This window comes from Ananas comosus, linkage group 3 (assembly GCF_001540865.1).
Source record: "Ananas comosus cultivar F153 linkage group 3, ASM154086v1, whole genome shotgun sequence".
In the NCBI taxonomy this organism is placed as follows: Eukaryota; Viridiplantae; Streptophyta; class Magnoliopsida; order Poales; family Bromeliaceae; genus Ananas; species Ananas comosus.
The window spans coordinates 2034382-2160973 of record NC_033623.1 but is presented as its reverse complement, the minus strand read 5'-3'; the positions used below and the strand labels follow the sequence as shown (position 1 = coordinate 2160973).

General features: G+C 34.5%; 8 protein-coding genes across 15 annotated transcripts in view; 4 read left to right on the top strand and 4 right to left on the bottom strand.

The window, feature by feature from the left end:
- Positions 19377 to 25230, top strand: LOC109707654 (OTU domain-containing protein 5-A-like). 2 transcript variants are annotated; one of them, XM_020229096.1, is made up of 12 exons: positions 19377 to 19679; positions 20060 to 20219; positions 20305 to 20735; positions 20827 to 20990; positions 21136 to 21209; positions 21667 to 21721; positions 22410 to 22484; positions 22600 to 22673; positions 22785 to 22833; positions 22965 to 23049; positions 23847 to 23903; positions 24975 to 25230. In XM_020229096.1, exons 3-12 carry the CDS (start codon positions 20435 to 20437, stop codon positions 25022 to 25024), a joined length of 984 nt encoding a protein of 327 aa, XP_020084685.1. In that variant the 5' UTR covers positions 19377 to 19679; positions 20060 to 20219; positions 20305 to 20434; the 3' UTR covers positions 25025 to 25230. The 2 variants fall into 2 exon arrangements, with proteins under 2 accessions (XP_020084685.1, XP_020084684.1); XM_020229095.1 differs by lacking the exon at positions 20060 to 20219.
- LOC109707651 (ruBisCO large subunit-binding protein subunit alpha) lies at positions 38459 to 43231 on the top strand. The gene is made up of 8 exons (XM_020229091.1): positions 38459 to 38601; positions 38898 to 39066; positions 40013 to 40134; positions 40273 to 40480; positions 40653 to 40798; positions 40918 to 41224; positions 41800 to 42251; positions 42672 to 43231. Exons 1-8 carry the CDS (start codon positions 38545 to 38547, stop codon positions 42963 to 42965), a joined length of 1755 nt encoding a protein of 584 aa, XP_020084680.1. The 5' UTR covers positions 38459 to 38544; the 3' UTR covers positions 42966 to 43231.
- LOC109707652 ((R)-specific enoyl-CoA hydratase) lies at positions 43534 to 49549 on the bottom strand. Of its 3 annotated transcripts, XM_020229094.1 has the most exons (4): positions 47688 to 48064; positions 44902 to 45017; positions 44719 to 44818; positions 43534 to 43734 (listed from the first exon to the last, which is right to left on the bottom strand). In XM_020229094.1, exons 1-3 carry the CDS (start codon positions 48009 to 48011, stop codon positions 44722 to 44724), a joined length of 537 nt encoding a protein of 178 aa, XP_020084683.1. In that variant the 5' UTR covers positions 48012 to 48064; the 3' UTR covers positions 43534 to 43734; positions 44719 to 44721. The 3 variants fall into 3 exon arrangements, with proteins under 3 accessions (XP_020084683.1, XP_020084682.1, XP_020084681.1); XM_020229093.1 differs by lacking the exons at positions 43534 to 43734; positions 47688 to 48064 and adding an exon at positions 49145 to 49549 and having other exon boundaries at positions 44476 to 44818; XM_020229092.1 differs by lacking the exon at positions 43534 to 43734 and having other exon boundaries at positions 44476 to 44818.
- LOC109707423 (adenylate kinase isoenzyme 6 homolog) lies at positions 50575 to 56241 on the bottom strand. The gene is made up of 4 exons (XM_020228665.1): positions 56155 to 56241; positions 54548 to 54718; positions 51289 to 51434; positions 50575 to 50968 (listed from the first exon to the last, which is right to left on the bottom strand). The coding sequence occupies exons 1-4, from the start codon at positions 56239 to 56241 to the stop codon at positions 50776 to 50778; spliced, it is 597 nt and encodes a 198-aa protein (XP_020084254.1). The 3' UTR covers positions 50575 to 50775.
- LOC109707926 (pumilio homolog 1-like) lies at positions 57969 to 64508 on the bottom strand. Of its 2 annotated transcripts, none has more exons than XM_020229465.1 (10): positions 63794 to 64508; positions 63024 to 63408; positions 62450 to 62945; positions 62216 to 62357; positions 62032 to 62139; positions 61120 to 61332; positions 60905 to 61015; positions 59800 to 59994; positions 58460 to 58634; positions 57969 to 58349 (listed from the first exon to the last, which is right to left on the bottom strand). In XM_020229465.1, the coding sequence occupies exons 1-10, from the start codon at positions 64298 to 64300 to the stop codon at positions 58315 to 58317; spliced, it is 2367 nt and encodes a 788-aa protein (XP_020085054.1). In that variant the 5' UTR covers positions 64301 to 64508; the 3' UTR covers positions 57969 to 58314. The 2 variants fall into 2 exon arrangements, with proteins under 2 accessions (XP_020085054.1, XP_020085055.1); XM_020229466.1 differs by having other exon boundaries at positions 62450 to 62942.
- LOC109708030 (RNA polymerase sigma factor sigF, chloroplastic) lies at positions 67759 to 76220 on the top strand. Of its 2 annotated transcripts, none has more exons than XM_020229595.1 (9): positions 67759 to 67953; positions 71677 to 71822; positions 72798 to 72919; positions 73035 to 73277; positions 73374 to 73650; positions 73727 to 73957; positions 74645 to 74785; positions 75341 to 75538; positions 75797 to 76220. In XM_020229595.1, exons 1-9 carry the CDS (start codon positions 67878 to 67880, stop codon positions 76082 to 76084), a joined length of 1722 nt encoding a protein of 573 aa, XP_020085184.1. In that variant the 5' UTR covers positions 67759 to 67877; the 3' UTR covers positions 76085 to 76220. The 2 variants fall into 2 exon arrangements, with proteins under 2 accessions (XP_020085184.1, XP_020085185.1); XM_020229596.1 differs by lacking the exon at positions 67759 to 67953 and adding an exon at positions 69092 to 69261.
- On the bottom strand, positions 77233 to 91748 carry LOC109707888 (vacuolar amino acid transporter 1-like). Its single transcript, XM_020229414.1, has 13 exons — positions 91730 to 91748; positions 91373 to 91634; positions 86409 to 86764; positions 82197 to 82411; positions 82063 to 82086; positions 81568 to 81748; positions 80173 to 80392; positions 79941 to 80076; positions 79226 to 79245; positions 78860 to 79005; positions 78625 to 78668; positions 78485 to 78547; positions 77233 to 77517 (listed from the first exon to the last, which is right to left on the bottom strand). The coding sequence occupies exons 2-13, from the start codon at positions 91615 to 91617 to the stop codon at positions 77422 to 77424; spliced, it is 1746 nt and encodes a 581-aa protein (XP_020085003.1). The 5' UTR covers positions 91618 to 91634; positions 91730 to 91748; the 3' UTR covers positions 77233 to 77421.
- LOC109708146 (SNF1-related protein kinase regulatory subunit beta-3) overlaps positions 123795 to 126592 on the top strand; it is a 6119-nt gene continuing 3321 nt past the window's right edge. The window contains exons 1-2 of one of the 3 annotated variants that reach the window (XM_020229767.1): positions 123795 to 123999; positions 124498 to 124518. The gene's annotated coding sequence lies outside the window, so the exon portion shown is untranslated. The other 2 variants (XM_020229768.1, XR_002215661.1) reach the window with 2 other exon arrangements.

Below are 126592 nucleotides of genomic sequence, written 5' to 3'. Positions count from 1 at the left end.
TACATTTAAAATTAAAATTTTAATTTAAAGTGATATTAATAGCTATAATAATTTATTATTATATTATCTCCCCGGCGCATCAAGCTTATTAATCAGGAACCCTTACAGGTTCAAAGCATTAATATTTAAAAATATTAATGCATAATAGAAAAAAAAAAAAGTGATATTAATAGTCATAATAATTTACTGTTGTATTGTCTTCCCGTCGCATCGCGCGGGTTCCTTAACTAGTATGCAATATTACCGGCCTTCAGTAATTCACAATATACACACCCCTTCTCAGTAATATTTTCGGTATAATCTTACACCATTTGTAATACTACAAATCTTACACTTTTTGTAATACTACAATACTGAACAGATTACATACCGGATGAAATAAACACAATAACCTTAACAAAATTATTATTTGTAATCTTGTCATGATAATTCGAACCAAACGCACCCTTTGAGTTAACCTAATATGATAAACTCAGACTAGATACAAGCAAATTCAAAACGATTAAAGATTCAAATTCGAACCCGATAGTAAATGAAACATAAAGTGGCGAACTAATAGTAATAATATTTATTATTATTATTATTATTATAAGATATTTAATGTATCTTTAAATAATATATATACTCATACTTGTATATTACTTTAATCACTCTTAATTAGCAAAACATAGTATGAAAATAATCCTATTCCTCTAAAATAGTCCGAATTATTGTAGGATTATCTAAAATAATCCGTTTTGACCGAAATTACTTTTCTTATTATTTTTTTAGTGTACGGCAGAAAAATAGAGATAATTTTTATTGTTCCGATTTATTCCAAAATCAAATATAGCCTAGAGTCAAAGTTGAGCAAACAAAAAAAAATGCTTGTTAAATATTCCTTAGATTTGAGGTGTCCAAACTCAAGTCTCATTATTACTCTTTTATTACTCTTTGATTTTCATATCATATATGTCCAAACAATTTAGCAAACTAATAATGGTTAGGGGTTCGTGAGGAGGGAAGGAAAAGGACTACGGCTAAAATCGGGCCGGGTTTGGGTTGGGTCATACTATGCTCAAACCTGACCTAAAAAAAAATATTGGGCTTTAGGTCGATCTTCTACATAGTTTTTTTAAAAAATTAAGATCGGACCCAGATCCAAATCTAATGCCCAATATCGATCGGGCTCTGTTTAGACCCACTTTACTAGTCGCACTACATATGGATAATATATGCTCACATAAATAAATAATAATATAATATATTATATATAATAATATGAGTCTGGCTATGGTGCTTGTAAAAGTACAAAGCACTTGGTGCTTATAAGTTTTCCATCGTTATATTTACCTTTTTGATCATTTCTATTCACTCACTCAATTCTAGGAGACCACTATCATCCTAATCACACATTCCTTAATCTAAGGGCCGAAAATCTATAAGCAACGACGACTTGAACTTTTAAAAGTATAGCAGCTCAATTCTGTATAATATTTAGTTATATATAAAATTTATTCTCATATATAATAAAGCTAGGTTGGTATACTATCGGTAACACGGAGGCCTCTGCTACCAAGTTGTTTTTAATGATATAGCTTTCAAATCGATGTTCGGCTCCGTTAAACTTGATCTACACTATTGAAAGCATTTGGAAGCTAAATTTTATAATTTTTCGATATTATTTACCTATCAAACAAGTAGTCTAAAAATGAACAGCTGAAAATAAAAAATCTCATAAAAAATAATGATAAAAGACTTGAATTTAAGGTCAGAGGTATTGATCTTACTCTAAATAGTGAAAACAATTTTCTATAAAAATTTCATCAGATTTGAATTATTTTACATCGTTAAATTTACAAACGCATCACATCGACCTTTAAAATTGTCAATTTTGAGACATTTTGATCACTAGCCAAATGATGTCGGAAAATTATGAAATTTAGTTTTCAAATACTTTTAATAGTGTATATCAAGTCTAACGGAGCCGATCATGTATTTGGAAGCCGCATCATTGAAAACAATTTGCTAGCACAGATACCTCCGTGCTACTGATAATATACTAGCCTAGCTCTATATAATATATTCTTAACAATACTATACTATTTATAATATATTATAGCATCCATTGTTATATATCTATACTAATCCATGAATCTCCAATATCTTGCTGACATAGCATTACCTCCTTCTTTCAAAACTCCTCCCTTTCATCTCTCAATCTCCAAAACTCTTCATCTTCCAAAACCGTTCTCTCCTCATCTCCCAATAAAACCACAATTGAATGCATATAATTGCACCAAAACTATTCCCTCTCATCTCCCAACCTCCAAAACTCCTCATCTTTCAAAACCGTTCCATCCTCATCTTCCAATAAAACCACAATTGAATGTATATAATTGCACCAAAACTATTCCCTCTCATCTCCCAACCTCCAAAACCCCTCATCTTCCAAAACCGTTTCCTCCTCATCTCCCAATAAAACCACAATTGAATGCATGCACTTCAACAAAATTTTGTAGGATTATTGACCTTCCACCTGTTGAATTGAGAGCGCAATAGAATAGAATGTTCGATTTCTTATAGCTCTACTTCTAGCAGTAGTTTCTTTTTTCGTTTTTTACATTTAATTTGTTGTTCGCTTGGAGCTTAGGAAAGCATTTTTGGGTGGTTTTTTTTTTTTATTTTTGGCACATTTTTTGTTTTTTTTAATTCGTTCTAACTTCTTGAAAAGTTTCCTTTTGTTTCAGAGAGATGATTCTTTTTTTGTCTTGAATGTTTAGAATATTTTTCCCAATATTATTATGGGGATTTTTTCTCCCTTTTTTGAGAAGCTTATTCAAGGGGCTTTTTATTGTTGGTTTTATTGTTGGTTTCTATATTTTTCCTCTTAAATACAAACCGACACTAATATGACACTTATAATATTGGATTATTATCATAGTGTATTATACAATAATTAAAATATCGCGTCGATGTCGCGCATGTGTATATATATATAATGCTCGGGTTACTTCATTATTGATTTTTTAAAAAATTTGATTTGCGTCAAAAAAAGAATCGGACGGATGAATCTGTTTATTTGATTTGTTAAATGTCAATTAAAATCTGTTCAATGTGCTCTTTAATATTTATTATATTTCACTTGCAATATTTCAAACATTTTTTTTATAATATCTATGTAATAATTTTTCTTCTCATATAATTCTTATCTTTTTTTTTCTGTTTCTTTTATTATTTTTTGTTGAGTTGTGATTCCATTTTAAATATTTTTTAATGTATTTTTTATATTATTAAGTCTAATCAAATATAGTTATATTTTTTTTCTTCTTTACATTCATATTTATTTATTTATTTTGTAAATTTTTATTAAAATATTTTTTTTCGCTGCATCGCGCGGGTCACTACACTAGTATATATATATGACTAAATATCTTCTAAATAAGTCTAAATAGGTCTAAAATTTTTTCGAGCCTAAATTTTTAAATCCATTTCAGATCCAAAGTTATAATTTCAATACCCAAAGTCCGGCCCATACATAATCCATCAGGCCGAGTCCACATGATTCAGAATTAAACTATTTTTGTGTATTCGTGGGATGAGTATTACATGTGAAATTAGCAGAGTTTAGAATAATTTTGTATTTAGATGAGAATTGGGTTACTCAGAGGGAACAGAAATATTGCGTTACAATGGCTAGATTGGAATTATAAGAATAAGATTAATTATAATTTTTAAATAATAATATTTTATTTTAATAATAAGCATAAAATCATTACTAGAGTAATATTTAACAAGTTAATTAATTAATTAACAAGGAATATTCTATAAGATGATGGAGAAGCATGTAATTATTAATTAGTTAATTAGTTATAAAAAATAAATTAAATATGTTAACTAATTAATTAGTTATTTGAAAGTCAAAACTTAGTTAATAAATTATTTAGATAAGTTAAAATATTAATTACTTAATTAATATAAATATTAGTTATTATTTGAAAAAACATATTAAATTAGTTTATAATTTAATTAGCTAATTGATTATAGATAATAATAAATTAATTGTTCGATTATTTAATTAATTATATATTAATTTAATAAGTCACATGGTGTTATTAATTAATTTAATTAGTTATTAGTTACCAACGTCTTATAATTATTTAGAAACTAATTAATAGAAAATGTTACTCGCATTATTCCCTTTTTTTTTTTTTAGAGAGAAAGGTAGCTCTCTACCCGCTTTATTCATAGAGATGGTGAATTAGGCTACATGGGTGAGACAGTAAGGCCTCATAGAGAGAGAGAGAGAGAGAAACTAGGAGAGGTAGGTCTAATTTACAGGCCGGAGAAGTTTCCAGAGTTCCGTCACGGATTTCAACTTACGGGCAGCAAGCAGGAGTTACTCGCATTATTCCTGGTTAAAGTTTTTCAATGTTTATCCAGATTTGAGTTATTGTTTTGCTTCTAAGTAAGGCGTTTTTAGAAGTTGCGCATACAAAGTGCTCATAAAAATTTACTCAATATTAGATTTAATTACAAATATCGTTCATTTAATGATAGAAAATTTTTCAAGTTCAAATCACCCAATTTAGAGGTGACATACCAACTTTAAAATACCAATAAATGCAACAATCAGGGGATGGAAAAAAAAATAAAACAAAATAAAACAAAAACTTGTTGAAGTTGAAAGTTGATATTTGTTCTAAATACAGCAATCCTTTGTGATATACTTACATCAATTTAGACCAGCAAAAATATTTAAAAGAAAGTAAGCTACTTACGAAAAAAAAAAGGCTACAAGTTACTAAAAATGAATTGGAAAAGCTCTTTTAAGCAAACATGATAATAATATGAAAAATTTGTATTCTGTGATCTATAGAATTTGGATATGTATGAATCCATTATTAAAAGTTAAGACATCATCTTATCTAAAGAATTTGTAAAAGATTTAATTTTTTTATATATAATAAGCAACATGTAAAAAAGCTGATAATTAGGCTAAAACACAATCTCCTTAATTTTTCAAATTTTTTAATAAAATATGGCAAATTGATTCATTTGAAAGTAGCACTATGCTATAACTGTAGATCTACTTTGTAAACAATCAGATAGTCGACTAAGTTAAGAATTCTTTTAATATTGTGATGCCAAAAGATTCATTAAAAAAAATAAATAATATATATTTATGTAAAATCATTCATAATTTAATAATAGAAAAAACTATTATTTTAGAATTCCACTTTCAACGCAAAAGATGTTTCATGTCCGTTATTTATGAGCATACTCTTATGGCTGTCGTCTAATATATTAATTCAATTTATATTCTGATTGTGTGTTAGAGAACTTTTGCCTATATAAGGTCTTTACTAGAATTTCAATAGAAAGCTACCTTACTATAAAAGGGCCTTTTATGTACAATATTATATTTTTTAAATTATTTTAATATTTTGATTCTTATTGGATCAGGACTAAGAATTGAAATAGATTTATCTAAATTATTAATTAGAATTTAGGTTAATTCATACAAATCTATTAATTGACGGTTCTAAAGATATACATGGCACTTTCTCCATTCCTCCCATATGCTCTCTTTTCTTCTTTTCTCTCATTTTTGTCTTTTCAAGATTTGTAGAAATATTAGTTTGGTTTGAGAACTAAATTTTGAAGAATATCTTTTGTTGTTTTTGAGAACAAGAGATATTCGAGTATAAACTAGAACAAGTTGTAAATTACGTTTGATTGTTGTTGGTTTATTTATAGAGAATATTCTTGATAGTGATTGAATGTTTATTTTGGAATAAGATGTTGAAAATATAAAAAGTAAATAGAATGATAAATTTGTCCTTGAATATAATAATTAAATATGATTTAATAAATTAAGTATTAGAATAAATTAATTACAAATTAAGTATATTTGTACATTATTTTGAAAATATTAATTTAGTAGTATTCAATTTAAACATTTTGTCACGCCCCGAATTACACGTTTTCCGGGCACGTCGAAAAATCCGCCGTACACAAAGGAATTTCCCTTGTATACGAAGCGTAGCTGTACCTGTAACATATACAGTACTACAACCAGTAGTATAGAGCTGCTGGAATAAAATAGGTATAAACAGGAACAAGTTCCATATACAAAACTACATACATCCAGGTATTCAAAAAACTCGCCCAGCGAGATACAACTAGTATGTATAAGAAACTCAAAAGAACTAGCACTACCTGCAGCTGGTAATCCTCTAGCTCGGTGACTCGTCGGGTAGGGCTCTAGCTCGCAACGTCCTTACCATGATCTGCCTCAGAAGATGCAGCAGCCGGAACCGATGGCTCTGCAAAAAAAAAGTAACAACTGGGCGTGAGAACTACTGTAAACACAAGTAGTCCTCAGTGGGTATCGCCCTCAACATCGTCGGTCCACCCACCAAGCCTACATAAGGGAGTAAAGATAGTAGAAAAATGCTGGAAGAAAATCTACAGCTACAAGACACTACACTATCATGCTCTACACTAACCAACTGTAAGAAATGGCAATCCTGACCCAATCCAACTGGAACTATAAGCCTACTCGTCCTTGGGACTGTGAACACACCCGTCTCGCCCGTTTGCGACTATACAGCTACCTTCACACTAAGCGGTCCGTGGAGAGCAAGTCCAACCTGTACGAACGACACTAACGCGAAAGCACAACGCCCGTCTCCGAAGTGGCATTCGTGGGAGCTACCCAACCGAGTATGCAGCGTATCTTTGTCGAGCTCAATCTGGCTCTCACAAGTCCAAATCAAGTAACCAAATCTAACTGGTCTAACAACCAACAGGTCACGTGCCCTCAGCACAATCCGATGCCAAAACGGCGATATGGGTTCACCGTCAACCCCGACGGCCCCCAACAGTCCGGAACAGTCTGAAAGTTACTGTAAAAATATACTCGGCATCCCAGCACGAACGTAACTGAAATCTAAACTACCTGGGGTATCCACCACGCCAATACTGCGGCGATACAAAAATAACAACGGCTTCTAGAGCTAAATCAGATAGTTTAAGCATATAATAGGTTATAATCGCAGTTTTCTCCTAAGTCAAATCTAAGTCCAACATGTGCAAGTAGATAGTCACAGTATTAAGCTCCAATTCAGATTCTATATGTAATATGCCAAATTCATGAACCGAGCAATCTCTATTAATGAATCAACACAACAACACATGTCGACAATTTATATACTTAGAAGCTAAACCGACGATTAACCCACCTCAATAGCTAATCCCAAACCGGCGCGACGTCGAGAACGGCGGAATCGCACCCTCGCCCGACCTCCTCGCGATGCTACGATGACGAACGCACGCTCGAACGGCACTGTGGCGCGGCGTCGGCAACACTCGAACTCCAACCGAGCTCATCCACCACGTACGGTCGAGCACAAGAAGAAGAGAGAGAAAGAGCACAATAAACATCTCCTCTCTGTTCTCTCTATCCTATATAGGGGGGAGAAGGGATGGTGATACGATCAAGGCAAGAAAATTACCAAAAAGTCCCTTACCTACCCGGGTGTACCGGTACACGGGCAGTTGTACCGGTACAAATGGCAACCCGAGAACAATCTGTGCGGAGACATGCGCAATGTACCGGTACACCTCTGATGTTGTACCGGTACAGCAAGATGTACCGGTACGCCTTGATGGTTGTACCGGTACAGCAAGCAGAAAATCTGCATTTTGTAGATTCTAATGCTAATTCTTACTCCCGCATCCCCACTGAGTCCGTTTGGCGACCATTTTGCCCCAACGCGACTTGGACTTGTCCCGACACTCTTCAGAGCTGTCGACAAGCCTCTACTGCTGAACTCCAAGAATACCACACATTTATTTAAATTTATTCAAAATTAATTTAAAAATATAAATATTTAAAATGGAGTAACAGTTATTAAATTAATCATTCAATTTATTTCTTTTATTTTATTAAATTAAATATTAATTTACAAATTTTTTTTGGTTCGTTTGAGGCAAAGGGTTTAAAGGGCAAAATGGAAAGCTTCAGAGGGGACCCAAGTTGTTCCACCCAATTCTCCCAACTGAAGAGAAATAGGCTTAACGAGTTGTTCATGGAGTAACCCATTAAGTCTAGAATAAAGAATCCCCCTTCCCCTTTTTTCGTTTGGGTATTAATTGAGGGATATCCCGCCGTGTTATGGGATATCCCTCCAACCAAACATAGTCTTAGGCTGCGTTTGGTTGGAGAACAACTTTTGTTGCTCCCGAGAACAATGGATATTCTAGTACAAGATAGAACAATTGTAAATTTATATTTGGATGCATTCGGGAATATTCTAGAGAATATTCTTAATAGTGTTTGGATAAAAAGTGTAGAACAATATCTAAATATATTTTTAAAAATAAAATAATTAATTTATATTAGTATATTTTATATAAAATTATTTCTTATAGTAATTTATAATATAATATTTTATGTAACAATTTAATTTAAAATAGTATATTTATTTTACTATATATAATAATAATTTATTTTATATAATTTATTCATAATATATGTAACGATATCCTTATAATTTTAATTAATAATAGTATAAATTTCAATACAAATTAAAATATATATATAATACATGAAAAAATAAATTTATATATATAATACTTAATATAAAATAAAATAATTAAATATTAATATATAAATAATAAAACTTAATAAAATAAATAATATATTAAATTTAATTAATTTATATTATATAATAAAATTTAATGTCTAAATATATTATCATAAAAATAATATTTATATTAGTATATTTATTTATATATCAATTTATCTAATAAAATAAAGAGAAGAACAAAGTTATTCTCAGTTGCTCTAGAAATAATTTTTAACAGATTATTCAAGAACAATCTAGAACAACCTGTTTTGACCAGAACAATTCGTTCCCTCCTATTCCTTGAACAACCTGTTTTGACCAGAACAATCCGTTCCCTCCTATTCTTCTACCGTTTGGTTACAATTCGGGGATATCCGAGATATCCCCAGTACCAAAAGCAGCCTAAACCCAAAATCCAATTATTATCTATCACACTCTCTTCTAAAAATTTAATTATTACTTACCTTCTTTTAAAAACTCAACTATTATCTATTCTCCTAAAAACTCATCCTACTCCTAACCCATCAATATTCCTAAGCCATCAATATTTCTGAGGGTGCTGGAAGAGCATCAATATTTCTGAGGGTGCTGGAGAAAAGTAGACGCCGAAGGAGCCACGAGGACCGCCGCCGCCGACCACGACTTCGCTAGCACCGTCGCGGGCGAACTTGACCCACCGCGGCCCGTCCTAGCCCGTCCCTAGCCGCCACCGTCGCTGCCGTTACCTTGGTTTTCACTACTCCCAAGCTAAAAGAGTCAAATTAAAAGAGAGAGTTATGTGCCTCAAAAAAGAAAACAAGGAGAGAGAAAGAGTATTTAGAAGTAATGTAGTACGAATTGTTACAATAATACAACAAATACGTTCTATATATTTATTATGGTGAAGAGATCAGGAAGAAGAGAAGCAACCTAAAATCAACTTTATTTAAAGAAACAAATTAATACACTACAATTCTCATGCATGCGTGATCCGTACAACGACTCCCGGCTTCATTAACAAAATAATTCCGACCTATCTATTTATCTATTTATAACTAATTATACTTCATCTTAATTATAATTTAAATAATCAAATCTAATAATAGATAAGATTAAATAATTTAATCTTAATCTCATTAGCATTATCTCTAAATCAATAACCATGTAAAAAAAAACTGAAGAAGAAGGCCGGAAGAGTGCTAATTCCAAAGTTTTTGAAGTGAAATAGAAAAATTGGACGAAGTTCTTTAATTTTTAAAAATTCAAATATTATATGCAAAAAACTTTTATTTAAAATTTTAGATTATTTTAAAAGAACTATCTAATTTTTTAAATTTTAATTTTATTATCCAATTTTAGAAGAGTGTCTACTTTGCCGCCCCCGACGTCGTCGCATTTGGTCCCGACGTCGTCGAAGCTTTCGTCGATGTACTCAACAAATTATATATATATATTTTGAGTTTATATCTTTGATATTGTAGTTTTATGTTTGGATACAAAGTATTATGTTTTTTTTAATTTGTGCATTTATAAATTCTATAGTTTCTATCAGCTGTGAAACGCGGGTCCCTAAACTAGTATTAATACAAAAATGTGGTTATCTAAAAATCTAGGGAAATTTGAGAAAAAGTTATATCAATTAGTTTCTGATGTTATACTATACAATTCACTATAAAATTTATGTTATGTTTAAATGAATTAAATTTTTCAGAATCCTCTAACATCTCAATTTTTAAGATAAAATAGTAAAGAAAAATAGATAAAACATGCCTTCCATTTTTTAAGATAACATAGCAGAGAAAATTAGATAAAAAATGCCTTCCTAGCTAGTTTCCATAAAAAGAAAAAACATCTTGGATGCATATATATATACATATATAGTTGGTTTACTGCTAAATTAGGCTTCTATTTCTCATCATTAGGCCTTTTATAGATTCATTCTTCTCCAGAAGTGTGTATCATTAATTATGGTGGTTGTTTTTCAAAAATAATAATAATAAAATATAATTAATATAATGGAGAAAAAAAAATATGTAGAAACACAATGGATATGAAACCTCTAGAATGGCAAGCGAGTATTAAGTAGAGGAAGAAATGCAAAGGAAATGAAAAGGTGGGAAAAATAATGTGATTTTTGTGCATGGAATTCAGATAATACAAATGTTGTGATGAGTAGTTTTCAAATAATCCTTAGACATTATTTTTTTCAATTGCAATTCATTTTCACTATTACTAAGGCCTTGTTTTGGTATTGTTATTTTTTTTATATCTTTTAAATAAATAGTTTGTAGTGGAACATTGAGGCCTCTTTTATATCATGTATTCATGTAGTAGAGGTGGCAAAAGCCAACATGAACTTAAAATTGGGGCAAGTTAGACCACAGTTGGATCAAGTTAAATGGAAAGGAAACCTAACATGAAGTAATCTGAATCCCAGGAAAAAAAAAAAAAAGCTTTTTCATGGCCCAAAACTTGAGTAACTTAAAAATGAAAATATATAGGGTCCTAAAATAAAGGGACTGTTTAGTTTAGGAACAAAGAGAATGGGAGAGAAGATTTTAAATTGGCAGAAGGATAGTTTAGGTATAAGATATGATAGATACTTTTATTATCAATCGTTGGATTAGACTCAATGATTTAGATTAGTGCGCTGTATTAATTAATCTTCAGGGTATATATCTATTTGAAGGGTTGGTTTATATACATCGTGCACTATCCTACACTATATAATTTGAGAGAACAATCAGTACACGTGGCGTCACGAGAGTGCCCTATTACACATGGCGTTTAGGGGTGTTCCCACTCTCTATCCCCAAACCCTTCTCCCTGAACCGTCCGCCCCTCTCTCTCCCTCGCTTTCTCTCTCTCTCTCTCTCTCTCTCTCTCTCTCTCCTCCTCTTTACTATTCTTTCTACCCTCCTAAACCGAACGCTCCACCCTCTCTGCCCAAACCCTTTTTCCTGGACCGAACCTTCTCTTCTCTCTCTCTCCCTCTCTTTCTCTCGCACCGTCTCTCTACCTCCCTCTCTCTCCTGAATTGATCGCCTCCCTCTCTCTCCCCCTCTTTCTCTATCGCGGTGTCCCTGCCGCTTTCTCTCTCTACCATCTTTGGGTTTTTCTCTCTTCGATCTTGGGGAGAACAGTGTGAATCCTCTCTGAGCAGAAACCCTTGCTGGCATGGGATCTACAGCTATGCCTATTGTGGAGTCTACAAGTGACCCCTACCCCTATACCTCTGAGCTTTACAGGTAATGTTCTCTCTCGCCTTTGTATTTACTACTGTGTGCTTGCCTTTGCCGATTATGTGCCGTCCATTAAGCCCGCTACGGCTGCGATGGTGTGTTGCACTGTGCATTACCCCTAACCCTAGATCTATTTCGCTCAACCCCTAGGCTATTGTTTGACCTCTATTAGCAGAAGCTCTGTTCAAAAAATAAAAACATGTTGAGATATTGTGGGACCTTTTAAAAAATGTAAAGATATCCTGAGATCTTGATATCACAGTAGATCTTATCATCATTCTGTTCACTATAGCTTGTTGGACAAAGGGCTTATACTTTAAAAACTGATCACTAAAACCTACTGGACAATAAGGGCTTATTTTGTGTGCTTCTAAGCCTATATAAATAGCATGTATACCCAAAAAAAAAGTAGTAACCTCTCTCTCTCTCTGTAGTGTAAGTTGAGCTATTCTTATTGGCTACAGAAACCTGTCTGTTTCTATATTGACTTAGAACCTCTGTTTGTTTCTATACTGACTTATTATATTTGTTGCCTTCTTCGCAGGCAGTGTATTGCTTACCCCACCCCTCCCCCTCTCCACTATTTATAGTTTGTTGTTTGCTTTACTTTGTACTGCTCTTTACTATACTAAACTGATGTTTTACATTATTTGGTCATTTTTTGGGGCCAGGCTATTTTCTACCCTTGATTCGTGGCTCCCTTTTTTTAAATCACTTTGGTTTTTGTTTACGAAATTTTGTTTTTTATAAGTTTGTCCCTTTTCTATCTTTTGCCTCTGAGCATGACCCCTCTTTAAGGGAGATTCAGTGTCAAGAAGGTTGGTCCACCTCTACACTAACTGTTGTTTCCTATAAAAAAGAATATTATATTGGAAAGGTGTTGGAAAATTTTTTCTGATCTTTTATTACAATATTCTTTAAAAACCAATTCGAAAATTTAAATTACAAGTTTCGAAAATATTCCACGAAAGAAATTAAATAACAAATACTATAAACAAAAGCTTTAGATAAGGCATGTGGATCAAGGCGTGCAGAGTACTGTCCTAGAAGCGAAATTGCCCCTCTACGTGCGAGGCTTCCCGGCAATTACTCCTAGCGATACAACGATCACGTTCTACCCCGTCGGCACGCTTTCAAGGTGGCGCAAGATGAACCCAACCAGCTTTAGATCCAGCAAAAGAAAACTCGGCGAAAATCCAGAAAGCAGAAAAAGACAAGAGGCTTTAAGTATGCTCGGGTTATTAATTAACTCGTGCAACCTTGCCCCATATTTATAACCTAGGCGAGAATCTTGTTTCAACGCGTCAAATCCGTGTAGAACAAGATAAGCCTAAGATTATACGGATAAAGATTAGGATAAGGATAAAAATAAAGATAAGGATTAAAATAAAAATAAAATCGAAAAAATAAAATAAAATAAACCGGGTGTATGAACCACGTGCCGCCCGGCTCGTGCTCGTGCCGTGCGTGTGTGTATTTAAACGAGAGCATTACTCTCATTTTCTTCCAAACAACTAGCTTGAGAACAAAGGAATATATAAAAATCACAAACACCCTTTTGGTTTCTAATGTGGAACTAAACATCTCACATAAAATTTTAGTTGGGCTCCCAAACGGCCCATTAACAATTATTGGGCTCTCAAGAGGTTTTAATAAGTTTTAAATCACAAAATCCAATAAAATCCAATAGAAGGTTGCTTGGGTGTTCTATTCAAAGGCAACCATCTTCCATAGATTGGACGGCCTTTTCATACAAACCCATCTAACACTGCTGTATTGGGGGTTTTGTTCTATCTAAGTGTTCCTCTTTTTTTTTTTTTTTGGTTACATTCTGGATTTCTTTACTTCTTCATCTAATTTTTTTATTTTTTTGTTGAGGCGATGATGACAAGTGTATAAAAAAATAAAAAAAAAGTGAACTTTCTTTGGCTCGCAGCAGCAGGCTGCTGCTGGTGGAGTAACAGCAGCAGCAGCAGCAGCTCAGCAGTAGTTGGGAGAGGGGGAGAGGGGGAGAGAGGGAGAGAGAGATAAGAAGGGAAAAGGAAAGTAAAAGGAAGGAAGAGGAAAAAAAAAGAAACTAGAAATCAAACCTCCTCCTCTTCTTCTTCTTTTTCTTCTTCTCTTTCTCTTCTTTTCTTTTCTTTCTTTTCCCTTTTGCTTTTCTTTTCTTACAAAAATCTAAGAAAGAGAAAGAGAAGAAAGGGATAACAACAAGCCATTTTGCAACTTGGCCCACTATGTTTGCTATTTGTAATTTGGTCCCTCATAATGAAACACTGGCCCAATTCATTCGTTTTCGCGTCAATTTCACGCCAAAACGGTTTCACCTCATTTCATCTTCATGCCTACACGTTAACCGGCAACGTACACTGCATCCAAATGACAACAAATCAGTATTCCACAAAAAGAAAACTAGGTAAAATGTGCCTAATCCTCTGAATCAAGCTACCTATTTTGTTCAATTTTTTAGAAATAAAATCAAAGACTTAGCCAACTAAGTTAAGTATGATCAGTAAGTTAAAAAAAATAGTTACTGTAACAAATAGGACATTATCTCTCTTGGTAATTCTTATAGCACCCCAGTACATACATACATACATACATACATATACACACTACATTAAACAAGAGCTAGGTCATATCAAGGGATTGAAGGTTGACACATGTTTTCCTAACTCTCCTATCTCCATTTTAAAAATTTTGCATGAACCCGATCTATTAAAATTTACATGCACCAAACATATTTTTTAATTCTTACTATCTTAAAATAAAAATATAATTTAATAGGTATAATTTACACCATAACATAAATCCTATATAAAAAATATTAAAAGTTGATTTTCAAAGATAGAAATTTATCAATACAGTGTATAAGATATAAGTATACACCTGGTGTATGAAATAATTTCTCCTCCAAACCTATACTCATCAACAATAAAATATTGCCTGCACCCAGTGTATAAATATTACATACATGACCCCTATTTTTAAATAAATAATATTAATAAATTAAAATCTAATTGATAAATACGATCTATACTATATATAAAAAGCGGTATAAAAAATTATCAAAAGTTTTAAATTTTTATATTGGAGGTTTCAAAATTAAAGTACACAAGATTTACTTATACACCTAGTATAGAAAATAATATATCTTCCTTAATGTCAATATATATAATATATAATTATATATATATAATCTATATATATATTATATATATATATAATACTGAGTACGGGCTAGATAAACTTTTAACAATATCACCTAAGTGATACTTTGTCGTGTTTTTAGCCATTGATCTCCCTTTTTTATTACTAATATCCCTTAAGGATCAAACCACTATTCCACTACACCACCTACCACACATCTCAACCTCACAATCTCCATCCAAGCTAAAAACACATAATATACTTGTGAAACTTTTACAAGTATCTAGCTCAACTATATATATATATATATATAATATTCTCAACTATCTACTTTGAATTGAGGCCCACTGAAATTTTTATCTTTATATTAATTTTTATATGAATTCCAATTAAAATTACTAGAAAATGATAAGCTTATTTCATATGGTGAAACTACAAATGAATTTGATAAAATTCATGAAGTTTTTGATATAATTACTTAAAGTCCAAAAACTAAAAGTTTAGAAAGTCTTTTTACATTCTCACCAGAAAAAAAAAAATTTCTTAAAAATGTGTGAAGACTCCCAAAGCTTTAAAATCCCCTCAGATTTATTTGTAACTTTTTTTTATAATTTTTTATTTTTTTATGATTAATGTTAATTGCTAAAATCGAAATATTTATTAAATTTTATAGACAATTGTACCAAACTTTTAAATATTTTTGGTAAATAAAATTAAATAACTAAGAACTAAAAAATTTAATATATCTATTAAATTTACAAGAATTTTAATTTATTTAAAATTTTTTAAATTATTTTTATATTTTTTCTCTAATTTTTTTTACATATGTTTGTATAAAATAATTTGATTACTAATTAATATGTTCTTACAAAAATTTATGTCCCACATATACCAATTTAAATTATTTTATTTATATTAAATTAATTATTAAACTATTTTTTAAAACAAAATAATTATTAATTAAAACTTATTATGAAACTATTTCATGTCATTGCGCGCCACTACAGCAAAATTGAATTTTAATGGCAATTTAATAACGACGATTATCAAACGACCATTATTATTTATTATCTTATTGTACTTTAGTGGCAATTATTTTAAACTATACTATTTTTACAAACCAATAATTTTATACTAAATACATTTATTTTGAATCCAATACATCTTTAATCCAAACCCGAATCCGAACCCACACCCAACCTGTCCATCTCACAAGAACACCCTCTCCTTCTCCCCCTTCCCCCTACCTCTCCCCCATCCCACGGGAGCTCGAGCTCTCCCCCTCTCCTTCACCTCTCCTCTCTCCTCCCTCTCTAATCTCGGATCCCTATCGGCAGCGGCGGCGGCGGCGGCGTCGTTGTCATCGTCTCTGGCGGAGGAGCTCTCAGCGGCGGAGTAGCTGAGGAAGCTCTCGACGGTGGCAATTTCTGAATTTTTTTGGTGATGTTTTTGAGTTAGATATCGCCTTCGAACTCTAACTGGTAGACTAATATTATGTTGTTGCCTCGTAGGATTTGCACGAGATATTGACCAATTTGAGAGATGAACATAACTACTGCTGTCAGGTAAATAGAGTGCTTCAAAATGTCTTTAGCTTCAATAGAATAATTTTTTCTTATGATTCTGTTCATCCTTTTGGTAAATAAGTTTAATATGCGGTCATTTCAATTTCCCAATCTTTCTACTAGCTGTCAATTCTATTTTTGACTTCAAATTGCTAATTCTTATCAATAGTGTTATCATCTTTTATAAATATAATTTGATTTACTACAACTTTTCCCACACCTATTTAATCTTGAAAATAAACATATGCTTATTCGTACCACTAATTGCAAAAATATTACTTTTGAAACAGATTTTTTGGGCTTTGTCATCAACTTGAATAAGCCTTCGAAGTTGAGCAATGAGTTTTGAGGATTTATAATTTGGGAATTAGAATTTTAATATGAATTGTAATTGTCGCTATAAGTTTTGTTTATCAAACATTTAGTATATTTTTTGTGGCAATTATCTATTAAACTATATTAATCCCCGTTTATTCTTGCCGCGTGTCATATTTTTCCTAATCCATTCGACCCATCTACCAATTACTCCTAATCCAGACTTCTCCACCCCAACGCCAAACCCACGCCGCTTCAGATGCATCTCTTTCTCCCCCGTCTCTACCCCTACCGCTTCGATCCCTCCCCCGCTTCTTCGATCCCGTCTACGCCCCGTAGATCGCCGCCGCTTCGATTCCTCCCCCAATTCTTCGATCCCGTCTATGCCCCGCCGATTCAATCCCATCTACGCCCTGTCGCTTCGATCCTGCTCCCGTCTCTTCGATCTCATCTAAAATCCTATCTGTTGCCTCTCATCCCGCGAACGATTCCGTCTCCGTCCCTTCGAACCCGCCCCTGCCGCTTTGATCCCTTCTATTGCCAATCTGATTTGCTTTCATCGCCCGCCTCGATTTTGTGACCGTATTGCTTGCTTTCATTGCCTGCCTCGATTTTGTGATCGTATTGCTTACGAAAGGTTTCTTCATGTCCTTGAGTCTATATAATGAGGCGCGGATGGTTTCACCCTATGCTGTCGAAATCATTTTCTCCTGTAAGCGAAAATTTAGTGGCACTTAATCTGACAATTACACTAGTACGTAGTTAATTATAGTGCCATTTATAATAGTTGTTATTATACAGTATTTATTTAGACTTTTACCAACAACCAGGACAAATGTCACTATAACTTTTACCGATCCTACCAATAGCGGCAATTATCATAATTGCCACGGAATCATTTAGCGGAATTATTTAGCGGCAATTATAATTCCGAAAATTTAAAAAATAATCGCCACTAAAACTCAATTTTGTTGTAGTGGCAGGGCTTTACTAGTATTACTACTTATAATATAACATCCATTATAAAATTAATATTATAATATCTTTAAATGAATTTAATATTTCAGAATCCTCTAACATCTCAATTTTCAAGGTAAAAAACAGAAAAATAGATGAAGAATGCCTTCCTAATTTCCCAAAAAGAAACAAAAAAAATATCTTGGAAGCGGACAATAAGTTGGTTTGCTGGCCTTTTATAGATTCATTTTCTCCTAAAGTGTGTATCATTAGTTATTGTGGTTATTTTTCAAAAAATAAAATAAAATAAAATAAAATAAATATAATATAATGGAGAATAAAAAATTGTAGAAAGGCATTGGATATGAAACGTCTGGAATGGCAAACAAATATTAACTAGAGGAAGAAATGCAAAAGAAATGAAAAGGTGGGCAAAATATTGTGATTTGTGTGTATGCAGTTCAAACAATACAAATGTTGTGATGAGTAGTTTCCAGATAATCCTTGATCTTATTTTTTTCAATTGCAATTCAATCACTATTATTAAATCCTTGTTTTGGTATTGTTATTATTTTTAATCTTTTAAATAAATTTTTTGTAGCGGCTTATTGAGGCCTCTTTTATATCATGCAGTAGAGGCGGCAAAAGCCAACATGAACTCAAAATTGGGTCAAGACTCAAGTTAGACCACAATTGGATCAAGTTGTATGGAAAGGAATCCTAGCATGAAGCAATCTGAATAGCAGTAAAAAAAAACTAAAGGCTTTTTCATGGCCCAAAACTCAAGTAATTTAAAACTGGAAATATGTAGGTCCTAAAGTAAAGGCCATGTTTGGTTCGAGAACAAGCTGAATAAGAGACCCCACATATTTGAATTAGATGCTAATTAGGTTTAGACATGGATATCAAAATTCAAAAATAAAAGTCCGACAGATTTGAATTCGGGTTTGGATTTTGACTGTACTCGACCCAACCCCGACCCCAACCCCAACCCAAATTATTATATATATATATATATATATATATATATATATATATATATATATATATAGAGGCTAATGCTACTATCCTATTAATAGGATAGGAGCACTTGTCCTATCAAGTTATTTTTGATGATTGAGATTCCGAATCGATGATCGGAGCCGTTGAAGTTGATCTAGAGTATTTGAAATATCTAAAAACTAAATTTCATAAATTTTGATAATAGTTTACATGGTGATCAAAGTGTCGTAAAATCGACAATTTTTGACGGNTATATATATATATATATATATATATATATATATATATATATATATATATATATATATATATATATATATATATTTGCCTCCAATCCGACAGGTTGACATTCCTAGGTGTAATCCTACTCAACAGTCAACAACAAGCAAGTCCCAACAATGAAACATTTCAGACTATAAGGTATCAAATTACAAATACGCTAAAACACGAGGGGTTATTTGAAGTTCTCGCAAAAAAGATTTTTCAAAAAGAGGGGCCCACGCCGCCCTCGAGTTGGGCTCGCCGATTCTCGCGGGAAACGAACTCCTCCACTCGCAACGTGCCACGTGGACAACAAATTTGACCGGTACTCCACGTGGCGACCTTCTATTGGTTGCAGACAATATGGACGATTTCTCAATCGGCGCCTCACGAGTCACGAACCCTTTTAATTTTATATTTTATTTTATTTTATTTATTTATTTATTATTTATACTTTTCCTCGCGCTTCCCCCTCCCTTTCCCTCTCCCTTGGTTTCTACAGTTTTTTTTAAATTTTTCTTTTTTTATTTATATATATATATAAGACAAAGATATATTCCTCTACATTTAGGTGTTTGTTGCTTAGATACCAAGTAAGTTTCTTCAGCCTTTCCCTTTTCTTAATTTTTTTTCTCTTTGTGGGATTCAATTTTTTCTTTTTTTTTTGAAATTAATAGTAATTAGTTTGATTATTTTGGTTTGATTAACCTATCAAAGGGAGGATTTGTGTGGTTTTATCAATTTGTTTGATTCATAGAAGTGGTAAATTAGCTTGAAATTTCCATCTTTTTTTTTTTTCTTTGAAGCATTAAGTATTAGAGGAGCGAGGAAACTAGAAAATTTTTTTAAGGGCAATAGGAATTCAAGGGAAAGAGTGAAAAGAATCGCAACTTTTGATTTTGTAGTGTTACAATCTATATATCATGGACACTTCTATAAACCTCGCGTGTTCGTGTTCGTGTCGGATATGCAGATTTACGGCGCATTCCATTAAAATATTTAAGCACCAGGTGTCGGTTCTTGGAAAACCTTCGCTCACCGAATTTGCTTACATCCGAAAATCGCATTCGAAACTTTAAGACTTGTTCCGATAGTTCGAAACATGTTTCATGAATCGCGAAGCACATTACTTTGTGAGTTAGTGCGTGTTATTAGGAATTAATTTGTTAGAAAACGCATGTTTTTTCGCAGTTGCTTATGTTTGTTTCTACTGCGCAGAAAATCTCGTTCATGGTGATCTTCGGAAATTAGATGATACGCTGATCCAAAACATCGTTTTAACAAAGTTTTAGGCCTCAATATTGTAAACAAGATTCTGGAACGAGGTTCGAAAGTTAAGTCGACTATAATGTGTGAGCAAGATCCTGATGTTAGCCGGTGGGGTCTTCATCTCCTCCAAGGTGACCTGTGCACCGGCGCTGATCAAAACGGTGCTGGTAACTACGACGAAGATCCAACCAATGCGAAGTTTAGAGAAAATGATAGTACGGTTGAAAACGATGAGATTCTTGCGCATGCTCTCCAGGAAGAATTCTCGCGCGTCGCTAGTGCTGAAGCGTCTGGGCCTTCGTGCGGGGATGAGCAGCAGTTGCATGCCTCTGTTGTTGCCCAAGATTGGCACGGCCAATCGACTACTAATTTAGCTTTGGGTATACATCCATTTGGGTGTAAAAATATATTACTCGGTCCTTTTTTTCCAATCTTTATGTAAGCGCATTTCGTTTGGCATATCTTATGCAGGGAACATGCGTGTTGGGGAAGAGAGGGAGGACCAGGAACTCCCGAGCTCGTGTTCGAGCCCTGAAGAAAAGTTCGTTGAAGGAGATATGTGTTTAATAGAGATTACGGATTCTGCTTTAGATAGTGAAGTAGGCAAGAGATTGAACCAGATGGTTCCTGTTCCTGTAAGTAGGCCTATCGGACTCGATTAGCATTAGCCTACTTCCTTTCATACAATCTAAACCATCTAAACAATTTGGTTTTGACATTTTCGGGTAACTTACTTAGGAACTGAATTATCATCCTTTTCTGAATTACATTCACATGCAGCATGTTCCTAGAATAAATGGAGAAATTCCTTCTGTCGATGAAGCCATTTCAGATCACCAAAGGCTTCTTGATAGGTAATACCGCGGTCGCTAGATGTTTTTGGCTTCTTGTAACAATGATTTGCATATATTTAAATCATTACCAATTCATGTCGACACCAAATATTGTTGTTCTAATGAAGTTTGCCGTGCTGTGACATGGAGGCATGTTGATCATTTAGTCTCTTGCAACTAGAGTTTTCTGACAGAAAGATCAGAAGATGAGGTTTAGGAAGCATCTCAATCTTAACTAACATAAGAAAATACAAGTAGGAAAGGGGATAATTGACATGTGCTAAGCAGTTCTACACTACCAAATGTCTTTTTTAGGTAAAATATTCACTTAAGACTGAACTCATCTATGTTTTTGTATCATCGTTACTAACACAATAACACGATTAGTTGCATTTTATTAGTTATGTTGCTCACCAGTAGAAATGCTTAGATCTATAGTTTTCTCATCTAGATGGTTAACCGTTGTTTACATATGTAGGCTGCAGCTATATGATTTGGTTGAACTGAAAGTTAGAGGAGACGGTAATTGCCAGGTTAGTTGTTACTCAACTAATTGTCTTCTTTTATGTGGTATTATTTTTTGGTTTAAGACCAAAAAAAAGAAGCCTAATTGGCTGCAATTCCATAAATATGCAAACCATAGTTGGTTTCAGTGCTGAACTGGGCATTGCTCGAGTAAGTAGTCTACATTTCCTACTCTAGTTTTTTTTTTTTTTTTTTTTTTCTCTTTTTGTTTTAATAATTATACAATCAATACTTATTTTTATTTGTGTCTGTAACACCTAGGACTGCACCAAATTGTCTGCCTAACTGGTGTTAGGACTTTTTTCCATTAAAAAAGGGGCTACTAGCAAGGAATTTAAAATTTGAGTGCTTTCCTGAAGTCATAATAAATGACTTACTGATAATACTCATCAACTTAGAGATCTGAATGCACGCGTTGTAACGCTACGGTGCATGGATATTGGAATGCTTCACTATGTAGTGTAGATCTAAGTAGGAATCATTAATGTAAGATAAGTAACTATCATACAAAACGTTGTGTGACGAACTAAAGTTGGTAAAGCAGGTTTTATACACTGCACTTCTGTATTACAGTGACCCATCATTTGGTTTATTTGCTTTCTTTTAAAGTAAATTATGAATGTTTTCTCTAATTTTGCTAGTAAGTGTTTGGTAACATTAGCTCGTATTTTCTTTCTTTATTCAATATCGTTTCAGTTCCGAGCACTCTCTGATCAACTTTACCGTACCCCTGAGTACCATAAGTTTGTGAGACGACAAGTTGTCAAACAGGTTAGTCCAGTTGATGGTCTGTTACATTTTGTAATCTTGGTTAATTTTCTTTTGCTCATCTGAAATGATAGTCTTTGTTTATGAATTGGTGTTTATCTTTTACATTTATCCTCAGCTTAAATCATGCCGCAAATTCTACGAGGGATATGTTCCTATGTCCTATGATGACTACCTGAAAAAGATGTCCAAGTAAGTTATCATCCTTCAAAGATATTCATTTAGCAAGGCTGTTTTTTAACTTCCATGTACATTAGTACCTATCTATTGTTTGATGACATTTCATTTAAAAAAAAAATGCAGGAGTGGGGAATGGGGTGACCATGTCACTTTGCAGGCTGCTGCAGACTGGGTGTGCTTACTATTTTCCGACCTTTTAGTATATTCTTTTGTTTGACTTCCCTAAGCCTTTAATCTATGATAATAAACTCCTTTTTGCCGAGCATCTCGGTAATATAATTCCATTGCTCAAAAAAATTGCAGTATGGTGTCAGAATATTGATCCTAACATCATTCAAGGATACATGCTACATTGAGATACTGCCCAATGTTCAGAAGTCCGATCGAGGTATGATTATGTTCTTGGCAATGTAGATAAAGTGGATTAATCCATCCTCATTCCCCCCCAACTTTTTTTCTTTTTGGTTTGCCTCTATAACTTTGTATCATCAGTACTTTCTTAGTCTAGCAGTTTTTCCAAAAAAAAAGGGAAGAAAAAGAGAAAAAAAAATTAATGAAAGTAGGTATTACGTAGTTTTAGATAATTGATTATAGGATAGTACATTCTGTCTTTCTCTTTGTACAAGCAATCACTCACCCCTGAGAACAAAATAGAAGGCATATGAGGAAATACTGTAACTGCTTTTAGGGTCCTCTTTTCGCAGAGCATGTGATATTTGATTTGATCTATGAGCCAGTGAAACTATCACTCAGTTTTTTCTTGTTTGAGCAATGTGTGATCATGGACAGGGGATTTGGATTCAACCATTCATTCTTCTTACTTAGGTTCGATCTATTTATTGTGCCCTATTTGATTCTGTATATCTGATGTACAAAGCATTTGGTCATATAGTCTCATATATGACATGGAAAGAAAGGAAAATTCCGGACTGTGCAACTAGTGCTTTACCACTTGAAACAGCTGGTGAATTAGGTTTGGTTGAGTTCAGTTTTAAGAAATCAAAAAAAATTTATATGAGTTGGTTCAGTTTGAAATGTACAAAACAACTACATGAAACTAACTAACAACTAAAGGAAAATTACATAATCTTGTTAATTGATGCCCAAGGAACTGGTACCATAGATGTGTAATGTTATTTGTCGTTCCTTTTCTGCATAAATCAGCTTACCTCATGGCCTTTGCAGTTATTTTCTTGAGCTTTTGGGCCGAGGTGCACTACAACTCAATATATCCTGGAGGAGGTAACTCAATTTCTTGTTTGTGCAATCCTTGGAAGTGCTTAGATTTGTTATCACTTATATGTCATTGCCGACCGTGCTATCTCCAAAATTCTTTTCTTGATGCAACTAAAGAGTAATCCCAAGTTAGTCCAAATCAAGGATTGAAGTGCCGTGGCACAGGATCGTGCCGAAAACTTGCCGGCACGATATGACATGATGCGTGTCGGACCATGCCGATGCGTGCCAATCATAAAAAATACATATGTACCGACACATAATAGCATGAAATATTTATTTTCTTTAGCAACAAAATATTCTAATTGCTTATTATATATCTTTATAAAATCTTTTCAACTTTTTTGAGAAAATTACTTATTAATTTAAAGAATAGAAAGTTTTGAACCGTGCCATCGGTGCAAAGACTGTATCGTATTGATATCTTATTAGCACAATATGGCACGGTGGATACAGCTCATGCCGTTATTTGACTTCCCAGAAAGGATCAGATCAACATTTAGTCGTAGGAAATATTACTCTAGAGAGAGCAATGATAACTAACAATTAGTAGTAGTCTGTCGACCCGCTGAAAATGTTAAGAAGCAAACAAATAGATGACCCACTATATTACTTTCTTTCTTTGGCCATTTTATTATCACTTTTGAACTGAAGTATTCAAGCCTTTAACTTGTTTAGAATCTTATAGGATTTGCGATATGCAGATATAATAATTTTGAACCGGATCATAGGTTTCGATTTACTGACGGGTTAATCCAATTCATTTCAAGCCTTATCATTCTGAGCAGCACAGCATAATGTAAACTCTATAATCAGCAGAATGATTTGCGCCGACGGGATTCAATTTCTGAGTCCCGCAAAACATACGAGCATTCTTTTACCGACAGATCGATCTCATCTGTTTCACATCTTTTTACTATTCCGAATCGAATTCAATAAAAAACTATATTGGCATTTGGCAGCAACTACATTTTAATAAACATCCAAGTTCAATACAACTGAATTGTTTCATATTATTTATCCTCCATCTCTCTTGCAACAAGCAGCTATGGTTAATTCTGATCTATTAATGCGCAGAGATGCCAACTTCAGTCACTAAGAAGAAAAGGTGGTGGCACTTGTGGTAGGGGTTTTATTTCGGTGGATCTGCGCGGTAATTGATTCACTATGTTTCCCCTCAGAAACCGTCGCCGAGTAGAAGGAGACACATTTAGTTGATCTGCTGTTCCTAATTAGATTCATTTGTTGTTCTTCATTCATTCATTCATTGTTACCCCGTTCTGTAAATATTATAAAATTAATATACAAATTGTTCTGAGTCAAATAATATCATTGCAGCTATAATTCTCTTTGCTGGTTATTAAATATAAACTTTCAGATACTAAGATGCACTCAGATGGCAGAGATATACTCACAATTATTTGATAATCAATTTTTTTGCAAAAAAAAAAAGAAGAGAGAAGAAATTATTTGGTATTCAAAGTGAATTTGAAACTTTTGTGAAATTTAAACCCATAAAATTCTGCTGATTTGTCAATTATTTTGCTGAGGTTAGCGAAAAACTTCGACATAAATGAATATTGTGTAAATTGTTTAGCTAATTGAACTTTTAAACTTCTTTGAAAGACAAGCTTCCATGATTCTGAACTGTATCAGAAAAACTGTAACCCAACATAAGATAAGCTCAATTTAATGAGGATTTAATGTGTGACAATTCCATCCGATGATCACGCTGTTCACTACGGGCCTATTTGTTTCACCGAAACTGGACTTTGAGTTAAAATAGAATTTGAGTTAAAGTATAGTTCATGCGAAAACTACTTTCCCCTGCTGTTTGTTTCATAGTTATGAAAGTAAAGTTTTTTCAACTTCGCTGAATGATATAAAAACATAATTTATGTATAAATAATAAATAATTTAATAAATAATAAATTATAATATAATAAATAAAAATAATATAATTATATTTTTATATAATTAAAAATTTAATCTAAAACAACTAAAATTATTTTTTATACATAAATAATAATAATACACCAATAAAATTATAAAACAAAAAAATATATTAATACTTAACTAATCAATTTTCATCATATTTTAAATATGCAAATTAAATTGAAAGAGATACTAAAACTTAACTGATTAATTTTCATCATATTTTAAATATACAAACTAAATAAAAAAGTAATTAGTAACAATAATTAATATATTTAAATATAACTAGTATTATCCATTGTATTATTATTTTTTTTTTTCCTTGAAGTTAGTTATGCTGTTTCGAATAACTCGAGTTTTGATCGTAATTTCACCAATTTTTACTTTCATCCAAACAAACAGATTCTACGTAGTTAGGAAGTATTTGACAGTAGCATGAAACATGATATGCAACATTGACAATGGCTAAAACTATCGATCTTAATCTTTTTTGTTGATATTTGAAATTTAAAATTTGAAATTTGAAATCTTAGTATTTTATATATTTTAGTTGAGTTTTTTTTTTTTTAGTGTAGGTAGCTATAGAAAAAAAAAAACAAAGACTTTCTTGAGCTACACAGAAAATGGGGCCCACCAAATCTAACACAGAAATAGGGACCACCGTCCAAAAGTACCTTCCAACCGACACAAGAATTTTATACCAGGAATATATTATAATTTATTTATTAATGTTTAATAGCATAGTAATTTCTAAGATGTGATAAATAGATAATTTAAAAAAATATAGAAAACATCGAAAAATAAGAAAACATCAATAAAAAAGCGATGACGAGTGGTGGGATTCATCTTGCCGTTTAACGAAAGTAACAACCGAAGAAAGAGGACTAACTTGAATTGGTTCGGGATGGAGTTCACACTCAACTATAAAGAAAAAGTTGTCATGTGATAATTTAAAGAGAAATAATATATAGATTTTTATTTTAAATATATTATAAGTTATTTAATGTTTAATATCCTAAAAATTAATGGGTTTATTATAATTTTGTTTTGAGGGTCGATTAATAGGGATGCAAATGTTCTAATTAAGTTTAGCACAGCTTTTAATTCCCATCTATTCCGAAAAACAAATAAAATAAAATAAAATTTATTTTGAGTTTAATTTGATTCGTAATGTGGGAAGCATAAGGCCTTATCGCGAACAATTTTAATTCGTAAAAAATTTATTAAAAATTCACTATATCCAGACCTAGCCTACATGAAGCAAGGATTAAAAGTAAGATAAAAATCATTACCACATATTACATATATAGAAAAGACCAACTCATTATAATATTAAAAGCAAGTGTACATTACAAAAATTATTTGATTGTATATAATTATAACTATATACAAATTCAAATTTAATATTTAATAGTTAGCACCGATCGTTCCTAAAGCAAGTGGTAAAGGGCTTGGTGGTTGGTACCTGAGACTCAAGTTCGAATTCTAGTTGATTCACATTTCTAGCTAAGTTTATTTCTAAATAAAATAAACGAAGCGGATAGCGTGCTATCTATCTCTCAAAAAAAATTTATTTAATAGTTAGCACTCTTAAAAAAAATTTATTTAATAGTTAGCATATAAAATTTATAGGACTTATAATTTGCTGGTGGGTCATTTGAGACTTTAGGAATAGAGCGATATTTAGGACGATCCAGATTGACCCAATAGTTAGCATCTACAAGATCAAGCTGTTGACGGACCTATAATTGAAACTTAGCCCGGAGTTTGGAAACTATTAGTTTTTTTTTTTTTTTTTTCACCGCTCATCGAGATCTTACTGTCTCACCCATGTAACTTAATTCACTTTTTTACTGAATGAAGCGAATAGCGCACTACCTTTCTCTCAAAAAAATTTAATATTTAATTTGATATATTTAAATTCAACTATTTTAGACGCTCCAACAACAATAGTTAAAATTTACATAATTACATTTACAACAGTGAAAAAAAAATATAGCTTTAAATAAAAATAAATTTACCTCATTAACTATTTTTAAAGAATTTTTTTTTTTAAATTAGAGATAATTTTATCACCATGTATATATTTATTTATTTATTGTGATAAAATTTTTAAAACACAATTTTTTAGTTATATGCAATTAAATAAATTATTTATAATTGTAACATTTCTATTACATGCCAAACAAAATATGTATAAATTATAACTGCTGTATCAACTGCACACATATGCAACTACGCTTGATTTCTAATTACATGAAAATCAAACGGCCCTAATTTTATTTATTAGTAAAGGTAATTTAGAAATCANAAAAGATTGACCAAGTTAAAATTTTTAAAATTTTTTAACTTGCTATGAAACATTAATAAATATAAATAAAAAATATAAAATAGATATATACAAATGTAGCAAAACTTAAAATAGTAAATAAATTATACGTAATAATAATGAAAGAAGTGGTAATAGAGTTATTACTCTATACGTACCTTGATCGCGCTGCCGAGATCGGAAAGGTGACTCCCGTTCTCCGCGTCGCCTCCACCCATTGTCAACATCGAGCTTCTCCTTCGTTATGGCCACGTTGATGTCGTACGGATCCTCCTTCATCGAGTCCAAATCCATCGCACTTCATCTCGTCGTGCCGTTGTTATCCTCGAAACCCTAATTTCAATCCCAACACAATTTCAGAAAATAAAAATAGATTAAAAAATAAAAAAAATCATCCCTTCTTGTGCACAAAAAAATAGTAAAAAAAAAGTGATAAAAAAGAGTATGAGGGCTTTTATTTTACTCTTTTTTTAAGAATGCATGATTTGTTTAGATAAAATTGATTATGTGAATACATTAATTAGAAATCTTCCCATCCTCGAGTGGAAAGGGAGGTGAAGGAGAAATTGCCACATGACAAATTTCATGAGAAATAATGTATACATTGGTATATATATATATATATATATATATATATATATATATATATATATATATATGATCTCATCATAGGATTTTTTCTTTTATTTATTCCTGTTTTTTTGGCTTTGGAAAAGAGGGAGAGAAAAAAAAGAGAAAAAAAAAAAGAAGAGAAGGGACCAGAAGGGTTTAGAAGAAGTAAATATACAACTTGTCCGAGGCTCCTCGGCACAGTTTGGATTAGGGATAAAAGGTCCCTTATCACTCCCTTTATTCCTAAACATAAATTTTTTTATCTGAAAATAGTAATTTTCGGATATGCTGATATAACTATTCTCACCAACATCTTCATTTTTTATATATAACTATCTACTATTTTTCTTATTTCATATTATCTATTCAAACACTATTTTTCTTAACCGCGGAAACAATTCAATTTTCATCCAAATGCTATTTTTCTTATCCCTATATTTTGTACCTATTCCTGTAATAACTAGTTCTTGCTTATATTCGAACTAGACAGAGAGAAGGGTATTGGATTTAGGGCTGGCAAATGAGCTAGTGTGCTCTAGCTGTTCGTTTCACTCGAGCTCGACTCCAAATTAAATGATCTAAATTTGAACGAAAAAAATTTGAAATTTATTTCAAACCGAGCTTGAATGAACTCGTTCGAATTAGGCACAAAAAGCAATTAAATGAACTAAATTTGAACAGAAAAAGAAAATACGAAATTTATTTTGAGCGTGCTCTCGAATTAGGCTCCAAAAGTCCGAATATATTATATATATAGGGAGAGAGAGAGAGAGAGAGTTCAACAATTATCTTTTTAGAAGAACGGAGGTTTTCATCCCCTTAAGCCGTCTTAGATGATAGAGATTCATAGTCGATAATTGAAACCGTTAAAGTTGATGTCGAGTATGTCAAGTATTTATAATGCCTAAAAATTAAATTTCATATATTGTAAAATTCGTTATAAGTTTATTGAAAAGTCAAAAAATAAATGATTAAAAATAAATAACCTTGTGAATAGATGTTAAACTTTTTCAATTCATGGTCGAAGTTATCAAATATTATTTAAATAATATAAAAAGTTTTCTATCAAAAATTCAAACTGTTTAGTTTGTTTAATACTGTTCAATAAGCAAACGGCTTATATAAGCTATAAAAAAATATCAATTTTGTGATCTTTTGATCACCACACAAATAATTTTTAAAATTCATGAAATTTAGTTTCTAAATACTTTAAATACTCTAAATCAAATTTAACAGTTCCAATTATCAATTCGAGATCCCTATCATCGAAAACGACTTAGGAGGATGAAGACCTTTGTCCTCCTCAAAGGATAGTAGCTGGATTCTATATATATAGAGTTAAGTTAGAATACTACTAATAGTACCAAGTTATTGATGCTATTAAATTTTCAATTCTTGGATGTAGCGATGTGCAAAAACTTAAGATTACTACTAAATTTTATTGGCATTTTTGCTATTACTATGTATGGAGTCCATGTAGGCACCTAAGTGTCACGGACTTAACGAATTTGCTCGCAAAAGCCCGTGCGGCGCTCGCCTTCCTTCGCGAAGTGAGCAAGCCTGCCTCTCTACTTGCTAAGTTAGGACCTCGCTCGTCCTAGACTAAGTATAAGAGAGAGATAAGAAGAAAGCTCTTCTATTACTTTAAGGTTGAGAATACAAATGAGGATTCTTAAATGAGAGGGGGTGGAGGCCACACTATTTATAAGCCACTCGCCGCCCATAAAGCCAATGAAAAGGTGCCAAGTGGCACAATACTACTAGCAAAAAGGGGAGGCCACACGGTCTCCCAAGAGTCCTAATAAATAGCATAGAAACTCGAAGAGTCATACATTTATTATCCTAGAAACTCTAAGGGACTCTTGACCCTCCGGTATCCGCACCATCAGTCTCGAGATCCGCGTAGAAGCTTTCAGAAGATTCCAAGGCAAAACCTCCGTCAGATGTCCGCTTTGGAGTTTGGGTGATTGCAAAGCGAAATCGCGGAGAAAATCTTTATGTCGTGACAGCCTCCCCCACCTATTGTGCAGACGTCCTCGTCGCGCGCTGGTGTTGGAAGTCATCGATCAGCTTCTGATACTTCCAGAGAGTGTCAGCCTTCTCCCAGCTTGCCTCGCCATGCGGGAGATTCTTCCACTTGACAAGGTACTCGACGCTCCTCGGGACTCCGCGACGCCGAATGGTGCGAGTGTCCAGTAAGGCTTCGACCTCCTTGTCGATTGCAGTGGTCATAGTGGCGGGAGCGCGCTGCGACACGCCCCGGCTCGGGTCCTCAGCGTCTTCATGGTAGGGCCGCAGGCAACTAGCATGAAAGACATGATGAATCTTCAGGTTGACGGGGAGCTGCAGTTTGTAGGCTGCCTTGCCCGCTCGCTTGATGACAGTGAAAGGCCCCTCGTACTTTCGCAAAAGCCCACGGTGCACTTTGCGAAAAGCCTTGAACTGTTGTGGTTGCAGCTTGATCAACACTCGATCTCCCTCGGCAAACTCCAAGGGTCGCCGCTTTGCATCGGCCCACTTTTTCATTCGGCGGGCCGCCTTCTCGAGATAGGCTCTCGCAATGTCCCCCTTCTCCTGCAAATGAGAAGTGAATTGGAGAGCCATTGGGCTGCGGCCCTGCTCGCCCGCAGCAGCAGAATGCGGAGTGAGTGGTTGCCTCCCCGTTGCCAGCTCGAACGGGCTAAGGTTGGTTGACTCGCTCCGCCGCAAGTTGTAGGAGAACTGGGCCAGATCCAGATGATGCACCCAATCCTTTTGGTTGGTACTGACATAGTGCCGCAGGTACTCCTCCAGTAGGGCGTTCACCCGCTCCGTCTGGCCGTCCGTCTGCGGATGGAAACTGGTGGAAAAGAGCAACTCCGACCCCAAGATCCGGAACACCTCTGTCCAGAACTTGCCCGTGAACCTAGGGTCTCGGTCACTCATAATACTTTCGGGGATGCCCCAAAGCTTCACCACATTGCCGACGAAGAGCCGCGCCGCTTCTTCCGCCGTGCAATTCGCTGGTGCCACGATGAAAGTCCCGTACTTGGAGAATCGGTCCACCACCACGAGGATGGACCCCAACGTCCCCACCTTGGGCAAGGCGGAGATGAAGTCTATGGAAATGCTCTCCCACGGACGCGTCGGTGTAGGTAGGGGCTCGAGGAGGCCCCCAGGACTTTGGCGCTCCACCTTGTCTTGTTGGCACACAAGGCAGGTCCGCACGTACGCCTTCACGTCGCCGTGCATGCGAGGCCAATAGTAGGCGGCCTCGAGTAGCGCCATCGTCCGCTTTTGTCCTGGATGTCCGGCCCAATTGGAGTCATGACACTCCTTCATGAGCTCACGACGAAGATTGCCCTATCTGGGCACATAGACGCGCCGCCCCTTGGTGAGGAGCAGCCCATCGCTAAGCTAGAATCACTGCGCCTTGCCCTCCTTGATGAGTCGCACGAGTCCTTGGGCCACAGGGTCTTCGCAAGTCCCTTCGCGGATTCGCTCCCTGATCGCGCCTTGGATCTGGCACACCGCTGCCAGTTCCGCCTTGCGGCTGAGTGCGTCAGCCACTTGGTTCTCCTTCCCGGGTTTGTACAAGAGTTCTATGTCGAACTCCGCCAGGAAGTCCTGCCACCTTGCCTGCTTGGGTGACAGCTTCTTCTGAGTAAGGAAGTAGCTAATCGCGACATTGTTTGTCCGCACGACGAACTTGCTTCCAAGGAGATAGTGCCGCCAAGTCCTAAGGCAGTGCACAATGGCGGTCATCTCTTTCTCTTGCACCGTATATCGCCGCTCGGTGTCGTTGAGCTTGCGGCTCTCGTAGGCGATGGGGTATTCGTCCTGCACGAGAACACCACCAATAGCAAAGTCTGAGGCGTCAGTATGTACCTCTAATGGACGGCTGCAGTCGGGAAGCCGCAACACCGGATCCTCCGTCACCGCCCGCTTTAAGTCCTCGAATGCCTCCGCGCATCGAGGGGTCCAGTCCCATGACTGGGTCTTCTTCAGCAGATCCGTCAAAGGGGCCGCTCGAGCAGAGTAGCCCGCGATGAAACGGCGATAGTAGTTGACGAGTCCGAGAAAGGATCGCAGCTCGGTCACCGTCGTGGGCGCTTCCTACTCGCAGATCGCCCGCACTTTCTGCTGGTCCATATGGAGTTGTCCTCGGCAGATCCAGTGGCCAAGGAAGTGCACATCCTCTTTCGCAAAGGAGCACTTCTCCCTTTTGACATAGAGTTGGTTCTCCCGCAGCACTTGGAAGATCGTCCGCAGATGCTCGACGTGCTCCTCCAGAGTGTTGCTGTACACGACGATGTCGTCGAGGTACACTACCACGAAGCGATCGAGGTAGGGGTGGAATAGCTTGTTCATCAGGGTGCAGAAGGTCGCCGGCGCATTCGTCAGGCCGAATGGCATGACGAGGAACTCGTAGGCTCCATACCTCGTCACACATGCCGTTTTCTCCTCATCGCCCTCCGCGATCCTGACTTGGTAGTACCCCGAGCGAAGGTCCAATTTGGTGAAGAACTTCGCTCCGCCAAGCTGGTCAAACAAGTCAGCAACAAGAGGAATAGGGTACTTGTTCTTTACCGTCACCTTGTTGAGCGCTCTGTAGTCAATACAGAGCCGCAGGCTTCCGTCGCTCTTCCTTTGGAACAAGACTGGTGCTCCGTAGGGTGCCTTCGACGGCCTGATGAAGCCCGCATCGAGGAGGTCCTTCAGTTGACGCTGCAACTCTTCGAGCTCTGGCGGGGCCATGCGGTATGGTGCCTTTGCTGGTGGCTTTGCTCCTGGCTCGAGCTCGATCGCATGGTCCACCTCCCGTCTAGGTGGAAGTCTCTTGGGCAACTCCTGGGGCATGACGTCCTTGAACTCCCCCAGGACTGCATCGATCACCGCTGGAGGGCCCTCCTCCTCGAGGTCCTCGTCGCTCACCTCGCGGATGGCCGCAAGATAAGTGATCTCTCCGCGCTTTACCCCCTTCCGCAGTTGCAGAGCGGAGAGGGTGTGGGTTGCCGCTGGCTCGCTACGGCTAGCCAAGACCATGCACGGGGCTGCCTCCTCCATGATGCTCAAGGCCCCGAGATGCGGCATCGGGACCGCTTTCGATGAAGCTAGAAAGTAGATGCCGAGAATGACTTTAAAGTAGTCGATGGTCGCGGCAGTGAAGTTCGCTGTACCCGACCAGGGTCCTACAGCGATCGTCACCCCTTTGGCTACTCCCACGATAGGTTGTGCCACCGAGTTGACAGCCTTGATCTTGCCCGTGTCCTTCTCGAGTGTGAGGCCCAGCCGTTTGGCCTCAGACTCGGCGATGAAGTTGTGGGTCGCTGCCGTGTCCACGAGCGCTCGAGTGGCCCTCCCGTTGAGGGTCACGTCCACGAACAGCAGCTCCTTCTTGAGCAGTTTGCTGCTCGCTTGCCCCTGGATTGCGCTGACGAGTCGTAGCGCGCCCATTTTCGTCTCTGCTTGTTCCTTGCCCTCCTTGGCTTGGATTGCATTGACGGTCTTCTTCTTTGGACAATCTCTCGCCCAGTGATCACCCCCGCAGACATAGCAAGAGATCTTCTTCTTCTGCGGAGGGCCTCTTCGCTCTTGGCCCTTGTGATCACGCTGCTCGCGGCGGTCTCCCCCACCCTTGGCCTTGCTCGCCTTAGATGGTTTGCCACGAGCGAAGTTCGGCTTGTCATACTCCAGCAGCTTCTCCGCCTGAGCAATAGCGGAGCTCACGTCCTTGACATCTCTCGCCACGAGCTCCTTGTTAGCCCACGGTTGGAGACCGTCGAGGAAGAAGAACAGCCGATCCTCCTCGGCCATGCTGGTGATGGCAAGCATCAGCTTGGAATACTCCTTGACATACTCCTTGAGGGATCCTGTATGCTTGAGCCGTCGAAGTTGCCTCCGCGCCAAGTATTCGACGTGCTCGGGGTAGAACTGTGCCTTCAGTTCGCGCACGAAGTCCTCCCAGGTATCCAGTTTGCATTGGCCCTTCTCGGCCTCTGCAGAACGCCGACGCCACCACAGCATCGCATCGTCGGTAAGGTACATGGAAGCGGTCTGGACCTTGTCCTCCTCGTCCTCGATCTGCAGCGCCTTGAGATAGCGCTCCATGTGCCAAAGGAAGTTGTCTATCTCCTTCTCGTCGCGCGTTCCCTTGAAGCATTGGGGTTCAGGGACGCGGACCTTTGGGGTGTACTCCTTCTGCGTTTCACCGCCTCGAGCCACCGCCTTCCAAAGGATAGTCACTCTCGTCTTGAGGTCCTCGACCTCGTCGACTCGAGTGACTAGCTCCTCGATCAAGTTCTTCCGCTCGTCGTCACGACGGGTGATGTTGCCTTGGAGCTTCTCGAGTTTGCCTCGAAAGGTTGCCATGGCAGTGGCGACGCTCTCCTCCATACTGCGAACATCATTATTAAAGGCGTTAAAGGTATCGGCCATCTCGGTGTACCTTTCTCCCACCTTCGATAGAATGTCCTCCAACAGTGCAAGGCGGTCCTCGACCGACGCGGAATCCTTCGTGATTCGTGTGTCCTTGCCCTTGCTCCGCTTGGAGGGTTGCTTAGAGGCTTCACCCCCAACGTCGCCAGCACCGGCCTCTGATGACGACATGGCTCCTTCTCGAACCGGCTCTGATACCAACTGTCACGGACTTAACGAATTTGCTCGCAAAAGCCCGTGCGGCGCTCGCCTTCCTTCGCGAAGTGAGCAAGCCTGCCTCTCTACTTGCTAAGTTAGGACCTCGCTCGCCCTAGACTAAGTATAAGAGAGAGATAAGAAGAAAGCTCTTCTATTACTTTAAGGTTGAGAATACAAATGAGGATTCTTAAATGAGAGGGGGTGGAGGCCACACTATTTATAGGCCACTCGCCGCCCATAAAGCCAATGAAATGGTCCCAAGTGGCACAATACTACTAGCCAAAAGGGGAGGCCACGCGGTCTCCCAAGAGTCCTAATAAATAGCATAGAAACTCGAAGAGTCATACATTTATTATCCTAGAAACTCTAAGGGACTCTTGACCCTCCGGTATCCGCACCATCAGTCTCGAGATCCGCGTAGAAGCTTCCAGAAGATTCCAAGCCAAAACCTCCGTCAGATGTCCGCTTTGGAGTTTGGGTGATTGCAAAGCGAAATCGCGGAGAAAATCTTTATGTCGTGACATAAGGCTTCATACTTATCCACTTTATTCCTTCACCTTGAAGAATTAGAATAGAGAGATGGAGTTTGAGCTCAAAGAAAAACAAAGAAAAAGTTTGGTTTCTTTGTAACAAGCGAGTGAGTCAAGCGCACACACATATATTTTTTTGGTGTTTCAACATTGCAATTAGTATCACAATATTATTATTTCTCGTTTAAACTTTTTTGATATTTTTTTGATAGAAATTGAGAATTAGAAATTGATTTTCTTTTATAGATTGTAGGAGCGGATTTCGCGTAATTTTGATGAGGGATTTTTAAGTTCTTTTAAAGTATTGTGGCTGCTATTCTGTCTCTCGTACTTGCGTTATAAGTGAGTTCTGTATTGTCAAAATTGGTGGACTAATTTCTATGTACATATAATATTATTTAGCTTGTGAGATGAACTGTTGACGTAGTTGAGATAATAGTAATATTTTGATATCTATCAGTAAAGTAAATTGAGACATATATTTATGTGATATTTTTTTAAAAGTTAATAAACAGCTACAGATAGTGTGAGACTATAACTGTATTTTAGATACTATGATAGTATCTATTTGATAATCGTATTTGACCACAACCTACATGCCATGTTTAGTTTGATAGTAATACTATACTCGGTTGGGGTAGCGCCCCGCGAGTGCTATTTCGGAGGTTAGGTCATGAGATTTTATTATGCTATGGGTCAGACAGTAGTCTACGTGGTAGCGGATTATACACACTTTTTCATACTAAAGTGTTTTTCTACTTGCTAAAATTATACTATTTTATTTACAAAAAATATTATTGTATCATTATATTTTCTCAATCGCGGTATTTTAGAATTATTTTTGTTTATTAACCTTGTACTATTTTTTTTCTTATAGATATCACTAGATTGTTTTATTTTCTTACCAATCTCTACATTATTATAACAAATCCATTATTTTAGACAAAGTTTAACAATTTTATTAAAAAGTACCAATTATATAGTAAAAAAAAATAAAATAAGTTTTTATTATAGACTCATTAAATATTTCTATCAAATTATTTTTAATTATTTTTATATATTTTGTTATTTTTATGTCAAAAATAAGCTGAATATATGCTTTATTATTTATAACCAGTATTTTTATGAGTTTTTATATAAAATTATAAGTTTGTTATTTATAATATAGGGATTGAAAAAAAAAAAAAGCCGAGTATTATTTTTTTTATTTATAATTTATTAATATAACATAGAAAGTAAAAAAAATATATATGTAAGGTCTAGTACAGTTTAGTGTAATTATTACAGGACTATCAACAAGTCGAACCTAAGCTGACTCATTGAAATATCGAACTGAACACGAGCTGGCTCGCAAACAGCAAATTAGATTGTCAGTCCTACTATCGAATGAAAAGTTAGAAGAAAATTAAAAAATTCGAATCTTAATGTAATAATTAAAATTCACAAAATATTGATCTCATTATATTCTGATTTGCTTGAGATCCAAATAGTAAAAATTGGTAATATATACAGTATTTGAAATTTATCAAGCCGTGGACCCCCCAATTCGTGTAAGCGTCGTTAAGATTTTGAGCTCAAAAATTCAGTTCTTATTCAACCTATTTATTAAATAAATGATCGTTCTCAAATTGGTTTAATTTGAGCCGAAAATGAACTGTATTAAGAAATTAAACTTTTATATTTTCAAAAATATCAAAATCATTAAATGCTTATAGATTTTTATTTTTGGATGAAAATAGGACTAGAATAATGGTGATGGGGCAGGATTCAATGGGTGGTTGGTAAGATACTATAATCTTAAAAATAAAATTTGATCAAAAAAATAATTTTAATACTAAAAGAGTTCTAAGTACTTAGTATTTGATGGTTTTAAAAAGGCACGAACGTAGTTAGTTAATTCGCGTATTATTCGCAAATTATTCACGAATTATTAAAAATCTAAATAAAACGGTCCGTATACGATTTATTCCTAAAAAATTAGAATAATATGCGAATTTTTGGGTTAGATTTATTATTCGCGAATAATTCGCGTATGCCGAATTATTCGGCCAAAAAAATGCACAAATTTTTTGGATAAAATTCTATTCCGAATTATTGCTGAATTATTCGCGAATTATTGAAAAACTTCGTGAACTTCCGAAATATATGGATTATGAAAAAGATGAAGATGAAAATGACAATAAAATTTGCTATTATTTTTTTTTACTTAACCTACTTTATTTTATAGCTCTTTTTTTATATTTTTTAAAATTTATAATTATATATGCTAATAGTATAAATCTAGAAAAAAAAAATTAGTTCAATAGTTGAATTTTTTATTCCAAATTGTTAATTAGTGAACGTATAATATTTGTATAAATCGCATATCCAAATAATTAACAAATTTATTTTTTAAATCGTATTTTTTAATAAATTTAAAAATTAAAATATAAATTCTTTGAATTACAAGTTTTTTGAATTACAAGTTTACAACCCAATGAAAAAATCATGGCCTGCGAATCTTCTGGAAGCTCCTAACTCTTTCCCAGCCCTCGAACCCACACGCTCTCTCTTTACCTTATCCTCGCCGCCTCCTCCGCGTCTCCTCCGTTGCGCTCTCGCTCCCTCTTCTCTCTCCCCTCCAAAAATGGCCGCGGCGAACGCCATTTCCACCGCCTCCATGCTCCTCGCCTCCCCTCGCCAGGTCCCTTCTCTCCTCCTTGCTTCTCCCATCTTCTTTCCTCTATCGATCGATGCCCTTTTCATGGCTACTGCTTCTCGGAGAAGCCAATTCTTCCCCCCGTTTTGGGGTTGGCTACTGCTTCGCGGAGAAGCCAATTCCCCCTGTTTTTGGGGCTTCTCGGTGAACCCAACTCGCCCCCATTGTTCGTGGGGAGGGCTACTGCTTCTCGGAGAAGCCAATTCCCCCTGTTTTCGGGGCGGCTCTGATTCCCCATTCTTTTTGAGCTGAGACATGGTTTTTGGTGGTGATTGGAATAGGAGATTCTGAGGAAGAGGGCGGGGCCCGGGAGGAGGACGAGTGGCCACCGGAGCATGGCGGTGCGCGCGGCGGCGAAGGATATCGCCTTCGACCAGAGCTCCCGGTCCGCGCTCCAGGCCGGCGTCGAGAAGCTCGCCAATGCCGTCGGGGTCACCCTCGGCCCCAGAGGTAAAATTTCTCATCTTTCTATATCATTCTAACAATTTTAGGCCTCGCTTCGCATCGTAGCCCATTTCTTATTGCTTCTTAAGTAGAATTTTTATATAACATAGTGTAGGAGGAATGGTGGATTGAGTGCAATCTTTATTTGTTCGGCAACAAAAGAAACTATATCAAAATTAGTTTTTGTTTGATTCAGGTGCATTACAAGTTAATGAACCATGGCAATAAGAGGAAAGTCCTTCCGCTGTTATATCAAACTATATAAATTTATTTTTTTTAAGCAAACAAAAAGAATGCCGACGATGCTTAATGTGGCTTTAGCTTGTTTCCCTTTTTATTCTTTCGAATGGATGCATTTTGTTGTCTTGTTTATTTGTTACACAAGTGGCAGAGTTTTGTTTTTCAGGTTGGTTGTTATTTGGTAGCATGATATTATTATATTATGAATTTATCCTGTGTTTTCTCCATTGTTGCATCAATTTTTTGTACTGCACTTAACCATTTCTCAAATAGGTTTAGACGTTTTGAATGATTGTTAAATTTGGATTCGGAGTGGATCTCGGATGACGAGTTGGCCGATTTTATTGTCGAACATTTGTCGAAGTTGCAACTTACATAATAGATTTAAAATCAGATTAAAAATTTGCAGTTTGTTGGACATCTGTTTAATTTTGTCACTCTATTCTATGAAATATACAGCTAAAATTAATGAATCAACTCGTTTCTGTGAAATTCTGCATCTGAATTTACAATCCTCCTGAAATTTTGGGCATAGACGGTAGTAAAGTATAAGGGCTAAAACTGATGTAACTTTATATTGGGAGGATTGATATATCAGCCAAAGGGCAAGAGTGTTTTTTTAAAAAAAATTGTGGGATAATTTGGTTTTGTTTTCTTAATTATAGGGCAGTTATACTGATTTTTGTTTGGATTTTTTTTTTCTGACTCAAAGGGAGGAATGTGGTTTTGGATGAATTTGGGAACCCAAGAGTGGTAAATGATGGTGTCACGATTGCTCGGGCTATTGAGCTTGCTGATCCAATGGAGAATGCTGGTGCAGCATTGATTCGTGAGGTATAAGACTATATATATATTCTGGTGGATCTTTATGGCTATTGTGGCAGTCATATATGAGTTTTTACTTTCTATTTTCGTTGTGAAGTTGGAAAGTTGAGTTTGTTATGTGACACATGTTTGGCATTGTATGAAAAGGTTGCTAGTAAGACTAATGACTCAGCTGGTGATGGGACCACAACTGCATCAGTTCTTGCGCGAGAAATAATCAAGTTGGGTCTTCTGAGTGTTACCTCAGGTGCAAATCCCGTCTCACTTAAGAAGGGAATTGACAAGACCGTACAGGCCCTAGTTGATGAGCTTGAGAAGAAGGCTCGCCCGGTCAAGGGGCGTGGTGATATCAAAGGTACCGAGATCATCTCTCATTTCTATGTTGCTGCTTTTTATGCTGATAATAATGTTAGGACAGTATAAACTCTGTATCAATTTTGGCTTATCTTCTAGTGGAAAGGTGAATGAAAAGAAACACTAAACTATGAAACGAGTATCTGTAATTTATTATTTATCTTGTATTGCAGCCATTGCCTCAATCTCATCTGGTAATGACGAATTTGTGGGAACCATGATTGCTGATGCTATTGATAAAGTTGGTCCTGACGGGGTTCTTTCAATCGAGTCTTCCTCGTCATTTGAGACTACTGTTGATGTTGAAGAAGGAATGGAGGTCCTGTCCTAATTTGACAGCTCAAACTATTCTTCTTATTATCTCTTTTTATCAAATGGAATTATAGTGTTTCCTATTGCCTCTTTCCTCATGTATGTGTTTTTGCACTGTTCATGCAGATTGACCGAGGTTACATCTCCCCACAGTTTGTCACGAATCCCGAGAAGTTACTTGTTGAGTTTGAGAATGCCCGAGTTCTTGTAACCGATCAGAAGATCTCCACTATAAAGGAGATTATTCCTTTATTGGAGAAGACCACACAGCTAAGAGCACCTCTGCTTATTATTGCTGAGGATGTTACAGGTGAGGCTTTGGCAACTCTTGTTGTCAATAAGCTTCGAGGTATTCTCAATGTTGCGGCAATTAAAGCCCCTAGTTTTGGCGAACGGCGAAAGGCTCTTCTTCAGGATATTGCCATCGTGACAGGTAAAAGATGTTATTGCAAGTTCCAGTTGCCTTTTACATTATTGCCATTGTACTTACTGAAGATGTTTTTTTTTTCCGTATTTACTGCTGTTTTTCCTTACTTACTGTCTTCTGATTAAAAGTCGGGGTTTTAGCTTAATGTAATATTGTTCTGTTGACTTAAACAGTTTCTTCTCCATGCCTAGAACTATACATTACCTTCAACATACGGTTTGGCCTTTAGGTACCATGTGAAGAGTTGAAAAACATGATGGAAAATATTGGGAAGCTAGTATTGTCAAGATGAAGCTAAGGGAGCAAATTTCAATGGTTAAACAGCAGAAATTATGGGTCTCAGATTCAAATATATCGCATCCGCAGTAATCAGATAGCGCTTGAATGTTTTGCAAGGATGAGCTTTCAATAGGTTATTATGCAAATCATCCAAAATATTTATTCTGCAACCGTTCTAGCCTGAGACCCATAATTTTCTTTCTACAACTTATCATCCTGATGCTACTTATGTTCCTCATCCTGCCCTTCTGTTTCTATATATGGTTAGACTGATCTTCTTTGTTCTTTTACCATATTTTCAGGGGCTGAGTTCCAAGCCAAAGACCTCGGCTTGTTGGTTGAGAACACGACAGTGGACCAGCTCGGAACTGCAAGGAAAGTCACGGTCGCGCAATCCTCCACGACCATTATTGCCGATGCGGCCTCTAAAGATGAGATTCAGGCGAGAATTGCGCAGATAAAGAAGGAACTTGCTGAAACAGACTCAGTTTATGACACTGAGAAACTGGCTGAGAGAATTGCAAAACTCTCTGGTGGTGTCGCTGTCATTAAAGTCGGTGCTGCGACGGAGACAGAGCTCGAAGACCGCAAGCTCCGCATCGAGGATGCCAAAAATGCCACCTTTGCGGCTATAGAGGAGGGGATCGTGCCCGGTGGCGGTGCGGCCTATGTTCACCTCTCGACCTGCGTGCCTGCGATCAAGGACAAGCTTGAAGATGCTGATGAGCGTCTTGGAGCGGACATCATTCAGAAGGTAACATTTCTGATGATTAGTTTTGCTATATTTGTTAGTTTTAGAATGTTGCATGAAACTTGCGAGTGCCAACTGTTTTAAATGCTCCCGAGCTCAAATGGGCATTCCGAAGAAGGATTAGGAGATCGAGAATATCCCTGAACTCTTCAGAATCACATGATAGTCGCATGAGCAACAGCCGTCCTCAAAAAAGAAAAAAAAAATGACAGGAAGATAGCGCATGAAAAACGTAAGATCGGTCATGCATTCAAAAATAAAAATTAGGTGGCTATAACTGCAATTGTTGCTGCGTACTGATCCTGATCTTTTGTTAATCACATTTTGGTCATGTAAACACAATTCTTTCATCAGCCATAGTAAAAGCTTTGAAAATTTCGTATATTCATATAGTTAAAATGACCCACCTACCTTATTGAACAGGCATTGGTAGCACCCGCAGCGCTTATAGCGGACAATGCAGGAGTGGAAGGCGAGGTGGTCGTCGAAAAGGTCAAAGACAGCGAGTGGGAAGTGGGGTACAATGCGATGACCGACAAATACGAGAACTTGGTAGAAGCCGGCGTCATCGACCCAGCTAAGGTCACAAGGTGCGCGCTCCAAAATTCCGCCTCAGTGGCCGGGATGGTGCTCACGACACAGGCGATCGTCGTAGAGAAGCCGAAGCCAAAGGCTCCGGTGCCCGCCGGACCCCCGGAGGGTTCTCTTGCAATTTGAAGTTAAATTATGGCATTCTTTGGCTTGTTAATGGTAGGATAGGTAGTTCATATCAAATAGGCAAAAGGGGTGGAGAGCGCCATTTTGAAGGCAAGGGATGGGGTTATGTATGGGACTCTTGAATGCGTGCAAACATAACAACCCTTTCCACGGGATTTTCTGAGTTTTGCTTCAATAGTTTGTAATCTGAATGGATTGAAAGTGTGGATGGATTCTAAATGCCAATGATGTCTTATGATGTTGTTAATGATTTTTATTTTTGAATCCATCTAGTTTCGGTTCTTTTTTTTTTTTTCTGATTTCTAATTCCTCGAAAGATTCTGTTACTCCACTGTATTTGATGGAAACAAAAGGTGCAGAAACTACAAAATGTAGTAAGCTGGTTTTCTACTTTTTCTTTCTTATGAATGCAAACTTGAATTAACGGGTTGGTGATATGCAGAAATTATTATCGACACAACTGGTGTATCAAACTAAAGATCTCGCATATATAGATTGGGTTAGATTTTAATGCATCTGCTTTGTGAATGCAGAGTATAAATAGAGGTGATACTAATATATCGCGCATCTTTGAGATTATTTGGCTCCGCTGTTTAGTAGAATGTTGTTTGATAAACTGCGCCTAATTATTATTAATATGAGCACCGCATTAAAATATAAGTAAATTAGAAGTAGCAAATTGAAGTTTCTGACTTTGAGACTCGAGATTTGCAGGAAGTTTCAGCCTTTCTTTTCTTTTCTTGCTCAAATGCTCTACAGGACGTTACAGCTGAAAATGAAAGCAAAAGTAGAGTCATTAAGGTCTCATTCAGAGCAAATGTTTACTCAGAAAAAATGACCTCACACCATGAACTATGAGCAGCATACATAAATTAACTCGTGTAGGAGGCATGCAAGAAACTTACTTTAACCAACAAATTGAATTTTAATATATATATATATATATATATATATATAGTGTGAGGCTATTATGCTTTTCGAAGCACAGAGCCTTCCGTGCTTCCACGTCGTTTTCGATGTTGCAACTATCGAATCGTCGATCGGCTCCGTTAAACTTGATCTAGAGTATTTAAAGTATCAAGAAAATAAATTTTATGATTTTTCGATATCATTTGCCTAGTGATCGAAGGGGCTCAAAATCAATAATTTTAATGGCCGTGGTGAGCCGTTTGCAAGTTTAACGGTGTAAAAATATTCAAATCACGTAAAATTTTGATAGAAAATTCTTTATACTATATAAAACAAGATCGATATCTTTGATCTAAAATTTTAATGTCATATTATCACGTTTTGTAAAATTTTTATTTTCAGCCATTGATTTTGAGCCCCTTAGTTCACTAGGCAAATGATATCGAAAAATTGCAAAATTTATTTTCTAGGTACTTCAAATACTCTAGATCAAGTTTAACGGAACCGATTGACGATTCGAAAGTCGCAACATGAAAAATGACCTGGAAGCACGGAAGGCTCCGTGCTTCCAGAAGCATAGTAGCCTCACTCTATATATATATTCCCCAAAAGATTGGAAGATACCGCTCTTCCTCTTTATTTCAGACAAACAACAACACTAATAAGATTATATCCATTGCACAGTTTCTTCTGAAAAGATAGGAATCAATGAACAGCTTCTGTTCCTCTGTCGGAATCTTGGTCGCAGCATGACAGTGTCTTCTTCTGTCAAAACTCTAGTAAACGGAACTAAAGGGGGATAAAAAGAAGCAGCAAAAATGAAATCGAGGATATGGCCACAAACTTGTCACTTGTTAAGCACGAGTGTTGGTAAAAGGGTTGTCGCCTCGCCATCGATTACAAGACATTCCTGATTCGTGAAGCATTTCGTTGTAAACTTCGCACTACAAGCAAGAGAAACAAAACCGGTAAATAAGCAGGGAAATAGAGTTTTACTGAGCGCGCAGAGAGATTGGGTATCACAGACATGTATCTTTTCTTGCTTTCCTTCAAATATATTGCTTGAACTTCAGCGACGACTTCGTCTCCAACATAGACCGGTTGTCTGAAGCTTAGAGTCTGAGCAACATATATCGCTCCAGGCTAGACATTTACAAAGATTGAGGTCAATCAAATAATGGCCTTCGTCTAAATAAGAAAATAAACAGATTAAGCTTATTTGATCTTGGACTCTAGAGAGCAGAAAGTTGCAGCTCAGAAATCTATTAAGGGTTAGAAATTTACCGAAAGCAAATTGTAATTAAATTTAGTAAAACAAATCCTCTTTTAGTGGTAGACAAGAGAATAAAAGAAAAGGAAAGCAACAAAATAAAGTGTCACAAGTTCGATAGAATATAAATATGAGCAAGAAAATGAGAAAGCCTTACTATATTCTCGGTAGTGAAACAGACAACCTTAACATCAAACTCAGTACTAGAAATGAAGCATCAATTAGCTTTGATAACTATCATCATGCATGCACAACTCGCACAATTTCGCCTGTACCATTACCATCTAACTCATTATATTTATAACAAGTCAGATATCCGTCTGCAGATATGGCAAATTGCCACGCACATCAAAACAAAGTCGTGTACCGTCACATGCACATTTCCTTCGGTCTAAATTAAAGAGATCTCTGAAAGCAAAAGAATTCATATCAGAATTTCCATTATAAGTGTATATTCCTCACCTAGGCGTCACGGACACTGACACGGGATACGAGACACGACACGACTCGGACATCGCGACTCGGCAACTTTCAAAAAATTATGACACGGACATGACATGGACACTGCTAATAAAATATAATATTATTAATATAATAATATATTTTTATTATGCATAAAATATTAATTTTGGTAAAATATTATTACATTTCTCATACGAATGAAAGTTAGTAAAATTTTCATTGATAGTTCATATATTTTAAGAAAAGAAATTCTCCACCATATATAATTAATTTATATTGTCAAAAAGAAATTGTATGTATTGATAAAAAAGCTGAAATATTTATCCTCTTATATTATATATGCAAAGAAAAAGTAAAATAAAAATAGATATATATATTTTCTAGTTGTATGCGTTATGAATCGGTATTAAATGGGCGTCCAAGAAGTGTCTACATCGGACACGTGTCCGACATGGGCATGCGCGCCTCCGACACGGACACGTGAGGCTCACAGAAGTGTCCGTGATACATAGTTCCTCACACATATCATCTTTTCAGAGATAGATCCAGTGCATCAGCTCAAGAACAGTATAATTTGTGAAGCCAGGAAAAGATAATGTCCAGCAGATAGAATTATAACTACAAGTGCATTAAAATTTGCTCTGTAATAGGGTTCTATTATCATGAATTTTAACATCCTCAAAAGTACTTTTCTTAGCACCTTTATTGCCAAATCTGTCATACTGATACTCATATGCCCTTAGCCGAAAACCAAACCTTCACCCCTCCAACACAAGGTTATTTTGATTTTTCCTTTGTTTTTTATTCTCCAATGCACGAAGCCTGTTTCTTCATAATCCAATGCTAGTAAACAACGCGGTGTTAAGAAATAATGCGCATACACGTACACCAATCTAGTCAAAAAATCAATTTGGGTGCATTATTTTCTCAAGTTTAAGGATTCCTAATCCAATAACTTGTCCATTCAGTGAAACCAATCGAAACTCTAAATGAGTTGTTAAAACACCTATAAAGCATCTTCCAATTTTTCACACAGTATAATGCAAGTTTCGAAGTTGCACATCCTTAATGACTCTTCAGAACACATAATCTCATTCACAACATTCTCCACTTTTTTGTAAAATTTACGCATAATTCACATATTTTTGCCTATCTAAAATCTCTCCGAATTACCGACCGTCCCTAGAGCAAGTGGCAAAAGGTTTGGTGGTTGGTATCCAAGACCCAAGTTCGAATCCTAGTTGATTCACATTTCCAGCTAAGTTTATTTCTAAATGAAATAAACGAAGCGGGTAGCGTGCTACCTATCTCTCAAAAAAAAAAAAAATTCTCTCCGAATTTTCATTATTATGTATATACTGACCCAAAAATCATTAAATTTTCTGGTTAACATAGAAATTAATCAACTAATTTAAGGACTTCGTACATTATTTATTACCAAATGAATGAATCCTTACGTTTTTTTTACACAAAAAGTTTTGTAACTTCTTCTATATTTTATAAACCAAACTATTGCAATTTTTTTTTTGGTTTTTCTTTTCCCCCCAAATTCCCCAAACCTTTCACCAAACTGTCAACTTTTCGACCTTTCGGAATCAAACCCAAACCCACCAAACTCGCAACTACGCACACAACTCATCCGTCCACCACCCGTTCGACGAAATTCCCAATGGACAAATGCTCACGAAATGGGAAGCAGAATCCTATGAAGTGGTAGGCGATGAGTGAGTGATAAACCAAACTATTGCTATTTTTCTTTTGCTTTTTCCAAATTCTCCAAATCTTTCGCCAAGCTCTGAACTTTTCGACTTACCCAAATCAAACCCAAACTCCCAAAACTCGCACCTACGCTCACAACTCATGCGCCCACCACCTGTTCGACGAAATTCCCCATCGACAAATGCTCATGAAATTGGACGGAGAATACTACGAAGTGGGGGGCGATGAGAGAGTGATAAGCCAAAATATTGATATCGACCTTCCCGAATCAAACCCAACTCCCCAGACTCGTAACTGCGCACACAACTCATCCGCCCACCACCTGTTCGACGAAATTCCGGAAAGAGGGAGGGGAAGCGTACGAAGTGGGAGGCGATGAGGGAGGGGAAGAGGGAGGCGACGAGCATGCCGTGGACGACGCTCCCGCGCTCGAACCCGGCGACGCCCCGCGCGAACTCGGCGTCGAGGTGGAGGGGGTTGCGGTCGCCGCTCACCGCCGCGTACGCGGCCACGTCCGCGCCGGAGAACCGCCGAGGCTCGCCGCGGAGGACGCCGCCGACTCCGAGGACCCGAGCGGGGGCGTCGGAGGCCACGGACGAGGAGGAGGAGGAGGTGGTGGAGAAGGGGAGGGAGCGAGGAGGAGGATGACGAGGAGAGAGGGTTCCAATTAACCGCGCGAGGCGCATCCTAAAGCAGTAGGAGGCGAAGAGGGTGAGTGAACCTCTCACGAATTTATACTTTGTCGTCCCTTCGCAACTCAAATAATTAATATAATATATATTCGCCACTCAAATAATTAATATATAATACATGTGCGCTTACGCCGGCATATAATAATATAAAAATATTTATTTTTTAACAATAAAATCTTTTAATGACTTATTATACATCTTTATCGAATCTTTTAAATTTTATTAAAAAAATTACTTAATAATTTTTAAAAAAAATTAAAAATTATGTCATCCACACGAGAACTATATCTTATTGGCACAATAAAATACGATAGATACGATCCGCACCGAGAATCAAATAAAAAATTTATTCTATATATATATATATATAGTAGAGCTAGAATACTTGTAAAAGTATCACCCAAGTGATACTTATGTGTTTTTAGCCCTTGGATGGAGAGAGATGTGAGGTTGAGATGATGGTGATAGGTGGTGGTAGGTGGTGGTAAGTGGAATAGTGTTTGATCTAAAGACTATTAGTAATTAAAAAGTAGATCCAATGGNTTATAAACCAAACTATTGCAATTTTTTTTTTGGTTTTTCTTTTCCCCTCAAATTCCCCAAACCTTTCACCAAACTGTCAACTTTTCGACCTTTCAGAATCAAACCCAAACCCACCAAACTCGCAACTACGCACACAACTCATCCGTCCACCACCTGTTCGACGAAATTCCCAATGGACAAATGCTCACGAAATGGGAAGCAGAATCCTATGAAGTGGTAGGCGATGAGTGAGTGATAAACCAAACTATTGCTATTTTTCTTTTTCTTTTTCCAAATTCTCCAAATCTTTCGCCAAGCTCTGAACTTTTCGACTTACCCAAATCAAACCCAAACTCCCAAAACTCGCAACTACGCTCACAACTCATCCGCCCACCACCTGTTCGACGAAATTCCCCATCGACAAATGCTCATGAAATTGGACGGAGAATACTACGAAGTGGGAGGCGATGAGAGAGTGATAAGCCAAAATATTGATATCGACCTTCCCGAAACAAACCCAACTCCCCAGACTCGTAACTGCACACACAACTCATCCGCCCACCACCTGTTCGACGAAATTCCGAAAAGAGGGAGGGGAAGCGTACGAAGTGGGAGGCGATGAGGGAGGGGAAGAGGGAGGCGACGAGCATGCCGTGGACGACGCTCCCGCGCTCGAACCCGGCGACACCCCGCGCGAACTCGGCGTCGAGGTGGAGGGGGTTGCGGTCGCCGCTCACCGCCGCGTACGCGGCCACGTCCGCGCCGGAGAACCGCCGAGGCTCGCCGCGGAGGACGCCGCCGACTCCGAGGACCCGAGCGGGGGCGTCGGAGGCCACGGACGAGGAGGAGGAGGAGGTGGTGGAGAAGGGGAGGGGGCGAGGAGGAGGATGACGAGGAGAGAGGGTTCCAATTAACCGCGCGAGGCGCATCTTAAAGCAGTAGGAGGCGAAGAGGGTGAACCTCTCACGAATTTATACTTCGTCGTCCCTTCGCAACTCAAATAATTAATATAATATATTCGCAACTCAAATAATTAATATATAATACATGTGCGCTTACGCCGGCATATAATAATATAAAATTATTAATGACTTATTATACATCTTTATTAAATCTTTTAAATTTTATTAACAAAATTACTTAATAATTTTTTAAAAAAAATTAAAAATTATGTCATTGACACGAGAACTATATCTTATTGGCACAATAAGATACGATAGATACGATCCGCACCGAGAATCAAATAAAAAATTTATTCTACATTATATATATATATATATATAGAGAGAGAGAGAGAGAGAGAGAGTTGAGCTAGAATACTATCGGTAGTCAACAAGCCGTTTTACTACCGATTTATTTTCGATGATAGAGTTTCCAAATTGACGATCGGCTCCGTTGAACATGATCTATACCACATGAAGTGTTTAGAAATCAAATTTTAAATCTTTTCGACATCATTTGCCTAATGATAAAAGGGTTTCAAAATTTATAATTTTAATGGTCAATAAGAGACGTTTTCTTGTTTAACGGCGTAAAGATATCAAAATCAATTGAATTTTTGTTAGAAAATTCTTTAAACTATTTAAAACAAGATCTATACTCTTGATCTTGATTACAAGACTCCTATCATCATTTTTTAAAACATATTCATTTTCAACCATTCATTTTTCTGTTCACTTGATGGATAAAAGAACAATATTGAAAGTGCGTGAAATTTAATTTCTAGGCAGTTTAAATAGTTTAGATCATATTTAACGAAGTCGATCGTCAATTTTAAAGCTCTATCATCGAAAACAAATCGGTAGTAAAACGGCTCGTTTACTACCGATAGTATTATAGCTCAACTCTCTCTCTCTCTCTCTCTCTCTCTCTATATATATATATATATATATATATCAATTTTTTTAACTACTTTATATAAAAATACTTTATTATTTTTTATTAAATCTTTCCACAACTGTTTTGGCCTAAATTCTATAGTTAGCAACAAAGGTTTTGTTTTAAGACGAAAGGAAAAGCAAAACAATAATAATAATAATAATAATAATAATAATAATAATCCAAAACCATGTTCATAGCATATCCGAAATTACACCACACCATCTGCTTGGAAAAAATAACAGGCGTAAACTTACACAAGCAATATTTTATTTTTGCTCACAGTTCGGTCATTGTCAGCAACCCTGCAACAAATAATTCCCACAAACGCGAGCGAGCGAGCGGAAAGATATGCTACTCAGACCGACATGTCCGGCCGCCAGTTATTCGCCCACTCCGACAGCGCGGCCACGTTCCTGCTGATGTCTTCGACGCTGTCGCTGCGTAACGCCACCACAATATCCTCGGGGTAGCTCGCTCTCGCCTCCTCCAGCAGCACTTGAAAGATCTCGCACTCGATGTTGTTCGTAAGCTTCGAACCCATGTAGCCTCTGCGAACATTCCGCGCGCATGTCAGAAACTAATCTCAACTGGAAAGCAATCCACAGTGGGATCAAATATAGAAGTAAATTCTGAATCTACTCTACTGGAAGAAGCAGGTTCAATGGAATTTTGCGAACATAAGTTCGGTTCCAATTTGAAGCTTTTTCCTACAGCTGTAAAAGAAGCGGTCGGTGGGTTTTTAATCGAATAGTTTCGAACAACTCTATTCAAGCAACAGTTCTGCCAAAGCTTCTGAAATCCACAGGAAGCATAAATACTGCTATTCTCAATGATCAATTACCCAAGCACTTAAAAAAAGAGTCATTACCTGCTAGCTAAGCGATCATGCAGAATAGAATTGTCCGTCTGTAGCACAACAACGCGGTCAAACCAACGCTCTGGGAAGAACTCACAACCGTGGTAATCTACGATATTCCCGCCTTCTTCCATCATTTCTTCAAGCTCGTCGCATACCTTCATTGCCAAGACAAAGGGCGTCAATACACGTGAATAGGAAAAACATAGTGGAACTTAGAGATAATTTTAGATTTAATATCTAAAGGATCGGATTATAAGCGGAACACCACTACTAATTCTCAATTTGACGAGTAAATAGCAGTTGGTAAGTCAATCACAAGAAGGCAACACTGCATCGCTGATTAGTAACCTGCAAAAAGAAAAAAGAACCTTGGGAGATAATGTAGTAAAATCCTTTAAGGTGCAAAAGGGTAAAAAGGTCCCAATAGTTGGCATTCCCCAGAAAGATCCAGACTCAAAGGCCGTGCATAGATCGCTGTCAATATATTCAGGTCATCATTCTCAGATTCAACTCAGATTTGGAACATACTTGGATTATTAAAATCTGTCCAACTAAAATCAAAATACTTGGTTTTTCGTGCTAATTTCCTTTTTTCTTTTCGCTTAAAATCATGTTTAAATGTGCTAATTTCGAAATATGTAGTTGTCCTTCCTAGTGAACTCCCCAGTAGGTCCAATATTTGATATTATGAGTCAACTCGGTATAGCCCTAACCTCAGAAGTAGGATTAAGACAACAAATCCTCAAAGGTCAAAAGAAAGCAAATAGAATTCATCAATAAATCCTGTTCACCACTCAATCCGGTTACAGGTTATGCCTTCTCCTAACTACACAGCACATTCAGAATGTACGGTTCTTACCATATTAATAGATTACCATGTGATATGCAATGATAAATATAATTTTTGACTACATGAAAATCTACACGCACATTACTTATGACCGATATCTCCACTCTTTAATCAGATTATCCAGCAGTAGTTGGTTACTATTTGAGTCATAAAGGAACAAGGCCAACAAATTGTTGTTTCTCAAATTATTAACATAGCACGTTTTTCGCTCATATTGCGGCCCCTTAATGTACTATGGGTTATCACTGGGAGCCTCAGACCCCATCTCAGAAATAAAAGGTATCCACAGCTCAAAAATTGATTGACATTAATCAAAATAAAGAAAAACATCACAAATTCACTAAAAAAAGAGAAATTCGTAAAAATGGTTTACAGCTTACGAAAATCAAATTATTGCATCTGCTAAAATATGAGAATACAAAATAAAGGGAAATGAATCAACCTAGTGAAAGAACATAAACAAGTCCAAACAAAATTTCTCTGGGAGAAGATACAGGAATACTTACTAGACAAGGACTTATACATCTATAAACATCAGAAATGGGTCTACAAAAAACCTAAAGTTGTCAACTAATGAAGAAGTTGTGCAAGTACTTAAAAGAGTACAGGATCATGATACAAATCTGGCATCCCCAGGGCCCCAAAGAGAAAAGAAAAAAGAAATTATGGTTGTATCATATACTCGTTAGCTAATTGATTCTTACACCTGACCGGAATACAAAACATGCACATCAAAGAATAAAGAATGGACTAAAAAAAAATTCAAACTACAGTATGTGCCATACAAGAAGTGCCATGCCGATCGACAAATACTGTCGTCATCAGGAGGTTAGAACGGTAACATTCTATCCACTGTCAACACCAGACTATGTGTTTATGTTTCTGTATGGGTGACGAGGGTGGCCACTGGCCATGACCCTCCCATCTAACAAAGCTTCCCCCACGTAAAAAGTATATGCCCCGCTGAGTAAATAATATGGCCACCCTCAAGCTACAGAAATTGTCCAATCAATAATAAATTTCATTACCATGACCAAGACGAACACGCAATTATTAAGATTCTACACGAGCCAAGCAAGTAACGAGAAAACCAGATCAAGTTAAATATTAAAAATTGAAAGACAATTATAATCAAATCAAAAGGGGTGGGAGGGAGTAAATGCATCTTCTATCACCGCTCTCCTGCAAAGGAGGCTCAACCATTGTAAGAAAGTTCACGGAGGGGGTCATCAGTCATCAAGACACGGGCTAGGGAAATGTCCCTACTCAAATGGGTCTCATGTAATGGAGAAGAGGAGAGAAACAGAGAAACTACGATATGGAAGAGGTCAAAGCACCCGCCCCTCTTTCTGTTATGCCTCCCATCCATAAAGCCAAAGGAACATCAGAATGCAAAAGAATACGCAGCTACCCAATGCCTTACGAGGACTAACAACATGACATTCATTCCTAATCAATCCAAAATAAAAATGTAAACAATTTGGCTAATTTCAATCTAATTAGAGATGATGGCTAAAGTACTATGGTCAATTAAATAATGATAAAAGCAACCATCAAGCAAGTGATAACCGAGAGTGCACTTTAGTATTGATTATGCTTTTTTTAATTATTGCTTCTCTAGAATTGAGCTCCTATGCTTTTGAAAGCACTAAGTCATTGATGCTTGTAGGTTTTCAATCTTTGGATGAAAATTTGTAGGGTTAGGATAATAGTGATCCCCTAGGGTTGAGGAGGTGGTTGATGGAATAGCATAATCTAAGGGGAGGAATTGGTAAAAGGGATAGATCTAACGGTCGGAAACTTTTACAAGCACCACTTCTTCTCTAATTCTTTAGTTTACTTTATTCCTTAGCCTAAAAACCTTTTTTTGCCCTTAAACATCCATAGATTTAATAGCCACAATGAAGAATAATCCATCCCATCCATCCCTTCATTTCTCAAACCTCACAGAACTTAACATGCACTAATAAGATTTTAGGCATCACCTAACAATTGAGTTAAATGACAAGAACTACTGGATTGTTCAAATTTTAGACATTAAGAAGCAACTTTTAATCTTCAAATAAATATGGCTAATACTAAACTGCCAATAATTGCTATAAAGCTGAAATTTTCGAATCTGCTCCCTCAACTAGCAAAATTCACAGGTAATTGTTGGATTTTGCTATAATATTTAGATGAGGGTTAATTCAGCAACTAATAATTGACGAACAACGGCAAAAACCCAAATTGTGTCATACGGTGGATATTATAAGCTATGGCAAAAAAGGAGATCAATCAAATAGATACAGCACGAATTCATACCAACATAGCAACAAAAAAATGAAAAAAAAAAGGAGATAGTTAGGGTTAGGTTTAGGGTTAGGGTTAGGGTTAGGATGAGTGTTATTTTGGGGTTAGGGTTAGGGGGGATCGGACCAGGTCCTCGTTGATGATGTAGCAGTCGAACTCGTCGTCCCAGCCGTCGTGGAGGCCCTTGTCGCGGACAACGTCGCCGACGTTGACGTGGCGGAGCGCGGTGGCGTCGGCGAGGAGCGAGCTCGTCGTCGTCTTCCCCGTTCCCGGCGTCCCCGTCACCAGCANACCTCTATATATATATATATATATATATATATATATATATATATATATATATATATATATATATATATATATATATATATAGAATTAGACTGGAATACTATTAATAGTAAAACGCTCTTTTTTCTATCAAATTTTTAACCTTTGGATGAAAAATCGTAGGGTCAGGATGATATTAGTCAGTTAGAGTTGAATGGTCCCCCTAGAGTTGAGTAGTCCCCACTGGGTTATAGTATTTAATCCAATGGTTAGAAATAATGAAAAGAGTTGATCCAAAGGCTAAAAAACTTGTAGCATTAATGAAATTTTGCTACTAATAGTAACCTAGTCCAGCTCTCTCTCTCTCTCTCTCTCTCTCTCTATATATATATATATATATATATATATATATATATATGGTTTGGAAAAGGAATGGAGAGGATTGAGTCGATTGATTGATAGCAACAGCGGCGCACTGGGAGAGTGTCCAGTTCTGGAACCATAACTTTTAACCGTTTGGTTTGGGAATAGGAATAGGGATAGGCCCTTATCCCCCTTTATACTCAAACGCTAATTTTTTATCCGAGAATAGTAGTTCTCGGTTATCCCCACCAACACCTTCATTTTCTATATAAAACTTTCTAATATTTTTCTTATCCTCGGGAACAACCCAATTTTCATCCAAACACTATTTTTCTTATCCCCATACTTGTACCTATCCCTGTAATAGCTAGTTCTTGCTTATACCCGAACCAAATGGTACCTAATTAGGGCTTAGATCTGAGTACGTTTGTTTCCCGGAATTTAAAGTTCGGATTGAGATAGATTTTGGAATAAACTATTAGATGCGTTTGGTTTAGCCTTTGAAATAAACTATGATACGTTTGATTTGGCTTATCCTTACAGGATTACAGATAATTCTATCAAAATTACTGCGTTTGGCTCATTCAGTATGCAATCTGTTCGGTATTACAGCATTATAAAAAGTGTGAGATTTCACCAAAAATATTATCGAGGAGAAGAATGTATATCTTGGATTACTGAAGGCGGCTAATCTTGTAATCTCATTTAGTAATTTAAGATACATGAATATATTGCAATACACTATAATATTATATAACTCGAACCAAACGCATCCTGACAGGATTACAGACAATTCTGTTAAAATTACTGCGTTTAATTCATTCGGTATGTAGTCTGTTCGGTGATACAGTATTATAAAAGGTGTAACGTTATACCGAAAATATTGCCGAGGAAGGGGGTGTGTACTTTAGATTACTAAAGGTGGCTAATCTTGTACCTGATGTAAATTACAAATTTACAAGTTTAGATAAAATACATTTTTTTGTTATTTATTTTTTTTACTGTTTGTTTATATAAACGTGAAACTAAAATTCTCTCGATTCTTCTATTTTTTTGGTGCAAGTGTGAGAGCAAATTAANTCCGAGAACCCCCGCAGGATCACCAGCTCCTCCTCCTCCGTCCACAGCCGCTGGAACAGCCGCCGCGCCTCCTCCGCCGCCGCCGCGCCGCCGCCTCCTTCGGCCGCCATGGGCGTCGCCTCCTCCCCCGCTTTCGGGTTTTAGAAAAAATAAAATAGAAACGAATAATTAATATATATATATATATATATATATATATATATATATATATATATATGTTTATATATTTATATGGTTTGGAAAAGGAAAGGAGAGGATTGAGTCGATTGATTGATAGCAACAGCGGCGCACTGGGAGAGTGTCCAGTTCTGGAACCATAACTTTTTAGGGCTTAGATTTGAGTACGTTTGTTTCCCGGAATTTAAAGTTCGGATTGAGATAGATTTTGGAATAAACTATTTGATGCGTTTGGTTTGGCCTTTGAAATAAACTATGATGCATTTGATTTGGCTTATCCTCACAGGATTACAGATAATTCTATCAGAATTACTGCATTTGGCTCGTTCAGTATGCAATCTGTTTGGTATTACAGTATTATAAAAAGTGTGAGATTTCACCAAAAATATTACCGAGGAGGAGGGTGTGTATCTTGGATTACTGAAGGCGGCTCTTGTAATCTCATTTAGTAATTCAAGATACATGAATATATCGCAATACACTATAATATTATATAACTCGAACCAAGCGCGTCCTAAGTTAGGTTTGGTTTAGATTATTTTGACAAGATTACAGACAATTCTGTTAAAATTACTGCGTTTGGTTCATTCGGTATGTAGTCTGTTTGGTGTTACTGTATTATAAAAGATATAAGATTACACCGAAAATATTGCCGAGGAAAGGGTGTGTATTTTAGATTACTAGATGTGGCTAATCTTGTATGTGATGTAAATTACAAGTTTAGATATTTGTTATTTATTTTTTTTACTGTTTGTTTATATAAACGTGAAACTAAAATTCTCTCGATTCTTCTATTTTTTTGGTGCAAGTTTGAGAGCAAATTAAAATTTTATCAATTTTCTTCTCACTTTTTTTTTTTGTAATTTACTTGGGTCCGCCCAAAGTGAGAGTGAATTAGTATGATATAAGATGGACGGAAGTCCATTATGGTATTTTGACAAATTTGAAATTCAACTAAAAATAAAATTCCAAACAATAAAAATAGACATTTAGGACTAGAAACCACTTCACCCTTCTCTATTTTCAATAAAACAAACACACCCATAATATGGTGTACTCACACAATATTATTACGGATTAGATAATTTCTTTACAAAACTAAAAGCCAAGAAAAACCTTTTTAAGCATTTGTTTTATATATTGCCAAACGGATACATTGATGAATAAGGATCGCAAATAATTCACTATTTCACATAAAAGAAAAGATAACGCTTCTTTGCACCAGTTACAACACTTTGAATATATCTCAAACCACTCATATATGGAGCCATAACAAACAATAAGAAATTTAATCATAAGTAATATGATAATTTTATTTTGTTAAAACAAAATTGTTCTAGACATCCACGTCGCACGCAGAATTGTGTAGTACACATGAGCAACTTACCGTTCATGCATCCGTATAGTTCAAATATTTCAAATATCTGATGAAATTTACGGTGTCCCGAGTAAAAACTTGAATGAGCATTTACGAAAAAACTTGAATGAGTAGAAACTCACAAAAGCACCAATACATCATTCAAAGATTGTAAGAGGATACATATTAGACCATTAATCTTGTCAAAGAATACCCACCGGCCCACAGGAAAGCGACAGAACTGAAAAACAGTACAACAGCAAATACATACCCAAAAGACAATATATAGTTTGAAGTTTATGATTAAAAATAAAAGAACTGCTTTATTATTATTACCATAACAATCCAATTAACTGTTACAAATGGCTATGTTAAAGGTCCTGAAAATTTATACACTTTCTTCAAAGCCAAAACCATTTACATCGCGCGCCTTGGACATAAAACCCCAGACTAGATCATCGTCATCGCGGTATTGCTATTGGTTCTGTACCAAATTGAAGATATACACAAGAATAATGGCCTCTACCTCTATTAAAGATATGACAATTATATAACATATGTAGTAAGGGCAAAAGTGATTGAACTTTCCTCAAGTTTCTAATAAGAATAACCTCGACAACTTTACAAAATCGGTTTTACAGTATATTCCTCAAGACAATTTCGGTGGCATCCCCATTCGCTTTTCTGCAAGGTTAAATCTTTTAGTCAGAATAGTTTTTTTTTTTTAAACCGAAGAGCACGTAAGAGAAATTATAAAATAAAGCATAGAAGGGAAGTATAAGCTTGCGTCTGACCTCCCGCAACAATTAGCTTCTCGACACGAGCAACGATATGCTTCCCATACGTGTAATTCTTAAGCACGGCTAGGTGAGCTCTGATGCGTGAAAGAATGAGCTTTCGCGTCTCGTCGTCGCAGGTCTCAAGGACCGTCTGTATGACATAGTTTGCAAACTGATCCTTCATCATTATCTGCAAACAGATCAATTCAGCCTTAGGATATAATCGATCATCAACCAAATTCCACTTTGGTAAAGAAAAAAATGAAACATCGATAGTTGTCGCAGTAGTCACAAAAGTGCACATTCCTTTTCTAAGTCAAACTTAATTCCTAAATCTCAAGAGGGATTCTGTTTTGGAGAATTTGATCCCTGGTGATTAAGAATTTGGAATAAAATTGCCCCGACCAAACAACAAGAATGGAAACTGCTCTCTCCAATTCTGATCCAAACCTTAAATCCCTTCAAGTAGCGGCAACCTACTACTTATCGCACTAGTAGTAAATAATCACCACTATAAATGACAGCAATGAAGTTTCCAATAAATGTAATTTGGTAGTTGAATCAGATGTATAAAGCTCCTACACCTCACGATGTAGAAAGAATATTAATAAATCATTTAGATATATAAAGCTAGGCTATTCTCAACTTTTACACGCTTTATAGCAGGTCAATATATGATATACACTATCTGCTCCCTAAAATACTTTTTAGGCTCCAAAGGGTTGCAAAGCTATAATTTTGCACTTATAAACAGAAAAAGGCAAAAACAAGGTATATTAAAAGCCGCACCACTCTCAACTATAGTCAAACCGCTAACCTACAAACATCTATGTTAATCTTTAGTAAGCTTCTGTCATCACCATAAAACAGTTTGTTTACTCTGAAGAGCTTCCAACGGTTCTAAGATTTTTGCAAATACTTGAAAAATCAATGAACAATTAAATTTCAGGAGTCAAGGATTTTCATGCTCTTTCTTGGGTATCTGTCTTTGTCGTTCCATTTTTGGTGTTTTTTATTTTTACTACATTTGTCCAAGGAAAGTTTATAGTACTCTCGATCTTCTCCTGATTAACAAATGCTACACTTAATGCAGTTTAAGCTTCAAGTATGTACATTAGCATTCACAAAATAGCTTGACAACAGTTAAGTAAAGTTCTCCAAAAGGTTCAAAAATAACACTTAAAAAGAAAGCATCATGTTCTAGTGACTCCAATGCTACTTTTGAATCGATGAAAAGGTAGCACCAAATTTCTCTATAACAAACTCAGAACAGGAATTGCTTCAAGCGACGAGTAAAGAACATAACTACTCAAGATCCGCTACTTAATCAAATTAGAAAAAAAAAAAGAACAAACCTGCAAGTTTTCATTTTCACCGCTAGAACCCATAATTTCATTTATTTGAAGTTGGCGGTCTTCAGGGGAACCATAAATCAAGCATTTCTCAACAACATTTGAAGCAAACTTCTCTAGGCTCATCTCTACAATCTGTCCTCTAAGCTTGTGAATTATAGCAGACCGCTGTTCAGGCTTTCCATATTGCAGGACATGCTTAAAAATATATAACAGTACAAAATCAGTAGGTTATATGGATAAAAATTACTGAAATACAAAGCATATATGAATGATTCCAAAGGATAATACACAATAAATAACAAAATCCCTTTAAACATAATTAAAATACAAAGCACATAGAAACAACTGTAAAGGATAAAACATAATGAACAATAGAAGCATAAAAAAAAAAAAAGTTAAACAGTCCTTCAAAAAAGAGGGTCCTCTGTAATTCTCCTAACTTCCTTGTAGTGACTGTAGCACCTTAATTCCATCAATTTGAATCCAAAAATGACCCCAAAACCAACCACAATAATCACCAAAACAAAGATCTGAGAAAAGCTCCCAAAAAAACCCGACATAATCTTCACCCACTAAGGAGTAAGGGTCCATTTGGGAACACATAAATCCTGTAGGAATGGCAGGATGAAGAGTTCCCATAAAAAACTAGTCAGTGAAGGAAAGATATCCTGCTTCTGTTCGGGTAGCCTTTCACCTTCCAGTTTTCCCATGGGAAAGAAGTGATCACATGAGAAAAACAAAATCAATTTCTATCTACTTAATTTATTTTACAATTTGCGGAAGCATATTCGGCATCCATAGCACTTGTGCTAATTTTCCAAAAAGCATACATGACAGCTTCCAAAAAAAGAAGCTTCCAAAATTTGGCAAATCAAATTCTGGAGTTTTCGCTGTTATAGAAAGCTGAAATATTGTTTTTGGGTCCCAACAACAAATGCATTGAGTTGAAGATTTTGCTTAGCTATTGAGGAGATCTTAATGAAAAAACCGTCAATATTTCATTAAACAACTCTAGTAAAACAGCACTTCTACAAAAGCTCTAGCACAGCCAAAACAGACATAACAATAAAGAACCATGATTAAGCCTTACGAAATGAAAACTTACTTGAACAACATAGTTCCCATACTGGTCATATGACAAAGTAGAGAGAGATTGCATGATATCATCCATCACTATGCTTAGGGTTTTTTGATCGACACAATGCTCCAAAATCCTCTGCAAGCATTCAGATGAGACATAATAGTTAAGGATAAAGTTTTTAGTTCTTATTATAAGTCTGTAACTGTTGCAAAGACATCAGAATAAAGTGAATTTAGCACCTGAATAACTCTGCAGCCATATGGGTGGGTGGAAAGCACTGAAACCTGTCCAAAGACAGTGGATATAATAAACTGAATCCTGTCTTCAGGGACACATTCGATGCACTTTTGTATTACATGGTTGCCATTCTGATCTCTGATGCATTTCATGACAAAACCGTCAAGTTCAGATGCAATTTGAGTTCGTAGATCCAAATCAACGACTTCCAAAGCCTGCAAAGGTTAAAATTATTACTCAATTCCAGCATTATCACCAAAACAACCATAATATGCACATCAAGAAAAATTTTGTTCATTTGTGAAAAACATAGGCATGAGAAAATTAGATATTGAAATCTACATCTGGGAAGATTTTCATTCCTCGAGATTGAACAGAAAAGAAAAGGAATACTGAAAGCTAGTATCTACTGCAAGCTAAATAACGGTATATCACTTTGCATAGGAAAAAAGAAATAAATGTGATAACATTAAAAGTTACATGCCTACCTGCCACAATTTCAAATGGTACAAATACGCAGATATAATAAGATTATTTATACTAGACAATGCAGTGACAAAGACAAATCTCCACGAGAAAATAAAAGAAAATTTAACTTTCTAGACCTAGGTTAGAATAATATTTTACAGTAACCGGTAAAGGTCATATCTCTATTGCAGAATGTTTTGAGTGAGTAGCATGGAAATGTTAATCAGAGCCACAATTTGCTGAAACATTATGCAAGGCACGACAACCACAATTGCATAAACAGAACCAGAAAGAAGCTGGATACAAAAACTGCAAGCAAAGTGTGAAGAGATAGGGAATCTAACATAACTGTAGCAATTAAAAGCCTGGGAATAGAAGGATGCAAGCAAGTGCAAACTACACTACATAAAAGGTAATAAAAGTATGAATACAGACGCTAAGTCAACCTTTTGAATTACTCTGCACCCATATGTTTGAAGACTTAGATGCAAAACATGGCCCAAAATTTGATCACTCAGCTGATTCCTTTGGCTCTCGGTACCCAGCTCGAAAAACTGCAAATTGTTTGCTCAAATTTCAGAATTCAAAAGATATACTTAAATAATTTGTTTGACAATAAGACCGTCATACCTTTTGAATGACATAATTCCCAAAGACATCCTTCGTCAAAGAAAGAGCATGAGCAAGTATCTCAGGAAAAATTTTGCTTTTCTCACCAACTAATGCAGTTTCAAGTTTTTGTTGAATGAAACGACTTCCATACTGATCTAAACTGCAAGAGCACAGAGAAAAACAAATAAATCATGGATTCAATAACAACAAAGTTCATTAGTAAGGAAATTATTCATAAGACTGCTGTAGCACCTAAATTCAATAACATGACCCACTATATCAGCAAGCTCAAATGTTCTGATTTTGTTGTGCTTCAATTCATCCAACATAGATCTGGTAGCTGCAACTCTTGCCGGGGAAGAGAGAAAAAATTGCTGATCATTATGCTCAAAAGGGCTTAGAGAACCAAAAGAAGAATTACTGGTGCGTGACGACTGGGTTCCCAAATAGGGCAAACCAATGCCAGAATCAGGATTGCCGAGTAACCTACTATCGGACATTTTCTGCTGCGAAATAAGAGACTCAAGGTATGCTTTCTGATACTCGGAGAGACCCATTTGTGCTGTGTGGAAGTAATTACTTCTTAAAGGACTAAGATTCGCACCAGCTTGCATTCGGATATCTGATTCCCTCTGTAAAAGTGGTGTGTGTATTTTGTCCATCACCGGTACTTGAGAATTTGATAATAATTGATTTCTAATTCCATTCAAGTAACGACCTTCCTCACTTCTTAAAAATGCGGCACCTGCTAAATAAAGCAAATAGCTATGAGTAAGACATTTTATTGAATTAGACAACACAGTAACATTGTTTTCTCTGAGATTACCTCTGTCAGGATGATTATTTGGCATTTTATGAAGCTGCTCTTGCACAGGATATTTTCCATACATTGTCGTACTGTTAGACAGGTGCAATCCAGATAGTGCCGTAGATATATCAGCATAGTCCCCCTTAAAAGATGAAATGTGTTCAAAGGCATCTTCTGAGAGTGTTTCTCTGTCAACATTAAAACAAGGTCGAGATATCGAACTAAAGCTCTTGTTTCTAACAATGCTGGGATAAGTCAGTCCAGTTTGCAGACTATCTACATCTTCCATCCCATTTAATCGAACACTAGACACTCCCATTTGATCAACGATACTGTCGAACTTATTGCGACTGATTGGCTGTGAATGGCAAGCATAAGGAGAAGCTGAATGGCCCATGTCATCCTGTAAAGACAACAGTACTTCTCAGATGTTTGCAACAGAAAACATACAGAACAACGAGAAAATCAGCAAACAAATATATCCACAACCTGCAATTCTCTTCATAATTAACATCTATCTACAGCTTGCAGAACACAGCTCTCAAATCCATGTGTTAACTCCTTAACATTTTCATGCTTTTCATTATTTCAATGCAAAACCTGGGAATTCAAATACCAATCCAGCATAATTCAAGATACAAGAATATACAACAAAATTACTCCCAAAGTACCCACATCAAGAACATTTTTTTTTTTGGTTTTTGCGTAGGTCGAATTATACAAGCCACCTAAACATCAAGAATAAGCAACTAAAAGATCAGTAAACAGAACGAACAGAGCAACCTGACCTGCGAAAGATGTGTCAAACTCCTCCTGGCTCCCAATCCTGCCGAATCACGCCAATCCGGAGAAAGATGCGGAGGAACCACCGCTCTCTGCTCTCTTCTAGAGCCCGCCAAACACGGCTGCACCGAGAAGAGCGAGTTGCTATCCAAATCGCAATCGGAACCCCTCCTCCGCGACTCGCTGATCCGCCGCACAGCCCGCCAATCCTCCCTCGACACCGCCGGCGGGGGAAGCCTCGGATTGAAGTTCCCAGGAGCGTAGTAGTACGACAAGTAATCCGGGTGCCCCCGCATCTCCTCCTCCCCCGCAACCTCCTCCGCGCCGCCATCGACGCCGAACAAGCTCGCCAGCGCCGCTCGCGACCCCTCCATGGTGGGCGGAGCGCTGGCGCCTCTGAAGGGATCGAACGCCGCGGCGCCGCCGCCATGGTTCCGCTCCTCGAGAAGCGCATCGATCTCCCTCCCTTCGCCGTTCGCGAGGCCTCTGCTGCGCGGAGCGACCGGCCCCATCCTTCGCCGCGAACCCTAGAAACCTTCGCGAGGACGCAGCGCACGACGCGAACGCGGTCGCCTCTGCGGGAGCTCCGAGTACGATGGGGGTGTGGTGGTGGGATTCTAGGGTTTGGACAAGAGGGGGTGAGAACGAGGTATTTATATAGAGAGAGGAGAGGGACGGGGAACGAGAGCCGAGAAAGGAAATGAGGAGATGCGGGAGTCAGAATCAGGAGAGGGAACGGAAAAAGAAATTGGAAACTGCTTTTCCGACTAGGATTAAAGATTCCTTCTGCTAAATTGCATTATAGTCCCTAAACTTTTTGTTCATTATCTAATCAGGGTGGAATTGTGATCATATCTTGCACTCGATTCGATAGGATACGAATATAAATAGGCGGGCGTGTTTGGTCCGTTTTTCTTTTACCATAGAATCAAAATGGGAATGAGTGAATTCATTTATGGGTGTTTGGTACGTGGGAGTTCCATTCCGATTCTGATTTTCGAGTGAAATGAGAATCGCTCAATCACCCTTTTTTCAATCCGGCCTAGAAGACCGGATTGAAAGTTGAATCCAGACGGAATAGATTTTTATTCGGAATTTATTTTTTCAATTTTTTTAATTAAAATATGAGTTAAAATTTTTAAATTAAATATATAATTTTAAATTTTAATTTGAACTTAAATTAAAAATTAAAATTTTAAGTTTGTATTTCGAATCTAACTTATGAATTTGAATTTAAATTAAATTTTAATTTATATAAAGTTCATTCAAATTTTATTTCAAACTTAAATTAAATTTATGGATTCAAATTAAAATTTAAATTGTAATTTTAAGTTTGAATTTGAATAAATCAAAATTTAGTTTCATATTTTGAATTATCCACTCAACTTCAAAGTTTAATTTTTTTTAAAAAAATAGATTTAAAATTTTGACATTATTTCAAAATTTTGATGTAAATATTTAATATTTAATATTTAATTTGAATTTAAATTAATATATTATAAAGATAATGTTAGTATATTAATTTGATTATGTTTTTATATTCATCTGAACCAAACACCGACAATGGGAATGATTTATTTCGATTCCGATTTAGGTGATGAACCAAACAGAATTAGGTAATGAGTCATTCCGATTCCGATTCCAGCTTATTTTGATTCCGATTCCGATTCCGACTTCAACTTCGAACCAAACACGCGATACATATTTCTATTGGAATTCGAATTTAAAAAAATAAAAAATATATAGATGCGAATATGATTTCTTAAAAAGAGATAGAAGGAATGTTAGTTTATATTAGAGAGGGATAAAGTGATTTTTTTCTTATGTTCTTCGTTTATGTTACGATGAATTTCAAATTAAAATTATATTTATATTTGTTGAAATATTAAATTTTATTGAATAAAATATATGCCTATATTTGAAGTTTGAAGATAAATATGAACCTTTTTAAATTGTATCTTATTCCCGTTAATTTTAGTTTATATTTTTATATGTATATTAATATATATTATTATCTGAATAGTATTCAAATCCAATCCGAATTCAATCTGTTTTAAGGAGATATGATAATGAACATTGAGCATCCAACATATATCTGCATTTAAATTTGCATCAGAAGAAAATTTCGAATACGGATATAGTTTGGTCAAAAATCTGATCATATTCAGTCGGTTTAATTCCTAATTTTTGAGTAACCTGGCTTATAAAATTTTTGAATTATAAGAATAGGCACGCAATACTTTTATTTATAAAATTAGGCAAATAATTTATTATATTTAGAAAAGTGATGCATCATTCATTATTTTCTAAAAATAAAAAATTATTCACCTTGTTCTTATATTAGCTATATTATCTAACATTAAAATATTAACTTTATATTTATTTAGGACAAAAGTAAAAATATTTTTTATTTCTTTCCTGCAAACCAAACAACTATTATTTGAAAAATTTTTCCTTTTAGTACAAACCAAATATCAAAGGTTCATAAGATTAATTTTCTTCTAAAAATAATTTTTTTTTTAATTTTGCGTGGAACCAAATATACCCTTATATAAAAAGTCTACCTTATGTTTTTCAAAATTAAAATTTCAGAGAAAACATTTTTTATGTTATTTTTTTTCCTCAAAAAATGAACTTCTAAGTAACCAAACAAACATTCCCTAGCTCAGAAATAGTATAGAATGGATCACTTACATATTATAAGTTGGCATGATCCAATCAATAATAATCCCTTTCAGAAAATTACTCATTCCATCATAATTTATAAAAATATATTTTTATTATATATTTTTTTAAAAGACATAATTGATTTGCTAGATTGAGCTGATGTGGTGCTANAATTATTCTTTGAAAATTTGTTTTCTTTTTGTACAAATCAAATATCAAAGGATCATAAGATTAATTTTCTTCTAAAAATATTTTTTTTTATAATTTTGCGTGGATCCAAATATGCCTTTATATAAAAAGTCTGCCTTTTGTTTTTCAAAATTAAATGTTTTGAGAAGATTTTTTTTTTTCCTTAAAAAATGAATTTATAAGTAACCAAGCAAACACATGCTGGCATAGAAATAGTTTAGAATGGATCACTTACATATTATACGTAGTATGACCCAATCAATAATAATGCCTTTCTAAAGATTACTCATTCTATCATAATTTATAATAAAGATATATATTTATTATATATTTTTTTAAAAGACATAATTAATTTGCTAGATTGAGCTGACGCGGTGCTACTGTTTCATAGAATACTCCTCTCTAGTTTGGAAAAAATTCTAGAATTCACTAGTTATATTAGGAACAATTATAGTCAAATAGTTTATTTTAAGTTTGTTTATCCTATCACAATTATAAAAAAATATTTTTATTATAATTTTTTTAAAAAGACGTGATTGATTTGTTGGATTGAGGCGACATAATACTACTATTTCATAAAATACTTTTTTATTTAGTCAGAAAAAATATTTTAGAATGTACCAGTTATATTATTAGTAATGTGGCATCCCAACCAATCAAATAATTTTTTAAAAATTTATTTATTCCATAATAATTATAAAATTATATTTTTATTATAAATTTTTTTTTTAAAGAGACGAGATTGGTTGGCTGGATTGAACTGACCGTGGTGCAACTGTTTTACACAATACTTACTCTCTTCCTCGAGGAATTATATACTGTCATATTTGCACCACGTCATCAATAACAAGCCAATCATATTCCTCTTTTTCAAATAAAAATACAATAAAAATATTTTTTTATAATTATAATGGGATATATATTTCTAAAAAAATATATTTGATTGGATTGTTACGCCACGACATCAATGCACCCGTTGCATTTTAGAATTTTTCCTCTTCCCCGGACCCTGGGTGGAGAGTGCTGACGTGGCATTTTTCAATTGGACCAGCTCGGCAACTTCATCCTCGCCCTCTGTTTTTTTTTTTTTTGTTTGGGGGCCATTTTGGGCGCGCGAGAGTCGTGTAATGTGGAAAAAAAATCTCTCAAACCCTACACTATTATGTGCACACATCATTGCGACATGGATAGAGAGAGATAAGGTGGCGGAGGAGACGACGAAGGGAATCGAAAATGGAGGCTAGAACGAGCATTCTCGCTCCTCCCAATCTCCCACGAGCCCACCTCAGAAACCCTAGCTCCACTTCAGGTAGCTGTTTTCTAATTTTTCTTACAATTAATGGCTCAAAGTTGAGTTTTTTGTGTGTGTGTGTGTGTGTGTGTGTCCATAAGAAGGGTTTTTTGTTTTTCCTCTGATTTTTGAACAAGTTTCTCTGATTTTAATGCGCTAAGAGATACCCTAGTCTCACTTCAAGCAGCTGTGAACTAAACCCTTTCCTTTTTTTTTTTTTCTTTTCTAATTTTACCTACGATTAATGGCTCACAGTTGAGTATTTTGTCCGTAAAAAGTTTTTTTTACTCTGATTTTTGAGCAAATTTCTCTGATATTTATGCACTTAGTGAAACCCTAGTCTCACTTCAGTAACAGTGAACAAAACCCTTTTTTTTTTTTTCTAATTTTTCGTACAATTAATGACTAACAGTTGAGTATTTCGTCCGCAAAAATTTTTTTACTCTGATTTTTGAGCAATTTTCTCTGATATTTATGCACTAAAAGAGAAACCCTGGTCTCACTTCAGTAGCAGTGAATTAAAACCCTTTTTTTTTTTTTTCGTAAGCGTACAATTAATGGCTCAAAGTTGAGTATTTTGTACGTGAAAAGGTTTTTTTTCCCTCTGACTTTTGAACAATTTTTTCTGATTTTTACACACTTAGGAAAACCCTAGTCTCACTCCAAGCAGCTGTGAATTAAACCGTTTTTTCTTTTCTAATTAATCGTACAATTAATGGCTCAAATTTGGCATTTTTGTCAGAAAAAGTGTTTTTACTCTGATTTTTGAACTATTTTCTCTGATTGTTATCCACTAACCCTATCTCCACTTAAGGTTGGTATGAATCAGTCCTTTTTTTTAAATTTTTTTCCTACAATTAATGGCTTTAAGTTGAGTATTTTGTTCATGAAANAAAAATACAATAAAAATATTTTTTTATAATTATAATGGGATATATATTTCTAAAAAAATATATTTGATTGGATTGTTACGCCACGACATCAATGCACCCGTTGCATTTTAGAATTTTTCCTCTTCCCCGGACCCTGGGTGGAGAGTGCTGACGTGGCATTTTTCAATTGGACCAGCTCGGCAACTTCATCCTCGCCCTCTGTTTTTTTTTTTTTTGTTTGGGGGCCATTTTGGGCGCGCGAGAGTCGTGTAATGTGGAAAAAAAATCTCTCAAACCCTACACTATTATGTGCACACACCATTGCGACATGGATAGAGAGAGATAAGGTGGTGGAGGAGACGACGAAGGGGATCGAAAATGGAGGCTAGAACGAGCATTCTCGCTCCTCCCAATCTCCCACGAGCCCATCTCAGGAACCCTAGCTCCACTTCAGGTAGCTGTTTTCTAATTTTTCCTACAATTAATGGCTCAAAGTTGAGTTTTTTTTTGGGGTCCATAACAAGGGTTTTTTTTTTTTTTTTTTTTTTTTTTTTTTCTCATCTGATTTTTGAACAAGTTTCTCTGATTTTAATGCGCTAAGGGATACCCTAGTCTCACTTCAAGCAGCTGTGAACTAAACCCTTTCCTTTTTTTTTTTTTCTTTTCTAATTTTACCTACAATTAATGGCTCACAGTTGAGTATTTTGTCCGTAAAAAGTTTTTTTTACTCTGATTTTTGAGCAAATTTCTCTGATATTTATGCACTAAGAGAAACCCTAGTCTCACTTCAGTAACAGTGAACAAAACCCTTTTTTTTTCTAATTTTTTGTACAATTAATGACTAACAGTTGAGTATTTCGTCCGCAAAAAGTTTTTTACTCTGATTTTTGAGCAATTTTCTCTGATATTTATGCACTAAAAGAGAAACCCTGGTCTCACTTCAGTAGCAGTGAATTAAACCCTTTTTGTTTCCTAAGCGTACAATTAATGGCTCAAAGTTGATATTTTGTACGCGAAAAGGTTTTTTTCCCTCTGACTTTTGAACAATTTTTTCTGATTTTTACACACTTAGGAAAACCCTAGTCTCACTCCAAGCAGCTGTGAATTAAACCGTTTTTTCTTTTCTAATTAATCGTACAATTAATGGCTCAAATTTGGCATTTTTGTCAGAAAAAGTGTTTTTACTCTGATTTTTGAACTATTTTCTCTGATTGTTATCCACTAACCCTATCTCAACTTAAGGTTGGTATCAATCAGTCCTTTTTTTTAAATTTTTTTCCTACAGTTAATGGCTTTAAGTTGAGTATTTTGTTCATGAAAAAAGAAAAAACCTTTAAGTGGACAAAAAGCTTTTTTTCTCCTTATTTTTGAACAATATTCTCTGGTTTTTATGCACTAAGAGAAATCCTTTTTTTTTTTTCCCCTAATAGACCCTTTTTTTCTATTTTTCTTACAATTAATGGCTCAAAGTTGAGTTTTTTGTCCACTTAAAGGTTTTTTCTTTTTTCCTCCCTCTGATTTCTTTTGAGTTATAGTGGTCTAAAGACTAAATACTGAAGATTTGAACACTTTTCTCTCATTTTATGATGCACTGTAGAAGCTTCTCTTCCATTTGTGTGGTTTAAAATGACACTCATTCTTTTAAATTCTTGTACTTGGGTGGTGTTATACTTGAGTGAGTATAAGTTGTTTGCTTGTTTTCCACACATGGTCCACTCATTTTTGAAGTATATTGCATTGTTTCTCAGTTCCAAGTACCTTGGATTCCTTCATAGTGTAGATGTTTGATCGGTTTTAGATGGAGTTGGCTTGTTTCTTGATTTTGTTGAAGGGCTCGGGCCCAATCCGAAAGCTTTGAGCTGATAGGTGGAGAAACCTCTCAAATTCTGACACGCTCCCTTAACACGTGATAGGCTCAGAAATGTATTTAACGGACTTAATTTGACCAATATATGTTCAGCTTTTAACATTATTCTACTATTGAAGAGTCAGTTATCCTATTACTTAGTATGGTTCACATTAGCATACTATTTCATGCCGAATAGTCCAAGAAACTTGCCTCTAAGGAGTCAAAACAAAGTAAAGATTATGCCATGACATATCAAATGCTAGGAAAAGCTCTCTCACTATTTTTATCGTGCGTTTTATAGTTGGATATAGCATTCTTTTGAATTCTTGGGGAACCCTTTATATTTGAAAATTTCCCTTCTTGAAGAACACGGATCTGTGGCTCAAATGGTATCCTACCTTATCAACGATCAATGTTTCAATTAGTGATAAGTTCCTCAAGTTAATTTGCACCAGAATCACTGAACTGGTAGAAACAGTTTGACATACACACCAACACACCATCTACAACAGTCACTTCTGTTTACCCTTCAAGTAGATAGAGGTTGCACTTAGTTTTGAAATTAGCCAATTCTCCACCTACAGGATTCAATCTGTTTGCACAGTTTTGTTAGCCGGCAAAAACTGCGGTCTGCAACCCATGATAGTATATGTGTTTTATTTGCGCATTATTTCAGCTTAATTTATTCTCAAAGTTCTAAATCATTCTGTTTAATCTCAGAAAGAGGTTGTCATTTCTTCTTTGTACATTATTGATAATTGTTGAAGCTTCTAGATGCTTTAATATGATTATATTTGTCAAAATCAATTTAGAAGATTACAAGCTTTCTTATGCTTTTTCAATGTGGTAAAGAGAAGGTTGTACGTCTAATAGGTTGCTAACTATTTGAGGTATTGCTGCAATTTTTTCAGCATCAGGAGAGCAATATTAGCTTAAAAGAACATTTAAGGACCTTTTCATCAAATTCTATGAAATAGCTTTTGTAATTATTATTTTTTGTAACGAATTCGGATTTTGCAGTTCCAATGATAAGTGAGCATGCAAGCCGGATTGTTACCTCGATGACAACATCATCTCTTGTGCATCGTCTTCCTGCATCACTTCTTTCATTGGAACAACATCATGATCGTAAAGATTACTACTTAAAGGAAGAAAAGGTTTCCCAGGTAATGCTCCTTAACTGGCACTCTTGTTTTGAAGAAACCATGGTACACTCAGATTGGAGATATCTGTTAGACGGATAATCCACTTAGAAATTGATTGTCAATTTACAAGGTTGAGCACTGCTTCAGGGTTTCTGGATTTTATATTTCCTCAGCCTTTTGAGAATAAATGTGAAAGAAGATTTCAAATATCAGTTTGGGTGATAGTTTATAGAAATATCAGATTTATAAGTTTCCTTGTCCGCTTCCTCAATTCTAAATTTTTTTTCAGTCTTGTGAAACGACAAATTTCTTTGAAAGTTTAAGTTAATAGAGAACAGTGTTTTAATCCATTATACATAACAAGATGATGATTAAGACTAGTCCTCTAATGTTTTTAGTATTCAGTTATAGAGATATAGAGTCATTCTCGACATCTTTGATCCTGGTTGCAGTAGGCAATTATTTAAATGCTAGTCAGCACAGTCTGTGCTGACCATGCCGTACTGTGCCTGTCTTAAACTGGCTCGATTCACCTTAGGTATCAGTGTGGACATTTGGCAGTACATTAGATTTTCTGGGGTTTGGTTTCTGTTTGTTAAAAATACTTTTCCGCCCCTTACAAGCGACGTGCATCATGCATGTCAGCATGGCAGTATGCCTTATTGTATTGTACTGACCTGTTGTTGGTATGGGCATGTGCTAACAACCAAGGCACTTGAAGTTAAATCCTTGGCGGTATTTTGTTCCATATAAATTGTGCAGTAATCAGCATCCATCTGCTTTAAGTTCTCTCTCTCTCTCTCTCTCTCTCTCTCTCTCTCTCTCTCTCTTTTAAAGAGAGTTCACACCTTAACAATTTATGCTTACTGATTGCAATTGTTTGAGTATGTCTTGTTGATTCATGCCAAGGTCCATTGGAACTTTAACTCGAGAAAATATTCTGATCTACATGATTAATGACAAATTAACTTCGCAAATAACGTCATTCAATTGAAGGCAACTCTGGATAAACAGAAAGTTGGGGATAGCAAACCTCTTTGTGAAGAAAATGAAGAGTATGAATTTGGCCAATATCTGGAATATTTTCAACGCCAACTTATTTCTCGTCCAGGACTCTGGTACACAAACTATTCTTTTTTTTTTTTCTTCAGTAGAGATGTCTATTCCTTTAACTGTATATAATGCTGTTTTATAATTTTTTTTGGATTTCTGCATTCACTTTTTTCATATCAGGCCACAACCTACAATAAACAAGGAAAATACTACTTCAATCATGTCTAAAGAGCTGTCTGTACATCATAGCAACTCCACTAAAGTGGCTGAATCTATACAATTGGGGAACAGTCCAGATTCTTTATCACCAGCTGTTGTTCTGAGTCTTGCCAAGAAAGCCATGATGGCCACGAGGAAAGCCACCTTATTAGCACAGAAATCCAACATTTTATCTGCTGTGCTGGATGAGCAACATTTTTCTGGGTTAGTTTCTCACTACTAATATCTTCCCTTTCTTTTTACACAGTAATTTTAGCTGTTTCTAATCGCATTTGTGCAATTATAATACGATGTAACCAGTGTGTCTGACAAAGAATTTAGTGAGGAGATTTCAATCAAGAAAGGAAAAATTGTTAAATCAAAACGATTATTGGAGAGGAGGTCCAAGAAACGAAAAGCCTCAAAAAGTCCAAGCAGCATTGGTTATGAAGTTGCTAGTTTGAAGAGCATTGACATAAGCAAGAAGATTGATAAGCGTCTTGATTCCAATGATCCTCTTAAGCTGTTCTTGCGGGGGCCGGAGACGAAGCAATTATTAACATTAAAAGAGGAAAAGGACTTGATTATTCAGATACAGGCATGTTTCTACTCCCTGATTTGACCGGAATAATGTATTGTTTTAAATGGTGTCTGATAATATGACCCGTAAACAGGATGTTATTAGATTGGAAGGAGTTAAACAGAGACTTGAGCTTCAGTTTGGTCATGAACCAACGCTTGCTGAGTGGGCTCGGTCTGTTGGCATGAGTTGTCAAGTTCTGCAGTCGTGCCTTTGTTCAGGAAGGCGCAGCAGAGAAAAGATAATCTATGCTAACTTCCGTCTTGTGATACATGTAGCTAAACAATATGAGGGAAAGGGTCTCAGCCTTCAGGATCTTCTGCAGGTTGTTTATCTGTTTCTTCTTCTATACATTTGATATTGCACATTTTAGCAACAGAGATTCTTCTTTTGTTGTCCTACTGTCACTTCTGAAGTATGCTGAAACTGTTGCAGTTATATACTTCCTAAGTTAAGAATCTTAAGACTAGTCAAGTAATACAAAAATGGCACTCTTATATGCTATTAGTTTGTTTGGGGAAATAATTGTTGCACTACTATTTTTCGTTCCATTTGATGACCAATGTCTTACAAATATAGCTGAAATTCATGGCGAGTAATGTTATAAGTTGTATTGCTATGAAACCATCCATTTTGTTACCATCGTCCATTCAATTCTGAATCAATTGTAAGCTCACAACTAAAGTCATTACACACCATGACAAGCAATGTGAAACATCAATCAATAGGTGTCAGACTACGAATATTTTGTTACTGAGAGTATGTAATTTGGCTCTTTGTAAATGTGGATTATTCTAAAAATAATGTGTTCAAAATTGGCTGGGTGCTATATTTCTTTTGTTATGGCTTTTGCAGTTGGAAACTTTAACCTACGCAGCTTACTTTGTTGTTATCTTTATATAATTTATTTTTTGTTTTAGTAGTTCCATACTTTGTTGTTCTCAAAATATGTCTTGATTTTACTTCGTCATGTCATGCAATTTTGAAGCATAATGAGCATCTGCTACTGTAGGAGGGAAGCAGAGGCCTGATTAAGAGCTTGGAGAAATTTAAGCCCCAAGCAGGATGCAGATTTCCGAGCTATGCGTACTGGTGGATACGCCAATCTATTAGGAAGGCCATATTTCAACATTCTAGAACAATTCGGTTGCCGGTATGAGCATGATTTCCTTTATTACTTGTTTAAAGTGATAAGATGGGTGATCTTACTTCCGTATCAACTGAAACCTGATGCTTTCCAATATTTTGCAAGTTTTAAGTCTTCTTGCTACAGTGATTAGTTTTTATTTCGCTTCTGCATATTTTTCAAGGCTTTCCTTTGAATGCTTTATGTGTTCCTAGTTAATATATCTGTGGTGAAATGCTCAGAATGGATAGAGATTTCTGGGAAGGGAGGTGTTCGATTTGAGAGCTATCAATATTGCAACCCTGTAAGAGACAAAAATCTAAAATTATCTTGCAATTTCTGGGTAAAGGATCTTGCCTTTACTGACTCCTGGTTGTAACGAAAAAAGGAATTGGGGTTAAGAACGCTAATATCTAATCCATTAAGAAGTGAGGACATGTTATAAGGGAACGAACCTTCTCTTTATTCAATGCATGTGAAACACTATGTTATTCTAGGCGATCTCTTTGCTGCCACCTGTTCAAAAGTTAGCTTCTCATTTGTGCTATTATGCATTTTCTTAGAATATGACATTTTCTGCAGGAGAATGTATTCGGACTTCTGAGGAAGGTAAAGGCTGCAAGGAAACTGTATATACAAGGAGGATATCTGCCAGCAAATGAAGAGATAGCTAAATGTGTCGGAATCACGTCCCAGAAGCTGGAAAGCCTTCTATTAAGGGCTAGAAACCCAGTGCCCATTCGAAAACGTGTCTGGACAGATCAGGACGTCACTTTGCAGGTACCTTTTTCAGTTATCATTCACCGCAAGTAAACAACTAAAGATCCTCTCACCATCTACTTGTGTATTCATAGCCCTTGTTTCGACTATGACCTGTTTTCCTCCTATTATTCATAGTTTCAATGATTATGGTGTAACAGCCTCTCTTCACAAACTCAGGATCTTTGCTTTATTTAGGCTTCCGTATATCTTATGCATATTCGGTATTTTTCGCCTGGCTAGATGCCTAAAGAGTTCTCACATCATTGATGCTCACAGGAGATCACTGCAGATCCTGAGGTTGAAATCCCTGATCTAAACATATCGAAGGCGATGATGAGAGAGCATGTGCGCAACTTCCTCAGAATTCTCAACCCTAGGGAGAGGAAAATAATCCAATACCGATTCGGTATTCATGACGGTGAGCGGAAATCTCTCACAGAGATTGGTCGCATGTATGGCCTATCGAAGGAAAGAGTTAGGCAGCTGGAGAGCCGCGCTTTGGACAAGCTAAAAGAAAGCCTTCCGAGCCAAGGGCTTGAGGCTTATCTCCACTTGCTAATCTAAGAGGTCTAGGTACTCTTCACCGTGCGCCCTCTGAATTTTATTTTATTTTAATTTTTAACTATAAATGTTCATAACAAACTAATATTTCTGTAATTAGCTAATATGTACTTCTCTATTGACTGTATATTCATTCAGTTCTTGTACATCTCTCATTGATTTTGGTAAACAATTACTTGTTATATAATACACAACTATTGGTGGAATAAATGGCTTCCTAGTGTTCTTCTAATCTCTTTTTACAGTTATATGTAACCTTTTTGAATCTTCATGCTGAAAATATCTTGATTTTATCAACAGATGCCAAAGATTCGGTGAAATCGACAAAATCTATTACCATTCCCTAAATATAATTGATGGTTTTTTGTGTACAATGTACTTGTTATGGATATAAATGAATCAGATTGTTTAACCTCACAGTTTTCAAAGAGTTCGCAATTCAAATTTCATCTACATCAAAGGATGAACAAACCTCTCTATATATATGAGTTTGTTGTTGCAGAACCTTTTTATTTGGGTAAAGTTATTGTAGTAACTAAAACCAATGAAATAAATAAATGCTTCTGGATTAGGATGATATTTTTGTTAAGTAAATATCATCTGCTATTGTAATTCTAGTTAGGTTTTTTTTAATGGTAAAACTTGGTTTGAGCTCGCAGAGTTAGTTTGAGCTACAGCTCAACTGAGTCTGACCATATAAATTTTTTGAAGTTTTTATATCCATATTTTAAGATTTATCCCCATGGTGTTTTAGTTCACTTCAAGTTGAATATAAATATTAAAAACGTCATTATTTGGTAGCTGAAGCTTAAGGAGAATATCGGTTGTTTCACATTTTCAACATTTTCAACATGCTGATATTTTCAAATAGCTTGAGATTTTAGAGAACATTGGTTGTTTCATATTTTTAACACTTTGTCGTCCTTGCAAATATCATATTTATTATTTGATATTTGATGACAGTTTCTAACTCATAAGCACAGCTTGATGGATATTAGATCAAGCCTAAACTTGTTCTTTTTGCACAATGAAAACCCTAATTCTATCACAATGGTTATATAGTGCAAACACTCTCCCAGGCTGCAGAATTTTAGGGTTCCCAATGGAAAACCAGAGAAGAAAACTAAATACAAAATGTTTGTCAATTTGGCTTCTCAAGAACAACCAAACTATGGTCAAAAATTGATTGGATATATTCACCCAAAACAGATGATGCACACAGATAGTTTTGCCTTTTGAGTTCCCATTACAGAGAAAATAATAGCACGCAACACCATAGAAAGAGAGAACAACAATACCTTGATTTACGAGGAAACTTAATAGTAGGATAATACAAAGAATCAACTCAAGTTTTGTATAATTTTCGAGAGAGCCGAGTACGTGCCGAAGGCAGAACATACAACTCCTACGGCGATAATCACGATACAAAATATTGCCTGCAGGAAAAAGAAAAAGAAAGTCATCTGAATTTTAGCTAGAGAGAAGCTTTTAGTTTTGTGATTCGAGTTTATTTACTTCATCTTCGCAAGAAGCATTACTGACTTTCCTTTTCTCATGAGACATAGAACAAAATATGAGATGGACGATCGATAAAACTACACTGAAACACATATTTGTACTTTGTTCGACTCAATTTCGTGTGCTACAGGGTAACTAAACTGGAAAAAACATGTCATTAAATAGCCATTCTTGAAATCATATTTGTATAAATCATCCATTAAAGATAAAAATGTCACAGTTAAACAGTTACTGGGAAGATACTTTGAACTACATTAACTTGGTGACCTAGATTGGGTCGATTTTTTGCTTGTAGAATAAGTACGTGAAACTCCGAAGCAAAACATCTAGTAGGATAAATGATCTATGTTTTATGATCTTTAATATATGTCTAGTTAAGTGTCCATTTTGTTAAACCTCAGAATATGATTACATAATTACCACCCTTTGGAAATGCCTTTAAAGTTAATGACACTTCACAATGCCACAACATTTGGTGTTTTTTTTTTTTTTCCTTTTCCTATATTCAAATGACATGTATTATTATGAAAATCGCTAATGAATATGCTAGACACAAAAGGAAAATCAGATCACACCACTAAGAATATCAGGAAATACGATATTAAAGCCGATGAACCTATAGATGGTAAAGATATCGCAACCGAAGGCGGATGAACTAATTTACTTCAATGGTGCTCTTCTAATGCTCTCTAGAGCTTAAACTGTAGAAAATGCCACTCCATGTGACTTGAATTTGTTCAAGAACCTTTCCGAAGTTAATGCAAAAACTAGAATCTTTAAACTAATAACTACGCCATTTCAATTAGCAAAGTAATCACAAAAAGTCATATTTAAAAAGTCATCATTGCATTAAAATCAAGATATAGTTAAGAAGCATCATCAAACCTGTAGCCACGAAACTTTACTCTTGAGAATGCCCAAAAAGCAAGCACATGGTAGAATTAGAGTCTGCCCACAAAGAAATTTTTAGTCCTAGTGCATAAAAATATCAAATATCGAAGAAAACAGTGAGGAAAGGTACTTACTACAAGCATGGTAAGAAAAGATCCAACTAAAGCCATCACAAGTCCTGATCGCAAATGGAATCCAAGTAAGAAGAAAAATAAGTATATAAGGTTTATTATCCAAAGGCTTGCTTATTTGAAAGATTAAATAGAATAAATCTTCAGTATTCTATGTTTGGGAATTTGACGATACTTCCTATTGATCTCAAAAATATAATTACAAGAACGGAGAGCGGTAGGGGAAAAATAAACTCACCAAAGAAAGGAACAGAAAGAGCCACACACAAGGTGGAGATCACCAGTGCTGTTCTGATGATGATAGCATACATATGTGTTTTCCGATGACTCGATGGTATCAACTCCTCGAGACTCAGCGCCATAGGAGTTATGGTTAATGCATATGTATTTACCAGTTAAGGAAAAGGAAAGAACTTTCATCTCAAGATCATCAAATGTTTATTAAGAATGTTCTGAAAAATAACAATATCGTGAAAATGTTTCATTGTAATTCAATGTACGCTAAGTAAACTTTTTCTTCTTTTTGCATTCGTGCTTATTATTGAACATAGAAGATCATTGAAGTAATTGAGAAAGAAAAGGAAATTAATTAAAGAAAGGATATTTAGTAATAGGGTTCACCACCTGCAACATCATTGACCACGAAAAGAATATCTTAGTATGAAGGTAACTTTGTATTCGAATAAAGAATGTAAAAATGCAACAAATGCACAAAGTTACCAAAGTGTCGTAATCCTACATTTTTGTTATTTTCTTTTGTAATATATGGTAATCCAACAAATGCACGAAGTTACTTATTTCTTCAGGTTTGCATAGGATTGTGCTGTTCGATAAAGTGCTTGGGACAGACAAGGTCATTGCCATGTAAGCATCAAAATCTTGGTTCATCTAGATACAAAGTTCTTGATACTCTACCGTACATGCGGAGATAAGGACTTCTTGATACCCTTAGACAAGATGTGATACACGAATTCTGATTTTCATACCCAAATCAACACATGAGAAGGCTATGTTTTACACGATCTATTAGTGGTTTAATGTTCTAACTACTACTGCTTATTTTGCATCTTTCCATCATCACTAATACTAGGGCGATATGAAGAATATGAGATTTTCAAGTCGAATGATTTAAAAATGTGTAGAGCTCATAAATTACTTGGTGCATATGTTGCTGTTCTTAGTTTCAGTGCAGAAATGATATAGTTTCAGTGCAGAAATGATAGAATGCTGCTTAATTTTTCTGGGGCCATCTAACTAATCTTCAAAATTCTGGATAGCAGAATAAAAAGCAGCAACATAGTAATAGATAAACACATTACCGTAGTCCACACGGCAATCTTCGAAGCCACCAGGTTGTGGGGCATGTTGAGAGTGAACTGAGATTGTGTCGATTCACCGAACATAGTGTACCCCATCACAGCAACTCCGGCGAACATCACAGTGCATATTGCAAAGCTAAGTGAAAAATACCATGAAGCTTGAGTTAGTTATATTGCTAAATCTACTAATGCGAAATCGATTTAATGTGGTGAATATAATTTAGACAAATACCTAGAAAAGAGAACTGAGGGATATTGGTTGGGTTTCTTCAGAGAGGAGTATATGTTTGGGAAAACTGCGTGTCCCGAATAGCAGTATCCGTATAATCCAATGGCAATAGGAATGCCAGAGAGGTTCAATGTAGAACCCTTGTTCTGAAAACCGACATGATCGACTAGTCCAACCCAGAACAAGCTGATCATAACCAATATAGATGCGATGACTCCTCCCGCTGCCAATGCAGAAACAAGGATGATGTTAGGAGATTATATATAAGAGAGGAAGCAAATTAAGCACGCAGATTAACTACACATAAGATGTCACTTACATAACTTTTAACATCTTTCAAAATTTTCCTTAGGGGAATGAGAAAACATGTTATATATATGGTTTCAAGATAGTTAGTGGTTACTCGCATTAACGTACTAGCATAAAAACATAAGCATAGCTCTTACGTATGGCGCTTTCGCTGAAAGTAAAGATACTGGAACAAGCAATGTAAGTGAAACCTGATAAAATCTAGTGAACAATAATATGCTCAATGTCATAACTCTTCTTTACTCGATATACTTCATTTAGGGGGCGCTTGGGTTGATGAAGTTGCAATTCTGCTGTAAATCAAATTTATTAAAAGTAGAGACATTAGTCTTGCCATCCATCGTGAGAATACCAAGAAGAACCGGCAGGCAGACACGGGCTTAAGTTCTTGAAAACAAGTTTTCTTTGAAATAGTCCAAAGTCATCTTTCATAGGGAATCTCAAAATCTAGCATACAACTAAACAGTGACTCTTCCCGATATTATCCTAGTTAATGGCAAGATCGATATTTTTTCTCTTACCGGACATAATTCCAACCGAACTATACACTTACGCTAATCCAAACACCCCCTTATTTGTGTCTCTCCTTGTTTTGCTGCATGTCTTGCGGTGTGTTGTTTAGTTTTGTTTTTGGTTTTGTTTTTTTTTTTTGAGTGATAGGTAGCATGCTAACCGCTTCGTTTATTTCATTTAGAAAAAAACTTAGCTGGAAATGTGAATCAACTAGGATTCGAACTTGGGACCTCGGGTACTAACCACAAAGTCTTTTGTCACTTGCTCTAGGGACGGTTGGTACGTTGTTTAGTTTTGTTATTTTTCACCTTTTTACATGAAAGAAAAAAGAAAGGTGTTCAATCACATTAATGGCAACTCATAACACCTGCCTTTATATGAAAATAAGAGGAAAGTAGAGACAACTAACACCTGACCAAAACAAAATGGAAATGAGCAGGAAGAGCAATAGTTATCTGAATGTAAACAAATAAACAAAACAGTGTACAAATACAAGAACAATATTTAAACGGGCCTAGAGCGAATATTAAGCACGATTAAGACAAAAAGATTAACGACAAGTAAATGGTGGCTCACCTGAGATGTAACTAAGAATGCTTAGATCGCGGAGCCAGGTAGTGGGTAGTACCACAAGAGTGGTCAGGATGGCAAAGAGTAATTTAGAGTTTAGATGCAGGCCACCCATGTCTAAGTGTGCATTTGGAAATAAAGAAGATAAATTGTCGCTTTCTAGAATTATATACTCAACACAACAGGCCTGCAGAAACAATGGATAGAAACTAGTTCAGCATTCAAATATTTATCGATTCAATGAAGACTACATTTTTAAAGTTCCATTTCATTTGCCAGAAGAGAATTTGATGGGATACTATGAAATCAATTCATTCAACAAAAGCTACTATTTTGAAAGACTTCAGTAAGACAAAATTTTGAATTGGAAAAAAAGAAAAGGACTTCGATCTAAAAATTTGTCATAGTGAATTAGACAAACATTTTAATTTCAACAACTGTATGAATGAATGAACATTAATTTAATGGTTAATATTAAAGGGATCATATATCTGTACTTACATACAGTTCGATGTAAAGAATAATCTGCAGCAAGAAACAGAAAACTGAAGTGTGTCAGCTCCATTAACTTAACAGCAATCAATATTAATAAGAGGAGGGGAAGGTTAAAAAGGCTACTGCAGGAGAAAACTCACTGAAATGGCGATTCGACCGACAGTGCCAAATGCGGCCTGACCGATGTCTGGGTATGTCTCGAGGCCTTCCTGACTGTCGAGGCATTGGCGAAGGAGGATGCCTGTGTACCACGCAAGCACCGCGAATAAAAAGAGTATAGAGAGACCGAGCCAACCGCCTTCTTTTACTGCATAAGGGGTCGAAAGGATCCCGACTCCGCAGAGGACATTTATTCCTACAAAGTAATGGTATAAATCATTGTAAATGGAGAACATGAGAATACATTTATCTGAAACAGTAATTCATATTTTTGTAGAAATTACACTGGACTCAATTAGCAATTGTATCGATAAGCGTAGGTTCCTATTGAAATTGTCAAAAAAACCTGACAAATTTGAATCATATGGCAATATGCCAATGACAATTTGGTGAATTGTAACACTTTGTTCTCTGGATATAAATTTGTTCTGATGTGTAGATGAGAGAATACTTCTTACTACAAATCTACTTTAGAATCTAGGATACTTTTAATCAGAACATCATCCAATTATTCAAAAAAGCTAGTAAATACATCCTGATTTGGATACAAATGTCAAGAATCAGATTTTCTGATTAAGTGTCTAAATATAAAATCCCATCTGGAATACAGAAGTACTTTTAATATTTCTATCCTACAATGTTATACAATTGCGGTTGCTTAAGCTTTTCAGGTTGATGGTTTAGACTCGACAAACTAATATTTTGGGCTTTAGCATTTTGGGTCTGTGGTTTGGAGTCTGTAAGTCCTTAATACTAATAGATTAGGTCGTTACATAAGATATAAATGAAATTAAAAGTGAAGAAAATTAAACCATTTCTTTTCATCCCATTTTGTCAAGGGCAAATTGCTATACTAGTCCCTAAACTTCTAGTCAAATTTCATTTTGGCTCTTCAACTTTTAAATTCGACTTTTAGTGATAATGCAATTTGTTCTCAAACTTTTAAATTCGACTTTGGAGATCTTAAACTTTTAATAATATTTGGCTTTGTCCTTACATTGAAGTAAAAGTTTTAATTTCTATATGCTGTTACGCTATGAATCTATCAGCCCACCCTCCATTATATGCAGTGCATGAAATATGAGAAGTAAAATTAGTCGTTTATCTTTACTGATTCAATTAGTCTACTATTTGCCCCAATTTGGGAATCATTATATCCTCCCTATTCATTTGGACATACTACTAGAAGATGCTACTAAGAAAATCTTCTCATAAAACTATGGTTATGAATCAGATGATATTTTAGTCCTCAAATTTTAATTTGCATTCGAACTTTTGGATTCTTGCAATTAAGTCCCACAATCGAATTTAACAGTCTAAATTTTAATGCATCGTTAATATAAAAATAATGTGACATCTTAATAAATAGTGCATCAGTAATCATAACGCTGCTATGTTATTTTTACATTAGTGATATATCAATATTTAGTTAATTAAATTGAGTTATAAGACTTGATTGTAACAATTCTATAAATTCGAGCCAATAAATTAGAATTTGAGCACCAAAGTGTCACTATCCTCATAGTTTGAGGGCCAAATGTGCAATTTACGCTTACTTTTTTTTATAATAAGCTGGGTCTTAAATACTCTTATTTTACGAACACACTAGAGAAGATTCCGTCACCGACCTAGTAGGTTGACACTTAAAAAGCTTTTTTATTTAGGGAACCAAATATAAAAGCATGAAAAATTATTTTTTGTAAAAAAATATTCAGTGAAAAAAATTTACATTTTGAAGTGTATTATTTGTAGAAAAAAACAATTTTTTATCAATATTTGTTTGCTCAAAAGAAAAAAAATTTCGTTTGTTTGGTTCGATGAAAAAAATAAATAAAAAAATTTTACATAGCTTGAGCTTCGTGTTTGTCCCTCTATTAATAAATTTGGTTCGTTTTTTATCCAAAAACAATGAAAAAAGAAAACTTCAATTGTTTTTCCCAAATCCATAAAATATTTTTGTGAGATAATATTTTATATCGAACCAAACAAGCAGGAAATTATTTTTCATAGTAAAAATAATTTATTGATTTATTTTACACTGAACCAAAGGTCCGCTTAAGGTAAATTGCATGTTTGGTTTTCAAACTATAAGATAGGTGACACTTTGGTCCTCAAACTTTAATTTATTATAATTTCTGACTCAAATCCTATTTTAGAATTGTTACAGTCAAGTCCTACAATTTAATTTAGTTAACTAAATATTGATATATCACTGATGTAAAAGTGGTATAGCAATGTTATAATTAATGATGCATCAATGTGATAATTAAAATGTTACATCACTATTATACCAACGATACATCAATATTTAGTCAACTAAATTAGGTTGCGGAATTTAATTGCAACAATTCTAAACATCAAACTAGAAATATAACAAATTAAAGTTTAAGAATTAAAATATCACGGGTCTCATAATTTGAGGACCAAATGTGCAACTTACCCTATTATTTATTATCTACCTCTTAAAATATGATATGTTATAATGCGATTAACTTTGGTATTAGTATTACATAATTTATTTATACCTAATTTATTACCGGTATAAAATTTTTTTGAGAGAGATATGTAGCACCCTACCCGCTTCGTTTATTTCAATTAGAAATAAACTTAGCTGGAAATGTGAATCAACTAGGATTCGAACTTGGGTCTTGGGTACCAACCACCAAACCTTTTGCCACATACTCTAGGGATGGTTGGTATTATCAGTATAAAATTGAAATTGTCTTGAGCCATAAAATTAGATGTAGAAACAAAATTGAGCTCCCATAATATAAGAATCGTACTTAAATCATTTTTTTTTCAGTAAAAATGATGGTATTAATAGAGCCCATATTATTATTGATTAAAAAAACATATAAAATTATTATGTAAAATAATATTATAATAATTATCTTTGTATGCTTTGCGAGTGGGGCCCACCTATGTTATTATTTTGGATGCACAATTATGAGGACCCATTTTGATAACACAGAGAGGCCACCTAGACGGTTTCATAGGATAGATTCATTAGGGTGTATCTATGGATGAGACATAAGGATGTGAGTTGTACAAAGCATCCGCCGCTTATAGAAAACGATGTAAATAGAAGGTTTTTTTTTTTTTTTTTTTTTTTTCTCTAAAAAAGCTCTAGCTCTATAAGGTATTTTAAGGGTGTTTATAATTCAAAATTCGTACTTAAATTTTTGGCTTTGAATTTTGGTTTGGCACCAAGTCGCTCTTCACCGGTCCTAATTGGGTGCGAAAGATACATTGTGGGAGTTTTCATAGCATAGTTATGAGTGCTACCGCAAAAAATATTGAAAAATAAAAACAATTGTTTATATATTTCTCTAAAATTTTAAATTTTTTTATTTACTCTTTTAGNATTTTGTTAGTGAATTTTTAGACGGTAGTTATTTCTGTGAAATTACTATTTCGCTCTTTTAAATATACTTTTCTACCCTCGCTAACTTTTCTTATTTATTCTTAAATAAGAAACAAAAAAAGTATTTTGATTTTTTTGCTCTTTCACATGTATCCCTCTAATAGTCTAACATCAGCAATTTCTTATTTGTAATTTAGGGACAAAAGAGATATTTTGATTTTTTTAACTTTGATAAAAATTTAATTTGGATTTAATTCGAGACAACTTAACAGGTACTAATAATGAAAATATTTTTGAATAACGAAAAAATTTTACGAGAAATATATTTGAAATAAAAAAAAATAATATATATTATATGCAGAAATTTTAAAGGGTATATAAGTAATTATCCCTAAAAATTAATACTTTCTTCCCCTACAGTAACAAACAGATGTTCAAAGTGGGTGGGTATTTCATTTGACTCCGAACCGTTGGATCCGACTATGATCAGAGAGGGAAAGTGATCTACTTAAACTATCCAAGAATTAATGTGTGTTCGTTTCACCAAAGCGGAGATACGTAAAGCAATTTTCGACCATAAATGTTCACGTTCGTTGCTTGTTTATCGTAATTTTATCTTCGGTTGAGACTTTTAGGTAATTTCTACTTAAATTCTAGTTCATCCGAAAGTCTACTTAATGCACGTCTGGTTTGACTAGACCAATGGCGGCTAGCTTAACCTGGTCGTCACTGAACTAGGATCAAAGTGAATTTGCCCAAATAGAATGAACGAACACTCAGATCAATGCTCAAACGACGACGATAAAGCGATGATCGCGATAAAACGTACCGTTGATCACGGCTTGAGTGTAGGTGCACTGGCGAGGCGGCAGCGGCAGTTCATGCGACACTTTCGGCCGCGCCTTGTCCTCGGGGATGCTCTGCAGGGAAGTCCTCCGCGAAGGGAAGCGAGGAATCAGAAGGGACTGTGAGCTCTTCCTCTCTTCCTCCTCCTCCTGCTGCTGCTGCTGCTCCTCATCAGCTGTGGCGGTCGTCGGCAATAGCGGCTTGATCAGCGATTGCTCCGGCGTGTGCTTGCCTCGAAATGAGGAGCTGAGGAACGAGCTCGAGAGCCGGCTCAGTGTCGGCGTGCCCAAGAAGCTGATGCTCGGCGGCGTCACACTACTGTACATGTCAATCGATTGCCTGCAACCAAACAAAAAGGAAAAAAAAAAAAGGTAGAGTAGAACTTAGTTACATTTTTAACAATCTATAAACTAAATCAAGTGTAGTGTGGTAACGTATGCATATTTGAATTGCAAGAAATTGAAAGCGAAAATGTTTGATCCTTTTTGTTATACGTAGAAGTGATAAATAGAAAGCAAGTGTATATATATACACTTTAACTAACAACCATATTAGTATATACAATCATATTATTTCAAAGTTACCTTTTATCTTTGTAACATTTTGAATACCCAACGGTCCAAGGAACATTGAATTAATTACCATTTCCTAGCTAAGCTGTTGAAAGACATTATTGTCGCATATAGCCATTTAAACTCTCAAAAATTCATATTTTCCACCAGAGCTTTTAAAATTTTGCAATTAACCATCTAAATTCATGTTTTAGAGTTACAAAATGGCTAATATTAACCAAATAATCAAAAAAATAATAAAGACACATAAATTCTTTATAAGTATGATCAATTTTAATCCATAAAAGTGGTTTTTCGCAACAAAGAAGACTTTTTTATATCCTTGTCACGCATTCTATATTATTTCTTGACTAATTTATCACTATTAATCAATATAAATTGATAAAATAGAAATCTAAGTGGTTAATTGTAATCTCTCTCTCAAAAAAAGTGGTTAATTGTAAAATTTGTAATATTTGGACAGTAAATATAAAATTTTGAAAGTTTAGATGGCTATCTGCAAATGAATGAAAATTCGAGCGGTTATGATGCACTTAACCTAATCTTCCTCATTGAATTAGAAAATAGAAAATGGGCATCATTCGATCTAAAGAGACGATGAGAGATAAATGGTAGTTTAATCTTCCTTCAAACAAAGAGAGGGGACATTACATAACTATTGTAGGTATTATATTAACTTCACATATGATGTATGTGTCTATATCTATATCTATCTAAACTATATATAAAAATACGTATTTTAAATTTTGGTGTGTCGACAGACTCATTTTAAAAAATATATATAAGAATAAGAATAGAAATATAAATATATAAGAATAAAAATCTATGGGAATATATACGTAATGAAACAAACTTTAATTATAAAATAAAACAAACTTTTATTTTTTCATATATTTTCTTTTAGATGAATATTTTTAGATTATCTCACTTTTATCTACTTATATTAAGTTATTATATTTACTTTTTATTAATTGCAACTAACAATCAAATTTGAATTTAATTTCAAATATATATATATATTTTAATCTTATTTAATTTAATATTTTTATTTTATAGAGTTAAATTGTAACCATACATTAAATATTTTTGTATATTTTTTGAATTTTAACAAACTCAAAATTTTAAGTATGTGTTCTAAAATAAAAGTATCGAAATTTTAATATACCTTTAATTCAAATTTTAAAATTTAATTTTAATCCACTGAAATTAAAACTTTTTAATTGTTAATTCAAATTTTATACCCAAAATTAAATTTAATTCATGATCTAAACTCAAATTTTATAAAATAAAAAAAGAACTATATAATTATTGCTGGCAACAACTATTTAAATTTGAGTTAAAATATAGTAAATACTTTCTAATAGCATATAATAGATGATTTACTTTTTTAAATTTAAATTTTTATTATAAAATTTTGAATAAATATAATGCACAAATTTAACCTTATCACTGATTTAACGAAAAAATTAACAAAGGGATAATGGAAAGGAAAAAATGAAATTACATGATACTAAAGTGATACATTTTAAATCACAGAACACTAAAGTGAGAAAATGCGAAGGATCTACCGTGAAATAGGATGTAAGTAATAATTTATTACATGAACTAAAATGTAACAACTGTAAGAGTTTAAGGGTCACTATTGTCAAAATTGAAAGTTCCAGGATCAAGATGAAACGCGAACGCAAATTCAGGGACTAACGGTGCAATTTACCATACATGTACGCTAAGCTGTATCAATATTAATTGACACAAGATTCAACGTAACTGGACCAACATTTTAAATCATTTAAAAGTTGTTGCAAATATAATCTGGTGTGGAATAGTAAATCGTGTTAGATACTTCATTTTCTTTATTTATTTTTTTTTTTTGGGAAAACTTCAAAACCCTCCCGTGATTTCGCACTTTTTTATTTTAGTAACCTTTGATTTAAAGTGTATCAAGTTAGTACCTTGTGGTTTCGCATTTTCTCACTTTAGTACCCTATGGTTTCAAGTGTATTAAGTTAGTACTCTATGGTTTTATTTTTGTATCAAGTTAATATTCTGTAGTTTTATTTTTGTATCAAGTTAGTATCCTATGTTTTATTTTTCTCCGAATGAAATATTAAATTACATAGTACTAAAATAAGAAAGTACGAAACCACAGAATACTAACTTGATACACTTTAAACCACAGGATACTAAAGTGAGAAAATGCGAAACCATAGGGTACTAACTTGATACACTTTAAACCAGAGGATACTAAAGTGAGAAAAAGTGAAACCATATGGGGTGTTTTGAAGTTTTCCTTTTTTTTTTTTTCCTCCCTATGATTATAAACTAATTATTCATACACACAAGGCTCCACGTCCTACATGGGCCCATTTTATATTTTTTATATAGTTTAGAGCCTAATACAAGCTTAATCATTGACCACAAAATAATTTTATAGTACTCCTTTGAAATGCTTAATTGTGGGAAAAAAAACAAACTTTGCCCCTAATTAGTCTTAAAATATTTCGGCACTAATTAATCTTATCTAATCTAGCTTATATAAAACTCACAAATCCAGCAATAATGATATTCCAAATGTTTTTTTTTTTTAAAAAAGATAGGTAGCACACTACTCGTTTCATTTATTTTATTTAGAAATAATCTTAGCTGGAAATGTAAATTAACTAGGATTCGAACTTTGGATCTCGGGTACCAACCGTCAAATTTTTTGCCACTTGTTCTAGAGACGGTTGGTAATGATATTCCAAATGTTAAAACTAATTCTGAATTATTTTTGAGCTTGATTTTTCTATAAAAGTGTATGTAAGAAAAACTAGCGTATGGGGCAATCACGCCGCTTATTTGAGATAAGAAAAAAAAAAAGGACGGTTCAGATCAGATTGTGCCTATCTCATATGGGTTGTGGGAAAGCTTGTGTACAGAATTTTTCTGTGTGCGATGGTAGGCCAAATGTTCGCAAAAAGATCAGGAACTGAAATTATTGTTATTTAATAATTGATTAAGTATGGGTCTGAAGGGTTCAGAAATATATATTTGGATAAATGAAAATAATATATATATATATATATATTATATTTATATAGTATATATATATATATATATAATATATATATATATATAAAAAGCCGTATATAAATTTGGGTCTGTCGACAGCCCATTTTTCGGCGGAAAAATTAGGGGCCATTTTTCGGCGGGAAAAATAAGTTCTCTATAACAGATTACTGATGTGAAAATCTTAAAATATAATTTTTCTATTTAATTCAAAAGTAAGTTTTCTATAACAGATTACGGATATGAAAATCTTATAAAAGAGATTTTTTTATTTTATTTTAAATATCTTTTTTAGATTTATCTATTTAATTTCAAAATATATTTTCTTTTTAAGATAACGGATTTTATTTTTCTATTAATTTCAAAAATTTATTTCTAACATATTTTATTTTCTATTTAATTTCAAAAGTAATTTTTGCATTAGAGATTATTATTAATTATTTATCATTAAAGCATATTTTTTTAATAGCGTGATTTATTATTTTAAATTTTTTAAATACATATTTGGCAATCATATAAAATATGGCCTAAATTAAAAATAATTTTAAAAAATTATAACTTTTTCTAATATTATTACGTGCTATTGCACGTACATTTTACTAGTAATATATATATATATATATATATATATATATATATATATATATTATATATATTCTATTATTTATCGAAATGTCAACTAATAAGAGATTGGATTTCCATCTCTTGCTTTTTAGAGAGGGAAAAAAAACCATTTGAAATGTCCTCTCAACTTACTTTTTATTAACATTCCTTAAATTTTAATCTATTTTATTTTATATTTCAAATATTTTAAACTTTCCTAATTTTACAAAATTTAATAACCTTCAATGTTTTTAATTAATTAGTAAATAAATAAATATAGAGCAATTATAATTAAATTTAGAAATTTTTTAAACTTTAATTAAACAAACGCCGATTTTTTTTTTTTAAAAAAATCTGAGAGACCTATCTAAAAAAGGGATGTACTTGAGGGAGTTTACGTAAATTGTAACCGAAGAAAATACTAAATTAAATAACATCTAATATTGGCTAAAATTAAGGATTTTCCACGTCAGCTTGAGCTGTAAACAGCGAAACCACGAGGGGGCAAAAATAATTACTTAATACGCCGTAAAACACGGGTCCAAAATCGGCGATGTATTATTCTCAAAATAGAAAATCGGCGCCGAATCCATCGTAGCCACCGACTTCAATAACGACTCCGACGCGCACGGCGTCGAATCGCCACGCTCGCTCGCGATGGAGATCGAGATCGAATCAGAGCCGTTGGATTCGGAACGGAGCGGCGAGATGGGGCGGAGCGTACCTGTAGCTCTGCGGCCACTGGTGCGAGGTGTACGAGCTCGGCCTACTCCGGCGGGGGCTCTCCGCCGGAGACGACGACGACGACGAGGACGACGACGAAGAAGAAGAATCCTCGCCGTCCGATTCGTCGCCGTCCCCCATCGCACGGCCCTCCTCCGCCGTCGCCGTCCCCTCCTCCGCGTCCGCCACGTGGTCATCGTCGTCGCTCTCGATGAAGATGCTCTTCTCCGAAGCCGAGTTCTCCATCTCTCTCTCGCCTCCGCCTACAAATTCAAATCCCCCAAAAAATGGAGTAAAATCGCGTTTAATTCGAAAAAAAACGAGTATTAGGGTTTGGGAGAAGGATCGAGAAGCGAACCTTAAAAAAAAAATTAGAANATATAAAATTAATTAGAATATTTTTTTTATCATCACGTAATAACTTTTATTATTTTATATTATTATATTAGCCGTGCATCCCACGGGTGAAAAGCTAGTTTCTATCTAAAATAAAGCTAAAATATAAAGAACTTCCTAAATATCTTTTTTTTTCACTTCCTCCTAGCCACCCGATTTTCAAAATCCTATGTTTCACTCCCTCAAAAATTCAAATTGATGCACTTAGTCCACTTCCTTCAGGATTTCATTACTGTTTCGTCTACTTCATATAATTTATACAAAAAATATCTCTTAGACTAATAAAAATAGATTAAAAATTTTTCACTCTAGAACAAATAAGGACAATTTGATCATTTCACCTTTTTCATTCAGATCATAATTTTCTGAAAATATTTTAAAAATTTTAAGAAGCCAAAATATGAATTTCTGAAAGTCAAAAAATAAAAAAAAAACAAATACTTATTATATCAGATTTTCTGTATAAATTATATGAAATGGATAGAACAGTGATGAAATCTTGACGAAGGGGGTAGATGCAACAACTTGAGATTTTTTTTTTTTTTTTTTTTTTGAGAGATAGGTAGTACGCTACCCGTTTCGTTTATTTCATTTAGAAATAAACTTAGCTAGAAATATGAATCAACTAGGATTCGAACTTGAGTCTCGGGTACCAATCACAAAGTCCTTTGCCACTTGCTCTAGGGACGGTCGGTAACAACTTGAGATGTTGAGAAGGAAAAATATAAGTTTTTGAAAGTTAGAAAGAAAAAATAAAAAATTAGATATTTATAAGAGGGTTTTTGTAATTTAGCTTTTTTTAATTTATTTGAATTTTTTTTACTATTTAGTTGTGACATCTTTATAATTTGAATAGTATTATACACCACTAAACTTTTTTATCTAGACTATAACATTTTACATGGTGATCAGACCCAAGAGGTTAAGAGGATTAAACTCCTCAGCTCACGGTCGTTGTGGGTAAAGTGCGACTTCTCCCAAGGTCGGCTAAGGCTACAAAGTTGATTTTCATATTGTTTGGTACTTGTGAGCGTACCTGAGCTGACAAAGATATCATATGTTACAGCGGCAGAGAATTTGACACTAAAATTTAGAGCAATTCTATTTATAAGATATATTAGGACTGAACCTCACATGGCTATAGCATTTTACGCAGTACCACAGTTCAAGAGGTTAAAAGAGTTATGCGTGCTAAGGCTGAAGTAATTCTAAGATGAAGGACCTTTTGGAAAGTGGAGTGTCACATTGGTAAAGGCGAAATATGGTTAGATGTTTCTAATGAAGTACTACAATTGACTTGCAAGTCCTTTTTAAGGAAAGGATCCACATGATGATAATTTCTTGTGTAAACTAGAAGATAGTTGATTTGATTGTAGCTCTCTAACAAGTCTTAACATTCATATAAAACTTGATAGGATGGCATATTCAATTTGGAATATGCTATTCCATTTGACCACATTCCTATCTTCTAACCATAAAAGAACATGCTCCTATTGAATAGGACATTACTAATTAAATAATTTATTTTGCCGAATTATGGATATCAAAACCTTTCAATAAGCAAAGAATTAAACACTTTACTTACCATCGCACAAGAAAATTGCATGCATAGTGAGGCAATTTTGAATATTTAGAAGAAATGGAGGATTCTCATATTATATAACTTCCAATTGATTTCAAATGTTTTGGATTGTTAAAAACATAAGAAAACTACAGCTCTATTTGGATGTTAAAATAAGTTATTTAATCATAATTTATTAGATATGAGAATTTTTTTATGTGATTGGAAGTATGGAGTTTGACTTTTATTCGTTGGAAGGTTTTAATATTCATGATTTAAGCGAATAATTTTTCTAACGTAGTATTCCATGCTGAACATTTGATCACAATCTTCATCTTTTGAATACTGTTAGGGCTTGTTTGGTTCAGAATGGAAGTCTAAATCAGAATAGGAATGAGAATGAATTAGAATGGAAAGCGGAACAATAAAAACTCTAATTTATTTGGTTCGTAAAGAAATCAAAATCTTGTTCGAATTAAAATTTTAGAAAGTTAAATTTTAATTAAAATTTGAATTTGCTATTCAAATTCATAATCAAATTTGAACTCACAATTTGAACTTATCAAAGTTAAAATTTATATTTAGAACTAAATTTAAATATCCAACGTATATTAAAATTAAACTTGAACTCAAGAAATGTAAAATTAAAATTTGAATCCATAATTCAAATTCAAATATAAAATTATATAATTTAAAATTAAATTTATATTAATGTTTGAAGTTAAATGATTGCTATAGAAAAAAAGAAATTTCTTTTCTCAATCCCATCTGAAATCAAAATAGATTTCCACCTCCATGGCCCTCAAACCAAAAACTAATAATGAAAATTAATCATTCATATTCACATTTTAAACCTCAAATCCTTCAAATCAAATATGTCCTAAGTTTTTTGGACAAATTAATAAGATATATCGAACAAAAAAATCATGCATCAAAATAAGATTCTTTAGTATCAAAAGCTATCTAACATTATATGCCGAAAAAGAGTCATTATTTTATCGTTTTTCAGTGGGACCGCAAAAGTTATTTCATAACAGTCTTAATTATTGCGAGATGCAGAACATGATATTATTTATACAAACAATTAGACTATCATTTCATTCTACGTATATTTTTACCAAACATAATTAATGTAACCTTTCTGCAATTTCAAATAGAGTCTAACATGCATAAATAAGCACAGTAGAAGAGAGAAGATTCAGGAAAGAGGAGAGAAATAGATAATATATGTAGGGGAGAAAACCTGTGATAGAAAATACAACTAACATGTCCTCTTGTTAAATTGTTTGGCACCAACCTGTTATATACGGACCACATGCAGTGACAGAAACAACCAGACCCAAGTTAGGGCACATATTTGGTCTTTGGTGTTTTGTAGTTAGAAACTCTTTTTATTATAACATCTAGAAAAATTATGAAAATTACAAAAATACCTCATCTTCAATAGGCACTAACAAATGCCTACGCTTTGCTGCAGAGCTGATGAGTTGCTTGTGAAATATATATATATAATGGATAAGGATAAGATTATTCTGCTTGAATGAAGAAACATCTCAATCTCATTGATTCATTCTTATTCACTTCAGTTTTGAATGTAACAACAATAATTTGTATTTTTGTATATTTTTAACATGAATTCTGAGTGAATTCATTAGAGATCATTAATTGAGAGTGCCCATATATTTATTTTTTTCTCCTCCTTTCACACCCACATCTCCTGTTGAACTTTCATTAGAAACTAAGATCGTACATTTTGCCATAATTTCGATTTCAATATCCGGATTGTAGACGACGGTTCTTACTCGTGGTTCGTCCTCGTTTGCTATTTGTAAGAGAGTGAGACGTTTCGAGTCTAATTTTCTTGTCCCCCGAGATAGAGCCGTCACAGAAAATTAGATTAGGATTACATCGAGGCTCCCGTATGATATATAACTTGATGTAAGGATGTTAAATCACGTCCGTCTATCAAGAATATGTCCAGATACATTGATCCTAACCGTTAGATTTACCGTATCTTTATAGATCGACTTGAATAGACTGATCGTATTTTTATATATTATCTTGAATAAATCACGTGGGCCACATCCAACATCTCCATCTTTATATTTTTCTTTACTTTAGTTCCTTCCACTGTACGCAACTTCAACATAACCTCACCACTTCACACCAAAGAAAATCCCACTACTGTTGATTCCACGTCCTTGGTAACAACTCTTCCAAGATTAACTAATACAATTCCTATCAAACTTATTGATGAGAATTAATTGCCATGATGGAGTCAATTTCTTCCTTTGCTAACTAGCTATCATCTACTTGGCTATGTCGACGGGATGGTGAAATATCTTTCACAGCTTTAGATGCCCTTCTTATGGTTTACCGCACTTTTCCTTTAGGGTGCGTTTGGTTCGCGCTATCTTTTAAAGATTCCTACTAATCCAATGGGAATAAAAAAATATGACGGTGTTTGGCTAAACACACTAAGTAATCTAGTTGGTAATATCGGATTCACTTGGGAATAAGATTCACCCCAAAGTACTAATCTCATTCCCTTGAGGGAGGGTGGATATTCTCATATTAATGGATTGGGGTAATCACAAATGTCTAATATCTTTCTTTCTTCCTACCCGCATGCTAATTGATATTATTTTTCTTTACACTCTAACCTTATATTTCTCTCTAAACTTATTTTTCTCCCTAAAATTCAACTTTTTTTTTTCTCTCTCTAAACTAAGCTTTCTCTCTCTCTCTCTTTCTAAAATTTCAACTCTCTCACTCCCTCTAATTTCGACTATATTTTTCTTTCTATTTTTTTAATTATGCTCTCTCTCTCTAACTTATACTCTCTCTCCCTTTTTTCTAAAAAAATGTTGAAACTTTTGGTAATATTATATAAAATTAAATAAATAAATAAAATGTATATTTTTTGTAATATTAAATAACATGGCTAATTAATATTACCGTGCGAACCAGACACAGGAATTCCACATTCTTAGTAATAGGATAAATAGGAATAAGATTCTCGGATATTTTTTATTCCTAGTAATCTTTCATAATGCGAACCAAACACACCCTTAGTACCATATATGGTTTTAACAGTATCACCTAAATGCTCTGTAATTTTTATTTTCATTTTTCGTTCCCACCGTCGCTTTCTCCTTCTTTAAAACTTCAAATAGTTCGCTTGTGGTTTAGTGCTGCGTTTTCACTTTACTATCCTGTAGTTTATAAATTTTAATATTTTAACACTCTTCTTGACGGCAAGTCCTAACAACGATATAAAAGTAAATTCACAAAGTAGAAAAGTAAAACGTTTCAAATCATAGGGTACCAAACTAAACCACCAAACCACAAGGGGGTTATTTAAAGTTTTCTCTTTATTAAATGGAGGCAAAACGATGATCAATTACTGACCTCATGGATTCGTTTAACAATTTTTAAAGAAAACTACTTCAAGTCGTAGGATTATCTAACATCTAAAAAATTTTGAGATACACTCCCTGATCATTTTACCCAACAATTAATCCAAATCTCAAGAGTTTCATCATCTTCATCAATTCCAATCTTTATAAGAGCAAAGTGAATATCAAAACGACTTATAATTATACGTACGTACCACGCTTTGATGATTAAAAATTTGACTTCAATATATAAACCCTAGCTAGAAGATTACTATCATTTCAATCCTATAATTTTTCATCAAAATGTTATAACTTACTAGTAAAAAATACACAAAGGCTATATATATATATATATAGAGAGAGAGAGAGAGAGAGAGAGAGAGAGAGAGAGCAGGGCTGCTGTGCTTTTAGGAGCACGGAGGCCTCTGTGCTCCTAAGCCGTTTTTGATGATAAAATTTTCGAATCGACGATCGGCTCTGTTAGACTTGATTTAGCGTATTTGAAGTTTCTAAAAAATAATTTTTGCGATTTTTTGATATCATTTACCTAGTGATCGAAAGGGTTCAAAATCAATAATTTTTAATGGTTGATGTCTACCGTTTTCATTTAATGGTGTAGAAATATTCAAATCATATGAAATTTTGATACCAAATTTTTTATACTATATACAACATTATCAATATCTCTGATCGAAAATTTTAGTACTACATCACTATTTTTATAGAATTTTTATTTTCAGCCGTTGATATTAAATTCTTTCGATTGTTAGGTAAATGATATCGAAAAACCGCAAAAATTATTTTTCAAGAAACTTCAAATACGCTAGATCATATCTAACGGAGCCGATCGTCGATTCGAAAATTCTATCATCGGAAACAGTTTAGGAGCACGGAGGCCTCCATGTTTCTAAGAGCACAGTAGTCCTGCTCTCTCTCTCTCTCTCTCTCTCTCTCTCTCTCTCTCTATATATACACACTAGTTGAAAATTAATATAAATTTGTACATTATATATATCCAAAATTTTACAATAAAAATTATATTTATAAATTAATATGTTATATTTTATTAGAAAATATTTAGAATATCCTACAGTGTTCTTTTTTTTAGGAAAAACTTCAAAAACCCCCCCTGTGGTTTCGTAGTTTCTCACTTTGCTCCCCTGTGGTTTAAAATGTATCAAATTGCTCCCCTGTGGTTTCGTTTTTATCTTTTCGGTAGCTTTTTCGTTAATATTTTATTAAATTATATACAAAAAACTTCAGATACCCATCTAGATTTATCAAATATTCACTTTAGTACTCTTTAATTTTAACTTTATCACTGATTTAAGAAAAAAAAATAATGAAATTGATAAGAAAAAGAGAAAAAAGAAACCACAGGGGGGCAAATTGATACATTTTAAACCACAGGGGGGCAAAGTGAGAAACTACGAAACCATGGGGTTTTTTTTGAAGTTTTTCCTTTTTTTTATATACATCAAACATTTTTATATAATTTTGATTTTTGATGAATCAAATTTAAATATGTGTTTTAAACTAAAAGCATCAAAATTTAATTCATATTTACTTTAAAATTTAAAATTTAATTTTGATCTACTGTAATAAAAAAATTAATTGTTAATTCAAATTTGATATCAAAAATTAAAATTAATTCATAATTTAAACTCAAATTTTAATTTTAATGTAAAATAAATGAATAGGAATGCTATTTTTAACAAATTGATCATAACCGTTTGTTTTTATTTGAGATATTTTTTAACAAATTGATTATAATCGTTCGTAGGATTGAATTTATAGATGGATAAGAATGTTATTTTTTATTAAATTGATCATAACTGTTCTTATTTGAGATTTTTTTTAACAAATTGATAATAGCTATCTGTAGGGAATAGATTTTATATATATATATAGAATTAGGCTACTATACTATCTATAGTACTAGAGCTCTGGTACTATAGTTTTATTTTCGATCTTAGGGTGTTCAAATTAATGATCCACACCGTTAAATATGATCTAGGGTATATAAAATTCTTAGGAATAAAATTTTAGTTTTTTTTCGACATCGTTTACTTAGTAAATAAATTATGTCAAAATGGACGGTGGAAATTGAATAATCTTTAAAATTTGAGTATAGGACTTTTAAATTCAAGATCAAGAATGTTAACCTTAATTTAGATAGTTTAAAGTATTTTCTATCAAAATTTGAAGAAATTTAGATTCTTCTACACCGTTAAACTCCAAACTCGCCATAGTAGCTATTGAAAATTCACAATTTTGAAATGGTTTGATCATAAAGTAAACTATGTCGAAAAAATATAAAATTTTATTTCTAAAAACTTTAAATACCTTAGATTAGTTTTAACGGTGTGGATCGTTGATTTGAACACCCTAAGATCGAAAACGNGAGAGAGAGAGAGAGAGAGAGAGAGAGAGATAGGCTCCTATACTTTCGAAAGTACGGGGGCCTCCATACTTGTAAGTTGTTTTCGATGATGAAACGTCCGATTTGGCGATCAGTTCCGTTAGACATGATCTACGCTATTGGAACTATCTAGAAATCAAATTTCATAATTTTTTGATTTCATTTGCCTAATGAACAAGTAGCCTCAAAATGAACGGCTGAGAATAAAAATCTTATAAAAAATAATGATAAAGGACTCAAATTTCAAATCGAAATTATTGATCTTGCTATTGACGTTAAGTAGAATTTTCTATTAAATTTTCATGTAATTTGGATATTTCTATACCGTTGAACTTAAAAACGTGCCGCATCGGCCGTTAAAATAGTCATTTTTAGGACCTTTTGATTGCTTAGTAAATTATGTTAAAAAATTATAAAATTTGGTTTTTAAATAGTTCCAATATGGTAGATTATAAAATAGAGATTTAATAGATTGATTCATTTTTATTTGACATATTTTTAACAAATTAATCATAACCATTCGTAGAGAATATTATTTTATATTTAATAGATTGGTTATAACCGTTCGTTTTTATTTGAGATATTTTTAACAAATTAATCATAACCATTCGTAGGGGAATATTTTTTTATATTTAATAGATTAATCATAACCGTTCGTTTTTATTTGAGATATTTTTAACAAATTAATCATAACCATTTGTAGGGAATATTCGTTTATTCTTATTTGGATTTCGTCCGTTATTATTGAAATTTCTATACGCTTTTAGATATAGATAGAGTGTGATTATGTTGTTTTGAAAAATACATTTCCTCTCGTGACAGCAAATTATTGCTTGCATGCACCAAAACCAAACCTTTATAAAACATCATAAAAGATATTTTAATTTATAAAATCTAATTTATTGAATATATTTTACGATATTTAAAATGCCTACCTACAAAAAATTACAAATTTTTTATTTTTATTTCTCATAAATCAAATAACAGTTCTTTCTCCACCATTGATTATTAAGTCTGCAGATCACATCTACTTGAGTGGATTTTGATTTTAAGATACGGCATTAAAAATAGTAGATTTTTTATGAAATTCGATCAGAATATGCAAAATTTAAAAATATGACCTATTTTTGCAAAAACTTAAAATTAATAGATTTTTTTATGCAAATTGGTCTTAAAAATACGGTGTGATGCATGAGACGTGTCGTGAACGAGTGCATGCAATAACTCCTAGTTGATAAGATTGAAGAGAGACAACGGATGTAGCCAATTAGCTGTTATCTTATCAACAAAGAAAATTTTGACTTGGCTTTTTAATTAAATTCAACTTGTAGTCAATTTGGATTAAAAGCTAATCAAGGATAAGCCCATATTTTTGGATCATGCAATGATAGAGTCAAGCTTGAACTCTTTGATTTCGTTTGGGATTGCGACGGCCGGGCTTTGTGTTACGTGCAGCTGAAAAAATACAAAAGAAATATATGTTCTATTTATTTTCATAAGTAACATTATGTCGTGTATATTGCAATAAGTCAGTTAAGAGTCTATTATCAGAAGGGAGAAGTAATTTTCTCATTTTTACTCAGTAGCATTAGGCGGCCCTCAATCGCTCTTACCCCGTAAAGTCCTAAAATTGGGACTATAGTGTCGAATCACACCACTTTTATCCATTAAAAACCGAAAGAATTGAACAATGAACTCTTACCTACTTTAATGATACAAAATAGTGGTAAAAACCATCAGGTTCTTTGATGATAGTTTTCACTCATCTTATAATATTGAAAAGAAAAGCTCCTAAAACACTTACAGACATTTTTAACCTTCGAATCGTGAAATCCCAAACTTCGGCTTTACTTGAATAAATCGGAGAGGGTTTGTTGGACAAAAATTTATGCACATATTCCTCAAACAATCTTGTTTGGGGATTATTCGGATGGGCGCCACATGATGAGCTGCCCCCAGCCCAACCGCCCAGCAAAAAGCGACGCCCATCCCAACCCTAAGATTTTTTTTTTTTTTTTTTGAGAGATATGTAGCACATGGCAAGGTGTCCTGATGGACGTCACATGGCGAGCTGCGCCCAACCCTAAAAGGATTTTAATCTAGCAAAAGCAATACTTTTTTTGGGCTGTTGGGATGGGCGCAGCTCACCATGTGATGTCCATCAGGACAATTCCGAAACAAGATTGTTTGGGAAGTATGTCCATAAAATTTTTGTTTAAATCATGTATTGAAAAATAAATAAATAATAAAAAATAAATGAGTAAATCATAGGGGGCTCTGATCCATCCTTCTTGAACTGTTGAAGTACATACATGATCATTTAAACCATACATAAATTGGTTTAATTTGTTAAACAAAATTCTCTTTTTCATTCATTGGCTCTATTTAAAAAAAAAAAGGAGAACTGTAACTCAAATGATGGCTGTTGGCATCAAGGAGACAGCCAATTAATTAAGTGGGTCCTCAATCTTCCTTTTTGGTTAACTTTTTCATTTTTTGTTTAAGTGTTTTTTTTTGTCCACAGCTTCTGTTCTTGTTTTCTTCATCATCTTCTTCTTGTAGTCTCTTGCCACTCGCACGATCTGTACCGCTATTTCAATGGCGTATCGCTAGCATATCCGCACACATTCGTTCGGGCTTTCTTATTAAATTTTTAAGAAAAATTAAGTTTTTAGAGTGTTTTAGTACGTATTTTTGTTGGATATACGAAATATTGAGAAAATTGCATATGATTTTTTACAAAAATATTAAATAGCAAATATATTTTTACAATATTTAAGTTATCAAATTTTTTCCTCCAAACATCCTCCCGTCTGTAAATGTGTCCTTTTATTACCAAAATTTAGATAACCATAAAAAGCTAATCATAGTTAGATAAGGAGTAAAATAATCTTTTTACTCTATATATATATAATTTGTATTCTAATGTTAAGTTCCGTCATCTTTCTCACCCTCTCCTCTCTATCCATGGCGACGTTGACGTCGACGGTGAGGCCTTCGGTTGCAGCGACGATGGCAAGGAGAGAGAGAAGGAAAGATATCTTTTTATAGGGATAAATTTGTAAGGATAAAATAGTCATTTTACGCACGCACCGTTAAAAAACTAATGGTAAATTAAACAGCAGAAACATATATGAATGAACCAGAATTTTTAGAAGGATATATTTGTAAACCAAAGAATTTTCGAATAGATAAATATGATCATTTAAACTTTGCACGGATTTATCTGTTATTTGATATTTTTACAAGAATATATATGAATAGTATATGTATAAGATGTATACCATACTTCAGGGAGTATAGGTAGTATTGCTTTTTTTTTTTTATTCGCTTTTATGATTTCTTAAAAATTCATATGACTGACGTGTACAATTACAAGCTAACCAGATAAGGCCTTTATCTACACATTTTTGTTAAATTATTTCTCATGATTTGAGTTAGCTGAGTTGTAGTTGTCAATGGATTATCATAACATTCCTTAATTAATCCCCCAAATGCTAATCTAACTAAGAAACTATATATGTCGCACGAAAATGACTGAAAAGAAAATATTATTTAAAAAAATATATATATATAATCTAAAAATCCAAATGCAAAAAGAATTGGATGAATTGATTGATTCGATGTGTTTGTCGGAAGAAGATAATTGAAAATTTGGATCGAAGTTTGCGATAGAACTGTGAACGAGCCAAACATAAGCGAGCTGAACTAAGTTCGAGCTAAACTCGCTTGTCTACGCGCTAAACTTGAGCCAGCTTACTTGTATTTGAATCTAACTTGAGTTGTTTGTGAACAAGAGTTTGCCTTAGAAAAGCGATTACTGAGTTTCTTATTTGCACGAAACTTTGTCAAATTAAAAAAACGATAAACTCAAATTATTATGTCGAATTGTATTAGCATGAGAACTCGAGTTTTTGTTTACATGGTGGAATTTGTTGAGAATTCGGTACTCGCTCTGATACCAGATTTTGAGAATTCGCAAGCCGCTCCGATACCGACTATTGTTGATCGAGTATCGATTGTTGGGATTCTACAATAAAAGTATCGAATCGGATTTTTATTACAAATCTGTCTTCTCAGCAAAAGCTGGCACAATTATAAAAGAAAAAAAATCAAACAGAAAAAATATGCGGGTAAAATAAAATTTACTAAATAAGAGAAGATTATACCTGACTTTTCTCTTTTACAATAGAGTAGTTTCAACACGAGTCATCTTTCTGACTTTTCCCCATCCTTCTCTCGTCTTCCATAAAGTAAGGAGACTTTTCTCTCATTCTGTGCACCCGTGTATAAAATATACCAATGAGCCACAGCTACGAAAGCCGTACACGTCCTGTTGCATCTATATACTAGGTGCATATAAAATCATGACAACATTGACTATGTCCTCAGTATGCCTAATTCATACCACTACGGCCACCAAAATAATACCACTTGTGCTATATTTATAGTTTACATCAACAGCTCGAGACCCAAGTTCGAATCCTAGTTGATTCACATTTCTAGCTAAGTTTATTTCTAAATGAAATAAACGAAGCGGGTAGCGTGCTACCTATCTCTCAAAAAAAAAAAAAAACAGCTACTCAAATCCTAGTTAATTAGTCTAATTAAATTTCTACTCTAACTAATATTTAAATCTTAATTTATCTCCATCAGATTTAAATATTAATTCTAATCCAACTAAAAATCAATTACAAATCTAACAACATCCTAACAAAATTACTATTCTTTAATGTTTTTTTATTTATTTTTGAGCTTATTCGAGCTGAACATAAGCAAATTGCGTAAGTTCAAATTGTTTATTAATGAGCAGAACATAATCTATTACCAACAACAGGTGAAATTGACATTTCAGATATGGATACAATACAAATTTCACAATTATATGCAAAGCCAGGATTTCATTTTCTAGACAATTAGATGGACAAACCAAATATTTCTCCTTCTTCTTTTGGTTTGATATATGTAAAAAAAGACAAATTGGATAGTGCTGCATTAATTCTATCTAATAATAGAGGATAATTGTATAGAATTCCCTGCAAAAGACCATCTTTCCAGATTAATCCCTACAAAATTTTTATTTTTACACTTATTTCTCTAAAAAATCTGCCATTAATTTGTAAAAGTGTCTCCACTATCAATATTTGTTAGAAAATTATAACAACTATAAGTTAAATATCTAACCTTAGTTAGGTTAGATAAACGAGCGCCGCTTTGATTCGGAGAAGGATTCTGGATTCTATTTTATCAGACTTTTATAAATAGAACCCTTTTAATATTCTTTATTAAGAGAGAGAATAAAATTAAAAGCAAAAATTTTATTTTTGGCAATATGTCTCTCTTTCTCTCTCTCCCCTCTAATATTTTACATCCAAGCATCTTCTACGCATTTTATTGCTAGCCTCTTCTCCCGTGTGTTCGTTCACCGCGTCTACCGCAACTTCACCACATTCAATATCGTCCTCCACGCCTACAGCCATCTCGACCTCGCACACAATATCTATTATCTTTTTTAACGTATCCTATGTTTGTAGCATCAAGCCAAATATGTGTAATAAAACGTTTACACAAACTTTAAAAAGTCGGCGCTAAAACTGTTTGAGAGCTTTCAAACTATGACCGTAGTATATATCTCTGAGTTGACATAACTTATTGTGACGCCCCCCTTTAGCTCCCTGCTAGCACGGCCGCCGCCACTTTGGGACGGCCGAGACGCCCTTACCCGGAGCCCCGGCGACCCCTGCCGCCGGCCCCATCGCCTGCGCACGCCGCCGGAGCCGCCCAAGCTCCCTGCGGCCACCGGCAATCACCCAGGCCGAGCCTGGGCGATATTTGCATCCGCGCGCCGCATCCGCCTCGAGGCGGGCTGCCCCGCCTCCATTTGCTGTCGGCGACCTCACGCGCTTGTTTCCCGGCGTCCTTGACCACCGCCGGCCGCCGCCTGAAGCTCCTACAGCCGCCCAGACGCGTGCGGGCCGAGGTCGGCCCCGCTCGGCTTCCAAGCGCCGCCGCCGCCCACCGTGGGGTGCATCGCCTTCCCCTCGGCCTCCGGCGCCGCACCGTAGCCACCCCGACCTCCTCCGGCCGCCGCCGCGCCGCCGGGAAGCTTGAACCCGAGAGGGAGTTGGGGGAGTGGATCTCCTCCGCCGCGCCACCGGTTGCCGCCCGCCGCCGGCCAGCACCCTCCCCGGACGTCTCGGACCGGCTGCTCCCATCCCCGGCCGGAGTGCCCGCCTCCCGGCCGCCGGCGACCAACCCTAGCTCCCACTGCTCCGGTATGCTGTTTTTGAGTTCCAGCTTTGCAATTTAAGCTTTCCGGCCACCTTCCCGGTGATCCGATGACTCCCCGAGACCTCGAGAAGTGAGCACGATGATCTAGGGTTCGTGCTGAACATCGTGCTCACCTCCGACAGCGGCAAATATGCCCTGGTTAGTGAGTTAGTCGCGAACTTCGCGCTGTGCGCGCAGTTTAACAGAACTTCGCGTCGCTCGTGCGCGCACCGCAGTAGCCGGCAGTGCTCCGAAAGGTGAGCACGGCCTCCGGCACGTCGAAACCTATAAGTGGGTATCTTGTCTCGGCTGATTGACCTCTAATTTGCGTAGACGGACCATAAAAGCCCGGAAAACACATGAAATAATGTGATTTCTTGGAATCGGGAGGGCTTTTATGCAATTTGTTGTGTCGTGGCTGCTGTTGGCAGCATGGGTGAGCTGTGGGTGACCTCTGGAATGATTTTCCAAGGCCCCAGACTTTTACGAAGATCGGAAATGCATTTCCGGCGCGTTTGTCGGCAAAATCTGTCGACGAAACGCGGTTTTAGTTCGGAATTCTTCCGACGGTGCTTCGTGAGCTATTGCGTGGTCGCTGAGCCTTATTGGCTGGTCACTCGCATCATTTCGAGAGTTCAGAAATGACGGGTGAGCGACGGTGGGTTCCAGTGTCGAAATAGACACTCCCGGGAACCCGGATCCCAACAATTATACACCAATAGTTGTTTGGTTGTGTATCCTTGTGTTTGCTGCCTTGTCACACTAAAATAAGTGTTTAGTGGCAGCAAATGACTCGTGGCATGAGTCGGTGCCTTCCGGGACAGTTAGTGGGTCCCGGCGAAGTCCCGGTGCGATTCTCGGGACTTCCGGCGAGTCACGGTAATCGGTTTTGGGAAACCGATACGGGGTTCTGTGTGGAGATTGTGAGACCCCGGGTAGTCCTATATATAAGATATAATAGGGCTAAACTCTTAACCCGGCTTAAGCATTTTGGGTGGTGGCAAGGCCCAAGAGGTTAAGAGAGTTAAGCGTGCTAGGATGGGAGTAGTCCTAGGATGGGTGACCCCCTGGGAAGTTGGGGCGTCACACTTATTCTATCGAAAGTGACAAGAATTTAGATGATAAATATCTATCTACAGTAAACTACAAATGTTAGGAACTCATTATATAGCCCAAAAAGAAAAAGGATTCTACGTAAATGTAACTCAATAAGAATTCGTACTATTACGTATAGATCTTGTTTGAATGCATCAATTATTAATTAGTTAAGTAAAAAGCAGTGTAAGCTACATCACTAAAGTCAATGATAGCATGAGGAATCCAAGGGCTAGTTCTATGTCCAAACACATCGTTGCTTATGATACTACATAGAACTTATGATGCACGAAATTAGGTAGCAAGATACCCGCTTTGTTTATTTTATTTAGAAATAAACTTAGCTGAAAATGTGAATCAATTAGGATTCGAACTTGGGTCTCAGATACCAACCACCAAGCTCTTTGTCATTTGCTCTAGGGACGGTCTTGTTGGTCACTCGCAATATAGTTTTATTTATTATTGATGTGTTGTCGAATTTATAAGGTGCCACTAATAATATATGTATATGATATATGAACCAATTAATTAAATCTGTCACAATGTTACTGTACCATTATTGATAAGATTAAAAATCTACTGGATTGTTCATGAACACTTTTAAATAAATATTTTATAACACACGTGTTGATGCAGTTCTAGGAAAAAAGTAAAGTAAATAAATTTTTTTTCTTTTTCTTTGCTTTTGGAAAAAAAAAAAAAGTTTTACAGAAATTTGTTTTTCCCATTTCTTTCGATTTTTCTTTTCTTTTTCGGCTCAAATCTTGATACAAACAGGAAGGAGATGATTTTTTTTTTCTTCTTTTCTCTCTATCGAATCGAAGTGTTAAAAAACAAGTAATTAAATATAATAGTTTTACTAGAAAATTAAATATATTATACTCGAAAAGCAAAATAAATATTGGACGAGGTGAATTTCATGCTTTTCATTCAAAATTCTCTTTTTTAAAATTAATAAATGGTTGAATTGAAAGCAAGCGAATTTTAAAAATAAAAAAAGCGACGTGTTTATAGGCGTAGTGAATTGAACTAGCTAGAGAAATACTATCTGTACACCCTACACTTCTTACACCCCGTCGTTCAAGAATTTAACTTTTTTTTTTAGATTTTTAGTAGTAGAATAAAGATAAATAAAATTAGTGAGTAAATTAATCTTAGCGTTTGAGAGGCTAATGTATAAAATTGGGATAATTGTTTGTATACCCCTGAAAAGATTTTAACTTTCTAATTTATCCCTCTTAAAAGGCTAATATTAAAAATACTCTTCTTACATTCCAAGTTATTTCAAATATACCATGGAGTTAAATTCTGTTAATGAACTATTATCAATAGTCATTATCTCTGTAAAATTATTATTTTGTCCTTTCCAATATATCTTTTCTACCATTGCCAACTTTTTTTTATTTTGTCCTTAAGTTAGAGACAAAAGAAGTATTTTAATTTTTGATCTTTTTAATATACCCTTCTACTATCACCAATTTTTCTTATTTGCCGCTAAGTTAAGGGCAAAAAAGCTATTTTAATTTTTTTTTAACTCTGCAGGTAGATATTTAACTCACGTTTAACCCGAGATAATTTAACGGGTTGTAACTATTGGAGTATTTTTGAATAATAGTGAAACATATGAAGGGTATACTGAAAACAAAAAAAGGATAAATTAGATATTTTTAAAGTTTTGAGAGGTATATAGATAATTATTCCTACAAAATTTATAATATGTAAAATAATTGTACAGGCAACATTGCTAATTGAATTATGACCTCACAAAATAAAAAGGATTTAAGATCCACTTTGATGTTATAATATATATTACTACAATTTATTTTCAAAAATAATAATTTAAAAATAGTCTTAAATTATGTAGAACCTCCTATGAAGCCAAATAGACCTTGTGAAATAAGGTAAGAGTAGGTCTCCCTAGTTTAGGAATCAATTCCTTCAAAGTAGTCATTTTCATGCATGTGACCCACCCTATACAAATAAATTAATAATCACAACACCATGATAAGTGTGATGACTCATAAATGTGTTCATCTCAATCTACAAGTGTTGATGATGATGTATGTATATATATAGTTTCCATTAATGGTTCCTGGAAATCCTAAAAATTGGCCCTAAATTTTACACTTTAATGATCCAAAGACTAATATTTATGTGCTAGTTTTATAACTTTTTTTTTCTATATACTAATTAAATTAAAGCAACCTTATCTGTCCATCTATAAATTATGTATAAAATTTACACCACTAATCTTATCCGCTATTTTTTTCGTTTACCGGAAATACAAGAGAGTTTTATAAATTCTAGAACAAATAACACTTTTGACCCTCAAACGATGAGGATCGTGACAATTAGCCCTCAAATTTTAATTTATTATAATTTCTGACTCAAATTTTCTGAATAGTTGTAATCAAGTCTTACAATCTAATTTAGTTAGCTAAATATTAACAAACTATTAATCTAGAAGTGATAAAAAGAATCTTAATTATTATTATATCATCAATCACAATACTTTGATATTATTTTCATATCAATAAATTGTTAGTATTTAGCTAACTAAATTGAACTGTAAAACTTGATTACATAATAATTCAAAAAACTCGAGTTACAAATTATAACGAATTAAAGTTTGAGGACAAGAGCGTCCTGGTGCTCGTACTTTTTCGATGACCAAAAAGTATAATTTAGCCTAAATTCTAGAATTAAAAAGATGCATGTAGACTCAATTATAGTGTGAATTATATGTTGCTTCTCATTACAATCACACTGCCCAAAAAATAAAAAAATAAATGCCATGTGGAGAGTGAGGTGGAAATAATAGCTGGATTTTGAAAGGGAGAGAAGTTCATCATATACAAAAACATAGCTGTCATGGCCCATGTGGTGTGTCACTCATTCTTTTGTCTCATCCAAAGATTTTATTTTTGCCCTTTTGCTTGGTTCCAATGGGCATGTACATGTTCTACTCACATGCTAACAACCTATATCTACTTGCTTATGTTTCTATAGGTCTAATAGTTATATTTTAGGATTAATTTTATATATCTTCACTAACTGTCCCTATAGCAAGTGACAAAGGGCTTGGTGGTTGGTACCCGAGACCCAAGTTTGAATACTAGTTGATTCACATTTTCAGCTAAGTTTATTTATAAATGAAATAAACGAAGCGGATAGCGTGCTACCTATCTCTCAAAAAAAAAAAAAAATTATATATCTTCCTACAAATTAAGATATCAAGTAACAAATATATATTTCTATAAAGCTTAATTAAGTTATCAAATTTATTCTTTCGAAAATATTTTGGTTTGTAAATATATTTCTCCAAAAATTTTGGCATGTTCATATATATCCACATTGTTTGATTGATCGTTAGTTTTTTGGGAAAATTTCAAAAAAAACTCCATGTGGTTTCATAGTTTCTCACTTTATCCCCTGTGGTTTAAAATGTATCAAATTGCCCCCCTGTGGTTTCGTTTTTATCTTTTCGGTAGCTTTTTCGTTAATATTTCATTAAATTATATACAAAAAACTTCAGGTACCCATCTAGATTTATCAAATATTCACTTTAGTACCCTTTAAATTAACTTTATCACTGATTTAAGAAAAAAAATAATGAAATTGATAAGAAAAAGAGAAAAAAAAAATCACAGGGGGGCAAATTGATACATTTTAAACCACAGGGGGCAAAGTGAGAAACTACGAAATCACAGGGAGGGTTTTTGAAGTTTTCCCTAGTTTTTTTAACGGTGGGCAAGTAAAATGATTATTTTGTCTTTATAAGTTTATTCTTATAAAATTCGATCTTTCTTTCTCTCTCTCTCTTCTCGCCTTTGCCACGGTATGTGCGGCGTACCTTATTATAATCAACGCTTGTAATCCAATCAATTTAATAAAATATTGATATGTCGTTCATATAGAAGTGATGTAGTAGTGTTTTGATTGATAATGCGCCAATATTACGATGCTATATAAGTCACTTAATTTTATATCAACGAGGCGACACTAAATTAGTAAAAAATTATACAAAATTAAAGTTTAAAGACCAAAGTGTCACCCGCCTCACAATTTGAGGACCAAATGTGCAATCTATCCTATAAAATTTGATGATGAGTTTTTAAGTGAGTGAGTCGCTAAAGAACTCCACTCGACTTAGGAGCCATTTGATATTGCGACACATCTAACATTGATATGTGAAACAGAATTAGGACAAAAGTGGATATAATATGTTTCTGCGTTTTTCGATGGAACAACAAAAAATATATCGTATGATACGATATATAAAAATAAATAGAATATTTTTTTATTGTATTTTTTTTATAACTAAATGTAACACAATTTTTTTTTTTTTTTGTAATACCAAACTGAGCCTCACTTTAAAACCAAATCTGAGATTTTGGTGGTTAAGAACATTGACTGTGAGCACCCATTATCTTATTGCAGGTGGATTTCAAACATGAGAAGTACAGGCAGAAAGATCTGACACTGATCTGATCTATCATGAATGCAGCAGCAGCGTTGCGCCGCATCAGCAATAATTGATTAAGCAATAAATGAGGCTAAGAGTGGGCACATCTAACGCACATGACCGTCGGTTTGATTGTGATCTTTAATTGAATTTCAGATTGAAAATAACTTTCAGTTAAAATAAAATTTCGATGTAAATTAAGCTAGGTTATAGAAAATTTTCTTATAAGTATTTATTTTTTTACTTTCTCTTCTTATTCTCCGTCAGAATTTTATCACTATTCTGTTTATTTTCTATAATTTATACTGAAAATAACTTTTAAAATGATAAAATATTCTCTTTCTGCTTCACACCACTTTTAGGCGTGTTTGTTTTACTGAAACTGGACTTTCGGTTGAAGTGGAGTTCGGTGAAAACTACTTTCCTGCTTTTTGTTTCGTAGTTACGGAAGTGAAGTTGCATTAATTCTGTTGTTTGTTTGGTAGTAAGTGTATGATATAAAACTATAATTTATATATAAATAATAAATATTATAATAAATAAAAAGAATATAATTATATTTTTATATAATTAAAATTTAATTTAAAACAGCTAAATTATTTTATATATATAAATTATAGTAATACAACAATAAAATTATAAAAAAATATTAATACTTAATTAATTATTTTTTATAATATTTTTAATGTACAAACTAAATAAAGAAAATATTAAAACTTTAACTAATCAATTTTTATCATATTTTAGATATATTAACTGAATAAAAAAAGTTAATAACATAATTAAATATATTTAAATATAACTATTTTTATCTATAATATTATTTTATTATTTTTTCTTTACCTCTCTTCACCGTAATTGACTTCGGCATACGATGAGGTGAAGTCAATTATGCCATTTGAGGTTAACTTGAGTTTCGACCGCAACTATTTTACAGCAAACCAAACAACGGAAGTGATTGTTTAGAGTGAAAACGACTTCCATTCTCTCCACTTCCACCCCACTTTCACCCAAACAAACATGCCCTAATGGTTCTCCTTGTCCTGCCTCTCCCCGCCCGCTACATTCTCCTTTCTCTTCTTCCATTGCAAAAATAGGGCCTCGCCTTATGTCTTCAGATAAGACGATGATGAAATTATTTTTATAAAAGAAGTAAGGGCGGTTTTGCCATTTTGCCCTCTTTATTAACTCTGTATTTTTAAAAATATTTTTTAAATTTTAATAGGACAAAATATAGGTTTTTGAAAAGTCAGGAAGAAAAAAATAAAAAAATAAAAATTTACAGAAAGATTTTTTATAATTTAGTCTATAAATAATTTTTTCATTATTGTTTGATAAGTGAGGGGAAGAAAGGGCACATCTAATGTGCATGACGGCTAGTTTATTCGCCCGAGTTGAATTTTGGATTGAAAATAATTTTTAGTTAAATTAATACTGTTTGACGAATAGAAAAAATCATGGTTTTGAAACTATAGTTTTTTCAATTTTCGGATTTAACTATTTTATCTAAAATTTCCACATTATAAATAAGAGGGCGAAAAAAAATGAAAATATTCTCACATGTGACTGGTGGACAATACCCTACCTTTCGATGGGTGGGATGTATCTTGTACATCCTGATTAGGGTGTATAAGAAGCATTTTTTCATTTTTCTTTTGAAAAATGCTTTTGTACACCCCAATCAGGATGTACAAGATACATCCCACCCATGGAGTGTTGTCCATCAGTCACATGTGAGAATATTCCCATCCATAGATGGGTGGGGTGTAAATAGTACACCCCAATTGGGGTGTACCATCAGCATTGCTCCTATTTTTTACCATATTGTTGTCGTTGGTGTCCACATCGCGCATTGACAGAAAAGGTAACATAATCTACGAGAACTGAGAGACTTAAGACCAGTTATAATATCATGTTAGCTCAAAATCAAGAACTGAGGGGGCTTCTGAGAATTGAAGGATAAATTTTTTTTTTTTTTTGAGAGAGAGATAGGTAGCACGCTACCCGCTTCATTTATTTCATTTAGAAATAAACTTAGCTAGAAATGTGAATCAACTAGGATTCGAACTTGGGTCTCGGGTACCAACCACCAAGCCCTTTATCACTTGCTCTAGGGACGGTCCGTAATTGAAGGATAAATTTGATAAATTTAATGATGAATTGAAGGATAATGGAAGGATAGCACTATGATAAATTTAATGATAAGTTTAATGATGAAAAAGTTGATAGCACTATGCTTTAGTGCTATTAGAAATCAAAAATAAAATACCCTCGCTGGATTAAAAAGCAATCTAGTTGATTTATTACACATTTGGTCCTCAAACTATGAGATGTGGGACACTTTGGCCATCAAACTTTAATTTATAACAAGTTCTAACTCGTCCTCTCAGAACTATTAAAATTAAGTCCTATAATTCAATTTACTTGACTAAATATTAATGTATCGCTTACGCAGAAGTAATGTGATAGTATTGTATTGATATGCGTCAATAATTAAGATCCTACATTACTTTTCCATTAGTAATCTTAATTACAATAAGTTTTTAAAATTTTGAGCTAAAAATTGTAATAATTTACTCTCGAAGAGTAAATGGAAGATGAAAAGCGTAGATAGAAGCAGAATGCATGCTAAAGTGATTAGTATTTTTGGAGGTGAATGACTCTGGTGAAGGGCGTATTATCGTGTTCATGCATTTCACTTTTTCATCTATTATTGTTCTACAACTAACTTGAAACTGTGATCAAATTTGTTAGATACTTTATTTAAAGTGAGATGTATGATTAAAATGAAATATGAAACCATTATGTACATTTCTGGATGAGTTAGTCCGAACCATTCAAACCCTTCTTCTGTCTGCTTCTGAGAGTGGGCATAGTGTTACAACATATTTAGTATTTTTATGTTATATTAGGATATTGTATATTACGACATATGTAGAGTAGGATTTTATAGTATGATATAGGATTATATGGTATGTAATCCTGATTGTATTGTTACTATTTACTATAGTAGGCTTATCTCTTATATTATATAATTTCATCAATAGAACCCAAAAGGATATGCTCTTTATCCTTCTTTCACATAGCATTACTCTTCTGTATGTTATATATGTGTACAAGAATATGAAGGTATAAGATCCTTATTAAGCTGGCCTTTTTTCTCTGGATCCTTTTTACACTTCAATTGGCCTCTTATTAAGCTATATGAGGGCCCAATGTATATGCAAATGGAAATCACATTAAAAATAAAATTTGAAAGCACTTAAATTGTGACTCACTAATACTCCCATATGGGAAATAAATTATGCATAAAAAGTATAAGACCCAAGAGCTTTAATATTAATAACTAGTGTAGAAACACGCGCGATGCGGCGGATAAACAATAAAAATAAAATTTTAAAATTTCAATAAAATTTATATTTACAGTTTATTGGTATATAGGAAGCTATACCATATTAAGCATAGCCAATTTGTATTATTAAATTCAACTGTTAAAAAAATAAAATTATAGTTAAAAGTTTTTTATACTTTTTTAAATCATCGAAATACTGTAAGAGATATACAATTTTATCATATTAAAACAAATTAAATATATAAAACACATAAAAAAAAGAGCTACTATAGTTGAATCAAACACTTTTGTTTAAGTATCAAAACAGATTAAATATATGAAACATATAAATAATAAGTTAATGTATCGGGCTTAAAAAAATTTTAGGTGAGATTTCAGGTTCTAGTCTCCACATATACTCAAAAAAATGGTTATAAGATAAAAATAAAACAAAAGCATAAATAAAAAAAAAACTAATATGAGCACTTCTTCCTCCATGCGAGCTTGCTCATCTAAATCTTATACATCTTCTTAATTTTCAGCTGTTAAATACTTCTCGGGCCGAGTCGCTTATAGATTTCCATTGCGACCTATAAACAAACACCTCATTTGTATCACCAAACTGTAATATATAAATCGACATAGTCTTACCATCACATTAACCATATAAATCATAATTCTCAAACAATTTAGATTTACCAAAAAGTTCCTGTACTACTCAAGAAGCAAGCTCAAGCGCAATACCCCCTTGAAGAGGAGGCTCAGAACCCCGCTCGCCGCGACCCAATTGTGGGCGCGTGTGAGCCACGCGAGGAGGTAGCCTAGGCGGCGGCGGTTCATGGTGAGCGAGGGCCCCCGAGCGGACCGGCTTAGTAAGCACTTATATAGGCCACGGTTCCACTTCGCGGGACGATACTTCTCGAAGAAGACAACGTTCTTCACAAGCTCTTCTTTTTCTTTTTCTTCTTTTTTATCAGTATCATCATTAACACAATAGGAGAAAAAGGAAGATGAGTGTGGGGTAGGAGATTAGACAATGATATTTTTTTCTAGTGCATGCAAAAGAGTTACAAAAGATAGAGAGTGTGAGATTAATGGAGGAGAGGAGTGGATTGAAGTTACAAAGTTCACTTATTAATAGAATATTAATATGATACCTTACATGTAATTAAAAGGAGGTAAAGGGTTGGACGTTGAGAAGAGAAGAAAAGTGATTTGATTTAAAGTGGAATTAAAGAATCAAGAAGAGCATGTTATGTGACAATAATATTTTTTTTTTATGGTGCATGCAAAAGAGTTACAAAAAATAGAAGGTGGGAGATTAATGAAGGAGAGGAGTGGATTGAAGTTACAAACCTCACTTATTGATAGAATATTAATATGATACCTTATATGTAATTAAAATAATGGAGAGGTGAAGGGTTGGGTGTTAAGAAAAGAAGAAAAAAGATTTAATTCAAAGTGGAATTATGAGAATTAAGAATAAAATGCCACGTGGCAAAGAATATTGTGTCTTCATATAGGTTTATAGATAGATTATAGATAATAACGACTAGATTTGAGCATTTTGGATCAGTAGTTTGAATCCAATAAGTTATAAATGCTGATAGAATAGGTGGTTACAAAAATTATAGAAAAGTACAAAGAATTTATATTTTTTAAAAAATAAAAAAGCGGTTATCTTCAAACAAAGTCGTTAGGTATTTTTTAAAAAATAAAAAAACGGTTATCTTCAAACAAAGTCATTAGGTTTTCTTAATATTTCGAAACATCTCGACAAAAGAAAATTGTAGAAGCCCCAATCGTCTACTTTGTGCGTGTTTGTTTCCCCGGAAACCGCACCCTATCGAAATCGGCGAGTTTTATCCGCTAGGTGAAGTTTGGTGATAGAACTCGAAATCACTTTCGTTGAGTGCAAAGTCGCGAGTTCACACTATAAGCAAACTCGTGATAGAACTCCAAATCACACTCGTTGAGTGCGAAGTCGCGACTTCGCACTGTACGCAAACTTGCATCCCCGTGAGATTGACTGCACATGCAAGCTGAGTGGGCCCAACAGAAGTCCGAGTTCGTTGTTACGTCCAAACGTCAACAATATTGAGTTATACAAACTCGCGTGTTCACCACCAAACTTTCAAGGAAACAAACTAGCCCTCAGTTCAAAGCGCAACAATTAGAAAAATTTTTATTTATGCTAGGGATAATCTTAATGAACAAGCTAGATATTCATCTCTTAAAATAATAATAATAATAATAAAATAAATCAATAAAAATAAATCTTCTTGATAGATAATGTGACTATTACACATATAATTTAGCACCAAAACAATAAATATATAATGCAACATACTAAATGCCAATGTAAATATTAAATATACATATAACCAAATGGATTCTAAGATATCTTTTGGAATCACTACAACAGAATTAGGTTATAGGGACACATATTTAGGACACTTTTGTGTAAGTGTCTTATTTATGCCAAAATTTTAAAAAAAATCTACTAATGGCTAAATATAAAGCCCAATCCAACCAAAAATAAAAGGTTATTCCACTCAACTCACCCCACTAAGCCCATTCGGCCCAATTACAAATAGAAAAAGAAAAAAAAAGAAAAGAAAAATTGATTACCATCTACTTTTCTTCCTTTACTCAATCCACTGAAATCCTAGACGAAAAGCCCTTCCCTCTCCTTCTCCTCTGCCACCGCAGTCAACGAGGTAGAATTCCGACGGTTGTTAAATACTTAAATAAATGTTGGTAAATTAACATGACTTTTTTTAGGTTATAGAGACACTCTTTAACTGTCACTATATACCTAGCGATCCCACATATAATAACACTTTTTAAAAGTGTCGGTAATTTAGCCAGTAGCACTTTTTTTGACCTGTACCAACATTTAAAAGTGTCGCTATATACCGTTTTTGTTGTAATGAATTGGGAAAAAAATTGCTTTATTTCTGATATAAACACAACTTTTGGGATTAAAAATAAAAAAAAGAACAATTTGGTGTTTAGATGAGAATTGAGTTATTAACAAGAATAAAAAAAATAGCGGTTGTATGTTGGCTAGAGTGGAATAATGGGAATAAAGTAATTACGATTTTAAAATAAAATTATTTTCCCTCTTTAACATATATCAAAATATTAATTAAATAAAATTTAACAAGCAATTAAAAATTAATTAAATAACTATGAACACTGTATATAATTANCGGTTGTATGTTGGCTAGAGTGGAATAATGGGAATAAAGTAATTACGATTTTAAAATAAAATTATTTTCCCTCTTTAACATATATCAAAATATTAATTAAATAAAATTTAACAAGCAATTAAAAATTAATTAAATAACTATGAACACTGTATATAATTAACTATAAAAAATAAGCTACTACATTAATTAATTAATTGTTAATTATTTAAGTAGTTAAATAAATAGTTAACAAATTAATTATATTAATTACTAGATAAGCACATCTAAAGGTGTCTGTAGACCGGATCGGATCTGGATAGTTGATATACTATACCCGTACCCTAAATAGAAATGGATACGAAAATAAAAACTATACTCTACCCATTTAACTTCGGATCGGGTCCGGTTCTGGATACTTAAGTTAATAATATACTCATCGGGTCTATTTGAGCGGGTCTGGATAGTGACTACCCATATACTACCCGCTTAAAACCGAATATGGATCGGGTACGGATTGGGTCTAGATCGGGTATGTGTACCCGTATGCATATATTTTTTATAAATTTTATTAAACAGTTTATGGACAAATTATAAATCTATCACTATAAAAAATCCGCATTTTAATTATATGAGTTGCAGTCAGTCTAATAAAATTCGTTCAAAAGGAAGATTCAAACAGTGACGGTTAGAATTAAACAAAAATAGTAAAATAAAAAAAAAATTGAGTAAACAAAGAGACTAGGGTTTTCACTAGAATGAAAATATACAGAGATCATTCATTTACAAGTCTTATTGAAATTGATCTCTCAACTTCACATTTTTTTATTTACTATTGGGTACTTCACTAGGCCCAGTTCCAAGTCCGGTTCCGGGCCCGAATTTGAAAACTCTTCCAGATCCTACCCATTAGAAGTTCGGGTTCGGATCGGGTCCAAGTCGGGTATGGATATAAAATATCCGGACCCATACCCGGAACTTTAATGGATAAATTTTTTTACCCGTATACTATCCATTTATTATCGTATCCGGATAGGGTCCGAATCGGGTATGATATACAGGGTATTTTGGACAGTTTTAAGCACATCAGATACATAAAAAATTTAATTAGCTAATTAATTATAAATAATAAATTGATTGATCAAGTAGTTAAAAATTAATTAAATTGCTCAACTATTAATAACGGCCACTATTTAAAACGTTTAAATAGCTACTGCTACGCCCACCATAGCGATCGCTATTGTGAATTTACAATACTATTACTATGCATAACGTTTAGTACGGAATTTAGCGAAGGGAGTTCATAGCAGTAGCTCTAGGCCCATTAATGTACTACAAATTGGTCAAAACATCTTATTGGGTCGAATTCTAAAGTTAAATATTAGATTTTAGTTTTTTCTTTTTTTGATTAGCTAGAATATAATATTTTTTAAGTTTGCCTTACAAATAATGACATTATATATATATATATATATAGAGTTGGACTGGGCTACTATTAGTAGCAAAATCCCATTGTTGCTACCAGTTTTTTAGCCTTTGGATCAACTCTTTTCATTATTTCTAACCATTGGATTAAATACTATAACCCAGTGGAAACCACTCAACCCTAGGGAGACCATTCAATTCTAATCGACTAATATCATTCTGACCCTATAATTTTTCATTCAAGGGTAAAAAATTTGATAGCAAAAAAAGTATTTTACTATTAATAGTATTCCAGCCTAATTCTCTCTCTCTCTCTCTCTCTCTCTCTCTCTATATATATATATATATATATATATAGGCTTCCAATATTGAAAAAGAACAATAGTTTGTCGTTTTTTATTTAAAGCCAAATGTATGTATCTTTTATAAGCGATATCGATATTTTATTTTTTGCAAAACCCATTATAGGCTCATAATGCCCGTTATGACATCCGCTATTCACTATAAGATGCCCCAAATGCAATGTATCCGCTATTCTCTATTTACGATCTTATATTTATACTCTACTTTCCTTGTTAAATTATGCAGCATAACTATATATTCTTCAAAAGCTTAAAAATAAAAAAATAAAAAGACAGTGTTTTTAATATTTATATTCAACATTTCCAATATATAGCCTTAAGAATAAGATACGAACGGGAAATATGGGTAGTGTATAATTCGTGCAACATATAATACCGTAAAAGCTAACCTTTTTCTAGCAGATGAGCACAGAATAGTCGTTTATTGCCGACGCAGCATCATCAAGATTCTCACATCGGGTTAATATATCCGACCGACACTTCTCATTACGCCGATGTGAATCTTGATGATGCTGCGTCCGCAAACATCGACTGCTTTCGCAATTTGCATAGAAACTTCATGCAAAATAGAAACAGGAGCCGCAGAAGCAGGAGAAATCCAAAAAAATTAAGCTTAATTATTAGTAACCTGCTTAATTTTAAAGAGAAGTGCTTAACATATATGCTTCAAATAAAAATGGGCTCCTAAGTTGTATATATATATATACATATATAAGTGAAGTGGAGGAGAGGCGTTAAGGAACAGGAAAGCAGATCTAAATTGATTATGATAAAAGCCGCAGTAAAAAAATTATTCTTATTACTATTATTAGGGATAATTGCCTATATACCCCTCAAAATTTTAAAAATATCTTGTTTATCCCTTTTTTTTTTTCCAATATACCGCTCATTTATTCCTCCGTTATTTCAAAATATTCCTGTCGTTTCCATCTGTTAAGTTAACTTGGGTTAAACGTAAGTTAAATATCTACTAGAGTTAAAAAAAAAAATAAAATGTCTCTTTTGCTCTTAACTTAAGAGTAAATAAGAAACGTTGGTGATAGCAGAAGGGTATATTTGAAAAGATTAAAAATCAAAAAACTTTTTGTACCCCTAACTTAAGGGCAAATAAAAAAAAGTCGATGATGGTAGAAGGATGCATTTGAAAGGGTAAAATGGTAATTTGATACATATAACTGCTATTGCTAACAGTTCATTAACAGAATTTAACTTTAGGGGTATATTTGAAATATGTTGAAACGTAAAAATAATATTTTCAATATTAATCTTCTAAGAGGAGTAAATCAGAAAGTCAAATTTTTTCAAGTGTATATAAGTAATTATCCCTTATTATTATTATGAGTCTGGTTATTATACTTTATAAGTAAATATATGTCCGTTGTACGTACTCATAAATTTTCGATCATTGGATCTATCTCTTTGATCATTTTAAACGGTTGGATCATATTATTCAATTAACCACTCACTCAATTCTAGAAAAATACTATTATTCTAACCACACATCCTTTCATCCAATAGTTGGAAATTTACGAATACAAAAATGTCTATACTCATAAAAAAATATAGTAGCACTAGCCTATTATTATTATTATTATTATTATTATTATTATTAGAAAAAACTTCAAAAACCTCTCTTGTGGTTTCGTAGTTTCTCACTTTGCCCCCCTGTGGTTTAAAATGTATCAAATTGGCTCCCTGTGGTTTTGTTCTTATCTTTTCGGTAGCATTTTCGTTAATATTTTATTAAAATATATACAAAAAACTTCAGATACCCATCTAGATTTATCAAATATTCACTTTACTACCCTTTAATTTTAACTTTATCATTTATTTAAGAAAAAAATAATGAAATTGATCAGAAAAAGAGAAAAAAGAAACCACAGGGGGGCAAATTGATACATTTTAAACCACAGGAGGGTAAAGTGAGAAATTATAAAACCACAGGGATTTTTTTTGAAGTTTTTCCTTATTATTATTATTATTATAGAAAATGAAGGGTAGATTTGGGATAAAAATGGGGGAGGGGCAACGCGTGACGCGTGCACGCAGAAGATACAGCGCGGATGTTGGCGCGCATTCGCACCATGATGACGTGGGGCCATGTGATTGGCCAGGGCCGTACATGTGTGGGCCCCGCGCCTCCGGAATCTGAATTGTCGCCGCTCGCGTACCAATCCCACCTCCCCCGCATACTGCGTAACTGACGACAACATCATAATAATAAGGGAAAATTTCAAATACCCCCTCGTGGTTTCACACGTTCCCATTTTCGAACCCTATGNATCCTATGGGGATCACTACTAAACTCTGGGGGCAACTATGATCCTAATTCTATAATTTTTCAACCAAAGATTAAAAACACGATAGCAAAAGAGACTAACTACTATTAATAGTATTCCAGCAAAATTTATATTATAAGTTGTAAAAAAAAATATATAACCAGACATGACGGATTTGGGATGCTGGCGGGAGATGAGTTACGAGCCGGGATAGATTATAGAATTTTTTTTTTTTTTATATGTCATGAATTTGGGGGCGAGAAGGCGAGCGGGAGGTGTGATGGGTCTTCCGGCACATATCCATCTAGTTTGCATCCTACATCTGGTTCATATATATAAATCTTATATGCTATGCTAGTATTTAAAAAAGGAAAAACTTCAAATACCCCCTTATGGTTTCACTCTTTCTTACTTTAGTATTCTGTGGTTTAAAGTGTATCAAGTTAGTACCTGTGGTTTCGCATTTTCTCACTTAAGTACTGTGGTTTAATATTTCATTAAGAGAAAAATAAAACTATAGGGTACTAACTTAATACAAAAATAAAACCATAGAGTACTAACTTGATAAAATATAAAACCACAGAGTACTAACTTAATACATTTTAAACCACAGGGTACTAAAGTGAGAAAGTGCGAAACCACAGGGTACTCACTTGATACACTTTAAACCACATGGTACTAAAATGATAACGTGCGAAACCACAAGAGGGTTTTTTGAAGTTTTCCTTAATAATAATAATAACACAATAATAATAATAATAATAATAATAAGGTTAAATTATAGAAAATTTTTCTGCAAATATTTAATTTTTTATTTTGTCTTTGACTTTTAAAAATCTATATTTTGTAGTCTTAAAATTTTATATATATTTTAAAAAAGATATGACGTTAATTAAAAAGGCAAAATGACTAAATTATTCTTATTTCTTTTATAAGAAAAAATAATATTTTAATATATTTTTTATTTTAAAAAGTATTTTCGGTATGAATTATAAAAAATGAACGGAATAGTAATGGAACCCTCGCAGAGCAGGGTTAAATATAACGACTTAAAATATTGAGGGTTAAAATATAGGTTTTTAAAAGGTAGAAAGCGAAAGTGAAAAAAAAAAGGTATTCATGAGAGAGTTTTTTTTTTTTTAATTTAACCTAATAATAACAATAAAATAATATAAAAAATTCAGTATGTACTCATTTTTTATTTTTTTTTACTTTCAAAAATATATAAAATATTCTCTTAAAATTTCAAATTGATACATTTATCCCTCCACACTATTAGGATTTTATCACTATTTTATCCATTTGTTACAATTTATATTGAAAATATTCTTAAAAATGACAAAAGAACGTTTAAAAATTATTTTTTTCTTACATAATAAGTAAGGGCAATTTGATTATTTTGCATTCTTCATTAACACTGTAACCTTTGAAAATACTTTTAAAATTTTAAGTAGAGAAGATATAGATTTTTGAAAGCCAGAAAAAAAAAAGTGAGGATATTTATAGGAAGATTTTTGTATTTTAAGAATTGTTTGATTTATCGAAAAAGCGTGAAAAAAAAAATTTCGAGCGCAGGATAACGCTACTCTTGATCAAGGAGATGAAGATGACGAAGGGCGTTCTGTGTAAACACAACTGTTGCGGCGACGGGGGACGAGGGTCGCCGTCTTCGCTGTCCACGGTCACTGTGGCGGCGGCGGGCGAAGCTCATCGTCATCATGTTTGCTTCAGCGGCGGCGCCAGTGGTTGTGGAGCCAAAAATTAAAGTCGTCGTGGTTGACGGCGGGGGTGGTGATTACGGCGGCCACGGCGAGGGTTTGACAAGAATAATTGCACAAGACCAAGATCAGATTCTTCTAATTTGATATGAAATAATATTATAAATAAATTCTATTTGTATACTTTTCAACAACAAGGCTATCTTTGATTGGTTATTGTCATTTGCATATAGTATAACTAGGACCAAAAAAAAAAAAAAAAAAAAAAAAAAAAAAAAAAATCATNCGGACCGGATCGTACCGGCCCGGCCCGCTTGTCTAAATCATCCGAGTCCATAACTACCAGTGGTGCGCAGCGCGAGGGTATTTTCGTAATTTCACTCCCCAAATGGCTTGTCGCTCTCACCTCATACGATCCCGTAAACCGGACCGGAGCCGCCCTGAACCGGGCCGGAACCGGTCCAACGTTCCCATCAGCGTTATTCTCTTTAACCTGCGCACTACCGCAGTGAGCGACGAACGAGAGATATTCCCCCCCTTTTTATTATTCCCGGGAATAAGAAGGAGAATAAGACGAGGAATAAAAATTATACGAAGGTGGGGAGGAGAGAAGAGTATACGAATCACCGCGTGTTCGATTTCGATTAATCTCCACAATCATGACGCAAATCTCGGGATAAATCCCTCTCTGTTCCCCCTCGGATTCCCCGCACGGGTATGGATTTAAGTTCTTGTTTGCGTACTTGCTCCCAAACCCTAACCCTAGATCGAACTTTATGTGTAACCGATGCATGTATGAATGGAATTTTTGATTTTGGGTCCCTGTTGGGTCGCATGCTGCTCTAAATCCTTGTTATTTTGAGGAATTGTTGAAATTATTTAGATAGGGATAAACGAGCAGTTCGAGGGGATCGAACCTCCCAATTGGGAGAAAGATACTTATCTAGGAATGTATCAAATTTTCTTTTTTTTTATAGAGGAGGGTGTAAAATTGATATTTTGATCCTTGGTTGGTTTGAATTGATCCTAATTTGTTGATTGTTTTGTTATTCTTTGTAAATATTTCTCTTCATGTGTGTGGAATAGTTAGGGTAAGGTGTAATCTATTTTAGAACTGATTTTGAAACCCTTTTCCTCTTTTCTTTCCTTTGTATGTTTTCGAATTGGATTCGTATGGTGCGCGTGCTACACTCTTTTTCCACTACGGATGAAGCCGAGCATCCGGATACTTTAGGTAATATTGCCATCTTAAAAGAAGTTGCTTAAAGATAAAAATATATGGCAGAAACAAAATACAATTGAAATGCTACACTCGGAACGAATTCACTTTTAGGGAAATGGTATTGATGAGATTTTAACTTGTATTTGTTTGTAAGGATATCCAATTCGGATCCAGTGCAACTGTTGGACCAGTAATTATAGACCGGGACTTATTTGTGTGTAAAGATCGTTTCTTTCCTTAATTAGTTTAATCACAATAGTTTTGTTTGTTATGTCAGTTTACATTCTGTACATTAGTACTTGGCGGATACATTAACAATGTAAGTTTGTTAAGTTCAGTAGACATAGGTAGAGCATGTTAAAGCTACAAGCAAGCATTTTGGAAGTGTTAAACTAAGCCCACAAGCCTTGTAAACATGGTACACTACTTGTGGTCTTGTCACATCAAAACTTCAAATCAGTTAACTTGGCCAATCTCCTCTTTTAAAACTAAAGGTTATCATTGATCTCCCCACCCCTCCCTCTTTTGCGGCATCTTTATGTGTAGTGTCCTTCTTGACCGCTAATCATGTGTGCTGTGCAAATCTTGTCATGAATTAGGTTGTTTCTTTTGTGACTGGCAGTGCCATTGCTCACCCATATCTTCATTCTTATCTTAGCCATATCTTATGTATTGTGTGATAGGCTTTGCAACTTCTAGCCATATAGCTGGTTAATCTCTGACTTTGTGTTTCCTGCTGACTTTGCTTTTTTCTTTAAAAAAAAAAAAAAACCTGTTTTTCCTTCTTATATTGTTTTAAATTCTTCAATGAACCCAGCCACTGATGAAGCTACTTAGGATGGGACTGAAAGTGTAGATCCAAATGCTAAATAGGGCCATTCTAGTTCTTACATTTCTTTCCTTTACAGGAAATTGTTGACTTGGGATATGTCCAATAGTGCTATCTAGTGATCGTGCTTAATACTCAACCTTTCTGGACAATGAGCATTTTTGTTTGCTTTATTAAAGCAGCATTAACATAGAGTGTAATGGTGATTACTAGCTCTAATTACAATCTCCTATAGTTGACTTGGGATATGTCCATTTTGAGGTCCTCATAATTATGAGTTTTCTAGATGATGCTTTCCACCTATTAAGTGATTTACTATATTCGGAGCAAAATGATGCGCTGACCTCTTATGCTATGCAATTGTAGACTTCTTTTCATACTCTCCATCAACTATGCAACATGCCCCTTGAGTATACAAATGAAGTATGCTAACAAGATCTGTATCTTAACAGGCCCTTCAAGTTTAAATCTTTCAAATTTTGACTAGCAATAACTGAAAGAATATACATTTATCTCTATGAAGGTTTCTAGTTGTATTTATGAATTATTCTGCATTAAAAAGAAAAGGAAGCACGTTTACATTATGTAGTATCCTGTTGTGATGTGACATGTGCCAAAGCATGCTGACATATAAGAGTAGCTCTTATATTGTATGTTGATTATATTAAGTCTGATGCATCCTGTGCCACAGACCTTGCTCTTTCAGTGGCTTACTAGAAATTAGATGGTCTCAGAATCTTTCTTTCCTGGATCTTAATTTGTAATTCATAAAAAGGCAGATCAGCTGGATCTTTCAGTCTAATGAGGTGGGAAAGGCATGAAGTGTTATGTATTCTAAATTCCAGTTTTGTGAAGTATTATTATGTAAGTAAACGAAAGAAAGACTGTAGAATACCTATTATACTGTTTAAAATCTTGGAAAGTAGCAAACATGTAATGGAGTATGTAAAATCAGTTGTTGAAAACTATAGTATCTACATAGAGGTAATTGAAAATGTTTAGGTATAACATATAAGAGATAGACTCTTTTCCCATTTTGAAGATATAATCAAAGCATAACATGGGTTCCTCTTATAGATGCTCAAAATGAGTCTCAAGATATCTGCTAATCACATGCTTTCTCACTGTATATATTTTTGTCAATTTCTAGAACCCCAATAATGAACATCAAGGTGCTAATATTTGAGTTTTGTCTACGGCGTTCAATTAAACAAGGTTCATATGGGATTTTCTTTTAAATGTCGGTTGTCGGTGTCT

Excerpts from the sequence above, each read along its gene's own strand:
- LOC109708030 (XM_020229595.1), top strand. The coding sequence starts at position 67,878 with ATGGAGGCTAGAACGAGCATTCTCGCTCCTCCCAATCTCCCACGAGCC. Across the intron at positions 71,823-72,797 it reads AGGAAGAAAAGGTTTCCCAG|GCAACTCTGGATAAACAGAA; the intron begins GTAATGCTCCTT and ends ATTCAATTGAAG. Across the intron at positions 73,278-73,373 it reads GATGAGCAACATTTTTCTGG|TGTGTCTGACAAAGAATTTA; the intron begins GTTAGTTTCTCA and ends CGATGTAACCAG.
- LOC109707651 (XM_020229091.1), top strand. The coding sequence starts at position 38,545 with ATGGCCGCGGCGAACGCCATTTCCACCGCCTCCATGCTCCTCGCCTCC. Across the intron at positions 40,799-40,917 it reads ATGTTGAAGAAGGAATGGAG|ATTGACCGAGGTTACATCTC; the intron begins GTCCTGTCCTAA and ends CTGTTCATGCAG. Across the intron at positions 41,225-41,799 it reads GGATATTGCCATCGTGACAG|GGGCTGAGTTCCAAGCCAAA; the intron begins GTAAAAGATGTT and ends CCATATTTTCAG.
- LOC109707652 (XM_020229093.1), bottom strand. The coding sequence starts at position 49,468 with ATGCGCCTCGCGCGGTTAATTGGAACCCTCTCTCCTCGTCATCCTCCT. Across the intron at positions 45,018-49,144 it reads CCCTCATCGCCTCCCACTTC|CCTGGAGCGATATATGTTGC; the intron begins GTACGCTTCCCC and ends GTAAATGTCTAG. Across the intron at positions 44,819-44,901 it reads GAAAGCAAGAAAAGATACAT|TGCGAAGTTTACAACGAAAT; the intron begins GTCTGTGATACC and ends TCTTGCTTGTAG.
- LOC109707888 (XM_020229414.1), bottom strand. The coding sequence starts at position 91,617 with ATGGAGAACTCGGCTTCGGAGAAGAGCATCTTCATCGAGAGCGACGAC. Across the intron at positions 86,765-91,372 it reads CAGTGGCCGCAGAGCTACAG|GCAATCGATTGACATGTACA; the intron begins GTACGCTCCGCC and ends GTTTGGTTGCAG. Across the intron at positions 80,077-80,172 it reads CCCTCAGTTCTCTTTTCTAG|CTTTGCAATATGCACTGTGA; the intron begins GTATTTGTCTAA and ends TTTTTCACTTAG.
- LOC109707654 (XM_020229095.1), top strand. The coding sequence starts at position 20,435 with ATGTGTGAGCAAGATCCTGATGTTAGCCGGTGGGGTCTTCATCTCCTC. Across the intron at positions 20,736-20,826 it reads GACTACTAATTTAGCTTTGG|GGAACATGCGTGTTGGGGAA; the intron begins GTATACATCCAT and ends TATCTTATGCAG. Across the intron at positions 22,485-22,599 it reads GACGACAAGTTGTCAAACAG|CTTAAATCATGCCGCAAATT; the intron begins GTTAGTCCAGTT and ends ATTTATCCTCAG.
- LOC109707926 (XM_020229465.1), bottom strand. The coding sequence starts at position 64,300 with ATGGGGCCGGTCGCTCCGCGCAGCAGAGGCCTCGCGAACGGCGAAGGG. Across the intron at positions 62,358-62,449 it reads GGTCATGTTATTGAATTTAG|TTTAGATCAGTATGGAAGTC; the intron begins GTGCTACAGCAG and ends GTGCTCTTGCAG. Across the intron at positions 61,333-62,031 it reads GGTGCAGAGTAATTCAAAAG|GCTTTGGAAGTCGTTGATTT; the intron begins GTTGACTTAGCG and ends TAACCTTTGCAG.